Source organism: Camelus dromedarius, chromosome 1 (assembly GCF_036321535.1).
Source record: "Camelus dromedarius isolate mCamDro1 chromosome 1, mCamDro1.pat, whole genome shotgun sequence".
Taxonomy (NCBI): Eukaryota; Metazoa; Chordata; class Mammalia; order Artiodactyla; family Camelidae; genus Camelus; species Camelus dromedarius.
Window position 1 is genome coordinate 123,142,409 of NC_087436.1, and position 140,356 is coordinate 123,282,764.

General features: G+C 51.9%; 5 protein-coding genes and 1 long non-coding RNA gene across 10 annotated transcripts; 3 read left to right on the plus strand and 3 right to left on the minus strand.

Annotated features, from left to right (window-relative positions):
- Positions 1-8,417: 8,417 nt before the first annotated feature.
- On the plus strand, positions 8,418-16,855 carry SLC49A3 (solute carrier family 49 member 3). Its single transcript, XM_010993862.3, is given in 11 exon segments — positions 8,418-8,635; positions 11,382-11,540; positions 11,726-11,939; positions 12,097-12,173; positions 13,101-13,238; positions 13,325-13,441; positions 14,137-14,289; positions 14,558-14,715; positions 14,948-15,057; positions 15,678-15,775; positions 15,777-16,855. Coding segments are annotated over 11 exon segments (1,509 nt in total). The 5' UTR covers positions 8,418-8,500; the 3' UTR covers positions 15,927-16,855.
- MYL5 (myosin light chain 5) lies at positions 16,657-18,937 on the minus strand. Its single transcript, XM_010993866.3, has 5 exons — positions 18,877-18,937; positions 18,038-18,142; positions 17,607-17,691; positions 17,097-17,145; positions 16,657-16,755 (listed from the first exon to the last, which is right to left on the minus strand). The coding sequence occupies exons 1-5, from the start codon at positions 18,935-18,937 to the stop codon at positions 16,657-16,659; spliced, it is 399 nt and encodes a 132-aa protein (XP_010992168.2).
- A 3,315-nt stretch (positions 18,938-22,252) lies between these two features.
- ATP5ME (ATP synthase membrane subunit e) lies at positions 22,253-24,628 on the plus strand. The gene is made up of 6 exons (XR_004132533.2): positions 22,253-22,381; positions 22,846-22,872; positions 23,081-23,169; positions 23,433-23,487; positions 24,041-24,139; positions 24,551-24,628. It is a non-coding gene; the product is annotated as an ATP synthase membrane subunit e (long non-coding RNA).
- A 1,267-nt stretch (positions 24,629-25,895) lies between these two features.
- Positions 25,896-54,901, minus strand: PDE6B (phosphodiesterase 6B). Of its 2 annotated transcripts, XM_010993861.3 has the most exons (22): positions 54,420-54,901; positions 51,769-51,921; positions 51,417-51,506; positions 38,437-38,577; positions 38,273-38,347; positions 37,338-37,402; positions 36,486-36,552; positions 36,270-36,317; positions 35,413-35,562; positions 35,007-35,150; positions 34,527-34,592; positions 33,917-34,063; positions 32,695-32,802; positions 32,187-32,296; positions 31,886-31,973; positions 31,394-31,494; positions 31,021-31,128; positions 30,381-30,444; positions 30,005-30,079; positions 28,524-28,607; positions 27,200-27,347; positions 25,896-26,359 (listed from the first exon to the last, which is right to left on the minus strand). In XM_010993861.3, exons 1-22 carry the CDS (start codon positions 54,885-54,887, stop codon positions 26,298-26,300), a joined length of 2,562 nt encoding a protein of 853 aa, XP_010992163.3. In that variant the 5' UTR covers positions 54,888-54,901; the 3' UTR covers positions 25,896-26,297. The 2 variants fall into 2 exon arrangements, with proteins under 2 accessions (XP_010992163.3, XP_031295465.2); XM_031439605.2 differs by lacking the exons at positions 51,417-51,506; positions 51,769-51,921; positions 54,420-54,901 and having other exon boundaries at positions 27,262-27,347; positions 38,437-38,451.
- A 15,957-nt stretch (positions 54,902-70,858) lies between these two features.
- TMEM271 (transmembrane protein 271) lies at positions 70,859-72,750 on the plus strand. Its single transcript, XM_064489161.1, has one exon. The coding sequence runs from the start codon at positions 70,883-70,885 to the stop codon at positions 72,011-72,013; it is 1,131 nt and encodes a 376-aa protein (XP_064345231.1). The 5' UTR covers positions 70,859-70,882; the 3' UTR covers positions 72,014-72,750.
- A 15,766-nt stretch (positions 72,751-88,516) lies between these two features.
- Positions 88,517-117,108, minus strand: PIGG (phosphatidylinositol glycan anchor biosynthesis class G (EMM blood group)). Of its 4 annotated transcripts, none has more exons than XM_031439619.2 (13): positions 116,845-117,108; positions 115,726-115,931; positions 110,058-110,267; positions 108,602-108,790; positions 107,664-107,805; positions 104,842-105,054; positions 102,888-103,105; positions 102,245-102,526; positions 100,425-100,882; positions 97,980-98,171; positions 93,392-93,701; positions 90,890-91,053; positions 88,517-89,818 (listed from the first exon to the last, which is right to left on the minus strand). In XM_031439619.2, exons 1-13 carry the CDS (start codon positions 116,996-116,998, stop codon positions 89,608-89,610), a joined length of 2,949 nt encoding a protein of 982 aa, XP_031295479.1. In that variant the 5' UTR covers positions 116,999-117,108; the 3' UTR covers positions 88,517-89,607. The 4 variants fall into 4 exon arrangements, with proteins under 4 accessions (XP_031295479.1, XP_031295476.1, XP_064345239.1 ...); XM_031439616.2 differs by having other exon boundaries at positions 88,517-89,821; XM_064489169.1 differs by having other exon boundaries at positions 88,517-89,821; positions 116,951-117,102.
- Between the last annotated feature and the right edge of the window lie 23,248 nt (positions 117,109-140,356).

A 140,356-nucleotide genomic window follows, 5' to 3' on the forward strand; every position in this document is an offset into this window, starting at 1 on the left:
TGCCCTCAAGGGCCATCCTATCTGACTGAGGTTTCAGTGAGGCTGTCCTTCCTACCAACAGGACAGGACAAAACAGGCCCTCTCTCGACCATGCACCTCACTTCTCTACTCGTCTGCAACACGACTCCTCAGAAGAGCTGTCCACACTTGCCCTCTCCAGTTTCCCTCCCCGTGTCATCCCATCCCCCGGGGCTTCTGCCCTCCCCAAGTAAAGCACTCTGGTCCAGGTCTGTGTCATCTCTGCAACCCCCGTGCTGCTCTCTCCTCCCAGAAATGCTCCCTCTGCCCATCCCTCTGATTAACACCTTCTCAGCCCCCCAGCCATCCTCCCCTCCTCTCCTCGAGGTCTCTCCTGGCCAGCGACCTCACAATGCCGCATGGTTTTGAGCTCTGTCCTGATGCTGGTGACCCTCCAGTGTGTGTGCAGCGATGTGCCCCTCGCTGAACAGCAGACATAATTCCTGTCAGGTTCAGGACATGACCCCTCTCCTGTCTCCACATCTCAGCCAGTGGCAGCCCCATCTTTTCTGTTCCTGGAGCACAAACACTTGGACTCATTCCTGACTCCTCTCTTTCTCTGTTATCCCACATCCAGTTCACAGGGAAGTCCTGTTGGCTCTATTGTCAAGCATGCCTTCATCCAGGCGTGGCTCCAAGCCTCCACAGCTGCTGTCCTGGCCTGAGCCCACCTGTCTCATCTGGGCTGGAGCCACAGCCTCCACCCCCGCCCCCATTCTATCCTCAACAGAGCAGCCAATGAGCTGACACCTTAACACCTCAGTCAGAGTGCACCAGGCCTCTGCTTAGGGGCCCAGGGGCTGCTCCAAGTCCCTGAGGTCCTGTGCTGGGCCTGGGCCCTGCCTCAACTCTGGCTTGGCCTCCGCTCCCCTTCCTGCTCACTTTTTCCGGCTGTGCGGCCCTCCTCATGCTGAGCCCTCGCACCTGAAGGCCGAGGCCGAGCTGCTCCCAGCCTGGGTGGCTCGTCCCTGCCACCCACACTCCTCCCACCCTCAGTCTCTGCTCACATATCTTCTGAGGCCTCTCCTGACCAATCTGGCAACAAAGCCTCGGCACTGGACAACTTACCTCGTTGGCAAGGCTCTCATCTCCTGTGTCACTGGTGGGATCGGAGGGGAGCTTGACAGCATCCAGCAAAGTATGTGGGTATTTACCCTTTGGCCCAGCAATCCCCACAGAGGAGTTTATCCCAAAGACACACTGGCATAAATGCATCTTTGCAACAAATTATAACAGAAAAAACTGGAACAGTCCACATGCCAGCAAGTGCGGGTAATTCATAAGCTGTTGAACCTCTACACAGGGTCCTTGCAGCTGTAAAAGAGGGCCGGGACCTGGGCAGGCTGTCACCGGGCCTCCTCTAGCACCATGTCCGGGGCATATCGTTAAGACAGGCAAGAAGGATGAAGGGAGTTCAGCCTGCAACCGCTACCCAGTACGTGGAGGTCACTGTGTGCGCCACACAGTTGCCTGTGTCAGAAATCCGTGTGGATCCTGGGAAGTTGTGGCAGCAGCGGGGCTTACCTCTCCCTGAACCCCTCGTAGGACACAGAGAGGGGCAAGCGGCACAGAAGCAGTCAGCGGCCAGCACCAACTCCAGAGCCCTGGGATGAGCAGGAGGACACAGCCCCCCGTGCCTGCTGCCTGACGCCGGCATGTGTGTGGAGGCGCTGAGTTCGCCCTCCCACGGGAAGCACCTAAAACACTGGCCAGCGCTGGCAGCGCGGGCCGTGACTCCCAAGAGGAGAACAAGACAGCGTGTGCCCTACAGTGAGACTCCGGTGCAACGTGAGGAGGGAGAAGCTAGGGGCTGGGAGGCCGAGGCGCTGGAGCCAGCAGGGCCGGGGCGGGAGAGGAGGGCTGACCGCTGGGCAGAGGGTCTGAGTCCTGGCCGTGGCCTGCAGGGGGGTGTGCAGGGAGGGAGAGGCCCAGGGCTGGGACGAGCCCCCGGGAGGCCAAGGAGACACTCAGGAGACCACACGGGCAGGGCACCGGGCCTCAGCAGTGAGAGGATGGGAAGAACAGGCCCCGACCAGGCGGGGACAAAGCCCAGGGACTGGACAGGAGCGCCCTTGGCGAGGACACGGCACCACGCCTGGTCCAGCTGCACGTAGCGGGCGTGCAGAGGGGGACCTGCGACCCACGATGACAGAGGGGGTCAGTTACCGAGGCAGGCTCACCCCAACACGACGACGTTAAAATGGTTCAGGTAAGTGTTTCCCACATGTTCAAAGGGCCGGGAAGGTGACGGGCCCACCTGAACGTGAATCAGGATGTGGGCAAGAGCTCAGAGAGCAAAGGCACTGCTTGGAGCACCGTGGACAGGGGCCCGGCCAGCCCAGGGGGCCTCCATGGGCCTACACCGGCCACTGAGCATCAGAAGAGGGTGAGGGCAGCAGAAGGTTAAAACAAAATGTGACTGCACAGCGTCGCCGAGAGCAAACCAGCGTGGCTGTGCTGTGGAGCTCTGAGGAGCCAACTCGTAGTGTTTAAACCTGGCAAATGATGGAGAAAACCAACCATCTGCCTTCCCATATACACAGACTGCATCTCAGGGTAACCAAAGATGTGGTGAGGGGTCACTTTTCTTTGTGAATATTCCAGCTCATGAATGAAGAAGAAATATAGAATTACAATTCTGCCCTCTCACAGCCCCGATGGAAATGCCCACCCGTGTGCTAACATCACCAAAGGGAGTAGTCAGACATTTTGGGCCTTCTGAGGAAAGGGCAGCATCACCAAGAGGTCCAGCCTGACTCCAAGGGCAGCAGATCCGTATCTACGTGCCCACCTCTGCCTGTCCCAGGCGAGACCCTCTCTGTCCCAGGTCTTCCCCAGCAAGGGGAAGGAGGAGACTTGTGACCCACACACGATGCGAGTGAGACGTGCTGCCTGGGTCAGCCCTGCCCCGTGGTGGGGAGGCAGCGGGTGCTGCTCCAGCCCCATTCCTGTGGGAGGTGCCCTTTCGTGTGCTTCTGTGTCTGGCATTTCCTCCTGCCTGTCTCTCCCTTCTTGCTCTTTCCTGCTTCCTAAGAGCGTCTCCCCAGTGCGGTGGCACTTCGTCCTTATCTCAGGCTCTGCCTCCCAGGAGACCCAGACGGAGGCTCCTGTCTCCGCTGCCTACAGGGCACACAGGTGTGGCGTGAGACCACTCTGGCTGTATCAGGAGCTGTGGCGTGAGAAACTGCTCCTTCCAGAAACAACTTGCAAGGGATTGAAGAGATACAGCAAGGGAAGCTACAGATGGAAAGGGAAGTGAGTGTTGACCAACGGCTTATTTGGGTCCTGATCAAACAAACTCAAACAAACTAAACTAGACACGCAGGCATCAGTTGGAGCGACTGGACGCTGTTGCAATATTTGATGTCAGCATGGTATCATGGTGTGTCTTTTTGAGTCCTTATCTTTCAGAGAGAGAGAGTGAAATATCTATGGATGGAAATGATACAGTGTCTGAGATTTTGTCAGGATACCTTGGGGGAGTAGGGTCAGGGAGGGGCCCAGAGAAAACAAGATTGGCCGTAGTCAATCCTTGCTGGAGTCGAGCGATGTGTCTGTGTGTATTTATTATGCAATTCTTGCTCCCTCTGTGTTTGTTTCAAATTTTCCATAATAAAAACTTTAAGAATTGCAAGCAAATGGGCTGCTGCCCGCTCTGTGCGTTTCCCACTTTTCCCGGGGCTCACCATCTTCAGGAGCGGACAGACCGTCTTCTTTCCTCTCTGTTGTCCGCATCTCCCCTCTGGAAACCAGGCTCCCTGGAAGGCAGGGGTGTGTTTTGTCCCTTCTCTTCAGAGCTGTACTCCCTGCCCCTGGAGCGGTGCCTGGCCTGGAGGAGTGGGTGCATCAGCCAAGGGGCATCTGTGTGCAGCAGGAAGGCAGGTCAACGGGCAGCTGTGGCCCGGGGCTGGCCTGGCCCGTGGGTGTGGCAGAAGAGGTGGGGGACACAGAGGCAACACTTGATGAGAGAGAAGCCGAGGTTGCAGATCTGAGGGCTAACCTGACCTGGCAGATCCAGACACTAACGCGAAGAGAATGCTGAGACCCCTGACCCAGGAAAGACAGGGAAGCCAGCCACCCTCTGGCTCCTGGCCTGCTGGGGAACGGCACTCAGACCAGCAGAAGATGCCACGTCAGCAATGGCTGAAGCCGGATCCTAATTTAACCATCACCAGTGAAATAATACTCATCCCTAACTTGTGCGGTTTTTCCAACTCAAGTCTAAAACTCTCAAGAATGTCCACAAGAAGGTTGTGTGTGTGTTGAGGTGACACATTCTAAGACCCCTGACCTACTCAGGGAGAGCCTAAAAATACCACGTAACTTTGGAAAAGGACATTCAAAAAAGATGTGCCTATCTCATACCATATACAAAATACTAGGTTTTCAACTTTCAGCATATGCACACGAACAGATACTCGTTTCCAGGGTACATCAGAAAACTTGGTAACTACTTTTTCTTATAGATACACAAAATATGCCACACAATAGCCATAAAAATGAGATACTAATTTCAGCCACATAGAGGAAAAAGACACTCACTTCACACTTTAAACAAATAAGTTGGACACTCACGTCTCTCACACACCCTTCATTCACTGTACATCAAAGAATTAGATGCCCACAGACAGAAAAGTTAGGTAACCATTTCACCCCATATATACGCAGAAGGCAAAACTCTCTTACACCACACAGCCTTACATAACATGCTGCGAACACACACTAGAGGCCCACCTCCCACCAGACACAGATACAAAATAGATGAATGTCAGCCATGAGCCATGCACCACGTTACACCCACCTCTCTCTCTCTCTCTCTCTCACACACACACACACACACACACACACAGTTGCCTGACTCATACGCACAGACACACACAGCAGTGAGAAGACCAGCTTCCACTCCAACAGGCTGAGGAGTTCTGAGACATGTGGATGGGACCAGAGTCCTCAGTGGGAAGGGGCTAGCAAGCCGGGACACAGATACATGTTTCCATGATTTAGGGTGTACGTGACCCCCCTTGCTGACCTGCCTGGGACGCGGCTGGAAAGAGACAGAGGAGCTGATGGGGTGCAGCCCTGGTGTGGACACAGGCCGCAGCAACCAGAGCTTTCCCTCGTTTAAGCAAACAGTCTTACGTCCAGTGCAGATTTGTCAAGTGTTTTCAATGGACCGAGTCCCTGACTGGCCTCCCATGTGGGTAAGGACGAAGTCCCACTGTCCTCTCGGAGGTAGCCTGAGAGTCCAGATCCTGATCTGCTTGCTCAGTTCCTGGCCGCGGGTGGTGCGGGCGAGCGTGGGCTTCCGGCAGTGGGGACATGAGTGTGATGAGCACAGGCCCAGACGCTGGGAGGGAAGGGTGTGCTTCCACATCAGACAGGTCCGGACGGCTCCCGCCCCGGATGTGCGCTTTGGGGTAGCGGGCCACCCCTAGGAGAACCTGCCAGGCAGGCCGTGGGCCCTGGAGACGTGGGGCTGCCCTGAAGGTCACCCACCCCACACACTGCCATTCTCAGCCACTGCCATGGGCCAGTCCCATCCTGCTCCAGGGATTCAGGTGTGAACAGACGGGTTCCTGCCCTCACATAGCTGACATTCTCCTGAGAGGAGAAGATAAAAACCAAGTCAAACCAAACAAACAGGACGGGGCACCTCCTTCAATAAGGTTAGCTTTCTCCCTCGATGTTATCCTCAGCAAAGAGGAGCTGCCTTTGCTTCAGTCTTGGCAAAGAGACCCCTCCCAGTTGCTTGGTTCCAAGCAGGCCACTGTTTAAGGAAGACACGTTCACCTGCATAAGCCTGTTAATGGTAGTTTGAGACGCTGAGAGGAGCCTACATTTCTTTAAAAGAAAAGGAGAAAAAGACATCGAAACACAGGTTTAGGCATAATTATGTGTGTTGAATATTATTGTAAACAAGCCTTACAGATAATTTTCAAAAGCAAGACACAAGGTGGTTTTTGTGTGGTGATCACTACAGGATGTACGTCTTCAAGACGCGACGTCCCGAGGCGTGCAGATGGATCCTCAGGGCCTGCGGGCGCTCTTACGCTGTTAGATGCAAACCTGAACAGTGTGGATGCTTCTGTGGAAGGTGCTCGTCCACAATTTAAACAAAACCTTTTCATTAAATGTGAGAGTAGAAAAAGTCATTATTTCCAAATAGTGTGTAAGTTTTATTTGTTTTTTTAGTGTGTAAGTTTTAAAAATTAAACTTCTTATTTTGAAAGTATTAGAGGTGCAAACACAGTTGTAAGAAGTAACAGCACGATTTCTTGTACATTTTTCCCATTTTCCCCTAAAATAACATCTTGCAAAACACAGATGTGGACGCAATCCGGGATCCATGCAGATTCCCCAGTTTCCCTGTCACTCACGTGTGTGTGTACGTGACACGAGTGTATCGAACGTCTAGGTGGTGTATCCTTGAGTGTATACACACTCAAGATGCAGAGCACGTCCATCACTGGGGTCCCTCCTGTTCCCCAGTCCCCAAAACTGCTCATTTGTTCCCCACTTCTAAAATTTTATCTTTTCAAAAATGTTGTACAATGGAATCATACTGTAGCTAAACTTTGCAGTGCGGCTTTCCCTGGCGGGGCGTAACTACCCTGAGATTCACCTGGCTGCTGCGCGTTTGAACCGTCTGCTTTGCTCCATGGCGGATGCCCCCCACTCCGCTAGCTTCACCACTCACCCCTGGAAAGACATCTGAGTTCTTCCCAGTTTTGGGGCTGTCCCACATAAGGCTGTTACGAACATTTGGGTACAGTTTTTGTGTGAACACATATTTTTGTTTCTCTGGGGTAAACGCCAAAGAAGGCGACTGCTTGGTCCTAGGATAATGGCATGCAAGTCTGATAAGAAAATGCCAATCTGTTTCCCATAGTGGCTGTAACGTTTCTCAACTTTACAGCAGTGCGTGAGCGACCCAGCAAATGCCAGCCAGCACTCGATGTCACTGAGTTTCACTTCAGCCAGTCTGAAAGGTGTGCAGGCATACTCACTGTGGTTTAATTTGCATTTTCCCAATGGCTGATGATGTAACCTGCCATTCGTATATTCTCTTCATTGAAATATTCCTTGGTGTCCTTTGGCCATTCTGTAACTGAACTTTTTTTTTTTTGAGTTGAGTTTTGGGGGTTCTTTATCTGTTCTAGATGTCGGGTCTTTGTGGGCTGTGTGGTTCGCAGACACTTTCTCCCAGTCCACGTCTACAGAAGCCCACCGATGGCATTGTGTGAAACCTGTAGCTCGACCTGGAAGACCTGACGTCTTTACTATGCTGAGCCTTCTGTTCCAAGAACGTGGTCTACCTCTTAGGTCTTTGTTGATTTCTTCCATTAGTGTTGCATCATTTTTAGCATCCAAGTCCTGTGGACATTTTGCACGGTTTACACCCGAGTATTTAATTTTCTTTGAAGTAACTGTAAATTGTATATGTCTTTAATTTTGGTTTCCACATGCTCAAGGCTGGTGAGTAGAAATGTAATCAGCTGCTGATCTCACATCCAGCAGCCTTGCTGAGCTGCCTACTCCACAGACGAGCCCTCTGGATGTCGCGTGGGGGTGGGGGAGCCCCAAGTAGAGCAGGAGGGCTGGAGAAGGGGAGGAGCACTAGTGCAAGGCCAGCGTTGTGTCCATTTATGTCAGCCCCACGTTAGTGACCTCAGGAGGAGAAGTACTGGGGAGGAGTGGAGAGATGTCCGAGGAGGACCTCTGGGTGGGGAGGAATGCACAGGAGACTGCCTGCCCACAGGGGAGCTCTTGTGGAAGAGAAACAGGTTGATACCTCCACCCTCCCTGCCTTCCAGCCCACAGGTCTCTCCATCTGAAACAAACAGAAACCGAGCTGTTTTCTCATCTGTGAACTGCAGATAATAACCAAAATGGGGAGGCCGCCTGCCCCTCCCTGGCCCAAGGACCAGGGCTCCGGAACAGCCCTTTCCCTGGGTAAGAGGATAGGCTGGCCTCCCCCTTCTTCCTCTGCCTGCCCACCACCCCCAACCCCCATCTGTCCTGCTTCTCCACAGGGCTGAGTCTGATGACTAGCATGGATTCGAGGCTCTGCAGCCTGACCCCAGCCCCCTGTTCCAGGCTGGCCTCCTGCTGCTCCTGCAGGAATTGGGGTGGGGATGGCAGAGGGAACCTTTCCCCCACCCCCTTCAGGAAAGGCCTTCTGCTAGACAGTGACTTCAGGGCGTCCTCTCCTGCAACCACCCGGTGGGCAGCAGGGGCCACCACCCGGCTTGGCCCCTGAGAGGGGACTTTGTCCCAGCTTCTGCGGCAGACTTCCGTCCTGGCCGACGGGGAGGATCCAACTTCTTAATTTGTCCCTTTTCCGCCTGGCGGGTTGGTGATCCCTGACCCCGGGGCGGAGACTGACTGGACCCCACCTCCGAGGCGGCCTGGGCCCCACCTCGGAGGGCCGTCCGGGCTCACATGCCTTTCCAAAAGCTGGCGGCCGGGGGGCACCGCAGCGATGGCGGGACAGGTGGGGAATGGGCCTGGGGCCGCCACGGCCCCCACCCTGGATACGCTGCGAGGCTACCGCGCCTATGCACGTCGCTGGGTCTTCCTACTCGTCATCAGCCTACTCAGCTACTCCAACGCCATGGTACGGGGTGTCAGGGCCCAGGCGCCGGGGCTGGGGGCTTGGGGACAGGAGCAGGGGTACAGGCCTAGACCAGGACTCCAGTGAGCCCCAACCACCGGCATTTGATTCGGCCCGCTCCTCCCACCCGCCAGTGTCCCGGTGCGCCCAGAGCGCCCGCCTCATCAGAGAACCAGCCAGTGAGAACTGGGCCTGCCAGTTCCGGAAATCCCGCCCCCCCCCCCCCCCCCCGCCGCTTCTTCCCCCAGACTCCGCTCTGAGACCCCATGGCTCTGCCCAGAGCCCAGCCCAACACATACAGTTGGGCTTAGCCCTGAACCTCTCCCTGCCCCTCCAGCCCCGCCCGGTCACCCGCACGTGCCTTGGACAGGCTTCCGCATGCACTTCCTATACCTGACCCTTCAATGGCCACTACTCAGGGGTCAGGCTGCAGCACTGCCCCACTCAGGGCCCTCCTGCCTCACCTCGTTTGTACTGCGGCCTCTGCCTGCCACCCCTCCGCCTCCCGCAGAACCCCAGGGACTGGTTTGATAGCATTTGGCGGCCACTTAATCACAGTGCAAAGCTGAGGTTGGCAACAGGACCCACAGTTCAGAGAGGCTTCGCGCCAAGGCAGTCAGGAAGCACAGATGCGTGAGGGGGTTGGGGCCAGCAGGCGTGGACAGCCCAGGAAGACACCGGCCCAGGGAGGTTCCCAGGCAGCCCCTGCTCTTGGATGGCATTCCAGACTCCTCAGGGCCTTTCTCCTCGTTTCCTTGCTGGACTGGGTGTGGAGGGCCAGCTCTCTGCATGGACCTGGGGTCTGCTATGACCCAGAAAACTCTTTCCTCTTCAGGACTCACCAGGTCCTTGTGTCTAGATGCTGGGAAGCCAGAACTGGATTTGGGTGCGTTGGTCTGAGAATTCACGCAGGGGTCTTTCCCAGACCCCTTGCTGCTCCTGGGAGTCTGAGAGGGGACGGGAAGCACGTGGTCTTGAGAAGATCCTTGGACACCGAGGGTGTCCTGCTGACTTCTCTTATTCACTAGCCATTATGGAGCAAACAAGAGTCACACCAGAGCTGTCGTGACCCCTGCCATGGTCACGGTGGTGCTCCGCCAGGTGTTCCCTGGCCAGGTCCACTTAGCCCCTTGCTGACTCCGCCTGCAGCCACAAGCCAGGGCTCTTGGGTCTGAGAGGGCAGCGTGAGTGCAGGTGGAGCCGTGTCCGGAATGAGGTCCAGGCTCCCAAAGTGGGTCTGGGTGAGGGTCAGCATGTGCAGTGGCTGCCAGCGTTCTCAAGGGGACGTGAGGAGGCACCTGGCAGGGCTGGGAGCAAGTAGGAGGGAATTCTTGTGCAGCGGGGACAAGCTCGACCCCAGGTTGCCTTATGTGTTTTAGACCCATCTCCACCCTGCTGGCCACAAGCTCTGGGCAGGGACGAGGATGGGCGAGCCTGGAGAGGTGGGCTCACTCAGCAGGGCAGGTGTGGAAAACAGACCCCAGGCTTCCTCGCAGATGGATCCGGTGGGCAGAACCAGCTGGGCCTGTGTGGGATCTCTTTCTGAATCTGGGAGATCTGTCCCTGGCTCTGTCCTGAAAAAAGGAAGGAAAGGCAGCTGCTACCCAAGCTCGCTGTCATGTGGGGCTTTGTGGTCACGGCTTTGCTTGGGTCACGAAGCCTGGATCTTGCTGTCTTCACCACGGATGGCCTGGTCTGGGGCGAGCTCCCCCATTCCTGGTGCTTTCAGGGCTGGAGTGATGGTGGACTGTGACTTGTGACACCGTCCTCTTGGGGCCGAGCCTGGCTGCCTCCCCCCGCCCTCCTGCACTAAGCCTTGGTGAGCCCCTCCTCTCCTCTTGGCCCACCCGTCCTTTAGGGACTAGCGGGTGTCTCGCTTCCTCCAGGAAGCCTTCTCTGCTGACCCAGCCACACTCACTGTCTGCTGAAGGCCTGCAGGATTAAGAGTCCCAGCACTTGATAGAACCTGTGGCTGGAAAATATCTCACCTCCCAAACACATGGGTCTCCTGTAGAGAAGGTCAGGCTGGCATATAATTTGGGTGGTTCCCCCACGGGCCCAATCACCACCTTTGCAGACAGGCCAAAGATGTCTTTTGGACCCCCCTCAAGCCCCCTACCCCGTGAAAGCAACCCTTCCACTGTCCCTTCCACTTGGCCCCTCGACAGCTCCAGGCCTCCCACCTCTGGCCCTTGTCCTCCTGGGCGCCCACCACAGGTGCTGAGTGTGTGTCCACAGGCGCTGAGTGGCCCTGGCTGGTCCATGTGACTGGGGTCAGGGCCACTGGCTCCCCTCACCCCTACCCTCTCTTCCAACCTCCCCTTTTCTGTCCAGCACCTGGTCTAGACTCCTTCATGCCCACCCACCACACAGTGCCCCCAACATGGTGGACGCCTCTCTTCTGCTGACAGCCCTTGGGCCTTATCCTTGGAGGGTTAGTCCCAGTGGGGCTCGCTGTCCTGGAGCCTCCAGCCAGGTCGTTGGCCTCTGCCTGTCCCCAGGACCAAGCCTGCCAGGGTGATGCTGGTCCACGGCCTGGGCACAGTCTGAGCCCCACCCGGGGCCTTCTCTTTGGGTGACCAGGTGAAGACCCTGGCCCTTAGGGGGCTGCTGGACCCTTTCCCTCCCTCAGACCAGCCAGCCATGCCTGGGGCGCAGGCAGCTGACGTGTCTGTGGGGTCTGCCCCTGGGCTGGTGCTGGGGCGTCTGCAGGGCCTGTCCCTGGGCTGATGCTGGCATGCGTCCGCAGCTGTGGCTCAGCTTCGCGCCTGTGGCTGACAACATTGCCCGGTACTTCCTCCTGTCCACCGAGCAGATCAACTGGCTCTCACTGGTCTACCTTGTAGTGTCCATCCCAGCCGGCGTGGTGGCCATCTGGGTTCTGGACTCTGTTGGACTTCGCTGGGCGGTGAGTCAGGCCCCACACCAGGGCCTGCTCTGGTGTGGGCTGGGTCCCCACTGTGGGCTCAAGAGTCGTGGCCTCCTCCCTAGACCCAGGTCCCCAAGCGGTGCCACTGGGGTGGGGGGTGGAGGCTGCAGTGCTGGGAGGGGACTCTGGGCTGGGGGGCAGCTCTTCTGATCCTGCCTTTGCAGACCATCCTGTGCGCGTGGCTGAACTTTGCTGGGAGTGTGCTCCGTGCCCTACCCTGCATGGTGCCCAGCGCCCAGGACCCCTTTGTCTTCCTCATGGGCGGCCAGAGCCTCTGTGCCCTGGCCCAGACCCTGGTCGTCTTCTCTCCCGCCAAGCTGGCCGCCTTGTGGTTCCCTGAGCACCAGCGAGCCACAGCCAACATGGTCGGCACCATGTGTAAGTCTCGGGGGTGAGGCCGACCGTCTCCTCTGCTTGTGCCCTCTGCTTCGGCGCAGCACCTGTGCACTCCTGGCTCTCAGAGGGTTGGGGGCTCCGCCTGTGGACGGGGGGCCAAGCCTGCCACGCTGAGCCTAGGTGTGTCCCGCCTGTCCAGCCAACCCCCTGGGTGTCCTGGTGGCCAACCTGCTGTCTCCGGCCCTGGTGAAGAAGGAGGAGGACATCCCCGTGATGGTGAGGGAGCTCACAGGTGCAGGCCTGTGTGTGCACCTGTGTGTGGTGTCTGGTGTGTCATGCGTGTGTGCGTATTTGTGGGATGTGTGTACTAGTGTGTGTGCACATGCGTGCATGCCTGTCTGTGTGTATGCATTCGCCACTTCCTACGGCCGCCCGGAGAGTGCACTCAGTCCACGAGGGATTCCCACCTGTGCAGGTATGGGGCACCTCCTCGGTATCAGGCACAACTCCAGGGACCAGGATGTTGGGTGGTCTTCTTGGTAGGGCCAGGGGCTCCCTGGAGCAGGAGGAGACAGAGCTGGGTGGGTAGCCGAGAGGGAAACAAGGGGCCAGTGGAGAAAGGCCCTGAGGTGGACATGAGGTTGAGGGGTGGGGTCTGCAGCAAGGGGAGGATAGAGGGCAGGGTCAGCCCAGGTGGCAGGCAGTTGATGTTGGTGTGATGGATACCCTGAGTGGGGGGTCTGAGGGGGCAGAATGACTTGATCCTGTCCAGAATGACTCAGGGAGAGAGCCAGGGCTTTGATCGGGTAGGGGGAGGGTTTGCAGGTGTGCTGAGGAGAGAAGGGCTTCCAGCCAAGCAGCTGGGTGAGTGTTGGGGTCACGCACAGAGGTAGGGAAGGCAGTCCAGTTGGCAGTTGGACAGCTGAGTCTGGGGCTCCCAGAGAGGGTCAAGCTAAGCTCAAGCTAATGGAGTTATCCTTGGGTGGTGTCTTGAAAGCTGAGTTCCAAATGAAGCAAAGCAGAGCAGGCCCACCACAAGTTCTGGGTGTCCATCTAGGGATGACAGGTGGAGGCGGCCAGCAAGGGGGTGGTGTGCCTCCAGAGCCCAGAGCAGCGGCGTAAGATGCCCACACATGTGCATACATCTGTGAGGGCTGTGCATGTGCGTGCACACATGTGCACTCATGCGTACACTCTTTGCAGCTGGCCTCCTACATCATGCCTGCTGGCCTGGCCTTCCTGCTGGCCACTGCGTGCCTCTGGGAGAGTGTGCCCCCCACCCCGCCCTCTGCTGGGGCTGCCCGCTCCACCTCAGAGAATTTCCTAGCCGGGCTGAAGCTGGTCAGTGCTGGGTGTCAGGGCTGGGTGGAGGCTGGGGTGGGGCCGGGCAGGGTGGGCTTGTGGGCTGAGAGTCCTCTCCCCTTCAGCTGGTGAGGAACAAGGACTATGTCATCCTGGCCGTGTGCTTTGGTGGCGGCATTGGCATCTTCTCCAGCTTCTCGGCTCTCCTGGAGCAGGTCCTCTGTGTGAACGGCTACTCTAATGTGAGTGGTGGCCCTGCCCTGGGTGCCCCGCGTGAGGATGGAGCTCTGGGAGCCTGTCACCCTGCAGGCTGTCTGCCCCACCACGCCTGTGCCCTCAACCTTCCCAAACGCTGGGTTTCCACACCTGGACGGGGTGACCTCTTGTTCTGCCGTGGGTGGTGTTAAGATGCTCTGTGTGAAAATTTGTCTGCAGCGGGGTGGCGCCTGTGGGGAGGGGTGGCAGCTCTACCCAGGTGCATTTTCCAGGTATTTTGTGTGGCACTTCCCCCCATGCCCTACTTGACCCCAGCCCTGCGGGTCTCCTCTGAGATTTGGAGATGCAGAGGGGAAGGCCTTGCTCTGCTCACAACATTTCCTGCTGTGCCCTCCACGTCTGGCATCGGCCCTGGGTGTGGGGTTCAGGCCCCGCGTGTCCCCAGTTCTCCAGGGGTGACAGGCACTGAGGGGCACCTGCAGAAGCCAGGCCCTTTCTCTCTAGCAGTTGTGGAGTTCCTGGATTAGGGCTGACACAGGGAGGCAGTATCTCTAGCGAGGACACCCGCCGGCCGAAGGTGCGCCAAGCCTTCCCTGCTGTCCTGCCTGGGCCGCGGGCGCAGGGACCTGCCATGGGCACCGTGGTGACGGTGTCCGTCCTAGGGATGAGTGCCTCCTACTGGGCCCTGATGACGGGGTGCCTGCCTCCTCTCCTCCTCCAGGAATTTGCTGGCCTTTGCGGGGCTCTCTTCATTGCATTTGGGATCCTGGGGGCATTGGCTCTCAGCCTCTATGTGGACCGGACCAAACATTTTACTGAAGCCGTCAAGATTGGCCTTTGCCTGACATCTCTGGTCTGTGTGGCCTTTGCCTTGGTGAGAGTCCTCTTGAGCTGAGACCATCATGCAGGGGTGGAAGTGGGGTCCCCTGGGGGGACTCTAGTGGACACCCAGACCCTCCCAGGCCCAGGTGCTGCCCGTTGGGGTGGTCCACAAGTGGGATAGGACCCCTGGCCTCCCTGACCTTGGGCGCTGCCACTCAGCTGAGACAGGGGGCTGGTGCAGGGCCTGGCAGGGCCTGGCTGTCCAGGGCTGTGGCATGTCTGAATGCACCCCATCTGTCTGTGTGGCTCGCTTCCCCCAGGTGTCCCAGCTGCAGGGACAGACCCTTGCGCTGTCCGCCATCTGCTCGTTGCTTGGGCTCTTTGGCTTCTCTGTGGCGCCCGTTGCCATGGAGTTGGCCATCGAGTGCTCCTTCCCTGTGGGCGAGGGTGCGGCCGCTGGTCTGGTCTTCGTGCTGGGGTAAGTGCCCAGCCTCCACTGCTTCCCTCCCCTCGCCCCACTCCAGGCGACACAGCTGGTGACCTGCCTGCTCTGGCAAGAGCCTAAGTCTTCTGAGTGCCTGCTGTGTGCAGGCCTGGGCCGGCCACTGGAGCCCACACTGACCGGAGCGGCGCGTGGCCCTCGGGGTGACCACAGGCACGTGGGCAGCAAGCAGCGCCCTGGGCAGGGCTGAGGCTTTGTGGTTGTGCAGGCAGGCAGAGGGTGTGCTCACCATGGTGCTGCTGACCGCTCTGACTGTGCGCCGCGCGGAGCCGTCCTTCTCCACCTGTCAGGACGGCCAGGACCCACTGGACTGGAAGGGTGCGTCCTGTGGGGGCCCCGAGTGCACAGGCCCAGAGGTCAGCCCCCACCCCTGCCCTGGGTATCTTCCCTCCATGGCCGCTGTCCTTGATGGGTGGGTGCAGGGCACCCACAGGGTGGGGATGGGTCGGATCAGAGGGCAACAGGTGGAACTCTCAGGCTCAGCCTGGTGGGAGCAGCCTGGGGCCCTGATGGGAGCCCAGCCGCTAATCCCCGTGTGAGTGCTTCTGAGATGAGGTCAGGGAGAAAGCTAGAGAGACAGACAGAGAGAGGCAGAGACAGAGAGAGACAGAGACAGAGACAGAGAGAGGCAGAGAGACAGAGAGAGACGGAGACAGAGAGAGACGTAGAGGCAGAGAAACAGTCGGAGAAAGGGCTGCTGTGTGCCACGTCTCCAGACCTGGTGCAGTGACCTTGGAGCTCATGGCTCACGGCCCCTGGGTCCGTGAACCCGCCTTTGGGGCCTGTTGGGGGCCCGGACAGGATCTATTCCCAGTGTCACTCTGTGGTCACGATTAGTGGGGTCCATGGGGCTCTGCCAGCTCTGTGGCCCCCGCACCTGTGTAGGGAGCTCTGGCTGCTGGGTGAGCCTCGGGCAGAGCTGGGCCGTGTCTCCCCAGGGTCCATGCTGCTGATGGCCGGCCTGTGCACTTTCTTCAGCTGCCTCATGGTGCTCTTCTTCCATGCCCCGTACCGGCGCCTGCAGGCCGAGGCTGACGCGAGCCTCTCCATCCAGGACGACACGTGCCCGGCAACCTCGGACCACATACCCCACCCGGCAGCCACCCCTGAGGCTCTGCCTCAGCACCCGCCTAGCCCCCAGCATGAACCCGGTGAGAAGCCTGGGACAGCTCCTTCCTGGAACCTGAGCTCCTGACCCTGCCTCCCTCCGCCTGGGAGCCCTGGGTCCCCCGGGCCCCCCAGGGACATCATGGGGGCCCTGCAGAGGGCTAGAGGCCAAGGGAGCTTAGTGTGTCAAGAAGCAGGCCTGGGGACATGAAGGGGAGGTGGGGAGAGACAGGCTCTGGTCACCCCGGCTGTGCCAGTCATGACTGTGCCTGGGACGGTGTCAGAATCCAGGGGGACTTGGGGGCATTAAACACCCAGGGCCTGGCAAGCTGGCCCAGGGGACACTCGATGGCTGTAGCAGGAGCTGCTGCTCTGTAGACAGGAAGCCACTGACCAGGCTGATGCCCCAGGGGCCAGGCCAGACTCAGGGTATCTGGTGAAGGGACTATGTGTGGGGAGGCTGGGCTGGCCTGGGGGGCATAGGCAGAGGGGAACTGTTGGGTTGGGGACCCTGGGGGCCCCAGCATGGCTGAGCCTGTAATGGACAGGTGTGGGGAAGGCCTCCCTTAAAGGATCTCTCCCAGAGCCACTCTTAGCCTCTGCTGACGACTGAATGACAGACCTCCAGCTGGGTGCCAGCACAGGTGGGGAGAACAGGTGGGGCCAGGCAGGGCTGGAGAGAGGAGCAGAGGGTGGGCCCTGGGCAGACCCTCCCACACCCAGGTGAACAGCTTCTTCCCCCGGCAGAGACACTTGCAGGCAGGTTTGGGTTCACTTTTATTGAGCTGGCCGCACCCGGTGGGGGGGCCCTCACTCCCTCTCCTCCCCATGAGTGAGCACATAGCTCAGTGACTTATAGTCCAGGTTGCCAGCAGTGTCGATGGTTGAGAACTGGAACATCTGGTCTACCTGTGGGTTTGGTGGGGGGCGTCAGGCCCAGGCGGTGGGGGCAGAGTGGAAGGGTCCCCAAGGTCACGACCAAAGGGTAAATTACAGGCACTAAACTCCAGGCTCTGTCTTGTTTCTGCGCTTGCAGGGAAGGGAGGTGGGGGGGAGACCCTGCAAAGCGAGAGGTGTGGCTGAGGCAGGTGTCCCCCTTCCTGGACCCTGGGTGTCCCACCTACCCCAATGCTGCAGTCTCTAGGGGGCTGGGGCACATCCCCCTCCGGACCCCCAAGTCCCCAGGGCCATCCTTGGACTTCACAGAGGGCCATGGGGGAAGCCGGTGGGGTGGGGACCAAAGGCCAAACCTCGTCGGCAGTCATCCTGTCAGCCTGGGACATCAGCAGCCTCCTGATGCTGAGGACAGGGAGGGAGGGGGTGGATTAGGCTGATCTGGAAGAAGGGGTCAACCTGGAAAGGGACGGGTAGCCCCAGGGGAGCCCTGTGAGGGGTCAGTTTACACCTTCGGCTCCTCCGTGGGGGGCAGGGCTCTTTGCTGGTGCCTCGTGGAAGCCTGGCCCTGGGGAGTCCTGCGCACAGGGTGGGAAGAGAGGCACAGGGAGCCCTTCCTGACTCTCAGCCCTGAATATGCCCATTCACGGTTCTTGGCCGAAGGAGCCCCCTAAGAGGCTAAAGGCCCCATGATAGTCCGAGTGGCAGTGACCACTGGCCCCAGGTGGGTAGGACTGGTCCTGCCCTCAGTTATGCTGAGCAACCCAGGATCTGGGCAGGCCAGTCAAAGCCCGGAAGCTGGGGTGGGGGGGTGGGGTAAGCTGGGTGTCCTTCAGACCCGGGAGATGCCCGGCGCCCGTGGCCACACTCCCTCGTCCTTGTTAATGCTGCCTTTGCTGTCGGGGTCCAGCATCTTGAATGCGTTGAGGATGGTCTCATCGGCGCCCATACCTGCGCACAGGAGGCATGAGCCGCGGTTGCCCAGGGCTCCATACCCTCTGCCTGAATGGCCCTCCTGCCCCGAGCACCTGGGAGACTCTCAGCTTCCACCCTGGGGGGCCTATTCTCAGGGTCCCCACCGTCCCACCAGGCCCAGAGCTGGCGGGGGACAGCGCTCAGTGAGGGACAGAGGCTGCCGCCAGCGGGCAGAGGAGAGAGGCTGGCTCACCCGCTGGGGGGCTGACGGTGCCCCACAGGTGCCAAGTCCTGAACCCATGGGGTTTTATGTGAGATGTCAGGATTTCTAAGTAAACGCACACATGGCATCGGCAGACCCACAGGCTGGCCCTGCAGCCGCCGCTCAGCTTCTCTGCAAACATGTTGAGGAACATCGTGGAGCTGATGGGCCCCAAGGCCGCCCTGACCATAGCATCCAGCTCCTCGTCCTTGACGTTGGTTTTGCCTGTGGTGGGTGGAGGGCGGGGATGTCACCGGCCCTGGTCCTAGTGGTGCAGGTGCCCCACAGGGCCGTCCCAGAACAAAACTGGGGACCCCGGGTTGGGGGAGGGAGGGGAGCCCAGGAGTGGTGGGTGTAGGTTCTGCTGGTCAACAGAACCCCAGACCCGAGCCTGGGAGGTGGACTGAGGAGGGGAGAGGAGCTCAGAAGGTCTGTGATCTGCTTCCTGGGCAGAGGAAGGTGGGTCGGAGTGCACCTCCCAAGTAGAAACCAGCCTGCTCTCTGCAGCTCCAAGGGCAGGACCACCCCAGGCGAAGGACAGTGCCCCCAGATGGGGAGTGGAGGGAGGGCACAGGCCTGGCTGTGCTGCCCGGGAAGGGCCAGCCTTGGGCTCTTCAGGGAGCGTAAGTGAGCTTCCCTGCCCTCTCCCAGCTCCATTCCTGGGCCGCCTTACCATGAGTGCCTGGAGGTCTGAGGGCAAGCCCCTCTTCCATGTGGAGGCGCTAGCCCCTCCCAAGAGCCCTGGTCTCAATCTCCTGCTCTGGGACGCCCATGCTTGGACTGGGCCACCCACCCCAAGATGCCCTCTGCCAGCCCTGATCAAACCAGAAGGGAGTTTCTCCCCAGAGAGGCCTGGCCCACCTCCTCACAGTCCCTGGGAGGTCAGATCAGGCTTTAAGGCTCTCTAGGGCTGGAGGACACTCCTGCAGGAGGGTGGACTTTTGCCCCAGGGCATGTACGCAGGGAGGCATAGGTGACCTTTAGGTCCTGGTCAATGAAGCCATCTCGGTTCTGATCCATTAGTATGAATGCCTGAAATGGAGGCCAGGGTCACTCGGCTGTACTGAATGAGGCTCGTACAGGGTCTTGTCACCTGCATTACAACTCCCAGGGGACCCCTCGGGCATGAGCTCCTGGGTGGAGGGGCTCCTGGTACCAGGGCAAAGCCTCACCTCCTTGAACTCCTGGATCTGGGTCTGCTCAAAGTTGGGGAAGATGCTGGATGGGGAAGATGACGCCCTCTGGGCCTGCAGGCCCCCCTCTTCCTTCTTCTTGGTCTTCCTGCTGGCCTGAGATGAGAACACCAAGACTGAGGCTCCCTCAGCTTGCCCGAGGGTCTCCTTGGGCAGCACCCAGGCATTTGGGGGGACCATACAGAGGATGTGTGGATGTGGCACTTGGGGCTCCAGGGTTCCCTGAGCCTGGGTCCTGGGATGGGGCAACTGCAGGTGCTTGGCATGGTCGGAGGGTCCCTGAGGAGGCCAAGGTTCATCCTGAACTGTGCCTGGTTCTGTCTGCAGTCCCGTCAAGGGGAGCAATGACCTGTGCAGGTGGCCAGCAGATGGAAAGGCTTGTTCAGTGGGTCCCACTAGGGTGCAGGCCAGAACACACCATCCTCCAGTCCCAGGCTGTCCCCAGGATTGTCATGGCATACAGATCCCCCACCAGCCCAGCACATGCACACCCTCATGTGCGTACACACACTCACACAGAGCACACTGGCTCATGTGATATGTGCACACACACTCATCCACGCAGTTGCACACGCACGTCATGGACAGACACGCTCACATGTGTGAACGCAGCACTCACCATGCCTGGGTCTGCCTGATGTGATGGTCTGTGCCCTCCCTGCCCAGGTCACCCGTCTTAAGCTCATACCCAGTCTCCCAGGACAGCTCAGACTCTGGCTGCCACTCCCTACAAGGACAGGTTCAGGGTTCCCCGGGGACCAGACAATTGCAGAGTGAGCCTTGGCAGCCAGCGGTCCATCAGATGTCAGTCAGACGCCCTCATCCTGCCCGTCCAACAGGCCCCCAGCCTCCCAGGCACCTCTCCATCTGCCCCTTCAACTCTGGAGCCTTTGTTTTCCTGGATTCTGTGCATATCCAGGGCCACCTGCATGTGGGTGAGGGCTTGGGGGGCTCCAGGAGCAGAGGAAGGAGTGCCTTTCCCAGATTTGCAGAGTTGCTGTGAATAGCCCTGGTGGCCAGTCGTCAAGTGTTCCCCTGAGCAAGTTTTGTGTGCCCTCACCTCCCTGATTTGGTGACAGAGAAGTTCCAGGGCCCCTGACCGCAGCCTTGGGGCCACCCCTCCTGTCCCCACGGCAGGGAGCTCCTTGCCTGGCACACAGTGGGGGATAACATTTTTGAGATGGAGGACAGCCCAAATGGGCGGGACTGGGCCCCGCACTCAGACAGGTCTTCCCGCTACACCAGGGGCCCTTCGGCAATGTCTGGGGAGGGAAACTGGCCCAGGTGTCCGTTGGTGGTGCCAGACATCGGAGGTCCCTGGTTGGGGGAAGTGCAGAGTCAGGGGCTGGGAAGAATGGGGGTCTGCAGGCCTAGCAGGAGGAGGAGGCCTAGGGGAGAGGGAAGTGGGCAGACAGGATTCTGCAGTTTCACACCCGGAGAACAAGTTTTCCTAGCCCCCAGGACAGGTCTGGGTGGGGCTGGGGCATGTCTCTGAGCCACACAGCACCTGCTGAAGCTGAAAAACAGGGGTGCCCTGCTCCTCGGGGGGCACACACCTTTGGTCACATGGCACCCCTTAAGTGCTGCCAACCGAGACCCCAGGGCCAGCTCACCATTCACACATCCAACTGCAGGAACCTAGGGGCTTCCGGGGGGCTCTGCCTAGAGGACCCCAGAAGGCGAATGTGTGACTAACTGGGGAGACCTGGGCCTGGCTGCACAGGGACCCTGCCACTCCCAGCCAGGCAGGGTCTGGGTGTGACACCTGGTCCTACCTTGGCCAGCTACAGGAGTGGGGAGCGCTCCACTGAGAGGGGAAGGCTTGTGGGATCTGTGCTCAGAAGGTCGTGACTTGGGGAAAGCCAGAAGAGGTTAGCGGAGCCACTGGGAGGTTTCCTGGGGCTGGCGTGGGTCTGAGCACAGCATTTAAGACAGCGGTGGAGCCTGGCTCCTGGGAGAATATCAGGATTCAGGGTGGACACCAGCAGGCCGCCCCTGCGTCCCGAGCCAGGTGGGATGCCTCCCCACTAACCCCCTACAGTCCCCAGGAAGGACCCTGGGCCAATTTGGGTCTCCCCCCCATCCCTCACTTCAGGGGTCTTCCCTGGGGGGCTTTGTGTGCATGTGTTCCTGTACCTGTGTGTGTCCTCTGCTGATCGCCACCCCCACAGTGAAGCCACCCCAACTCCAGCCCAACAGACCCTTATTTTTAATGCTGGAGCAGGAGTTGCTGAGAAGTCTGGTTTATTTAAAACTCCAGGGAAGGGAGAACATGTTTGTCCCCTGAGGTCACCTGCCCAGCTGCTCAAGGGCAAGGTCAGGCGGAGGGCGGGTCGCGGGGGTGGTCTCAGCACTGCCTGGTGGCAGTGGAGAAGGTTGACTCTGGGCCTTGTGGTGGTCAGTTACACTTACAGCTTCCTCAGGGAGCAGTGCTGTGGGGGTGGGGGCTAGTGAGGCCCTCCCCTGATCCCAGGCCCACAGAAGCCTCTGGAGGCAGGACCCTCAGAGGGTTCAGATAAGGGCCCAGCTGCCCTATAGGATTGGCCTCACTGTTCCCACTCCCAGCCCAGGATACAGGTGATTTTCTAGTTTCCTTGCTGGGAGGCCCAGAGCCAGGACCCCCCAGTGAGTGGAGAGAGAGCAGGCTCTGCCCAGACCCCTGGAGCCGCCCTTGGAGCCTCCGCTTGGTGCAGATTTACTGAGCACCTGCTACCTATCCTGGAGTTTTCGTCCCTGCATCCTGTTCTCTTTAGAATCACAGGTCCCCTTTAGAAACAGAAGCATGGTCTCCCTCCACAGTGGAGCCCCAGGCCCTGGTTCTCAGGGAGCTTATGCTGGGAGCAGAGCCCGGCCCATGGGGTGGGTGGTCCTCCACCAAACCCCCAAGCCCCGTTGCCATGGGAACCGTGTGTTAGCGCAGCTTGCTCAGCTGGGAGGCTATCTGGCCACCACTGCCCCATCTCTGGGCAGCCCCTCTGTATACAGGGGCTGGCCCAGCTGCTCCTTAACTGGGGCTGACCACAGAGCTGAGGGAGACAGGCGTCTCCTCTGAGGATACAGAGTACCCCACCAGTGAGAATCGTGCCTCCCCAGCAGAGGGCAGCATAAGTGAGAGCCAGGGCCCCTCTGGGGATTCCTGGGTTGAGATGTACCTTTGAGCTTCGGGCTGCACGGTCCTGAGGCCAGGAGTCTGGGAGACCCAGGAAGCAAGCTCTGCTGGAGTGGACTTCCCAGGAGGACCCCAACCCCCTCTGCTGGAGTGGTTCCTGGGGTGAGGAAGCTGTAGCTCTGCTAGGGGGTTGGTATTGGGGCTGCTCAAGTGCGGGAGGCGGCACCCCAGGCAGTATGGCCCCAGGACAGGGCTCTGAGTCCAGAGGGGCCAGCCGCTGCCACCCTCCTCCACTAGGCGAGGGGCCTGGGCAATGGACCTGCCCAGGGGTAGCCGGCCTGACTCAGGTCACACCCTGCATCAGGACGACCCCAGATTCTCTGACCAGAGCCTGGAGTCCCTTCCCGGGCCGTCCTCGGGGCTGACCTGGGGCGGCCTCAGGCATGGACAGGCCTGGGGTGGCTGAGGAACGCGCTGCAGCGTGGGCGGGGCGGGACAGCCCAGGGCGGGAGGATGGGGAGCGCTCTATTTTGTACTTTGTAAGGAGGACTTAATACTTTTCCAATATTTTATACCTATGGTGTCCGGACCTCGATTTTGGGCTCAACCATGCCTGAAAACATCAGGGTCTGCAAGAGTTTTAATCCCCGAGGGTAGGTACCCGCGGCCCCACCCGGAACATTGCGCATGCACAGTCAATCCAGCACGCGCCTGGTGACGTCACTCCTCGAACGGGCGCGCGCGCGCGCGCGCCGTTTCCCCTCGGGGCCACCAGGGGGCGCGCCCCACACACCTGCTCGCTCCCCATAGCGCATGCGCTCGCTAGGGTGCGTGGGTGGTTTTTTTTTTTTTTTTTTTAAGGCGGTGTCCTCCTCGGTCGGGATTGTGCTTCCGGTGCGAAGGTCACGGACAAGATGGTGCCGCCGGTGCAAGTCTCTCCGCTCATCAAGGTGAACTGGTGCTCGGCCGGTGCTCGGCTCCGCGTGGGCCTGCGCGTGTGCAACTCCGCGGAGCGCGGGACTCCCGGCCCAGTCCCCGACCCGGCGGGGCGATCACCCCTCTCACTGCTCCCCGCCGCGACCCAGCGGCTGCGACCCCCTCCCTCCCCCCTCCATCCCCTTCCCAGGCGCCCGGGAGCCCCGCCCCGCGCCCCGACCCCGCGGGCCGAGAAGCCCCCCCGCGGCCGCCGCCTCTGACCGCCCTTTCCCCGCAGCTTGGCCGCTACTCCGCCCTGTTCCTCGGCATGGCCTACGGAGCCAAGCGCTACAGTGAGTGACCCGCGGCGCGCGCACGGGGCTTCTCGAGGCCAGTTTGGACTTCCTGGTGCCCCGAAGTAAACGCGTTCAGGCCGGAGAGGGGGCAGGGTGGGAGGTGTCGGACCCGGAGGCCAAGCGGGCCGACCCTCGAGCGCGGCCACGGCAGGCTCGTAGTCGGGCTCAGGCAGCCGGGACGAGCGCCTTCTGATGCCAGGTACCGTCCAGGGAACTGGAAGCAGTTGATTTTTGTTAAAACTGGTCCTGAGGGTGTGTGGGAGTGCTGCAGTCTGACTCGAGGCAGCTCCTTTCATCACAGAGGGCCGAGAGAGAGAGCAGAACGTCTGGGGTGACCTCGGGGACCCTGTAGCTGCCCTTTGGGTTGGGCTCTCTGTTGGGTGAATGTCGGGCTTTACCTACACGCAGGGAAAGAGTGGAAAGCAGTCGCCTCTGGCGTTCGCAATGCATCTGAAGATAACTTTGCCTGTGGACTAAATTGCTTTTATGCAGCATTTCAGTGAAGAGGTTGATTGAGAGTGCCTCCCCCCCCACTGATTTCCTTAAACAGATTACCTGAAACCTCGGGCAGAAGAGGAGAGGAGGATAGCCGCTGAGGAGAAAAAGAAGCAGGACGAACTGAAGCGGATCGAGAGAGAACTGGCAGAAGGTACTTGTGTTACTCAATTTTTGCCCTCCACCTGGATTTTCAGAAACAGCTGCTGCTCCAGTGAGCCCCACAGTGGAGGGCACTGGCCCAGTGGGTCCTTCTCTGGGGGAAGGGGGAAGCAGTCACGGGTGTTAGGGGGACATGTGATCCTTGCCTTTGCTGAGGGCCTAGCCCCTAGGCCTTGGAGGTTAGCTGTCTGCCACCCTCAGAGGGGCCACAGGACCAGAACGAGGCCCAGCTCTCTGGGTTCAATAGCAGGTTCCAGTCAGAACAGGCAGAGATGGGAAAGACCAGGGTGGGAGTGTAAGCAGAGCACAGCTGGGCTCCACTGAGATTAGATACTGTTTCACGCAGTCCTTTTGGGTTTCCTGAATGTGTGGTGGCATGTGTGTTTTCCTTCTAACCTTTCAGCCCAAGAGGACAGCATATTGAAGTGAGCCTGCATTTCTCTGGAGCAGCGTGGATGAATAAAGCCTTTTGTGCTGTGTAGGTTCTCTGGCTTTCCTTTATTGTCTCCAGTTGATTGGTTTCTGGACCCGAGCTCAGCAGCTGTATGCCCACCTCCTCAGATTATTTAGGGTGTGGATGGGGAGGGAGTTTCAAAGAACTAATCACTGGCCACAGACCCAGGATGCGGTGCATAGACAAGGTGGGAATCACAGAAACACCATCGCTTGCTCTGCGGTGGAGGGGTTGGGGGGTGTGGTGGACAAAGGGCGCAGTTTGTAATGAGACATGGCTAGCCCTGGTGTCCTGGGTGCTGCTTGGTGTTCTCTGCTAACCATGGTAACACTAACCCTGCTCAGACCCTCGGGTGGGCATGGCAGGGTCGGGGGCAGGCTGATGCCCTTATAGTCGGGACCTGGGGCTCCACCCCTCACCTCACACATGCTCCCCTTAGCCCCAGGGAGGGGCTGTGGCCTCCTGAGGACCAGGCTGGGGCGCAGCTAGCTGTTCAGGGGGCTGCAGCCTTTGTGCCTGAGCCGAATGCAGGCCCCACACTAATGGCTGTGCTTCTCCGAGGAGACCTGGGGTGGGCAAGTCCGAAGTCCTGTTCTCAGCTTTGCACTTGGAGCAGATCTGGGCTTAGAGCTCTAATTCATTTGTAAAATGAGGAGAAAATGAGAAGCAGCCAGTGCTTCAAAGCCGTTTTTGTAGAGGTGAAGTTTGAGTGGGGATGGTGCACACCCCAGGGATGTCCTGAGGTTGGTGGGCAGCTGGCACTGGGGTCCCTCTGGGGACCTGGAGGAGCCTCCGGCCCCATACACGACCCCTTGTCACTGAGCCGCTCCTTCTTGTGAGTAGAAGGTTGTGTGGGGCGCCCTCCCTCCCACCTGGCATTCTAGGAAACAGCCTTAACCACACCCAGATTGGCCTTAGGGCACTGGCTCATCCTGCAGCCAAGAGGAGTACCCAGTATCTGGAAACATGCTTTTGAGCTCATTACAACTTAAAAGTTCCTACTTTCTATCAGATTATTAGTACTCATTTCAAGTGTGCGTCGTGCGTTGTGCCGCTTGGGTCTGACTCTGCTTTTCCTAACAGCTCAGCACCATTAGGTCATTGGAGGCACGTGGTTGCTTCCGAGGAGGAAACCTCAGTTGTGCAGGACTTGGGCTGGTCCATCAGTGCGGTTCAGAGCAACTCCACACACAGCGTTCATTACTGATCACTGCTTCTCACAGCCTTGACCTTTCTGGCAGAATTTTACAATTGGTCAGAAACAAATGTCCTGTGCCATGTTAAAAAAGGGCAGCATGCTTTCTCTTTATTTTATTCTAAGTTTCTGTGCATATATTTGTTCTAAACCGGATGGAAGTTGGCATCTGTGTGTCTATCTCTACCCGTATGCACATAAATACATGTGCAGTTGTGAATGTATTCACCCAGTGCTTTTAGACACAGTTCCCAGACCCTGTTCAGAGGTCTCCTGGTGGTATCACTATGCATCCAAAAGATGGATGAGCGTAAGGTGGGCTACACTGTTCAAATCACAGTTGGCTTTAGTTCATAAAAACACAAACCTTAAAAACATTCAAAATAGCCAAAATTGTCTTCAGTCATTTTCTCAGGCTTCCTAGCTGCTTGTACCAGTGGTTAGAGGCAGAACGTCTGTGGGTGTGTGGGCTGAGGGAGCCGTGGGATCCCGCCGACTGGCTCACAGGATGCAGCAGGTGGAAGACTGGGGTGCTGGGCCACCATTGCAGACTTCTGTGCCCGCTGTAAGAGAAGACAAGACTGAGCAAGAACTGCGCACCCCAGCCCAGCTCCCTCCCTCCTGGCCATGTCCTTCAGCAGCCTGGCAGAGGGCAGAGCAGGGCAGAGCAGGGGCTGTAGTCAGCCTAAGCCGATTAGCTCAGCTGTTCTTAGTTCAGCTATCGGTGACACTCCAGCCCTGGCCTCCCACAGCCCTGAAGCCGTCTTGTTTACATTGGTTCCCTCTCCTGCTGGAGATTTCAGGGAGTGCTGGCAAAAGTTCTGGAAACCATGCAGGGTCACAGGTTCTGATGTGGGGGTGCGCTGACTGGTTACAGTGGAGTTGCAGTCCCACAAGGCAGGGTGAGGGTGAACAGTGCTCTGCACACGGGACGGGGAATGGGGTCACGCCTGCTGACTCAGCTTACTTCTTTTCTAGATCTGCTCTTTTGTTTCTGAGGGTGGCATGAGAGTACAGGCAGATTTCTGAGTTACTCAGGAGGGAATTGCTGCTTGGTGATGGAACAAAAGCTGCTAAGAGATCATGATATTTCAGGGCTTTTCTCCCCTTTATAAGGAAGTAACACTCAGTCACTTCCCTTGAGAGTCCTCGGCTAGGAACTGGGTGAGTTCTTTTGGTCTGGCTTGATGGATACACTGAATCAGCAGGGACGGGCCTCCCCACAGTGGCTTCCTGTGCAGTGAGAGACCCCAGTGCGCTAACCACAGGGCTGCCTGAAGCCTGGCTTTTCTCCACATGTAACTGGGTTGTTTAATTCCCTGTCCTCATGCTCTTTAACTTGGGGGATTCACCACATGCCTGCCCCCTGCCAGTCTCAGCCGTGGCAGGTGAGGAGCCCAGACCTTTCTTGGCCGCCGTCCTCTCCTCCTCCTTCTTCTCCAGAGCCTTCACCTTCTCCTCGTACTCATCAGCCAGGGCCTTCCATTCCTTCCTGTTGTTCTGCAGCCGGTCGAACATGGGCAGGATCTCCTCGTGGAAGCGGGAAAACTCCTGGAAAGGGAATTGGGAAGTCTGACCGCACCTCCCAGGGGCTCCTGTGTGGGCTGGGACAGGTGGCTTCCCCACGCCTGTTCCTCCCTGGCGCCATCCTGGCCCTACTGCCCTAGTGAGGGAGGGAGGACCACTGAGCTGTCCTGTTCCCAGCAAAGGCCTGAAAAGGGAGAAAGGCTTGGGGGTTGTGTCCTTGAGGTCAGAACAGGAGCTGCGGGGTGAGGTCCCTCAGAGAGAAAACAACTGTGGAAGGGACGTTGTCAGAGGTGGGCAGCACTGGGAAGACTTGGCAGGCCCTGAGGCTCCTTCACTTGTCTCACGTGCACATCACATGGATCACAGAGTGCATATGATCACACTTGAACACCCATGAGACATGAAGTGTGTGTCACGTGGACACGTGCACACACGAACCATACACAAGCTATGTGGGTGGATGGGGTTGGGCAGTGGGAAGGGAATGCCTGATGGGGCCTCAGCATGAGACCACTTTAGGGACCAGTGTGTACATCCTGGTCCTGCCTTCCTCCCCAGCACTCATAGCCCCTCGGTGGTGTTTCAGTGAAGGGCAGTGTGAGGCCTCAGGAGCTGAGGTGGGGAGTGGGACAGGGCCAGTCAGGAGTGACTTCACTCAGAACCAGACAACTTCCTCCTTGGAGTGTGGGGTCTGCCCTGAGACTGCAGCGAACAGCCGGGGTGGAGCTTGTGATGTGGTGGTAGGTGTCACTCAGGAGGGCTCTGCCCCCTAACTCCCTGGCCAGTCCCTGGAGCTGATGTCACAGCACCTGCTCCAGGTCCTTGGCACATGTCCCACTGTCACTCAGATGTGTCCAGGTGTTTGCTGGGCCTGACACACTAAGCTGGTGACAGTGGACCACCCCCCTCCTCCCAGTGTTTAGACACTGAACAAATGCACCGCAGTGCCCTAAGGTGGGTTCTGGAAAGGAGGTTTTAGGTAAGACCTCAAGGTGAGCAGGACATTCCAGGAGGGAGAAAGCTGGGTGGGAAAGCTCGTGGTGCTTCTGAGGAATTGACAGGGTGAGGTAGAGGGAAGGGGCCCCCTTGGGGGTGACACTGAGGATTTCAGAAGTTAAGTGCAGATGCAAGGAGTATGGGAGCCCCACACCAGCACCCCATCTTTGGCAAACCCAAGCAGCCCAGGACCGCCCTGCTCACCTTGTACACGAACGTGCACACAAAGTCGATGAAGCCGACCTGCAGTTTGGGGAGCTCGGCCGCCTTGTTCCGGTCCATCATAGGCTTGTAGGGGAGCAGGGGCACTGTGAGGCACTGAATGGTGGGTGTGCCCGGCACCTCCCAGAGACCCCCAGACTCAGCCCCACCTGAGCTCGATGAACTTGTCCATGGAGACAGAATGAGCACTGCCTATGGGCCCAGCTTGCTTTAGAAGGGAGAGCCAGGACGCTCCACTCCCCTCCAAGCCAGCGGCCCCTGCTCTGGGGCAGTGTCCTGGGGAGTGCTGGGCTGAAGCCCTGTCAATACCCCCTCCCCTCAACCGTGGAGAGCTCACTTGCCCCTTCCTCTAGCTTCCCCAGCGAGCTATCCATGGTGCTGATCCAAGACCCGGCCCTGACTCCTGAGGGGCGAACCCTAGATGCGCTTGGAGGAGCTGTCCTTAGTGTCCACAGACTCTGGACCCCCATTGGCTGCCTCCTGGCAGTCTTTTCCTCACAGTTGCCCACTGTGCTCAGCGTGCCGCGCGGATCCATGCAGGATCCTAGAGGCCCTGGCCCGGAGGGGACAAACAGGCTGCCTGTCCTTACCCCAAGAGACTTTGCTAGTTTGTTGGGGCACCCTTTCCTGCAGTCTGCACCTGGCCCAGAGCCCTCCCAGCCCCGTGCTCAGACAGCTCTTCAGTGGCTGGAGTTGGCTTGTGAGACAAAACCTCTCTCCATGTCTTCTGCACATTCTTGGGCATTGCTTGTGTCCTTGTTGCCTGGTACCTATGCAGGTACAACTTCAGTCTACCAACGGATTCCTGATCCCACATTGCTGACCTGAAGGCCCTGGCATCATAATGGCGCTGCAGGCAGATGGAACTCCAGGCACACACAGACTGGCCTCCTTCCTTCCCCTCCACCTCTGTGAGGTCCAGTGACCACAAGGGCACAGGTCCAAGCCCCAGTGTCCCTCCAGTATTGGACACTCCTACTGTCCACACTACTCTGGCCTTCCCCCGTGCTCCCTGCCTCCTCTCCACCTCCCCCTTCCAGCCACAGACACATTCAGGGTGTGAACCCTGAACTCCAGCCACCAGCTTTCTCTGGCCTGGCACTATCCCCACGGGCCAGGCCTGCCCTGCCCTAGCCTTCCTAGAGCTGCTCATGACGTGGCAGGGGCTCACCGCAGAGCTGCCTGGGCCCACAGAGGCCTCTGGTAATGAGCCGCAGCCTGGTTCTGCAGCTTCAGCAACAGCTTTCTGCCTCTGTGCCGCCATCGCAGCTTTACCCAATCCCTACTTTCCGCAACTTTACCCAGATCCTGGGCCCACTAAATTCTCACCAGGCTCCTCTCACATGACCCTATGCAGTGAAATTTAGGCCCCAGGACCCCTGGGGGCCCCTGTCTGCCCAGAGCTGGGCCTGGAGCTCCCAGTGACCATGATGGGTGTGGTGGATCCTGGAGGCCACACTCACAATGGGCTGCTGGTCCAGGACCGTCCTCTCTAAGTCTCCTTGTTCCCAGAACTCAGCCGCTACCAGAAGGGCCACCTGCAGTGCACACAAAAGGCATTCATCCTGTAGAATTCAGTGCCTGGTCAGATGTTGTCCTGAGATCCTGCCAGGAGGCCCGTGCCCCCTCGGTCTTCTCCACCCCAGACTCTGGTGGCCCTACTATTCAGGCTGGGCTGGCACACTGGAATGCAGAAGCCCCTTCCTCCGTGGCGGCACTGGTTGGCCCCCGAGCTGGGAAGCCGCCAGCAGCACTACTCTCAGATGACTGGGTCTGTCCCCCATTCCAGGCTCCACCCAGATGCAACCCCATGAGCACTGGGCCCCGTGTGGCTCTGACCTTGCTCTGGACTTCCCAGGGCTTGGTGATGGCAGACAGGTCACACGCCGTCATCATCATGGCCCTGTGGGCAAATGGAGCTCCAGGCACACCAACACTGGCCTCCCTCCCTCGCCTCCACCCAGTGAGGTCCAGTGACCGTGGGCACAAGTCCAAGCCCCAGTGACTTCCAGTAGTGGACGGTCCTACCTTGCACACCACTGCAGCTCTCTCCCCATGCTCCCGGCCTCCTCATCCCTCCCTCTTGCAAGTTTTTATTGGGGGCTTTTAAGTGCTGGTGCTTTACACATATTTCCTTGTTAGATCTCTGGGACAGGCCTGGGGGAGGATGTAGTTCTGAATCTCCACTTGGCAGATACAGGAATGGAAGCTCCTAACGTGAGCAAGCTATTGCCAAAGGCCACAAACTGAACACGGCCTGTCTGACCGCAAATCCTGCTGCCTCCGCCAGAGGAGAGCAGGTGAGGCAGCGCGTTTGTCTGAGGCACGGAAGCTGTCAAGAAATCAGCTGTTTTTGCTTTGGAACGTCAGGGGCGGGGCGGGGGGCGTGGCGTTGGGTCTCCTAGTCCTGCGGGGTTGGGGGTGAGGTCTACAGGATTAACCGGCGGTGGAGGGGCGGAGACGTTGCCCTGCGGCTCACATGACTATCTCCTTCCGCGTCGTCTCCAGGGAGAGGTACTCCACCCAGCTCTTTCGGTCCTCGTAGTTCTTGGACTCATCCACAATCTTCTGGAACATTGTCCTCTTCCTGAACCCCAAGGACAAAGGGAGGGAGTCGATCGCCGCCCCCTCGCCCCCACGCGTCTGCCTTGATCTTAACGCCGCCCACCCTTCTAGGAGAGGAACCCAGGCGGGGATTCCAGGCCTTGTGGGGCGCGGGGCGGGCGCGGGGCGGGCGCGGGGCGGGCGCGGGGCGGGCGCGGCTGCCGGGAGGTGCGGCCCTCTCCAGCCAGGCTCCCTCCCCACGGGCCCTACCCAGGGGCCCCCTGAGGACAGGCGGCGGCCGCACCCACTTGAAGTAGAGCGCCAGATCCGTGGCGATGATGGCGATGTCCATTAGGTGGATTACGTGCTCGTGCTGCCGCCGGTTCAGATTCTGGTAGATGTTAAGGCTCTGCGGGAGGGCCTCGGGTTACAGATGTGGCCCGGCAGCCCCTTCGCCCTCCCCTCCCTCCTCCACGTCCTGGAGGTCTTCCGTCTTATACCCAAGGATCACGGGCACCAGACCCAGGTGGACCCACATCGTGGCGGGAGGGCCCCTAACCCCCTCCGTCCCACCCCGCGGTGGGGGCAGTTCCAAATTGGAATCACCAGGCAGAACCCATGGCCTCACTGCCGCCAAGCCTGCGTCCCTTCTCCAGCCTCACTGGGGCCTCCCACACAGGTCAGAACATCTGCTCTCTGGACAGTCTGTGGTGTGGACGCTGGCCTGGGGAGCTCCAGGAGTGTTGGCGAGGGTCAGCTGACCAGGAAATACCTCCAGTGTATAAAGGGACAACACGAACCTCCTCAGAGAGCAGGAACTTCCCGAACTCTAGGTGATGTCGCTCCAAAATCGAGGAGCCGTGGAGCTTGGCTAAAGGGTTCTGGGATCTGGTACAGAGGTTTTATGAGAAACAAGTAGTGGTCAGAAGCCCTGAAGCGGGCATCTGCCCTGCCCCCTCCGTGGGGAAGGACCCCCTGGATGCTGCAGCCCCTCCCAAGCAGATCGCTTTCCCAAGCCCAGTCTACAGCCAGGCCCCTCCCTGGCGATGCTCCAACTAAATCACTTGACAGCTATGTGGGGGTTCCAGGGCGCACGCCTACTTCATCTGGTACAGGTTGTTGGTGCCCCGGTGGTCGATGTCGTGGCACAGGCCGGCGGTTACCATTGCAAAGGCCTCCAGGTCTGTGTAGTAGCTCTTCAGTTTGCCTGTCTGCAGAGACAGGTGCCCAGATCCTGCTGCCTGGCCAGCACCCTCGCCCTGCTTCCTTCCCTGCTCTGGGGGTGGGGCAGGCAGGGTGGGCCTGGCCCCGCTGCCCCTCCCCAGCTTCCAGTGCTGGCCACCCTCTTCCTGGGCGGGGGTGTGCGACAGTAGGAGGAGTGTCTGCCTCCTCCACCCCCTACCCTTTTTTTTTTCTTAACATTTTCTTGTTGAGTTACAGTTATTTTACAATGTTGTGTCATCCACCCCTCTACCCTTGAAGGCCCACACCTCCCACGTGGAGGAGCCCCCACCTCCAGGCACCCTGGGCACTGTCCTTATGAACCAGGAGGGTCTTCACAACCCTGATCAGAAGGAGGCGTGCTCTGCCCCCTGCCTAGTTCACGCACCATGAGCAGGGTGAACATCGTCTGGGCCACGTTGAAGCCGTGGCGCCAGTTGTGGTAGGTGATTCTCCGGTACCCTTTGCTCACGGAGAACAGGAACCGCACCAGGACCTGAGGGAGCCAGGAGGAGCCAGCTCTGGGCACTGAGCGCCGACTCCCACCAATGCATTCATAGCTGACAGCTGTGTGAAGGGCCTGCTCGCCTGCCACCCCACATCCCATCCCCTTTCCCTTCGACTCTCCCTGTCCCAGTGATTCACCACTGGCCTCCAGCCACCTTTGCGGGTGGCACCTGAGGATGGACGAGGGGTGGCAGGCAGCTGGGGTGGGCAGAGCCAAAGCTAATAACAGCTCTGGCATTCACAGGACATTGCCAAGCCCCTGGGAAGAGGACTCCAGGCAAGGGGCTAGATAGTTTAGAAGAAAAGGTCCATTTCAGGCCTGGGTATCTGAATAGGGCAGAATGTGTGGGCACCTGGCACAGGGATGGGGACAGGAGATGGTGGCTGAAGGTCCAGAGACCAAGAGGTGGCAGGAGGGGTGGACGTTTTTCTGCAGGGCAGTTGTCTCTGGAGATCAAAGGGAGCCTCTTATTAATTACACTGTTTTTTTAGGGCCAGGAAATTATTTGGAAATTTAAAGAAATTCTGTTAATATTTTCTATAATTTCTTTCCCCTTAGTTTTCCATAAAGTTTCTTTAGAAAATTCCAGCCTGCTGCACTTGTTCTCAGGGGGCATCAGGAAGACAGCTCCTTCCCTTAGGTGGTGGGGAAGCTGATGCTCCCTGAGGTGTGGAGGGGGATGCAGGGCAAAAGCTGGAAAACCACAGGCAAGTGGCAGGGCTGTGGGCAGAGCTGGGAAGGTGGTCCCCTCCTCCCTGGGACCATCTCTGAGGGGCCCTCTGTGTTCACACCTGGAGGATGCTGTTGCTTTCCCCACAGGTGAGGGGCTGCTCCTGTTTCCTCTTCATCCCACACCAAACACCCACTGATGCCCAGTGATGCACTTGATCAAACTGCCTGGAGCACCTATTCATCAAGCTTCCCATCCATCCGTCCCTCCAGTCATGTACCCCAGGCATACTCACTATGTACATTTTACCTGCCTACACTGTCCATTCCATAATGAACATGCTTGCCTTCAAACTTCTGGTGAGACCTGGGTCCCCTGAACACATTTCCCCCACCAGGTGGTGCATCTGGGACCCTGATCACGACCCCTCACCTCCTGAGGAATCTGGAACTTGCGAACCACGCCTAGCTCATAGTACATCTGGATGCCGCATTTGACCAGCTCTAGCTCCGTGCACTCCAGATCAGAGAAGTGGAACTCGTAGATGTCAAACTTGGTGGGCCCCGGCAGCACTTCCTTCTGTGGGAGGGATTGTGGGGCTGCGGGAGGCAGGCCCACCGAAGCCCACTTGTTCCTCCTCTATTCTCCCAGGACCCAGTGTCTGGTGACATCTGGCCTGTAGCCAAGGGCACTTACCTCCTCTGCTGGCTCAGCCCCTTTCCTCCCCTCTCCTCCCACCTGTGGCCCAACAAGAACTTGCCTGGCTGGGCAGACACAGTGATGTTGTCAGGGAAACAAATGCAAAGATGTGCACACTGGGATACACAGGCATGCACAGAGACAGACGAGGCCGTGTGCGCACACAGGCACACAGAAAGACACACACACACAGACATGGGCACTCACGATGCACAGACAGCAGCAAATACCACAAGGCCACACTCTGCGCCCAGGCTTCCTCCAGCCTCCTGGGTGTGGAGACGTCTCCCCCCACCCTCAGGCTCCTCCCGCCTCCACCTGAGGGGCGGGGTCAGATTCTGACCAAGATTTTCCCCAGCTCATCCTCCTCACAGTCAGCAGGCTCCTTCCCCAGGCGTTCTCTTGTTGGCTAGGAGAGAACACAGATGTGTGATAGACAGAGTGACGGTGTCACCTATTGCCCTGGTGACTGTGGGACAAAGTGACATCTGGCACTAAAGAAGAGCGGGAGCCTTGGGAAGCCCCAGCCGGAGCCTCCGGTTGCAGAGGTGGGTGATGGTGCACGTGAGCCAGCTCACGCTTCCTGCCTGTCCTTGCCTCTCCCACTCTGTTCAGTCTCCTCCTGGACAGTGGTGCTGGGGTCCTCACATGCCATGACCAGAGGGCTGTGGTCACCCCCTACTCACAGCTAGGGGACTAGAGGCACAGGGGAGGGACGCCCCCACCGTGCACAGTGTGTGGGACTCTAGGACAGACGCCAGCCAGTGCAGGATGTGCCCTGACTACTGGGACACCCTGCCTCCCACAGGGGTGCTGGTGATACCAGGATCGACTGGATCTCATCCTTGTCGCATCTCACGTGGTACAGAACCATGTCCTGGGCGATGTCCTTGCGGTTCTCCAGCTTGTTCATCTTGTCGTAGGTGTCCGTGTTCAGCACTGACCAGCCCAGGAACTGCGTGAGAGACTGCAGACGGGGCACAGCATCACCCCCACCCTGAGCTCCTCCTGTGGGCAGGGCCCCAGGCATGCCCTCCTGTGCAGAGAGCTCCTGAAGGGGTCTTCAGTGGCTTCCAGGATGGGACCTTACAGGCCTGCCTTGTCCCCACTCTCCTTGGGCCTCATGCTGGGTCAGGGCCCAGAGCAGATGGCAGGCAGGGCCCTGTGTGGCCGTGTCCCCCCACCACACTGGTGTCACCTCCAGAGCCCCACCTGTGACAGGTGTTTACCTCCATCAGGACCTCATCCTGCTCGTCGAAGGGCTTCCCGTCTTTCCGGTTGTAAAATGTGGCGACCCCCACTATCTCCTCCTTCTTGTTGACGATGGGCATGGAGAGGACATTCTTGATAACCCACCCAGAGTCGTCCAGAGGCCCTTCCTGTAGGGAGAATGTCCAGAGCTGACTGCTGCTCTGGTCCGGCCAGCTGGGTCTGCTGCCCAGGGAGTGGGAACCTTGGGTCTTCTGCCCTCAAGCTGCGGGGCCTGGGTCACTGTTCCTGTCTGTTGGCCCCACCGTGCAGAACTTTACGTCCATGAGCGAGTGTGGTGAAGTGTTCCCCTGAGGAAGCGGAGGCTGTCTCAGCAGGGCGGCTTCCCTGTGTGAGTGCTGTGGCCACACAGGGTCCTCTCCTGGGAGGCCCTCCGCTTGGCTGACTGCTCTGCTGCCAAATTCCTAATTGTTGTTGGCAACGGGCCTGGCCCCCCTCGACTGGGCCCCGCCGGTCTGGCAGCTGTGTCTATCTCACACCCCCAAGGCCTGGCCAGTTCCCAGAGGAGGCTCTTAGAGACAAAGCTCATGTCCGCTGGTCCACTTGACCGAGGCCTCCTTCATAAAGGAGCTCGCCCTGATCATGCGGCCTCGAGTGAAGCAGACGTGTGGGCAGAGCAGACGTGAGCCCTTGCCAGGTGCAGCCGCGCCCGGCCAGCCCGCAGACCCGTGTGCACAGAGCACGTGTTTGCTGCCCTCAGCCTCAGAGTTTGAGGTTGTTTCTTAGGTAGCAAAAGTGAATTTAGTTCATCGTTTCTGAACCACAACACCTTCTCTCCTAAGCACAGTACACGTTCTAGTAATGAATAGACAGATACCTGAAATTTGAACATTTCATCAGCCGGGGCATTCATAATGTTACAGATCTGAAAAAAGATCAGAAAAGCAATTACACCTGCAGCAGCCAAATGCACAGTGTGATTCTAAAATGGACTGTCCAAGCTGACGAGCTTCTGAGCAGATGGAGCCGGGGACACAGGCCGGTGGGAAGGGCCAGGGTGCCAGGGACCAGGTGAGGGGCTCAGGGGACTCACAAAGCCACTTTCTGCCACGTAGGTTGGAAGGCCACTGACCAGGGCCCAGTGGTCGGCCGGGGGTGAGCTGCGGGGAGAGAAGCAGAAGTCAGACGAACCAGATGCTCCATTGTGTGTTCTTGCCGACTCTTCTCTGAGCTCCGGGTGGGGCGGAGAAGCCTGCTGAGTTGTGGGAGGCTGGCATGGACTTGAAGAGGGTGAGGGGAGGCGGGGGATGTGGTTTGAGGGTATCTGAGCTGCCTCGCTCCATTTTCTCTGCCCATGCTGAGGCCCCTCCCAGCAGGAACCCCTCCCCTACTGGGGGCCACGTGCTTCATCTCTGCGGGCCAGGGCCTGTGGAGTGGGACCCTGACAGCCTTATGGAGTCAGGGGGACACATGGCCATGTGGCTGTAGGGCTGCAAATGACCAGCTGCCATCTTGGCCTCTCTTGGTTGAGTGCTGCCCCACTCCCCCCGCTTTGCTGCCCACAGGTGGGATGTCCCCTCCTGCCCAGGCCCACTGGGTGTTCAGGGTGAGGCCTCCCCTTCCGGGGGTGGCTGGGTGAGACAAGATGAGACCCCAGTGGCCTCAAAGGTCAGTTGCTACTGACAGGGCCACCTGGACAGCTCACCTGATGCCCTGGATGTCCATCCACGGGGCTTCAGCCCTCCTCACTGCAACCTCCCCAGACTCATCCTCTCCCAGACCTATGAGTCTGCCCCCATCCCCACCACCTTCTGCCTCGTCCCGGTGTGCAGGGTGGAGCCAGGGGCCGCTGACTACACCATGACACGTCCTCAGGCCAGCCCAGCATAGCCCCGGGGTAGTCCTGCCCCCCCGGTGATTCTTCTCCTAAAACCCCGGCACTCACGGGATGACTTTGATGTCTTCCTTGCCGTGGAGGATGTAGTCAATGACTTTGTAGAAGAGGATTTCCTGAGAAACAGACCACAGCAAGCATGAGGGGTTCCCCAATCAAGGTGAGAGGAACCACCCTGGACACACACCCCCACATGACACACCACGTACACCCACATAATTACAACAGGCATGCACGTGATGGACACACATGCACCGTCACTGACTCGTGTGGGACACACAGTTGCCACTCTGGTTTATATGTGTCTTCCCTCCATCGGTGTCCTACTCAAGCCCGCACACCCGCTGGACCCCATGCGCCTTCACACAGACACACGCAGCCCACCAGGCCTGGACAGTTGTCACACACACACACACACACACACACACAACTATGGCAAGTCATGGTCACGTCCAGGCCTTGTGCAGAGACTCCTGTGCATACTGGGTGCATGGGACCATGGAGTCCCTGTGCTGTCCTGCTATCACTCCTACCTGACAGGTGAGGGGACTGGGGTGGGGCTGGGCTTTGAAGCGTGTCCCCGGCTGGATGCACAAGGAGCAGGGGTATCTGCCCGGGTTCCTACCTGCTCACACACACATGCACACACATGTGGCTCCACTTGGGGAGATGTTACAGTGATTTAAGAATAGTGCAGTGGGAGGTCTGGCCAGTCACAACAGATGCTGGTCATTGCAGCCAGGCTGACCACATTTGTCAGGAGACCAGCCCTGTCCCCTGGCCCGGGGAGGACCTGCAGGCTGGAGTTGTGGAGATGGCACTCGGAGGCCTGCAAGCCCACAACCATGATCCTTGCCTCTCCACACCCTTCCCCCAGCCCTCCCTCTCCCACCCTGGGTAGGGCTGGGACAGGCCCCTTCCACCGCTGGAGCTGAGGTCAGGAAAACCGGAGTGTGCGGGCAGAGCCTGCCTGTATCATGACTTACCCGGCCGTCAGGGGTACGTGGGCCTGAGTACGGCTGGGCTTCTCCCATCAGCACAGGCCACACATCAAAGAATTCCTGGACAGAGGAGAGAAGAGACTGAGTCACCGAGTCGGCATGGGGCAGACAAAGTTGGCCAGGAGGACTGTGGGGCACTGAGGCTTCACCTTCTCCTTGGTCATGTCCAGGAGGCCCACTGAGTATCGGTCACAGTTCAGATAGGCCCGCACGGTGTAGAAGGCCTTGTGGAACTGCCTCTCGATGTCTGTCAGCTCCTCAAACACCTTGTTGGCCGACCACAGCAGCACCTGGGGAAGTGACACACCTGTGGGCCTATGGCCACACCCACACACAGCTGTCTGACCACAGCAGCACCTGCGTGTAAACTGTCACACTTGACACATACATGCATCTGACCCCAGAACCCTGGAGGGACACTGATCAACGGTGCCTCTCCCAACAGAATCTCCACAGAGGGCTAGCAAAGAGCGTTTAATCCAAGCACAGGACTCCCTGCTCCCTGCCTCAGGGGCCCTGGACACCTCCAGGAAGATGAGGCCTCTGGGACTTGGCCAACCCTAGTTGCTCACTGGCTGGTGCTGGCCTCAGGCTGGGTTCAGGAGTGAATGAACGAAAACTGCAATCAGTTGCCCATAGGTTGAAAGGCAAAGGTCTGACCAGCTAGCCTTGATAGTTAGCCTGTGAGACACGGGCTTGAGAATATAAAGCCACTGTTTTCTGGATGTCAAGTGCTTTTGTGGTCTCTGAAAAGCGAGTTGAGAGTGACGAGGCACTGACCTGCTCCAGGAGGCCCTGGCCAGACTGTGGCCTGGACATCAACCCCCGACAGGGCCCCAGGCTGCTGTCCAGGGCCACCAGACGGGCTATCCTCCCCACCTCCTCAGCCACTGCCCACAGGTAGTTCCCTCTAGGCCCCACCCTTTCACACCCACTCAGGGTGCCCAGCCCCTCCTCCACCGGGATTCTTCCAGGCGTGGCTCCCTTCCTGCCACCCCCACCCTTGAAACCCTCTACAGCAAACCCACCCTTTGTTGTCATAGGGAGGGATGGGCTTTGGAGACCCCATTTGCCCTAGAGTCCTCTAACCAGGAGGCAGTCCACCACCCACCTCTCCCCACTGGTGGAGGAGGCTCATGGAGATTTGATCCCGACCATCTCCCCCCATTGGTGGAGCAGGCTTTCCCAGAGGCCTGGTCCCACCCCTCTCTGCATCTCTTGTTGCACTCCCACTGTGTCCTCAACGCTCATTCTGACCAACCACAGGGCCTTTGCACAGGCTCTGGCCTCTGTCTTCATAGCTCTTATCCCAGAACTTCCTCATCCCTGAGTCTCACTTAGCCTAAAGTTTTCTCAGGAAGGCCTTCCTTGAGCACCCGCTGACCCAGATCCCCTGCAGCACCCCATTTCATCCGTGACCTCGCAGAGGCACGTCTCACTGTCTCCTAACCACAAACTCCGTGACGTCGGGTGGTACAGCTTTTTCATGGCCAGAGCTTCACTTCGCCTCTGAGTGCTCAGGGTGTGCTTGCTGAGTGTGTGGAAGGTGGTGAGATTTGCTGCTCTAAAGCAGACTGTCTGAACTCCTTGTTCCGCAGCCAGCTACCACCTGGAAGTCTGCACACCTGTGTCGGGGGAGGGAGGGAGTAATGGCCTGGAAATGGAAGAACCCAGCACAGAACTCTCCACCTTTGCCACTACACAGTGGGTGAGAATGCCAACCTGCCTCCCCCCAGCTCTGTGACCTCGGCAAAGTCAACTAACTTGGAGACCTCAGGCTCCCCACCGATAACATGGGATGACGATGCTCCACCTTCCAAATGCTGGGAGGATTAAAGGTGGAGCAGGTGTCATGCTCTTGGAGGAGCGCCTGGCTCTTGGGAACCCTAAATGCCAGTGTGAACATGCCTGTGAGTGTGCCTGTGAGTGTGTGTTAGCCACCTGTGCATCTGTCCCACAGGTACTCACTGAGCTCTCCCTGGGTGCAAATCCCTGGTTGGGACTGGAACCCACATCCCAGATGTCAGAGGTTGGGGGCGGTCTGGTGCTCAAAGATGTCCTGGATGACTGAGCTCAGGGTGGGGTGTCTGGGCTGCACACCTAATTTTTGAGGCACCTGAGTACTTCAGTCCGCAAACCCATCCCCTAGGAGAGGGACAGAGTGAGGAGGAAAAGGGCTTAGGCCTTACAGCTCAGCCTCTAGGCGAGACCTTCCTCCACTCCCCACCCCTACCCTCCTTCTGTCCCAGCAGAGCGTCTCCTGTCACCCCTGCCCCTCTGGTGCCCCAGTCAGACCAAGGGCCAGTCACCACATTGAACCCTGCTATGAAGCAGGTCCTGTTATGGCCCCAAGGAAGTGGGGGCTCTGCAGGTTAGGCACATATCCATGGTGGTCTGAAGCCAGGCAGCCCGGCCCACCCCGAGGCTTTGCCCTTTCCCCCTTCTTCCTATTTCCGTGTTTGACTCTCTGAGTTGAATCTGGTGCACAAATCTTCAGAACGCAGCTGGATGGATTTTTACATCAGCATGCACATGTGTAACCATTGCCAGGTCAGGATTTAGAGCAGTCCAGCAGGCCAGGACCCTCAAGGAGAGGCCTTGAGGGTGAGGGGTGGGGCCCAGCCGTTTTAGAAAAGCTAGAAACCCTGATTCTTATGTAAAATCTGGAGACTTGCAAATCAAACAGGGGGCCTTGTGTGGCCGATGACAAGGGCCCTCTTCGGGGGCAGCTCATGCCTCACCCTGTGAGTCTCCAGACCTTGCCCCTTCCCAGGGAGTGGCAAACCCTTCCTGGCCTCAAGCCTGTGCCCACAGTCACCAGTGCTCACAGCCCGGACAAAACCCAGACACAAAACCCGGTGACTGTTTGAGTGAACGAGCGTGTGGTCAGCCAGGGGCTGCAGCATCGCCCTGCACGGAGTCACTGTGTTCTGGTTTAATGCTCTGAGATGAAAGCTGGTGAGGGACCAGCTGGTGACATGGAAAATGAGGGACGTCCAACTGCACGTGAGGACAGACAATACAGAGGCCCACACAGCCGCTGGAAGGGCAGGCTGACCTCGTGAGGTGTCAGGATACTGGGAGAACAGGGGGCAGACAGGAAAGATGACCCCATGGGCCCCGGGCAGCTTGTGCTCCCAAAGCTCTTCCTTAGCGGTAAGCTTCCGAGAGTCGGTCACTGAATCTCCGGGATTTTGTGAGCTGGTTGTTAAACACAGTCATTATTCAAGTTAAATAACACTAACTTAAAAATTAAGAATATTAAGGCAAAGGTAATAAATATACAAATCATCATTTCCTCATTATTTCACTATTGTCCATACTCTTAAGATATTTTAAAGTGGGAAGATGGCCCACCCTGTGTCCACCTCTCCCCAACCTCGTGTCCAGTGACATCACAGCGGGAGCCCAGTGATGGAAGCTGGCCTGCACTGCCCAGGGTGGAGAGGCGTGCCAGCCCCTCCTTGCTGCCTCCTGACCACACATCCTGACTTCCGCTTGTCACACATCTAGAATGTGAGAGCAGCCTTTGAGCATGTGTGTTCTCCGCAAAGCCTTCTGACATCGGTGCCACTCGCCCTGTCCTGGGAGGGGCAGGGCGCCTCCTCCAGTCTTCACGATAAGCCAGTGGATCGTGGACAGAAGGACAGCCTGGAAAGAAGGGGAAGCCAAAATCCTGCACCAATGGGCCTTTCGTCCAGCTTCTGGTGCAGCATGGACTGTTAGGCAGTGGAAATCACAGTTGTAACTGACCAGTCAGCTTGACACAGTAGACCGGAGAGGAATGCCACCATCCCAGGGCCAAACCTAGGATGTCCTTGCTGCTTCTATGGCCTCTGACCAAAGTGGCTGAGACACTTTCAGAAAGGCATTGCTGGGGACCCCTGAGCCAGAGTCCCCAGGGAGAGTGATCAGGAAGGACCCACTGGGGCAGTGGGGAGAGGACACCAGTGCCTGAGGAGGGCCCAGGGCCCTGGAGGGTCACTGCAATTTGGGGGAAGGGGGTGAGCACTGTGCTGAGAACTGCCTTTATTCTCACAGCTACTCCCACAGCACAAGGAAGAGAAAAAAATAAGGTGCAGGCAATGTGGGAGCCAGTCTCTGTTCATTCTCGACTTTTCTTTTCAAGAAGAGCTGTGAGGTAGAGCCGTGTACTTTGTGCAAATTAATTAGTTTTCTTTAAAATACTGTCCAGTCTGTTTGGGCTCAGAAATGGCTTTCTATGAGGGTTAGGCAACTTGAGTGGAACTCAGAGCACTTGGCTGACATGGACGTCCATTGTTAGAATTCCCACCTAAAGCCCCTCTGTGCCCGCGTGTGGCCCGAGGAGCCAGAGACCACGAGTTTCCAGGTGGCCTGCGTTTCCTCAGGGTCAGAAAGTTACTTGCTGGAAGGATATTTATTGCCTGGCTTGGGTCTGGTGTGACTGGACACCAGCACAGATAAACATCCCAGAGTCGTAGAATTCACTTTCTGCCGGGGGTGGTGGCTAGAACACAGACAGAACAAACAAACCACCCAGCGTGTTGCAGGGGACTCAGTAGTTGGGGTCAGGGAGGGAATGCAGGGCCAGAGGGTGGGGTGCTTGGGTCAGGGGAGACCTCTCCACAAAGGAGCCATGTGGTGTGAGGAACAGTGTTCTTGGCAGAGGGACCAGCAAACACAAAGGCCACCTGGTGACACTACCTAAGTTTTCAAAGTCTGGTTCTGACTGCTGAGTTGGGGTGGCAGTTGAGGTGCAGAAGGAAAGGGACCCTGAGATAGTATGCATGAAGGGGAGCAGAAAAGTAGGGTATCTGGAGAGGGAGGGGGGCTCGGGGCATTCACGTAGAGAGTTGAAAACATGGTTTCTCCTGAGACCTGACTTTCCTGGGGGAAACACAGTCCATCTGGGTGAGATTCACTGGGGGAAAGTGCATGGGGGAGCCTGGCCCAGAAAATGCCCCTAGACTTGCCTCCCCAAGGCCCGCACCTGGGGTGTGGGGAATTGGATTTCAGTCTTGGCCTGAGGCCACTGTTTTGGAGCTGCTGATAAGAATTTGGGGACATGTCCTCACAGCTATTAAGTTACGGGGCCTTGCTGAGGGGGAGCCTCACAGTAAGGGCAGAATGAGAGCACTTAGGACAGGGTGCCCAAGGGAGATGGGATGACCTCCCCCAGTGCAGGAGATACACAGTGAGAATACCTGAAGGAATGATGGCTACAATCCCACCCCACCCTGCCTCGACTTGATGAAAGACATGAATATTACCATCCAAGAATCTCAAAAAACACCAGGTAGGATGAACTCCAACCCCCATCCTCCCGCCCAAGACATATTATAATCAAGCTGTTGAAAGACAAAGAGAATCTTGAAAGCAGAGAGAGAAGTGACTCAGCACACATGAGGACCACCCTCAGCAAGATCACTGGCAGGGTTCTCATCAGAAACTTTGGAGGCCAGGAGGCAGTGGGCTGACATAGTCAAAGTGCTAAAAGTGCTTAAAAAAAACTGTCAACCAAGAATCCCTTATCTGGCACAACTGCCCTTCAAAAGTTAGGGAGAAACTAAGACATTCTCAGAAATCCAAAAGTTGAGGGAGTTCATGACCTGCAGACCTGCCCTCCAAGAAGCGCTCAAGGGGTCCTGCAGGTGACATGAAAGGACACCAGACAGCACCTTGAAGCCACATGGAGAAATAAAGATCTCAGTCAAGGTAAATACATGGGCAACTGTAAAAGCTAGATTTACTATAACAATGGAAACTATGGAACATTGCTGAAATAAAGAAGACATAAGTACATAGGAAGACATTCTCTGATCATGAATTGGAAGACTTAATATTGCTACAATGTCAATATTACCCAAAATGACCTACAGATTCAATGTAATCCATATCAAAACCTCAATGATGTTTTTACAGAAATTAAAAAAAAACCCATACAAAAGTTCATATGGAATCTCAAGTGACTCTGAATAGCCAGAACAATCTTGAGAAAGAACAAAGCTAGAGGACTTGTAATTCCTTATTTCAAAACATGGTATAAACCTACATTAATCAAAACATGTGATACTAGCAGAAAGACAGAAATATAGATCAATGGACCATCTTAGAGAGTCCAGAAATAAATCTTCACATATATGGTCAAATGAGGTTTGACAAGGGTGCCAAGACCGTTCAACGGGAAAGGGACAGTCTTTTCAACAAATGGCACTGAGAAAGCTGGACATCCACATGCAGAACAAAGCTGAATCCTTACCTCACAGCATAAGCAAAAATTAACTCAAAACAGATCAAGACCTAAATGTAAGATCTAAAACTATGAACCTAGAAGAAAACACAGGGGAAAAAGCTTCATGTCATTGGATTTGGCAATGATCACTTAGGTGCGACATCAAAGACTCAGACAACCAAAGGAAAAATGGACAAATTGGACTTCCTGAAAATCCAAAATTTTTTGTGCATCAAAGGAGACTATCAACAGAGTAAAAAGGCAACTCATGGATTAGGAGAAAATATTTGCAAACCATAGATCTGATAAGGGAGTAATACCCAGATTATGCAGAGAACTCCTAAAACTCAACAACAGCAACAGAATGAACAACCGGATTAAAAAAATGGGCAAAGAAATTGAAAAGACACTTCTCCAAAGAAGGTATACAAATAGCTGATAAGCATATGAAAAGATAATCAATATCACTAATCATTAGAAGAATGCAAATCAGGACTACATTCAGAACTAACACCCGTTAGGATGGCTACTTTCAAAAACAAAACAACACAAGTGTTGGTAAGGATGTGGAGAAATTGGGACCCCTGTGCACTGTTGGTGGGAACAGAAAATGGTGCAGACACTTAGGAGAATAGCATGGAAGTTATTAAAAAACTGAACAGAACTACCATATGATCCAGCAATTCCACTTCTGGGTACATACTCAGAAGAACTGAAAGCAGGGTTTCAAAGAGATATTTGTACATTCATGGTCACAGCAGCATTATTCACAATAGCTAATGTGTCCATCAACAGATGAATGGATAAGCAAAATATGCTATAGTCATACAATGGAGTACTATTTAGCCTTAAAAAAGGAAGAAAATTCTGTAATATGCTACAACATGGATGAACCTTGAGGATATTATGCTCAGTGAAATAAACCAGTCACAAAGACACGTACTGTAGGATTCCACTTATACAAGGTACTTAGAGTAGTTAAAATCATAGAAACAGAAAGCAGAGTATGATTTCCAGGGGCTAGGACAGAGGAGACGGGGGAGCCAGTGTTTAATGGGGACAGAGTTCCAGTTTGGGAAGCTGTATGGAGTTTTGGAGATGATAGTGGTGATGGCTGCACAATACAAATGTACTTAACACCACTGAACTGTAGACTTAGAAATGGTTAAGACAATAAATTTTACGTTATATGTATTTTACTACAATGAAAATAGTTGGGAAAAACAGTAGAGGGATGGAGAAATATGTACCATGCTAACATCAATCAAAAGAAAGCTGGAGTAGCTATATTAATTTCATACACAGCAGGCTTCAGAAGAAGGAAAATTGCGGGAGTAAAGAGGAACATTACATAATAATAAAGGGGCCATTTCTCCAAGAAGACATAACACTCCTTAATGTGTATGTATCTACAACTGAGCATCAAATTCCATGAAGCAAAAACTAATAGAACTGCAAGAAAAAATAGATAAACCCACTGTTCTGGCTGGAGGCTTTAGCATTCTTCTCTCAGTTAATTGATAGATCCAACAGGCAGAAAGTCAGTAAGCAAACAGCTGAACCATGCAGCAGTGGACATAATGAGTATCTGCAGACAACTCCACCCGACAGCAGCGGAATGTGCACCTCAAGTTCACACGGAGCAGTCACCAAAACAGACCAGAGTGCGGCCCACAAAACTCGTATTAACACATTTAAAAGAATTAAAAGATTATAAAGAATATATTGTTATACTACAGGACTACACTAGAAATTATTAACAGAAATGTAGTTGGAAAATTCAAAAATACATCAAATAATACACTTCTAATCAATACATGGGTCAAAGAAGAAGTCTCAAGAGAAATTTATAAAGAGTTTGAACCAAGTGAAAATGAAAATACAATTTATCAAAGTTTGTGGGATGCAATGAAAGCAGTGCTTGGAGGGAGATGTATAGCATTGGATGTACATATTAGAAAAGAAGAAAGATTGAAAATCAGTAATCTAGTCTTAGGAAACTAGAAAAAGTAGATTAATTTAAGTCTAAAGCAAGCAGAAGAAAATGAATAATAAGTATTAAAACAAAACCAAAACCCCCCCCCCCCAAATTTGGTAATCCAGAGTAAGTAGCTTAGATTAACTGAATCTTTCAATGCCTTGAAAGACACAAACTACCAACACCCACATGAAAAGAAGCAGGATAATCTGAACAGACCTGTAAGTGTTAAAGACGCTGGGTCTACGTTTAATAATCTTCCAAAAAGGAAAGCCGTGTCCCTGATGGATTCAGGGGTGGATTCCACAAAACATTTAGGGAAGAAATTATGCCAATTCACTACAATTTCTTCCAGAAAACAGAAGCAGAGGGAGTACCTCCTAACCCGTTCTGTGAGGCCAGAATTACCCTCATACCCAAACCAGATAGAGACATTACAGGAAAAAAGAAAAGGAAAAAAATCACAGCCCCAAACCTCTCATGAACAGAGGTGCAAAGATTCTTAACAAGATATTAGCAAACCCAGTCCAATAACATATAAAATTAATTACACTCCATGACCAGGCTGCATTTATCCCAGGTGTGCAACGCTGGCCCAGCATTCGAAAATCAGGTAATGCAATCCACCACATTACCAGGCTAAAGAAAAAAAAAATAACATTATCATATCAATTGATGAAGAAAAAATATTTGACAAAGTCCAACACTCATTCAGAATAAAAGCTCTGAGCAAAGTGGAAACAGAGGGGAAATTTCTCAATTAGCTGAAAATTCTGCAACAACCCTAGTGAACATCTTACTTGACGGTGAGAAAGTGGCCCTTCCCCTAAGGCTGGGAGCAAGGCCTGGAGGTCCCCTCCCGCCACACACGTTCAACACCGCACGCAGTCCTAGCGCTGAGACAAGGAAGGGGAGTGCACTGGATGGGGGTTGGGGAGGAAGGGGTAAAGCTGTCTCTGTCCGCAGACGACATGATTGTCTATGTGAAAATACCAAGGAGTCAGTTTTAAAACCTCCTGGAACTAACAGTGATTGTCTTAAGCTCACGAGGTACAAAGTGGACATACAAAGTCAGTTGCTTTCCTTTATACCAGCAGTGAACAAGTGGAACTTGAAATTAAGAGCATAATACCACTTACGTTAGCGTAAAAATTAAATACTTAGGCACAAATTAACAAAATATGTACGGAATCTATATGCAAAAATGACAAAACTCTGAAGAAATCAAAGAAGCTCGAAATAAATGGAGAGGTATTCTCTGTTCATGAACTGGAAGACTCATTGTTAAGATGCCAGCTGTTCCCAACTTGATGTACAGATTTAATGCAGAACCAATTAAAATATCATCAAGCTATTTCACGCATATGGACAAACTGATTTTAAAGTTGATATAGAAAGGCAAAAAACATAAAATATCTAGCACAATACTGCAGGAAAAAAAGTTGGAGGATTGGTATTCCCAACTTTAAGACAATAAAGCTTCAATTGTGAAGATAGTACAGTACTGGCGAAAAAGCAGGCGTGTAGCTCAATGGGACGGAATTGAGAGCCCAGAAAGACTCACACAAGTACAGTCAGCTGCGGTTTGATAAAAGAGCGAAGGCAACTCAGCAAAGAAAGGCTGGTCTTTCCACGAACTGCTGCTGGAACTACTGGCACATCATGTGCCAAAAAGGTGCATGTGTAGACACAGAACTTATACCTTTCACAGGATTAACCCGTAGACCCGAGTGCAAAATGCAAAACCATAAATCTGCTAGAAGAGGACATAGCACAAAATCTAGGTGACCTTCGGTTTGGTGATGAGTTTTAAGATGTAATACCCACCTATAATCCATGAAGGAAAATTTTATTAAATAAATTTATTAAAATTTTAAACTTCTGTTTCCCAAATACACTATTAAGAGAATGAAAAGACAAGCTATAACGGTGGAGAAATTATTTGCATATCTGATAAAGGACTTAAACCCCAGTTTTACAAAAAAACTCTTAAAACTATAATAAGGAAACAGACAACTTACTTTAAAAAAAGCACAAGAGATCTGAACAGATACCTCACCAAAGAGTACGATTTTCAGGTGGCAAATAAACATATGAAAAGATGTTCAATATCTCCTGTCATTAGGGAGCTGTAAATTAAAACAATAACGAGAAACACCTGTCAGAACAGTTAAACTCCAAGTAACTGACGATACAAAAAGATGCCAAGGACGCACAGCAACAGGAGTTCTCAGTCATTGTTGATGAGAATGCAGAACGGTACAGCCCTTTTTTGGCAGTTTCTCACAAAGTTAAACCCAGTTATACTGTATTATCCAGCAGTCACACTCTTTGGTATTTACTCAACTGCACTGAAAAATTATGCCCACACAAAAACCTGTACACAAATGTTTATAGCAGTTTTATTCATAATTGCCCCCAACTGTAGGCAACCAAGATGTTCTTCCATAGGTGAGTGAATAAATAAACTGTGATACATCCAGACGTTGGAATATTACTCAGCAATACGAAGAAATGGGCTACCAAGCCATGAAAAGACGTGGAGGAACCCTAAATGCACGTTACTAACTGAAAGAAGCCAGTCTTAAAAGGCTGCGTACTGTGTGATTCCAACTATGTGACATTCTGCAAAACTGTGGAGACAGCGAAAGGTCAGTGGTTGCCAGGGCTTTGGTGGAGGTGGGCGTGGAGGGATAACGGGGTCCAGGTCGGTGAAGTGATTCTTCATGGCAACTTAACGGTGGGTGCAGGTCGTGAGGCGTTTGTCAGGGCCTATAGAAATGCACAGCACAAAGAATGAGCCATAATGTGTGCAAACACACAAAGAAAATCGTTTGGTAGTTTGGGAGAGTCCAAGAAAGAATGGAGGCAGTGATGAGATCTGCACGGAAATGCATGAAGCCTCCTCACAAGAGGGGATGGGGAGAGGTGCTGACCTCAGGCCTTTTGGAAACGAGTAGTGAGTGTCGTCCACAAGAGTCAAAGAAAGGAGCTCTGGTGATGAGTTTATGCCCCTGGGCTACAGGTCACAGTCCTGGCCTGCAGTGTGCGTGCCCCGGAATTGGACAGTTAGATAAATGGACAGCAGAGATGGGAGACAGGGTCTCCGGGCTGGTGTGGAGGGGAGGAGGCCAGAAGGGTCTGGACGGGGATGGATTACGGTTGGAGACACAGCAGGAACTCAGGCTCAATTTAGTGTGGACACAAATGGTTATATGCAAAAATGTTTACAGACGTGCGTGTACACACACTTGTCTCCTTGCTCTGTCAGCCAAAGGCCTAGAAGCTATGCCACCCCCATAGCCAAGAGCACACCTAGTGCCCAGATCTTTGTCTCTAAGACCATTTCCTGTGAAGGGAACCAGGACTTCCCGAGGAACGGTTGGTCTCAGGACTGGGCAGGAAATCCTACAGATGAAACAGGAGCATTTCTTAGCGTCCGAAAGTAAGGATGTGTGAAAGCCCCCAAACAAAAAACCCACCCACCCACCAAACAAAACCACCCAGAATGAAGGATTTTGGGGGATGTGTCAGAGGACACAGGATCCTCTGAGAGGAACAGCTGAACCATGGCGTCAGGAAATTGTGCTGGTCGTAACTTAAGAGCACAGAATACATCCCTGTGTCCAGACTGATAAACATGATGATATAAGGAAATAAGTGGGCACAGTGAGTCTCCCTGCAAACCCCATCCCTGCAGTGGGGGGCCCCAGAGGCCTCTCGAAGTGCTCCTCACAGCCCCCAGGGGCCCCCGTCCCTGAGCGCTGCCTTCAGCCCCACTGCAGTCGGGATGGCCACTCCTCCACGGCCTCAGGCCGTGGCCTCGCCCTTCCTTCTGCCCAGCGCACCCTCCCGGCCCCCGAGCGTCCTCCCACTGCCTCTGCTGCACAGCCACCCGGGCTGGTGGGCCTTGTTCCCCCTGGGCTGCATCCCCAGCCCCACATGCCCTGGCCCATGGAGGTGACCCTCCCAGAGGTTTTACCTTAGGTGGGGCCTGCCTGTGGCCAGGAGGTCCTCGGCGGGCTTGGGTTGCCCCCTTGCCTGCCTGGGCTGCTCTTCTCACAGCCCGTGGGTCAGGAGGGGACCCCTGAACCCAGCCTTTCTCTCCAGACACTGAGACAAGCACAGGAACCTGTTGTCACTTTAACAGGTTTACAGCATGCGACCAGGACGCAAACAGCATTTGCAGACGGAACAGAAAGAGGGACAGTGTGGAGTGGCCAGTAAGGCTTGGCCCGGAGGCCGCAGGCCCAGAGTGGTGGGAGTCTCCCTGTCCACTCACTGTTTGTCCACCGCTCCCGCGGGCGAGGACTCTGGGCTGGAGGACTTGGATGGGACGTACCCCCGGGGGCCCCATCAGCTCAGCCCGTTCCCACAGCCACAGTCCCACCTGCTTGCGTCAGACCCCCACGCCTCCCTCGCTTACGGAGGAAAAGCAGATTCTGGCCCTGGAGGAGACTGCTGCCCCGTGTAGCCGGGGGCAGAACCCACCGGAAGCTGGGCCAGCGGGTGGCGGGACCCTCTGACCCTGCTGTACATTCATAGTTCACATAATTCGCCCAGCTCCTTCCAAAGAAGGTCTGAGGCGGCTTCTAAGGAGGCGCTGTGACTTCAGCATCTGCAGGTGCTCACGCCACCTGGGCCAGAGGGCGCGTCAGGCTGGGCAGACAGGGAACGAGGGGCCCAGCCCCAACAGGGGCCTGGCCTCCCTGCCCACAGCTCGGTGCACTCTCAGCACCACACCCACAACCACAAAAGCCTTGGGGCCTTCCCCCTGGGGCTGCTGGCCTGGGACCTGTGCAGGCGGACACAGCACTACATGTTTTTGTCCAGAGAGACTGGGGCCACGGGCACCTGGACACACTCTGACAGAGATGCCCTGTGCTCTGAGCACGACGTTCCGGGAGGGAGGGCCTGGCTGGGCGGCGCGCAAGTACCTGGCCTCGGCGTGTCTCACAGTTGTGGAGGTAGCTCAAGTGGTAGATCTTCAGGTTTAACGTGCCGAAATTCAGATACTTCAAGAAAACCTGAGAGAGTAGTTGTAACGGCAGGAGTTAAAAACCTTGGCTTTCAGAAGTGCACCCCAGTGTGCACCTGTGGGGGAGATACCCAGCTGCCTGGAGGAGGGGCCACACACAGGCCCACATGCCGGAAGACACAGGATGCCTGGGCGAGTCCCCAGAGCCAAGCTGAGGGGTGGTGCGTACTTGACACCGCTGGCCAGGCGCAGGGCACGGGGAGACTCGGGGTCAGACCGGCATGCACGCTCAGGGGCTCCCCGACACTCACATCTTCATCTTCACTGGTGAAACACGGGCCGTCCAGCTTGTTCACAGCCATGATCACAGCCACAACATCTTTGCCGTTCATGATGGGTGTGGCCAGGATGTTCCTTGTCACATAGTCGGTCAGCTCATCAGCGAAGGAGCTGAAGTGGGGACACTGTGAGGCAAGTGATAAGGGAGAGGCCATTGTTCTGTGGACCTGGAGCCCTGGTCCCCCTGGTCCCTGGGGTCAGGGCTAAGCTGACCAGGCCATGCCCTGGGCCTCAGGAGCCTGGGAAGCAGAGAGGACATGGCCAATGGCCTGTCCTTGGGGCTCCAGCCTGGCTCAGTCCCCAGCACCCCATCTCAGAGCCAGTGACACCCAGCTCTCCATCCACAGACTCTGTAGAGTCCTCGCGGGCACCTCTCCACCTTGCACCCCACTGGGCTGGGTCTTCCCACACCTGCTGCCACCTGGCAGAGCTGGCCTCCTGGATGCCTCTTGAGTCTGTCCAGTCCACCCATCCCCAGGCCCCTTCTCATCCTGGCTGCATCTCCTCCTGCCTTCAGCCACCTCGGGCTAGCTCCTGCACCCCTGGACTGTCCCCAGCCGCTGCGGGTCTCCTGTGCCCCTGCTCCATGGGGTTTCTGGCACCCATGATGAGACCTCCATCCATCTCTGGCCTCCCGGGGGAGGGGTTCCCCCAGTCCCAGAGTTGCCCTTTGGGGATTCTCCCTGGTCAGGGGTCAGTTGAAGGGTTCTTAGGTTTGTCTCCACAGGAAAATGCTCATCTGAGCTTTTCCCCAGCCCTCTGAGTGTTACCAACCTCAGGACCATAGCACCCAAACTTCATTTGCAGAAACACCTGCCCTCTTGTGTCCCCACTCTAAGGACTGGCACCCACCCATCACCCCACAGAGGGGACCTGGGTCTTGGCGCCTCCCCTCCCCTCTGACCCAGTAGGTCTCCAAGCCCTGTGACTTCTCTGAAGTGCCTTCAGCTCTCTGCTTCCACCGCCCAGTCATCAGTGACCAGAGCATCCCTAGGCCCCCACCTGCCTCCCGGCCCATCTTGCTCAGCATGGCCTGCCCGGTCCTCCTCCCTCATCTGAGCTGTCCTGGATCCTGGGAGTTTCCCCACAAAGGCCAGCTGCCACTTTGGCAGGGTCTAGATACCTTGGTGACATGTGGGACCCTCTGACAAGGTGTTTCAGAGCCTTCCAGGACCTCCTGCCTGGCTGCCTCCCATGAACCCTGGGGTCTCAGGGACCACGAAGGGCTGGTGGGGTGACATCACAGCCCTGTGGCACTTGCCACCACTGCCCACAGATGGCCCCTGGTAGAGCACTGGCTCCGCTGCAGTCTCCCTCTGGATTTCACGATGCACTTATTGGAAACTTGCTTTTTAGCTGATTTTCACTCGCCTCTGTTCCACTGCATCTGAGATAAACAAGCCCAGTGTAGCCCTGAGGACTGAGGCCGTCGCCATGAAGGGGGCGTCCAGCCACACTGGCCAGTTGGGGAGATATCAGAGGAGGCTGTCCTGTTGGAGCTGGAAGAGAGGCCAAGCCCCAGGGAGAGACAGCCCTGCAGGGGGTGGGGTGGGAGGGGCCAGCACAGACAGTTTGAATCAGACCCTCAGAGACACTGACACTGACAGCACAGGTCTGGGGGTGGGTGCTCAGCCGGAGGACAACAGACCCAGACGTACAGAAGGAAGGGGCAAGGTGTAGCATGTGGGAAGGGGGTGGGGGAGGAGGTGGGGAGCGGAGGAGGCACTCAGTGTAGGCGCCCCCACTCCTGCCGAAATTTTTTCCCTGGTAATTCAGGCTCCTCGTATTTCGATTTGCAGGTGACCCATTTCTTAAAAAGGAAGTGAGATGAAGCTAATCCCGGAGATTACTATATTCAGGTCGCTGGACCCAGGCTTGTTTGAGCAGATAAGTTTAAGAGGATTGCAGCACAGCTCAGGATCGGGGGTCCATCCACAAGTCTGTTTGTCTCTGGGGACAAGGGGACAGTGGAGACCGGCAGTGGGTAATCCCCACTGGGTTCCTTCGTGGAACGTGGATGAGACTGACCCAGCTCACGGGCCTGCTTCCCACTCCCAGGCCAGACCCTGATCCTCGGAGGTGGGACAAGACACCCTCCCCTGCCCACCGCGGCCTCCCCTTCCTGCTCCTTCTCCTCAGAGGCCCTCACACGTGTCCAACAGGCACCTCAGCAGCCTGGCCCAGTCTGACATGTCCTCCCCTGCCCAAACCACCCTCTTCTCCCCAGGGTGGGGCTCCCTCCTCCTGGCGCACGGGCCTCACACCGCAGAACCTGTCCCCTCGAATCTCCCAGCTCCAGGCACTGCCGCCCACTCCTTGACCAGACCTGGCTTCCCCATCGCTTCTCCTGAACCCCCAAAACTTGCCTGCCCCAGCGAGCAGTATGGTTTCCCAGGAGGTTGCGAATTTAGGGCTCTGGGGCCCACTGACTCCTTTCTGGGCCCCTGTACCAGCCCCTGCTCTGACCCCTTCCTCCCCAGACTCTTGTCCATGGAGCTGTCAGTTAAGGGGGCATTAGTGCCTGCCTAGGCCACCTTCCCCAAACGTGACAGTCCCCTGTGGGCTGACTCGTCCCTCAGGGCTTGTGGGGGCCCCTCACTGACCCCCGAGGCCCAGCACCCACCTCCGTCACATCCTTGACGTTCACGGTTTTCTTGGTCTGAGCCACATGGCCCACGACCCCAATGTCCAGTGGAAAGACGATCTCGGAGTCGGGGGGCACCAGGCAGTCCTCCAGGATGCTGTCGTGCTGCACGCTGAAGAGGCGCGTGGCGAGCTCGGCCACGCCATTGCGCTGGCGGTACATGAAGAGGCTGCAGCGGTCGGCACGCAGGATGGAGCAGAGGCGCCGCAGGATCTTGAAGACCACCCTCTCCATGTTCACACTCTCCTGCATGTCCTGCACCAGCTCGAACAGTGCCGCACTCTCCTCCACCTGGCACAGCTCTCGGAAGCTGGCGCCGCCCGCCAGGGCCGTGTCCTCGCAGGCGCTGGCCGCATCCTCAGGGCTCAGCTTCTTCCCAAAGTACTGGTCCGTGAAGCCCGGGTTCTGGTCCAGGAACTTTTGCACCTGCTCCTCGCTGAGGCTCATGGTGTCCCGCTGCCCGTCCGGCCCCAGGTGCACAGGGACCTCCAGCAAACACTGTCATCAGCAAAGCCTTTCTTAGCGATGATTACCACACCAGCTGACTCACCCTCGCCTGCCCGCCCTCGCCTTAGACCTGGACTTCCCACTTCCTGGGAAAATCAGACCCCCAGGAGTGGGGACTATAGGCTAACACTCAGGGGCTTCGCCAATAGCGGGAGTCCTGGGCTGTAGGGGAGCAGCACTTGGCTTCTAGGGGGGCAGGCCTCGACCCCCACCCCCTGGAGAGAGATAGTCCCAAAAGACACTGGGCCCCTTTTTGCCTGAGGGGCCCTGAGTATCTGGGGCTGTCCAGCAGGTAGCTCCAGGGCTCCTGGGCACCCGCACTTGGGCACAGGTGAGCTGGGGTGGGCAGGCAACCAGCTCTACCTCGGAAAGTTACAGCCCAGCTGTAAGAGGGGGAGAGGGGATGGAGGGTGCAGCCCATGCCAGTGGAGGGAAGTGGGGAGAAGGGAGGCAGGTGTGGAGCTGGGACCACAAGGTGGGGTCTGCACATACTTTCCTTTCTCCTGTCTGGTGACGAGGTGGCTCTTGTTCAGACTGGCACCCTCGGTCAGAGGGCGTCTCAGTGAATCCCCACCATGCGTCTCTCTTCTCAGCCAAATCCCTGCTTATTGAGAGCCCTTTATTCATGACACTCGACCCTCTCCTTGTGTGGAGCCCACAGCCGCACCACTACTGCATTTTACAGACAGGATTATTCCTGAGTGCCGGTGCCTCAGACAGGGCCTGTGGGCCCAGACGGCAGCAGTGCCTCTGCTGGGGGCCATGTCCACCTTTCCCCAGACGTACTGGCCTCCCTGTGAGACATGACGTGATGAAAAGGCTGGATTACAAATGGAGGACCACCCTGGCCTGTCTGACCCTCCTGCCTCAGGATGGTCCTCCACATTGCACCAGAGACTGTGCAGATGTGTGTGTGTGTGCGTTTGCATACACGTGGTTCATGCTGGGTGTGCCCGTGGACTGCTGGAAGTTTGGGGGCAGGGCCTCTGTCCACAGTGTGGACTAGCCGTGCACACCACTCAGCAAAGCCTGGGTGGGCCCCTGGATTCGAGGGTCCCCTCCCATAGCTGCCAGAGAGTGATGCTGATGGACTCGGGGTCCTCCTGGCCAAGCCCGGGGCCTCAATTGAGGGAAAGGGCCTGGAGCTACTTTGTCTCTCTTGTGCTGCTGGAGTCCCTGTCCCCACCACACTCTTAACCAGGCTGCAGGTAAGGTGAGATTTTGACTCTCACTGTGCTGAGCTGGTCGGGAGGCGTGTGTACACGTGTATAGGCGTGCAATGTGCACACGTGTGTGTGAGTGCAGGGCCAGTGCCTCTTGTGCTTACAAACGTTTCCTCAGCACAAGTTCTGGTTCCTGGCCACTCTCTGTATGGGCCCTGGGCTGGCGCCCTGCAGCTGCCTGGCCACAATGGGCCCAGCTGGCTGAGCACGGGGCATCGGCCTTGTGTGTGACGTTCCTGCCTCCGCTTAGTCACGCAGCAGATTCCTTTCAGGGATCTGCTCTGAGGTCTCCCACTTCCCTAAAAATAGTGAGGGTGAATGCGGGCGGGGGAGACACGGTGCCAGGTTGGGGAGGCAGGTGCTGTGGGCGGGGGCTGCAGGGCTTGGATCGGGGGCCAGGGCCGTGGGTCACTTCACTCTCAGCTCAGCACCAGACTGCTACCAGAGCCCCTCCGGAGTACTGTCCAAATTATGCCCAGATGTGATGGCCGTCCGGCTGAGCCGCCCGGAGAGCCAGCGTGTGAGGGGATGCGTCCCAGATCCTCTGCCTGCCCTACTCCCAGGCCCAGCCTCCCTGCTCTCTCTCCCCCTCCCTGCAAGGCTGAGGGTTGCGGGGTAGGGGAATGACGCTCACATGAGTGAGGGGTGCACCTGCTTCTAGGGGAGGGGAGGGCGTGGCCCAGGGCTCAGAGTAGCTGCTGGAGGGTGCGTGGGGTGGGGGGCCTGTAGCAGGAGCAGAGTGGGTGGGGAGGAAGGTGCTGGCTGAGGAGCTTGGGGCGCTAGCGCGGGACAGCTGGGGGCTGTGGGTGAGAGCCAAGGGGGCGCGGAGCGACTGGCTGGCGGGTCTGCTGCCCTGAGCCTGCAGGCTCGCAGGGGTGGGGCGGTGGCCCTGCTGTCAGCGCCCTGAGGAGCCTGGGCCCAGGCCCTGCAGGGCGGAGTGCAGGTGCTGCCGCCTACCTGCAGGCCACCCTCCTCCCCCTCCACACGCCCAGCGGTGGGGCCCAGGCCCTGCAGGGCGGGCTCTTGACGCAGTGAGGTGCACCTGTGAGGTGCACCTGTGTGGCCTGGCATTTAGGTGCCTGTGTCCACCTGGGACGTTCACCCGTAAGGAGATACGCCAGGAGGCCTGCCTGTGAGATGGGCCTGTAGATACAGCTGTGTTCAAGGCCCATCAGACACAACAGGTAACTTCTCCACAGATGAACCTGGAGGCTGTCTGAGAAGTGGGACTGCTCCTTCACCCGTTTCCATTAATTTACCTCTTACAATGTGGAATTTTAAAATTCGCAAGCACGTCCTGGGAGCCATTTATATCGAATGCTATCACACGAGAGAGTTCTGGATTCCCGTCTCAAATGTGGAGAGGAGGCCCCTTCACCAGGAGCAATGCCCTGAAATGAAAACTTGCCAGTCAGGACGGATGGCGGGGAAACCGGGTTCACGTGCAGGAGTCTCATGAAATTTGTGGTGCAGTGGGGTACATGTCCCTTAGGACCTTGTCTTTCCACATGGGATTTGCTGGCAAGATGGCAGGAGAGGTGGTCACTGGCCCTGCCGTGAAAGGACGGAGGATACAGTGGGAGGTGGGGTGAGATGGGGTGTGGTGGGGACTCTGACCTGAGGTCGCCAGAGGGTGAGTGTGCACCCCTTGCCCCGGCCCCACCCTCTGCCCTCCTGCTGCCTGACTCCAGGGCAGTCTCTGGCCCACCAGGGTCTTGCCACGTTGTTTCTGGTGGGTGTAAAGTGAGGGCATGTCGTGAGGCCCCGTGGAATAGGCACAGGGACCGCGGGAGGGGAGCAGGAGGCTGGGAGTGGAGAGAACAGAGGTCCAAGTTGGGGGGGGTATGGATGGAGGGGTGCAGAGCTGGGAGCAGAGGGACGAGGGTCCACCTGTCAGGGGTTTTGGCTAATCTGGTAGGGGAGCCAAAACTTGGGCAAAAAATCACGTCAAGCCAAGAAGAGATAGCAAGGCTCACGCTTTCTTGGGCCGTGGGTCCAGGAGACATTAGCACTTCCTCATTCATATTTCATGACCATCTTCTGTGTAGGACAGACTCGGGTCTTACTGTGCTTGAGCCCCCGGTGTTGGGTGTGAGGACCTACAGACAGGACCACTGCCCCTCCCTGGGAATGCGGCTGGAGGGCCAGACCCACGTACCGCACAGAGCAGAAGGGCAGGTGCAGGAGTGGGACGCATGTTCCTTCTGATGGTCTGGACGTCCAGGCCCCGTCCCAGTAGGATCTGAGGTGCCCGAAGGGCAGCTCAGGGAGACTGGTGGTCCCTTGTGAGCGTGGCTCCGGGAGCAGGCAGGTCAGGGAGGGGAAGGGAGGCCCCACAGAGCGGCTGAGGTCTTCTCAGCGAACCAGCCTGGGGCTGGCCCTGCAAGACTCATGAGTGTGGTCACCTTAGACCATCCAGCCCCAGGCCAGCTACCAGCTGACCACAGCTGCAATGTGACCTCAGGGAAGACTGGCAGAACTGCCCAGCTAAGCCTAGTCCAAGTGGCTGACCCACAGAATCATGAGAAAATGAAGTTGTTTAAGCCACAATGTTAGGGGGCATTTTGTCACGTTATGCATGGCTGGCTCCTTGAAAACAGAGCCTCAGGCATGGATTAAGTGTGAATACTTTACAAGAGAGATACAATCCCAGGGAGCAGGGCAGGGATCAGGGGTGGGGTGGTGGAGAGTGAGTTGAAGTCACCTGAGCCCTGGTTCTTGGGGAGCCGCAGACACAGCTGGCGGTTCAGCAAGTGTGCCCCTTGGCGCGTGCACAGAGAAACCTGCCCAGAATCGCCGTGGGAGGAGGAAGGGGAATCTCTTCTTTCTACTCCCTCCAGCCTCCTGCGTCCCTGTGGCCAGAGCTGGCCCCATTGGGAATGAGCTCTCCACGCTTTGGGGCACTCCTAGCCCCTTGGGCAGCTGTTCAGAAACCCAGACGCCTGCCCGTTGGGTGGAGTTTCACTCACAGCCACAGGGGATCGAGAGCTTGGTCAGTGCCAGGTGGGCCAGTCGGAGGGGGCTGAGCTGGAGGGGAGGCGGGGATCGGGGCACCAAGATTGTCCCAGGGGCCATGGTGTGTGTCTGACTCTGTGTTCCCAGAGGTTCACCCCCAACTAAGAGGTGGTTCTTCAGCCGAAATAGGACCTGTTAGACGTCATGAAAGAAAGCACACGTGGTTGGAGAGCTGGAAATAAAGTCATGCTTCCGCCGACCTTGAAGGAACCAAAGGGGCCTGTGTGGGGCCCATGGGTGGAGGCAGGTCTCCCTCCCTAATGCCGCTTCCACCCCGGAGCTTTATGCTTTTTGGTGATGTACACTCCTTCCAGGCCTCCTCCTCTTTGCACACACATCCGAGCCAGCAATTCTGGAACGGGACTCAAGACACGGGTCACTTGTTGCTCACCACTGTTTTAGTGGCTGTGCAGAATTCCACTGTGCGGCGTTCCCATGACTTATTGAATTAATCTCTTATTCATGGACCTTTAGAGGGTTTCCATGTGGGCTTTGAGGGAGATTAAATGATGTCCTGTCTCTGCCCCAGATCAGGAGCATGTGCGAGCGTGGACGGAGAGGGTCACCTTTGCCACTGATGGCCCTCCAGGAAGGCTTGGCCTCGTGTGCTGCAGGGGCCCAGCTGGGGCTGTGACCTGACGTGACTCCAGGGGAGACGGCAGGAGAGACAGAATCCCTCAAGCTTACAGAATCTTAATGGTTTTGCTTCACTCAATCATAAAAAGGACCCATGGCTATGACTGCCTACCAAGCAGTGTTCCTCATTCATGGGTGGGGCGGTCTTAGGGGCCCATAGGAGTGCAGGGCGTGGGGGCAGGGAGGTCGAAGCAGTCATCCCCTCGGTACCACAAGGCTGTATCTGGTCTCTTCTGTTTAAAACTATAATGAAGAGGGACCTGCTGAGTTCACTTCTGCCTCGTGTTTTTTCAACCTGGAATCTGTGAATGTGAATCAATTTGGAAATAAAATCTTTGCAGTGATAACCAATCTAGGATGAGGCCATCCCCAGTGTCTTTATAAGAAGAGGCACAGAGGGGAAGGCCATTCGTGGATGGAGACAGAGACGGCGTGGTACGTCTGCAGACCAAGGGGTGCCAAGGACTCCAGCCAGCACAGAAGCTGGAGAGAGACTTGGAACATATTCCCCAGAGAGGACCAGCCCGCAACTTGGACTTCTGGCCTCCAGAACTGAGGGACGCTGAACTGTTTAAGCCCCTACTCTGTGTAACTGGTTAGGGCAAACCTAGCAGAGGAGCACCAGTGTGGGCCAGGTTTGGCCGTGGGCTGTGGTTTGCCTGGTCCGAGCTTCATTCTGTGGCCAGTGACCCGCTGGGGACCAGCTAGGAACCACCTTGGCTTCCCAGCAGCCGTCACCAGTGCAGAGGGGAGTGCCCGGGCCATGCTGACAGTCAGAGCTGCTGCTTTCTGAGCACACACAGTGGTCTCCCAGTGGAGGCTGTCCTGGGGACCGCCAGTCTGAGGGACGTGCCCAGACCCAAGGAGGGAAGAGTTGTAAACTTGTGGGAATGGAGCTGGAACCCACCCTCCTCCACAGTTTGTTGGTTCAGCCCTTTGAGCAGCTTTTCGGAAACTGCGGCAGAAATTCACTTGCAACTGTAGGGGTCAGGACTCCCCAGAGAATCAGACCAATAGGTCTGTGGCTCCAGCCTGGTGTGTCCCAGGCCCGGGACCTGAGTGGGACTCGCCACGGGATGTGGGAGTGAAGGGACAGACTGAATGCACAGAAAACAAGTTAGAAGGGATGGGGCCTCATTTGAGACAGGGTATGATTACTGAGCATTGAGACAAAAACTTAGGCGATGAGCACAGGCAGGAGGATCAAGAGGAACATTTATGAGTCCTGTGACTGAACATTGTGGCTCAAAGGACCAGGAGAAACTGCTCAGAAGACACTGTGGCTGCAAGTCAGGTGGCGAGTAAGGAGCTGGGATAAAATACTGCTGCCCAGCTGGGATCACGGAGGCTGTGGCGGGCAGTCCAGTAGGAGGATTACGCTCCACCCGCTCCATCCCTACAACCGACCTCAGGCAACTGGTCTGTGGCTGAGGGGATGTGGGAGGAAGGAAGACTGTCACCTCTAAATAGCCAGAGGGGGAGGGCCTCCACTGCCCTTTGTCCCTCTTCCATGAATACATTCTCAAAAGGGCTCTCTGGAATCCTGGAATGAAGATGACATACTACAGCTTTCTGCAACCACAAAATATGAATGAGGAATAACTTGTTGTAAGCCACACTCATCTGAGGCCGTTTACTACCCTAGAATAACACCAGAAGTTAACTTATTTTTAAACCGCAGTTCAGAGTTGACTTAATCCTATTCTCCAGTTCACAAGACATTATCATCATTGGTCCAAGTCCCTCTTATATTTTATTTTGCCCATCTGTCCTCTTGATCCATCCATCCATCCACCACTCACCATCCATCCATCATCCATCCATCCATCCACAATTCATTCACCTTCCACCATCCATCCACCATCTATCCATCCACCATCCAATTCACCATCCACCATCCATCCATCCCAGCTCCTGTCTTCGAGTTTGAATACTCCCTTCCAGTACCTTCCATCAGAAACCACCTTAAAAAGTTACGGGGGCATATAAAGAAAAAGTTCATGTTCTTTTATGAATTTATGTTCAAACTAAGAGATTCAATTTACTCATTGTTACTATAAGCCACCAAGCAATGTTTAAAGGGAAATTTATAGCATTATATAAGAAGGAAGGTCTCAAATCAGAACCAGAAAAAGAAGGGCAAACTAAAGCCAAAGCAAGCAGAAAAAAGGAGAATAATAGAAGAGCAGAAATCAATGAAATAGGAAACAAAAAATTAAGAAAGTAATGAAACCAAAATCCAGTTTTTTGGAACTGGTCAAAAATTAATAAACCTTTAGCCAAACTGATGAAGAAAAAACACATGAATTATCAATATCAGGAATGAAAGAGGAAATTTCACTACAGATCCTTCAAATACAAAATAATAAAATTTTTTTTTTCAAACATTTTATTCTCTCAGCTTTATTGAGATATATTTTACATATAATAAAAACCACAATTTATAAGGGGATATTGTGGACAACTTTATGCCAACAAATCTAAAAACTTAAATGTAATAGACAAATTCTTCAAAAGACACAAACTACTAACACTTCTTTAAGAAAAAATACTATAACCTAAATAGCCCTATAACTGTTTTTAAAAATTGAATTTATGGTTAAAATCACTTTAACCCCAGATGGCTTCAGAAATGAATTCTACCAAGCACTTTAGGAGGAAATAATACCAATTCTACAGACTCTTCCGAAAAGAGACAATAAGTGAGTACTTATCAACTCATTTGATGAATGCAGCATTATGCTGACACCAAGACAAGACAAAAACATTACAAAAGAAAACTGAAAATAATATCCCTCATGAATATGCACATAAAAATCCTCAACAAAACAATGGCAAGTCACATCCACCCCTGTATAAAAAGGACAGCATGTCATGACTGATGGGAAAGGCAGACTTGTGCATGCAGTCTTTTACCCCCCACTTGGCCACATAAAAATGCACCTTGGACCTAGAGCATTTCCTCACCAAGAGGTAAAGAGTCCTCACAGCCTGTGCTGGGCTTGTCATCTGTGTGGGCATATTTTTTCCTGTTTCAGACTCTACGTGTGTTCCTTTGTTCTGCCTATATCTGTTGCATGAGGGGAGGAGATGGGGTCCTTCTGCTGCAGCACAAGAGGGGTGCATGCAGGCTAATGGCCATGTATCAGCTGCTGTGAGGGACCCACTAGTCATGGGAGACCAACACTCACTAGTGAAGCTGTTCTCTTGCTCTGTTGCTTCTCTGTGTGAGTAAAGCTTGTTCCATCCAGTGCTTAACTGTACTGTGTTTTTCCTTGGTGACTCCAACACCAAGGTGTAGTAGACAGAAGTATTTGTACTTCTCCTCCAAAGAGGGATTTATCTCAGGAATGCAAGGTTGGTTTAATACTGAAACTCAATGAATGTAATTCACCATACTAACAGACTGAAAATGAAAAATCATACAATAATCTCAACAATTACAACAGCAACAACAACAATAGATTGACAAAACTCATCACCTGTTCAAGATAAAAACTTTCAGAAAACTAGACATAGATTTCAACTTGATGGATGTTTTCTCCAAAAAAGCTACAATTTACATCATACTTTAAGATGAAAAACCAAATGATTTCCCACCGAAATCAGGAACAAGGCAAGACTTTTTTTACTCTCACTACTTCTATTAACTACTATGCATGTGGGACTAGCCAATGGAATAAAGCAAGAAAATGAAATGAAAGGCATGCAGGTAGGAAAGGAAGCAGCAAAACTACTTCCACTTACCTGTGATATGACTGTCTTTATAGAAAATGTTAAAGAATCTACAAAAATAGATTGCTAGAACCAATAAGTAATTTAGCAAGGTTGCAGGATGAAAAGGCAGCTTAAAAGTCAAACGTATTTCTGGGGTTGGGGGTGGGTAGAGCTCAGTGGTAGAGTGTGTGCTTAGCATGCGCGAGGCCCTGGGTTTAGTTTCCCCAGTACCACCATATACATATATATGTGTGTATATATATATATATAAAATCACCTCCCTTCCGAAAAAAGAATTAAAAAAGAAAAACAATTTTAAATCAAATGTACTTCCATACACTAGAAACAAACAATTGGACAATAAATTATTATTTAAAGTAATATTTACAAAAGGAATAAATATATGAAATTCTTAAAGGCAAGTCTAATAAAATGTGTGCAAGGCCTGTACACTAAAAACTATAAAATATTGAGAGAAATTAATAAAGAAAACATGCCCTAAATAAATGTAGAGTTAAATCATGTTCATGGATCAGAAGAGTCAACATTGCTAACATATCAGTTACTCCCAGGTTAATCTATAGGTTCAACATAATCCTAATCAAAATCTTGATAGACGTTTTTGGGTAGAAATTGCCAAACTGATTCTAAAATTTATATGGGAATGCCGAGGCTCTAGAATAGTAAAAACAATTCTGAAAAAGGACAACTTACATTACCAGTTATCAGGTTTTATTACAGAGCTACAACCATTAAGTCAGTGTAGTATTGGCAGAAGGGTGGACATACAGATCAACAGGATGGAAGCGGGAGTGTAGAAATAGTTACTTGTTCTTACAGACATTGATTTTCAATAAAAGTGCGAAGGCAGTTTCTTGGGAAAGGTAAGTACTTTCAGCAAACGGTGCTGGAACAGGTGGACATCACCTGCAACAACAAAAACCTCAACCATTACCAACACCAGACACAAAATCTAATTCAAAGTGGGCCACAGATACGTGCTTCAGAGCTAAAACTGTAAAACTGTTGAAAGAAATAGAAAAAATATTGTGACCTTGGTTTAGGCAAATATTTCTGATATAAAGCACAAAAACCGTGAAAGAAAAAGTAATAAATCAAGGTGGGGGTATGGCTAAGTGGTAGAGCACTTGCTTAGCACACACGTGGTCCTGGGTTCAATCCCCAGTGTCTTTGTTAAGGGAATAAAAAATTTTTTTGTAGGTAAGTAAATAAATAAATAAACCTAATTACCTCCCTCTCCAAAAAAAGAACAAAATAAACAAACAAAGAAAAATTTTTTTAAAGTAATAAATCAGACTCCATCAAAACTGAAAAGTTTTGCTTTTTAAAAGATACTGTTAAGACGATGAAAAGGCAAGTCAAAGGCTGGGAGAAAACATGTGCAAGGTGTTTGTCCGATACAGAACTTGCATGTAGAATACACACAACACTCTCACAGCTCCATTACACGAAGACAACCCAGTGTTTAAAACTTGGCAAATGATTTGGAAATCTGTTTTACTAAATAAGATATCTGAAAGGCCAATAACTACTAACTTCTCAGGTATTTCACCTAAGAATACATATGAAAGACTCAATCAACATCATTAGTCATCAGGGTAATGCAAATTAAAACCACTGCACCCACCAGAATGGCCAGCACTACTAAGAAGACTGCTGACAATACCAAGGTCTGGTGGGGCACAGGGCTGAGCAGAGTGTAGAAGGGTGCGGTCACTCTGGAAGACAATTTGTCAATTTCTTACAAAGTTAAAATAAACTTACGACACAACCTAGCAATTCCACTCCTAAGAGAAACTGAAACACGTTCACAAAAGACTTGCACATAAATGTTCACTAGCAGCTTCACTCGTAAAAACTAATGTCCATCATTTTGTGACTGGATGAGTGAATTTTGGTGGAATTCTACTCAGCACTAAAAACAAATGAATAACAACAAAGTATGGTCAAGTGAAAGAAGCCAGACATGAAGGACTACATCTTTTATGATTCTAGGGATATAAAACTTTATACTAAAACTATAGTAACAGAAAGCAGACAAGAGCTTCTGCAGGGGACCTGGGAGGGTTGGGACCAGTTGTGTATCATGACTGTGGTGGTGACTCACACCACTGTGTACAGTTGTCCAAACTCATTGAATCGAACCCTCAAAATTAGTGATTATTGTTGCACATAAACTGTATCTCATAAAAAAAGAGTACAAAATGTTGGTATTACTCACAATCCAAAAACGCACAGGCCCAAGTGCAGCAGTGCACACGCAAGAGAAGGCTCTCAACAGCTTTACTGATAAAATCCCCAGCTAGAAGCGTCAAGTGTTGATCATCAGCAGCGTGGTAAACAAACAGTCACACCGCCGCTCAGCGCCGGCAACGACAGTGAATGGGCTACAGACCAACAGGAGCACGCTTCAGGCTCGCTGAAAGAAGCCACACATGTAAGAGTCACGCGCTGTGTATTCTACTTATATAAAATGCAAAGACCAGGCAAACCAAACTCAAATGTTTAGGGGTGCACGCTTAGGGGATAAACGTGTAAATAAACACAAGGAAGTGGTTTTCAACGAAGTCAGCAGCAGCTTTTGGGGGCGTGGCTCTTGCATCCTCAAGTCTGCAGTGTTCTGGGTCTCGATTAAGACACAGATGCTCGTTTATAAGTTAAGTTGTTACACGCAATTTTATGGATTCTGTGGATCTATTATATTTCACAAGACAAAAGCTTGTAAAGTAGTGATCAAGGTACATTCTCTGTCTCCAAGAGCTCACTAGCTTTGGTTTTGTGAGACTGAGCTCTTTAGATTAACCATCACCTGTGCGTAACTGGCACAGAGATGCACGCACGCATCTATAGACGAAGATAAATACTGATCATTCCTGGGGAAACGGGACTGAGAATTAATAATGAAAGAAAAATGTGAGCATTTATCCAGTTAAAAATATAAGGGATAGAAATACTGGAAAGTTAAATGATAAATTAGAAAAAATAATTAGAATCAGCCAAATTAATGGATGTCAACACTGTAGGAGATTGGATTTTAAATGCTAATAAATATGTCAACATTAAAATGAGGTTTAAAGGTAACAAGGAAAATATTCTTCACTTGATTCGTGATTACTGCTACAATCAGAAAAAACACGTTGGTTTAAAAACACATTCTCTTTGGTCTCTTTCTGGTTCCCTGTCTTCAGAATGTGACAGTGATGTGTCCTGCATGGAAGCACTACAAGCGCCTCTGCGAGGTTGCTTGGCATGTGGTAGCTCTGGGACTTTAAAAACTGCCCCTTCCCACCACCCCCACCACCGTCCAGTCACTTTTCACAAGGGCCGTGCTTCTTTCCGGACTGGGCTCCCCGCCTGAACTCTGAGACCCCAAGTCGCTCCGTGGACTGCAGCTGTACCAGGCGCCCCTCGGCCGCTGAGTAAAGGCAGGAGGATGCTGCCAGGTGGCCTGTGAGACGGGGGTGGGCTTCACAGGTGAGCCTGGTAGGGGTTGGGACAGAGGATTCTGTCAAAAAGCAACAAAATTAGCTTTCAAAATGTGCATGGTTTGTTTCAATTTACACCCCTGATTATAGGTGTCAGAAACCAGCTTAGGTGCAGAGGGGCTCACTGTGAGAGTGGGGTAGTTACAGGGTCCCCGTGAGCTTTGCATGACAGAGTCCCCAGACTGTTGCCCCTCCCTCCTGCAGACACAGAGGGGAGACAGACACACACTCAGGAAGACAGCTGACTATCTGCTGAGTGTCAGGCAGTGGATGCAGAGGGGAGCAAACCATAGATCTAAGTACAATGATCATCGTGATGGTGGCAGGACCCCTCCACCTGCACCTGATCCCTCAACGTGCCTTCACCTCCCCAGCCCAGTCTTCATGAGCTAGTGCTTCTAAAACTCACACTACAGCATCCTCTCTCCATCATCAGGATGAAGTCCCAACTTGCACAGCTCAAGACCCTTCGTGACAGGACATCTGCTGGTCACTCTCTGCCCATGGAGTCCCACACGCTCTCCTTGGGGCTCCCTCCCAGAGTGCACTCCCTTACCACAACAGGGAGATGGGTCCTCTCCTGCCTGCTAGTCTGGCCTGCGTCACCTGGCCCTGTTCTCCTTGTGAGCAAAACCAAACTGACATTAGATTCTGTCCTAGGACAGAGCAACCCCAGGTTGGCTGGTGTCCACCCATTCATTCATCCGCTCACTCATTCCTTCCATGTGGCTGGGGTGGAGCTGAGTCCTGATGGGGAGGAGTTGGAAGGTAAAGCTGGACATGAGTGGCCTGCACTGAGCTCCCAACCAGGTGGGGAAGACAGACATTTAAACACTGGGAGATCTGCCTGTTGTGGGGGACACTCTGTCAGGGGCTGAGAGGCAGGGAGGCGGGGGTTGTAGGAAGATGGGGGCAGGGGACAGGGAGCAGGAAGGTGTTGAGGGGCAGCGTTAATGGGGGGTTAAGGAGGTGGGGGTGCAGGGAGGTGGGGGCAGGAAGTCTGGAGTACAAGGAGGTCAGGGAGCAGGGAGGTGATGGGGTGCAAGGAGGTGGGGGCAGGGAGTTGGGGGCACAGAGAGGTGGGGTGCAGGGAGGTGGGCAGGTGAGTGGCTGCAGGTGGATGGGGCAGGGAGGTGGGTCACAGAGGTGGGGTTTGAGTCCTGTCTCCCAGGTCACACGATTATTGCTGGAAAGCCTCTGTGAGGACCACAGGTTCACGTGCACAGTTTTTGTTGCCAGGACTGAATAAGACAGCCCATGAAAGCACTCATGATAGCGTCGACCGGACAGCAGGCACCCAGTAAAGTTAGGTACTGTTAGGTGAGGTGAAGCTAAGATCTAAGAAATGAGCAGGCCGAAGCTGGGTGGCAAAGGGAACATACAGCAGAAAAGGGAACAGCATACGCCGAGGCCCTGCGTCAGGAAGAGGCACAGCCCGGTTAATGAACAGGGTGGTGGTGGGGTGGGGCGGAAGTGTCTAGTGAGGGGCTGGGGGGGGGGGGGCTCTGGAGGAGAGAAGAGGCCAGACTCCAGATCAATACTAAACCACTGACCTGTCCAGTACAGATCCTTTGATTAGTGAAGCGGCTTCAGAGCCCCTCCCAGCACGGCCCTGCCCCAGGTCTGCCCAGGCCGCCTCAGAGGCCAAGCGCAGGACCTGCCAACGTCAGCTCACTTCCTCCTGCAAAGCCTGATCAATCTGGCTGCGGAGGGCCTGGCTTTGGGAATGGAGGAGTTGCTGCATCCTCGCGGAGGTGGCTGCAAACCTCGTCTCCCTGGAAACCGAAATAATCACTGGAAGTCAGCTCATGGCAACTAAGCTCGCGCGTGGGTGCCACGAGTATTATACAAGCTGACTTACACACTGTCCTTTTAAAATCCATACACCATAAATGTGGAAGAAGGCTCACTATTCCGACTTTTCTGGCAAGTCGTCGTGCATGAGGAGAAGCACGGAACGAGGAGGTTCAGCTGATGTTCTAAAATCTGCACTCCCTGCTAAAAATACAGCAAACCTGCTCCTTGTCGCAGCGATTGCCGTTCAAGACAGTCCCACGCAAATGTCCAGAGAGCCGCATGAAGGGACTTCACATACATTCCCTGGGCAGATGGTTTCCGTGAAACGTGGGCGAGGGGCCCCTGCGCGCGGGCTGCCTGGCGAATGTGGGCGCAGCTTTCTCCAGACGCGAGGGACCTTTGGAGGCTCGTACCCCTGCTCACCGGGCACCACCGGACGCTGTGAGCTCTGGGGGTGTCTCCACAAGCCAGGACTGGCCAAGCGGGTGGCAGGAAAGGGGGCGTGTTCTCAAAGCACCCCTTCACCTTCCCATCCCCTCCTCCCCCAGCGCTTTCCCTAGCTGCTTCCGCGCCTGCCTCCCCAGGATCCAGCGCAAAGTTATTTAACGCTGCAATTAGCCGGCAGGGTGAGTCATCGGCTCCCCGGCCTCGTTCCTGCAGCGGCAGGGACGGTGTGCAAAGAACCACCGGCGCAGGCCCAGCCGCTCGGCCCGGTGGGACCTCAGAGGGCTTTCCAGAGGCATCCCTCCCAGGTCTCCTTTCAAGAGGACGATGGGGGCGCCCAGAGAGGCCAGGGAGAAAGCCATCTCCCACGCCCCACCCACCCTCACGCCTTCCTCTCGCCCACCAAGAGTACCTCGCAGTCCACCTAGATCGGAACGAGGGGATTCAACCCCCATAGCCCCCTCCCCCGCGTTGCTCGCTAGCCGTGAATCGCCTGATGAATTAACTCCCTCGCACCCGCGTCGGGGGGTACATTCCTGCATGATCCCCGACAAGGGCTCTTTAGACTAAAGCCCAACGAGACTCATCCAAGGTCCTGCCTGAGGTTTCACCTCCAGTTTGGCAGTACCTCTCCCACCTCCCCCCACCTCCCTCCCCGCGCACACGAGCCAAGCCGACCTCCCAGGCTGCACAGGAGGGTCCCAGCACCCGAGCTCCTCCTCCAAACCCTCCCCTCGACCCCGCATCCAGACTCCGGCCCTCATCCCCCGAGCACCCGGGCCCCCTCCTCCCCCGGGCTCCCCTGTTCCCTTCCCCCTACCCCCGCATTCAAACCTCCTCCCCACGCGGGCTTTCCCTTCCCCCTTCCTTCTTCCCCTCTCCCCCAGACTCGCCCCTTCCCCTTGTCCCGCGCTCAGGCTCTCCCCCATAGCTCCCTCAGCACCCGGGCTCCCTTCTTCTTCCACTTCCTGCACCCCAAGCTAACTTCTTCAAGCTTCCTGACCTCTGGCAGGCGGGTGGGCAAGGAGCGGGACCCCAGCCCTGTGACCTGGGGAGCGCGAACGCAGGGGAACAAGAGGTGGGAGGTCCTGGGGGTGGGGCCTGGGGGAGATCAGGGGAGAGAGCCCAGGGGTGGAGGGTGGCGCTCCCAGAGCTGCTGGGGGCGCTGACAGGGGGAGGAAGGCGGAGAGACACGGCGAGGGGGGACCTTTCCTCCGGGAGGCGGCAGAGGGGTGTCCTAGGGGCTGCGGGGGTTGGTGGGGCGGAGGAGGGCGGCGCCTGGGCCGGGCGCGTAGGGCCGCGGGCGGGGTGGGGGAAGCTGAGCGTCCTGGGAGGGGCGCCGCGGGCTGGGGAGGGGGCGCTCGCGCCCTGCGGTCCTCCGCGCCGCATCGGTTCCCTGCGCGGGGCTGCGGCGGCGGCGGGAGGCGGAGGATGCAGGCTCCGGTGGCGGCGGCGGCGGCGCGGGCCCGGGAGAACGCGGGAGGATGAGGAGGAGGCCGGCGGTCCGGCCGCGCGGCGCCGGGAGGAGGCGCAGGCGGCGGGGGCGGCGGCGGGCGGCGGCGGGCGCGCGGGGTGCGGGCCGGCTCGGGCGCGGAGGATGAAGTGGAGCGTCCGCGGGGCCTGCGCCGCGCTCTCCTCCTGCCTCCTGCTCGCCTGCGCGCTCAGTGCCGCCGCCGTCGGCCTCAAGTGCTTCTCGCTGGGCTCGGAGCTGCGCGGGGAGCCGTTCCGGCTGGGGGCGGCCGCCGGCGCCTTCTACTCCGGGCTGCTGCTGGCCGCTGGCCTCTCGCTGCTTGGCGCCGCCCTGCTCTGCTGCGGGCCCCGGGACGCGCCTCTCGCGGGGCCGGGGCCGGGCCCGGGGCTCGGGGTTCCCGCGGCCCCAGCAGGGGCTCCAGAGGCCGCGCCGGGCGAGCCGGGTAGCGCACCCGGGCCTTCGGGGCCGGTGAACAGCCAGAACCTGCTCCTCCTCGGCGTTCTCGTCTTCATGCTCGGGGTCCTCAGCGCCTTCGCGGGCGCCGTGATCGACGGCGACACCGTGTCCCTAGTGGAACGCAAGTACTCCCACTACTGCCTGCCCCCCCGCGCGCCGGCCGCCGCCACCGGCCCGGCCCCGGGCACCCCGGCCGCCGTCCCCGGCCCGGCCCCCGGCGCGTCGCGCGTCCGCAGCACCCTGGACAGCGCCACGTCCGCCAAGTGCCGCCAGCTGAAGGACTACCAGCGTGGCCTGGTGCTTTCCACCGTCTTCAACTCGCTCGAGTGCCTCCTGGGCCTGCTCAGCCTCCTGCTGGTCAAGAACTACAAGTCTTCGCAGGCCCGGCGAGGCCGGCGCGGCCGGCGAAGGGGAGGCCGGGCCCTGGCGAGGCCCCGCGGCGGCCCGGGGGTTCGCACGCAGCCGCCGGCCTCCCGTGCGCGGCGGGGCCGGCGGGGCCGACGGGGGCGCCGACTGCAGCCGCGGCCGAGCGAGGCTTCCATTCTGTCCCCGGAGGAGTCGGACTTCGCCGCCCCAGGAGACTGCGCGGGTTTCGCAGCGCACCACGCGGTCTCCTATATCAACGTGGGCGTCTTCCACGCGTTTGACGAGGCGGGCGTGGAGGTGTGCTGCGGAGGGCACCCGTCTGTGGAGCTGCCAGGGTACGCGCCCTCGGACCCCGACCTCAACGCCTCCTACCCCTACTGCTGCCGGCCGCCCTGCGAGGCGGCGCGCCCCTGGGAGCCGAGCCGGGCCAGCTGAGCTCTCCGGGCCGGTACGAACTGACCAAGCCCGCCTCCCTACCCGGCCCCCGCAGCGAGGGAGGACAGGGCCTCGCGGGGCGCAAAGCCAGGCCGCTCTGTGGCGTTGCATCTTCCGGGGCAGTCTGGCCCAGCGCCTCGGAGGGCTCCCCGCCACCAGACTGGTCCTCCAGTATTATCATTTCTGTGTCTGGGAGGTTTCTCTTCTTTTCTGTGTCTGTTCATATCCGGATTCCATTTTAAAGTTTACAATAAATGTTTTGGGGTTGGCTCGCCCCCACCGCACTTCTCTTTGGCAAGTCAGTTCCGGGCGCCCTCTGAGGCCCCGGGTGGGAGCTCACCCTGCGAGCGTGATTCTGCGGCGGGAGGAACCCTCGCTGAGAGGACAGAACGGCAAAGCAGCTGGTACTTCGGGAAGGAGGTGGAAGCGCAGCAACAGCACCACTTTGTACACGGATGTGCCTGCTCTTGTTGGTACTTTCTTACTGTAAAGCTCTCCATAAACGGTGAACATGTTTGGTAAATTTATTGCAATTTAAAATTGGTGAGTTCCTTTATTAAATTAATTGCTATGTTATTGGAAATATTCATCAAATTAGGGTTAGAGGATGTCTACACACAAATCAGTTTGGGGAGAATGGTTTAATTTGGTCAGACAAATGTTGAGTTTGAACAGCTGTATTCTGCTCGCTGGTTGACTAAATCCAACCTCTTTCTGAGGCTAACTTTCTGTGTGTATACCAGGTCCCAGACATTTCTTTTTTTGGAAACTGGCGGTGGGATTTTTACTGCAAAGCTGAGCTTATTTTGGTTAATACATATGAACAATCCAGTCCTATTTTGGAAAATCGCAGTCATACTTTTTTGGCAAAGATTATTTTCCTGTTGATTAATTCATTCATCTGGTAATTTTGAATATTATAGCATTTCCCTTGAAATATACCCCTTAAGTAGCCTTAATTGATGCGAAGGTCATACTTTAAAATCATTAGGATACACACGTGTTCATCTTTACACACACAATATGAAATGCGTTCCAAATGACGATGAAGCAGATTTCCATCCAGTCTTGTGGGCTGGCTGGGAGCCATGCAGGCTCTGACTCCTGGGAACAGGTGATCCAACTCTCATGTGTTGGAATTGTGGCACCAGGCAGGTATTCTGCTAATTCTGAACGTGCTCTAAGTAGAGCCCCACCTTGGCCCCCATGGTATGTGCCTCCAGCAGGAGTTGGAGACACACCCAGTGCTCTGGTAGAGTGAACACAACACAAAACACTTGAGGTGAGAAAAGCTAAAGAAATAACTGTGTAATATTTTCAGAGACTATTGGGGTCCACTTCTTATTGTGAAAAAGTAGCCAGATTTAGCATTGGAGGCATGATTTCCAGGAGCAGGCTCTAGGGTGAGACCTCAGCTCCCAGGTATCCTACCCAAAGCAGAGTTCCCCGGACCCAGGTGACCAAGGCCCCACTCAGCCGAGACCTGGCTGGGCCGCCCAGCTGTAGCAGAGGCTGCCAGAGAGGCGGCCCCCTTTCCAAGCAGAGAAGTGGAGACCTGTCACAATTCAGTGGAGGTGGAGGTGCAAACATGTTGCATGGATGTTGGACAATTCCTAAGAGAACTGGAAATTCTGATCACAGAGCCCATGAGCAATGGCTTCTCCTGTTATGCTGAAGCCATCAGAGGAAAAAGAATCATTCATGGCCAGTCTGTTGGGTTCTCATCAACAGCCCTCTTCAGATACTGGGACATTAGGGCTCCTCTCCTGCCCCCACAACCCCCAGCCCACTGGCTACCAACCGAAGCAGAAAACGTGGTAAGTGGCAGCAGAAGGACTTCTCCCCATCCACCTAGATTAAGTCAGCAAGGCATTGCCAGGCATCTCCTGCTTCCTGAGCAGGGCTCTTCCAGACTCCTGGAGCAGAGACCTCCCACGGCCGCTGCAAGGCTGACCTCCCAGAGCTACACAGAGGTGGTGGCCAGGCCTGCGTGTAGGCTGCCAGTGGGCTCCGGTAGAAGGTTGCTGGTCAGAAGCTGTGAGGACAGAGCAAATACTTGGGCAGCATAGACATAAGACCTCAGACCTTCCCACAGCCTTCCTGTTTTCTGAGGTGTTCCATCTTACACAGTTTGTATAGCTTAAAATGTTAGATATCTTAAGATTCTTTCAAATTTGCAAACAAAATCAGTGATCTCTCCAAAGCTGCAGACTTTCCTTGGGATGGAAGAGAAGGCAGGATGGGGTAAGATGGCAGGGAGCATCAGTGGGGCACAGACAGCTGCGTTTCCCCTATCATTTATATATGACCATGAAACTAGATGGGGCTTTCAAAATATGTGTTTCTAACTCCATGAATATTGTTAACCCCACTTTATAGAGGCTGATACAAAGATGTGGAATACCAGAGCTCTATTTTTTAAAGTTTACTAGAAGAAATAAAATATCAAATATCCCTAAACTCAGATTGTCTCAGAGATCAGTACTCAGGGAAACAAGTGGAGAATCTCAAAACCACTAAGCTTCCTTCTTATTGGGATGAAATTCCTTGTGGCCGAGTCAAGTTCCTTGAAGGGTGGCCAACTCACAAGCGCTTCTTATTCACATTTATTCTACTTTTTGGAAGTTTAAGTTAGTCATTAGAATTGATTCTGTATGCTTCTGGGAAAATAATGCTAGTTCTTGGAGCTTTCTTAAAATAGGTTTCATCCTACATCCCACAATAATAATAAAGTCTTGGCTTGGCGGAGGCCAGACCGAGAGTTTACGTCATGATGAGACACCGAAAGTCAACACACTGTAGCATTTCCACATGGCCTGCTGCTGAGTTTGTGCTAAACACAAAGCTTGTTTACCTCTCAGGGAATAATTTAGTGAACACAGTGCGGATGACGCAGGCTGGTGGGACAGCTCCTCGCCCAATCACACAGTCGCCAAACGAGCTGTGTTTTCTGAAGATTGATGTACGAACACTCCCAGGTCTCAGGTGCCTGGGTGTACAAGCCTTCCTTAGCCAGAGGGGCTGCTCTGCCCTTTCAACACAAATTTGAACACACAACTGAATTTTTGACTGATATTCAATTAAACAATCATTTAATTTAAAAAATCAGTCAGACGGTGTTTGTAGTAAAGATCGAACTGTTGGCGATCAACGTTTTTACTCCTGGCTGGTGTCATGACGCCGTGCAGATAGAAACCTCTAAGGTACGTGCATACACACATATGGCTGCACACACGTGCACACAGGTATGTGTGACACATGCACACACATGGCAGCACAGTGAGTGCATGTGCACATAGGAATGCACACAAACGCAAATGCACACGTGTGAACATGCAGGTGAGCTTTTACACTCCCACACATACACGTATTTGCAAACACACACACACGTGCAAGGACACACATACACACACAGCCTCCTGGCGGAGTCTGAGGGCCAGGCCAGCATCCCCCATGCACCCCCGGCCACAGGCCAGTAGAGCACGCACGAGGGAGCAATCCCTGGAGGTACCTTGTTGCGGATGCTCAGCAGCACATAGGCCCGCAACCCTGTCCATCCAGGTGGGGTGGGGCAGGCTGGTGGGACAACTCCTTACCCAGAGGCCGGCCCCTCACAGCAAGCCACTTCAGAGCTGCTGGGGTCAGGGTGGCTGGGGGGGGCCGGGCACACACTGCTGCGGCTTGGTTGGTGCTGACCTCTGGGCGGCCTCCGGGCCCAGCTCCCGCTCTGAGCCACGTTGTCCAGCAGTGCCCTCAAGGTTACCACTGCCCCAAGCACTGTTTTCTCACCAGGATATGGAAGAAAATTAATAAGTGAGAAACCCTAAGTAAATGAATCCTGGCATATAAGTAAGTATAAACTCTATAAACTTGTATACCTATTTTTATATGAAACAGAGGCAGCAGCCAGCCTATTGTCCATTGGTTTACTTTCTAGGTGATCCAATGTCTTTCCTTAATTTGCTGCTTTTCAGCCCAGTAATTGACAGAGAAAAAACCCACCAAAATGGAAAAAGAAAACTTAACTTGGGAAGATAGTGCACAAATATCATGACACCCCCAACCTGAATTCTAAGCACTTCTTAGGGTGACTGATGGGAGAAAACCTGGTGGTTCCGCAAAGCAATCTTGTGTTCTCTCTCCCTGGTCCCGTGATGTGTGGCCGTGGCCACCTGGGATACACCGAGGGCAGGAGGCCGGGCAGACCAGCAGTTCTGGCCACTCTGGCCCTCCTGCAGCACCTGGATGGCCTTGCTTGCTGTTGCCCAGGCCTGGGCTCGGCCTCGTGCCCCTGCTGTGGTGCCTATGCTGTTCCTGTCCCTGAAGCCTGGCCCATGCCTTCACCTCCACTCTTTATACACATGGGTCAGATCATGCTGTCCCACTCAGGAACTTTCAAGAGCTGCCCTTTTTCTGAATGAAAGTAGAACCTCGTGGACCTGGCCCTTCTCTGTGAGCCACAGGGGGCTGGGGGCAAATTGACAAGGGGCTCCCGTGTGGGGGCCCCGAGAATAAACAGGTGGGTGACTGAGGCTGGTGTGCTTCCTGGACACACTAGGTGGCGGGAAAGTGAACCTGCCTGTGTTGATGAGACCGGAGGAGGGGAAGGGCCACCAGGATATGGGCCTGGACCATCTCAGGGCCTGGACGTTTTAGGAGTGTGGACTCATTTCCTGTGACTGCTGTCACAAAGCACCAGAAATTGTATGGCTTAAAACAGCCAGTTTTTACTCTCTCACGGTCTGGAGGCCAGAAGCCCGAGGTCGGGGTGTGGGCGTGGGCGTGGGCGTGGGTGGTTCCTTCTGGAAGCTCCAAGGGAGACTCCCTACAGGCTTCTGGTGGCTGTGGGCAATCCCGGATCTTCTCCTCCCTCTGCATGTGTCCTCTGCCCCTCATAAGGACACCTGCTGGCTTTAAGTCCACTGTAGTCCAGAGTGATCTGCAAAGACCTGATTTCCAAATGAGGCCATGTCCTGAGAGAACAAGAATTTGGAGGGACAGTACTGAACAACATTGAACCCTGTACAGAACTCGTGGAGGTTCGCGGTCTGCTGACTCCTTCCCACCCAGGGAAGCAGCTGAGGACCCCTAGGGCCGGCATCCCTTCCCTGGCCAGGGCTGCGTGGGAGGCATAAAGACTTGGAGCCAGGTCATCTGTCAGATCAGTATTCTAACAAACCAGAAACATTAAAACTAATTACTGAAGGGAAAAAGTTTTCTGAAAATAAGTTGTAGTTGTCTTATTTGCAGACATTTTCAGAAAACAGGCCTAGTCGCTGTGAACAGGTCACTCTTCTCTTCCTGGCTGATTGGGCATGAGCGGTGTTGGTGCCAGGGCTCCGGGTTCAGCTGGGAGGCTTGACTCTGCAGGTGACAGGCCCCCAACTGCTCTGACCAGGATCTGCTCCTCCGTCAGGACCCCTCGGGCCTTCCCCAAAACCACAGCACGGAGACTTGGCCTCTGCCTCACTCATTTTAGCGGCTTTATTTCCACCTGTTCTTCCATGTCTCGGCCTCGGTTCCCCTCGTGTGTGCCCACCCCGGACCCTGTGCCCACCCCTGTGAACTGGCCCTGCTGGGACACTGAATTTGCTGGGAGCCCCCCGCATACCCATCTGCAGGACCGTCTGTTGGGCAGGCCCTTGGCGGCAGGGCCTCCTGCTCCCTCCAGCACGCCCACCGGGGGAGCTGCTTCTCCTTTGGGTGTAACTCAGGCTCTCTTTCCTAAAATGCTGGGCTTCACTTCTCCCACGCTGAAGCTCGCTGCCCCTGTGGAGCTGCCTGTGCCTGGGAGCTCTGCCCCGCCTGGCCTCCCTGCCTCTTGCTGTCCCCACCCCGTTCCCTGGGGGCTGCCAGAGGTCACGCCCTCTGCTGCCTACCCACCCAGACTTTCTAGAGCCTGCGCCCAGCTCCAGGGTCCCTTGCACACCACTGTCTCTTTGTTGGCTCAGGGGTCACCTGATCCATGGCTAATGTGTTGTGAGGGCTCATTGTGGGCCAGGCCCTGTGTGTCCAGCACTTTGGGTCACTGCCTCCATTAATCCTGGAAAACAGTCACTTTACAGGTGGGAGAAAGAACTGAAGTTTCGGGCCATGCCGTGGGCCTAGGTTGGGGCTGGTGTGGGGGGAGCAGGGCCTGAGCGCAATCCTTCTTGGTGCCAGGGCCCCTTGCCTTGTTCTAGGCACAAGCAGGACCAAGGTTCTGTTCTAAGTGTCATTTGTGGGCCCAGGTGTGGAGTGGACAGTGGGACAACCTCCATCTCCCTCCAGACCTCTGTGCTTTCTGCCTACTGCCTGCTCACTGCCCCTTCAGGGTTGTCTGGACCCAAAAGTCAGCCTTTTCTCAAAACTCAACACCTCTGTCTTCTTGGTTGAGTGGCTCCATCCCTAGGCTGGTCCCCAAGCCCTTCAAGTCAGCATCTACTAATTCATTTCAGTTTTTGTTCAACAAATACCAACTGGGGCAGATGCCAGGGACCGAGGGTGCCCCACACCCTGCCACGTGCCCTAATTCAAGAGCTTGTGCTCACTCTTGGGAGGCTGTAGAGTAAAGAGATTTCTACATGCTTTTTATTGTACTAAGTGCAGAGATCTGGTTGTATTTATGTGTGAGGCACATCTCAACCTGGACAAGCCACACTTCAAAGACTCGACAGCTGCTTGTGGGGAGCTGCTGCTGACCAGTCTGACTTAGGCAGGTCGCTTCCCTGCACGTGGCCTCTATTTTGATCAGGAAAAGCAGTAACCATGATAAATTGCAACGTAATGTAAGACACGCACACCCACCCTCGAGATTCAGTTTGCACCGCCATAAAAAGTAACACAAAACCCTCGCGGTTTATGGTGTCATTCTCTGTTTTGGTCCCCATTTCTCTTCTTCCTTTAAACATACGAGGTTCCAGGAGCTCCCCTCATGCTCTGGGTCACGCCCACCTCCACTTGGTTGCAGGTCACTCCTGGAGGTGTTTTTTGTGCTTCGACCACAGAAGCTTGTGTCCTGCATGTTGTACAGTATTGTTTTGTATCTTTGTAAACTTCACATAGTGGTGTCTACTGAGAAGGGTTCCTGGACCCAATTCAGCGAGTGTGGGTGGAGGCTTCTCCACACCACTGAGCAACTCTCAAGCCAGCTGGGTGTCCGAGAATCCAGCTCAACTCCCCACTACCAACCTGGCATAGACTCAGATTCTGTTGCAACTCCACCTCAGATACCACTGCAAGTCCAGTCACCTGTGCTTGACCGACTGGCTACAAATCAGAGGTTCCCACGGTCCCCTGGGGTCGTTCCACTAATTTGCTAGAACGGCTGACGGAACTCTGGAAAACCTGGTGTTGACTCACTAGATCACCAATTTATTATTCAAGGGCATTAACGGATACGGATCGACAACCAGATGAAGAGATACACAGGGTGAGGTCCTGAACAAGGAAGCCTCTGTCCTCATGGAGCTGGGGGCCAGCACGGTGGCACATAAAAACTCTCTGGTTCCCTGACATGGAAACTCTCCAAAAAGGACCAAACAGTGCTTTTTTTGAGGGGAAGGGGTGGGGACGGGCGGTTATGGAGGCTTCATTACACACTTACGATTGACTGAGTCGTTGGCCAGTAGTGACTGACTGAACCTCAGCGTCCCCCCTCCCCAGAAATAGGGGTGTGGGGTGGGGGCAATGGGACTGAAAGTTCCAAACCTCTGATCACATGGCTAGTTCTCCTGCAACCAGCCCCCACCCTGGGGGTGGGGTCCAAAAGTCAGCTCATTAGCATAAACCCAACAGTGATGGAGAGGGCTTGTTACAGGGAACAAGACAGCTATTTCACCTTTGTGGCCCGGAAAGGACTTTCAGAAACTGAAGACGAGAGACCAAACATTGTAACAAAATGAGCGCCCATCCCTCTTACCGGTAGGAAAATTCCAAGAGTTTTGGGAACTGTGAGTCAGGAACTGTGCATGAAGACAAAATATATCTGAGAGACACATTCTGGTCATACACATGTTTCGTAAGTTATAATATCGCTTGTACTGTGTCAGTCTCAGCACTGTGTCTCTGAGGTTTGTCGGTGGTGCTTCCTGGAACCCTGGTTCTCCCGTTCTAACCGGTGTGCTCAGGCAGCTGCCCTCCGCTCAGTTAGCGTTTCCCCAGGGCCAGCCCTAGGTCATTTCCTTTTCCACCGTCATGTTGAGTCTTGAACAAAACCCCTACCTGTCTTGTTCCCAGGTAGGACTCTCTGGGCCCCAAGCCCAGGTATGATGTGGGGTGTGGCATTTCAGCTCTGCCAGGAGCTGCAGGAAGCGTCACCCTGAGGTTCCCCGATGGGGATCAGCACGACTTGCCACCCTGGCAAATTAGGGCCATCTTCCTCAGCTCCCTCAGAAACCACCTCACTTTTTCCTCCGGCTGCTGGCTGGGAAGCAGCATCTCAGGGCTGTCCAGTGAGGTGCCGACTGCTCAGCAACTTCTGCTTTCTTTCTCCCCAGCGTCAAAAACAGGTGCTGGTCTTTCCACCTGTTGACTTCTAGGAGTTCATGACACCTACCCTGGGTCTGCTTCTCCGGGAGTGTCTCATCACGGAGTGGAGTTGTCTTCCATCTGTTTGTCAAAAAGTAAATCGCACGTATTAATCCTTTCCTTTCTGGCTTGTGATACAGAAAACAAGGATTAAGCCGTCTGCCGCGGTGGTGCTGACAGGCAGTAGACCCTGAGGGGACTCAGGAGGAAACCCGGCCCCTAGAGAGTTAGATGCACAGGTCAGGAATAATTTTAATGAAGCCAGGCTCTTGTGTCTTCCCGTGTATGGAAAAGCACTGAAATCTTGACCGCAAGAGATGGGTCCTTTGTGAAAGGCAGTAATATTTTACCAGGACGTGCCCTTGACTGCACCTGCTCCCCAGCCGGAGATCGCACATAAACCAGGCTTCTCCGCGGCCTCTTGGGAGCAGACTCTCGGAGCCGCTGAGCCGCTGCCTCTGGGCTGCAGATCTCAGCAGGGCCTTGAGTAAAACTTAAACTCAGCGTGTTTGTTGTGCATTTTAAAGTTGACACTTGTCTCCCTGTTTCTCGCTTAAGGAATTCTCCCTATCCTGATGTTTTGAAGATATTTTTCCTTTTCTTGTAAAGATTTTGTAGTTTTGCTTTTATATTTAGGTTGTTGGGGCTCAGGGTAGGCTGCCCCAGAACGTACCTTGATGGCATATTGACTGTTTTGAATTAAGGTTCCTGAAGAAACTGTCAATGTGAGAGGGACACTTTGAGCCTTCTCTCTGCTCCCTGAAATCAGGAAATAAGCCTCTCACGTGAAAGGCACCTTCTCTGGGCCTGAAGGTAGACAGGGAACTAGGGCTGGGACGCCTGTGTAACCAAACCTCGTCACTTTTTACGTTTACTACCCTAAGCCCAAACTCTGTTTACATTCTTCTCTAACTGAGCTCTCAAACCTAAGCTTCTTTGTTCTGTCAATTCCTCACCAATTTATGTAGGTCAGCGACTGCATTTTACCCTTAATGTCTGATGCCTGCTTTGGCTAGTACGTAGGTCTTATTTCTGTGAGAATTTTTGAATTTCGTTTCCTTTTCTCTTGTTAATCTGTCTTTTGCCAATTTTATTATTAGTCTACCGACAAGAACTCAATATGGGCAGGGGTTGAATTCTGTCCTCCCCAGCAAGGCCTTTAATCCATCTGGGAATTTATCTTTATTTATCATGTAAGGTAGAGATCTCACTTTATCCTTTATTATTACGTATACATGTGTTAATCAAAATTCTAGAAACTGAGATGAGACCTGATTAAAATAAAAAGCATTTATTTGGGGTTTGTTAGGACTGTAGCCCAGGAGGCACAGATTTGAGAATCCCTTGAACTGTGTTCTGCCAGACCTCAAAGATAGGGAGGTGTGCAAAGGCCAAGTCTGCAAGGTTACAGTTAAGTTACATGAGTAGTTTATCAAGAATTAAGACTGGAGCTGGCAGCACGTGAGGGTGTTTTTTAAATAAGGATCAGTTGGGGTTGAAATAGTCCCATAGTTATAAGGGAGACCTTGAGACCATAAGGTTGCAGCTGGCAGCAGTTAGCAAATATTGTTTTGAGAACAGCTGGTGGTGTCCTTGAGTTCAGAGAAAATGCAAGTTTTCTGTGGTGCAGGGACATGTCTGAGACCAGGTCTTCAGTGACTGCCTGACTCCACTTTTGTATGCTGAACTGTGATCACGCTGTTACACTTTCATTTTTCGGGGTGGGGGGTGGGGTGGGGGGAGGCAATTCGGTTTATTTATTTATTTATAGAGGAGGTCCTGGGGATTGATCCCAGGACCTTGTGCATGCTCAGCACACGCACCATTTCCTCCCTTTGAGCTACTCTCCCCGACACTGTCACATGTTCAATCTGTCATCATGTGTGTGCACGCCTATCTGTCACTCACCCAACCATCCATCTCCTGTATCACTTTATCTTTATTGTCTGAAGAGCTAACTTTTCTTGCACTTTTTCTTTTTTATCATGTTAAGCCAATTATTTCAGTGCCTTTATTAAATCTGTTATTTTTAAGTGGTTATAACATCATCACTCAGGTAGGGGAGCAAATTTGCCACCCCAAAATGTGTCTCTTGGGCATATTATTTCAAGCTAGCTATTTTCTAAGAAATAGTGGATATGGGAAAAATTTTGAAAACCAAATAGGAATTACCCTTTTGTAAGAAACGTTTCCGTTTGTTAAGAGTGTCTCCTGTCAATCTGCCTCATGTCAATTTAATTCTCAGATCAGCTGGAAGAACCTAGAAGGCAGGAAAATTTTCTCCTCCCTAACACTCACATACACTAATCGTCTGCATTTACACAAATTTCCTCCTATGTTACTCTTTTTTTTTTTTTTTTTTTTTACTGATTGGCATGTCCAATATCCTCCTTTAAAATTTTGCTCTTGGCCCTGTCCACGTGCATTTTAGACAAGATGGTCATGTGCCCTGCAGAACCTAGCCAGGATGCAGGTTGGAATCACACTGAGTCTGCAGGCTCCTTTGGGGATAATGCTGTCCTGTTAATTTTGAATAGGTCTACTTCTCTCTTTTGGGTCTTACATTTTTCAACAAAGCTTAATACTTTTCTCTGTAATTGTCTTGCATCTTGCATGACTTTTGTTAAGATTTTTCCCTGAGATGTATTTTAGTTTTTGTGGCTATTGTAAATGTTGTCTTTTAAAAGTTTTTATTTTTTATTTGGCTGTTGCCAGTTTAAAGACTATTACTGACCTGGTATACTAATTTTGTATCCAACAGCATGCAAACTTTTCTTTTCAGTTTTAATAATCTGTCTATTTCCAATATCATCTGCGACTAATGTAAAACAAAGAATGTTGCCTTCCATCTATTCAGCAAGGACCAAGTCTTTAGCCACTGCAGCCACTGACCTACATTACACCCCAAAAGGAATTCAGGGTGGGAAAAACAGGATGAAGCGTTCTGTATTTTGGATAGATGGGCCCCTAGACAGTTAAGATGTGTAGGAAGAATTTCAATGACCTCAGATTCTTGCATCTTCCCGCACATAGATAAGCACTAAAATCATTATTTTGAGATATTTGGGTTTTTTGGTGATTAGCAGTAATCTTTTACCAAAATATATGCTTAACACATGTATTTCCCAGCCCCAAATTCTCATAGTCTGACTCCTCCCCTACCTCTTCGGAGCAGTTCCTCAGAGCTACTGGCACGCTGTCTCTTGAGCTATCATCCTCAATAAAGTCCCCGAATAAAGCTGAAAATCTTATGTTGTGCATTTTAAAATTTCAGTTGACATTAATAATGGTTTTGTTTCTCGCTCTCTAAACCCTCTGCAAGTGATCCAAGTGTTCTTGCTAAGACCTTGTTTGGGACCCAGGGCAGGCCACCCAAATGTGCTTCAATAGCATGATGATTATTTAGAATTAAATTTCCTTAAGAAATGGCCCATGCAGGAGGGACACTTTGACCCTCCTCTCTGTCTCCCTGAAAGCAGGAAATAAGTCTCCCATGGAAAGGTGCCCTCCCTATACAGGAGGTAGAAAGGCACCCTTATCTACAGAGATAGAGAAATTAGGACCAAGAAGCCTGTGAAAACAAACCTTGTTATTTATTTTACTTATTTATTACCCAAACCCAAATTTTGCTTAAATTCCTTACTATAAGCTATCAAACCTAAATTTCCTTGTTCTGTCAACTTCTCTCAAATTTATTGTTTCTTTGTCTAAAAAAAAGGTATAAAAACTGCCTACTTCGCCCACTTCTTAGATCCCATTTCTATGAGACCTCTGTGCTTGTGAATTAAATCTGTTTCCTATCAATCTGTCTTCTGTCAGTTTTACTATTAGTCCAGCCGCAAGAACTCAAGGGGGTCGGAGGAACCTCCCCTCCTGACATCTCTAACCCAAAGTTAGGTAGCGGTGGGATGGTCGGCCTCCTCTCCTGATGTCTGACTTAAATCAGTAGGTATGAGGTTTGCCTGGAATCTTGGCAGACACTTTTTAGCACATCAAGGAAGTTTCTTCTATTTTCAAATTGCTAAGAGTTTTTCTTTTTAAGGGGTAATTTGTTTTCTGCGTTTCCCCCCCCCATGTAAATGGGTATTGAATTCTATCAATTGACATAATTATCATTTGTTTTGTGAACCGAACCCCCCACCCCCCACCCCAGAAGTTTACAAATAAGAAAAGAGTTTATTTGGAGTCTTAGAAATTGCAATTTGGGAGGCACAGACTCAGGTTAAACCAAGAGTGTTCTGGGAAGAGAGACTCCGAGGCCCATGAAGCTGTGCTCTGACACAGAAAGGAAGCGTTCGTCCCTGAGGGAAGTTTAGGATAAGTGTCTGATGAATACTTTGAGTTTCTGGCAGATGTCTTCATTAGCACAGTAAGTGGTCAAAAGGTCAGATTCCATCCAGGGTGACACTGTCTAAGTTAGTCTTCCTCAGTGGACTTCCAGCTGCATTTGAGACTTTCTCAGCAACAGTGACTCCGTTTTGATTTTCCTGCCACAGGTTTTCCCTGGATTTATCTGTTACTGTGGTAAATAACACTAACCTATGCTTCAATTTTAAGCCGAGCTAAAACTGTACCTAGTTTAAAAGTCAACTGTACTATTGGTTTACCCGTCTATCAATAACCAACCCCAGAAGCAACCACTTTCCTTGGTAATATGCCTCTACACTTACGGAAAAAATGGTTATAATACAACTCTCGTTATTTCCGTCTTAGATATGATTACTGATTTCTTACTATTGAACGTTGGGACTAGTTTTCTTACACCCCCCCCCACTTGACACACAGCCTTTTCTCCTCACCCTCCCAGTAGAGTCTGGGCATTTTGGGGGTCAATTCTGTATTCTACTTTGTTAAATCATAACCATTGTCCAGAGGTGAGGTATAAGGTACCCATGGCTACAGTCTCTTTCTTGTTTTCCTTGAAATTAACAGCTGACTAATGTTTTCTAGGAACCTGTGGCCGACATTCAGCAGAAGTGAGAACATCCCCTCCACGTGTTCAAGTGTCCCAGGTGATCCAGGACTTCTCTTCACGCAGACCTCCCTCCCTGCGCCCCCACCCCTCCTGACATGGGCTCTGTGGGTCTCTGCACAGTCAGGATCCAGGGCCTCCCTTTGCTCCTCTCAGGTCCCTGCTTGCATATGCTGTGTCCCAAGATCTTGGTGGGGGCAAGTGGACCTGAATTCCCACTGAGCAACACTGGCCAGTCATGGATGTTTATAGCAGCTTTATTCATAGTTGGCAAAACTTGGAAGCAACCAAGATGTCCTTCAGTAGGTGCATAGATAAACTGTGGTATCTCCAGACAATGGAGTATTATTCAGCACTAAAAAGAAATGTTATCAAGCCACAAAGAGACATGTAGGACCCTTAAATACATGTTACTAAGTGAAAAAGACCAACCTGAAAAGGCTACATACTGTATAATTCCAACCAAGGAGACAATAAAAAGATCAGTGGTTTTGGGGAGGGCAGGATAAATCTGTGGTGCACAAGAAATTTTTAGGGCAGTGAAATTATTCTGTGTGATAGTGTAATGGTGGATGTATGTCAATATATGTTTTTCAGACAAATGGCTATATAGGACAAAGAGTGAACCCTAATGTAAACTACAGACTTTAGCTGATAATAATGCATCAATATTGGCTTGTTGATTGTAACAAGTGCACCACACTAATGCATGATGTTAGTAATAGAGGACACTGTGTGTGCAGATGGAGTATGTCATACACTGAGTCTTTCTGTACATCTAGAACTATTCTAAAAGATAAAGTCTGTTAATTAAGAAAAGACAATGGTGAAGATAAAATGGCATACTAAAAACTCTTACATTAACCCAAAGAAGGCAAGAAAGGTGAAACAGAAGAATAACAATGAAAAAAAAAAAAAAAGAAACAAATTGGAAAATGGCAGCTCTAAATCCAATTCTATCAATAATTATATTAAATGTAAATGGAATATATATTCCAATTAAAAGGCAGAGATCATCAGACTAGATAAAAAAAGCAGGATGCAAGATGTGAGTTTACAAGAGCCATTTTAAATACAGACACAGTAGGTTGAAATGAAAAGGATGGAAAAAGATATATGCAAATTAATCATAAGAAAGTTGGGACGTGAAGCAAGGTGAAGGCCCATTGGCGAGAATCATGTCTGAGATGCAGGTTACAACTGTAACTGGCCAGGAGACGTGTGCCTCGGCCTCCAGGGGCTGGTCCACTGGGGTCCCCACTCCGGAGCTGGAACCCAAGGAGGGGCTGGGCCTGATCCAATTGCTACCTGAGCTACTCCTGGTGGTGCTGAGCCACGTGCCGCCACACACGCCACAAAGTTTTCCAGGGCTGGTACACTCTGGTAGACTGCCAGGCCCTGTGACTGATCATCCTGGCCAGGACCACGGCACCCTGAGGTGCACTGCCCACAGCCACACCCCCTGTTGACAATCCCAGGCCCTGCCTCCTGGGAAGCTTCTGCAAGTGTGGCCTATAGGACATAACCTCATCTGGAACCTCAAGGGCCAGGAAGTCCTCTGGAAATGGATGATGCTGAGGGGTGGGGACCTGCCCATGACCCTGGACCAGCCCCTGTTCCTGGACTTGCCCCTGACCCCAGACCTGCTCTCTCACACTTAACTCTTCACCCCACCATGTCCTTCACCACAGCAGAGCCTAGTACTGTCTGATCAGATGGCCCACAACAGTTCCCAGCTCTGTGGCCTCAAGCAGGATTTTCAGCCTCTACACCTGTTTTTACCTGTGATTAGTTCTGATAATGGTCCCAGGTGGTAGGAAGGTCATAGCAAAGGGCCTTGCACACAGGCCTTCCCATCTCACTCAGCAACTCCCTCTGGAGCACCTGCCGCCTCCCGCCGGCCTTCTGGTCAACCCCCTATTGGCCTGGCCCCAGTACTCCTGCAACAACCCAGGGGCCACGCTGGCTAACCTGTTCCACCTCCTCCCCATTCGCACATCTTTCCCCATTCTTTCTTGCCTTGGGGCTTTGACTTGCTGGTCCTTGCTGACCATAGCTTGTCCACACTGCTCAGGATGCCGCTCAAAAACTGCTTCCTCAGAAAAACTGTTTCTGAACATCCTCTCTGAAAGTAGCATTTTTGTCCCTCTATACTCTTCCCTGCATGGAACAACAGATCTGAGTGATACAGCCTCCTTCCATTAGAAGGTCAGCACCATGAGAGACAGTCTCTGTTTTGTTCACTGACGTACCCAGGGCCCAGGGCATACAGGCACCCACTAAGCAAATACTTGTTCGGAAACTGGAGTCGGCCTCTAACCCTTAGGACCTCAGCAAGAAGGGTCAGAGGTCATTCTGAATACTGTCTACAGGCTGCCTGAGACTGGGTGCCAAGCACGTGAAGAGCAACAAACAGTGGGGCAAACTGTCATGCCCTGTGGTCACTGGGCTCCTCACCACCAGGTTCCTGCAGCACGTGCTGCATGAGCAGGGCAACCCTGCGGGAGGTGGGAGTGCACACGGTGCTGCCCCCACACCTGAGGTTGTCTCCAGAAAAAGCCCCGTCCCCGAATGCACCTGTACCTGAAAGAATGACAAACTGGTTATTCGAGTTTGGGTCTGTGGCAGACATTATCTTCAAAATGAACAAAGTGAGACTGTCAGTCCCAGGAAAAAAAAGAACACTCAGAACTTACTGTCAATCATAAAATTTGAGTTTTCACATGTAAGTTAAAGTCTTAGAAAACTTGCATTTGCCACTGTGAGCTTCCAATATTCTCAGACTTTTCTGATGAGACTGTTGACGACGTAACAAGTGAATTCTGGTTCTGAACAGTGGACAGTGTCAACACTGGAGGAGCTACATAACTCAGAGAATCGTCACTTTCCAAATGATAACACAGATGTTACAGGACCACACCTGGGAAAAAGATCCACTCAGAGTGCAGACAGATCAATGGATTGAACGCCACAGAGCACAGAAGATCACTGATACGGTTTCAGATTCTACAGTAGGACTAATCTTTTCTTTTGTAAAATAACTTTTATTCTGAAAAGTTTAAATCTCACAAGATGTTGCAAAAATATTACAGCTCCATATACCATGCACCCAGCTTCCCCTAGTGATAGTATTGCCACAGCACTTGTCAAAACTGGCGAAAGAGGCTGGTGCCAGTCTGGTAGCAGGCGTGGACCCGGCAGGTCTCATCTGTTCACAAGCACTTGTTTCTTTCTTTGCCAGCTAACTTGGAAGAAACCATCACCTGTTGAATTTTAGTGCAGTGTCAAAAAAAAAGAACATCCACAATGATCAGAAAAGGACATTAAAGCAACTGCGTATCTGTGACTACTTTAACCACACCCACGCATCACAACGGACTGAATGCAGAATCCAACAGTCTTCAGTTAAGCCAGACATCAGATTTGCAAAAATGTAAAACAATGCCACCCTCCCAGCTACATACTTTTGTTTTGGAAAATATAAGGTTTTTTTCCCTTAAAAATGTTATATTAACACGCAATGGGTTTATATCTTTATTTTCAAATGAATGTATATTTCAAATGAATATGTATTTTATATGTACATAGAATTAGTTTTAATTTTAAATGCCATCAATGCTGACAGAAGTAATCACATAAACCGAAGCTCCTGGGGACCCCAGTGGCTTCCAGGGTATTAAAAGGCTCCCCGAGCTCTGCGAGGTGAACCTTGGCAGAAGGACATCCTCCTGCCAACAGAGCCCCCGGGCTCTCTGAAGTTCACACGCACCATGACAAACCTGGAAATGTCTTCTTCTATTTAAACACATATATTTGGGTCATATCATAACCTACCCTGAGAAAATTAAAAGTTTAGAAGTTTCTGGAGTGATTGTCAGCAGGGGAATATAACTCGTATCCAAACTAAGTGACTTTTTATTAAACCACTTACTATTTAATCTAAATTCAAGTACAGTCATCACAGAAATTGAAACTATTCATCAACATGGTAGAATTTACATCTTTTTTTTAGAATGATCTTGCATTTAAATAAGATTTTTTTATTATGCCAATCCATGAAATAAACAGTAGACTTTAAAATTAAATTATTTTTCCAGTGCCTCAGTAGTGTAGTCTAAGACTTTGTGTTGGTCCGGTCCATGGCTGTGAAGAACACACAGACAGCAGCTGTGACGAGCAGGTGCATTCCCTCATAGAGAAGTTTTGGAGAAAACACACTCCATATAAATAAATGGTAACGCAGAGATGTCACCAAAATGATATATGCGGAAACTGGAAAAGAACAAACCAATGCGTAGCAGAAGCAAGCATGACTCAGTGCTGAACTGCTGTTAACAAAAAGGGAAATATGTATTAGTATACATACGCCACCTCCTTACTGTGTAAGGCATGGACACATATGTAACCACATTTCTATACTGAAAATGGCTGTGGCAGTTCCTGCTCCTGGGAACACGCCCCTCCCCCGCCACTTGAAGTCTGGGTCTGGTCAGTCTGGTGGCCACTGAGGTGCTAAGGAGTCAGAGCTGCACATGGGCAGCTCCAGTTACTCTCCAGGGCCACCACAATCTGTAAAATATTGTCGAAAATGCACCCCCAAATTTTACATAGTTATTTATTTAAGAACTATACACACAGTATAAAATATAAACAAAGAAAAGAAAGCCACACAAGGATGAGATGCACATGCTGCCCAGCGGGCGCCTCGTCTGCCTGGCCTGGTCTGGGGACACTGGCTCCAGGGTGTGTGCTACGCAAACAGGGAGGCAGAGCCTTCCTGAAATGGAAGCAACCCCTCAGAGTGCACAAACATACTGCCTTTGCTTTCAAGCCACCAACAAACCATGACATAAATCTAACCTACTCTTTAAGGCAACTTCCTGAGATGGTGACTATTTCAAGACAGCAAGTTCCAGGCACCCTTCACTCTTATCCACCCCACAGACCCTCGGAGGTCACGCTCCCAGATTCTGGTTAAGCCCAGTTCCAGTTCTGCCACCCTGCCCCCCCCACCCCCGCAGTGAGCCCATGGGTGGCATCTCTGTGGTCACAGGACTGCTGCGGCTCTCCTGTGCCCAGAGGACCCGCAGCCCCAAATGGCCTGCCCTACCCCTGGGCTCTCTCACTGCCCTCACCCTCAGCGGGAACATGCTCTGCTTATTTGCATGGGCAGTCTCCACTGGCTGTGGTCACTCCCACCTGCAGCCCCTCCTCCGGGATGGCGCATAACTGGCCCACACACTGTGGACTGTTCATTCTTATTTAAGGAAAAGGAAAGTGATGACAAAGACCTTTGAGCCCTTGGGTTTCAGACATCCTGTCTCTGGAACAGGAGTGGCTCTTCAAACTGTCCACTTGCCACCAGAGTTTGCGTTAAAGACAAAGGAGAGTTTCACCTGTTGGTTTCTGAGCTCAGGAAGTTCACCAAGTGGCTGGCCCACAGCACGGGCCCCGCGTACGTCGCAAATGCTGTCAAGAACACCGCTGGGATCTCCATGTAGGTGTCCAGGCCCACAAAGCCTGCCGAGATGTCCACGGTGGTGATGCTGTTTGAGTTTCCCTGCACATGGAAGAAACACGGCTGACCCAGCTAGTGTCATGACATGGCCACTAGCGACCGTGAGAGCCACAATCATGGTGACGTGGACACACAGGAGCCCCAGCTGCCCATCCACTCTTGGTCTGGGGTTGACCCTGGATGAGCTGCCCCTCCACCGGCCTGCCTTACTCCCAAGTGTGGAGGAGCAAGTGAAATGTCCCTTACCTTTGAGAAACTATATAAATGTGTGTGCAGACAACAACTATGGAAAATTTCAAACTTTCCCCAGCTCATCTAACTTAGACAGACACCCTGACCTCCCTCCTCAGGGACACTGTCTGAAGGCTGCACATGGCCCTGGGGGCTGAGGGTGGCGTTGCCACACGGCTCATTCGAGGGTGGGCGCTGCTGCTGGGTGGCGGAGGGCAGGCTGGCTGCTTGGTGTCTGGCTTATGTGTCAGACTCAAGATCCTGGCGGTCACTGCCCAGGCCCGGCCAGGAACAGGATAGTTCGTCCTGCACAGGAAGGGTGGGGGTTTGAATCCAAGGGCGGGGTCCACTTCCAGTCTTTGATACTGGTGTCCTGTCCTCAGACATGACATTTACAAATCTGACAGCACAAATGTCTGTCCCGGCCCAGCGAAGGCCCTCCCGACCTGGAACTCTTTATCTGATGGCCCAGGACATGAGTCCAGACCCCACCACCTCCTCCTTCGGCTGCATGTCACTTGGTGGTCACTGATGCAGGGGCCCCGACGCACACGGAACAGGTGCTCAGACCCCCAGTCTCCTCCCTCTCTGCCTCTTCGGCGCCCTGTCCACACTGGTTCCTTTGTCTTCTTCCTGCTCCCAGCTGGTGCTCTGGGACCCCCGGGCATGCTCTGCATTTCCCCACGTCTGCGATGCCTGGGACCTTCGAACTTTCTTCTGATAGCTAAGAAAAAGCCGTGTTCTCAGTGGTAAAACACGTGAGGCACACAAAGAATGGCACTTGTGGTCCCGGCGCTCTGGTTGTCAGAGGGGCTGCCTTCCTGTGAGGGGCAGCTTGGACCCCAGGGAGGCGGGCCACCCTCCAGGTTTGCGCGGACCCCAACCCTGACTTCTCGGCAGGGTCCTGATCAAGGCCGGCTGGCGCTGAGAGCTTATGCGCACGGGCTACCTCCTGCTTCTCATGCTGGGTCATCTAACCCTCACAGCCCCTGAGGAGAAGGTGAACTACTTATGAGCTTATGACCCAATTTTACAGACGAGGAAACTGAGGCACGGCAAATGCCTGCAAGAGGCCTCCTATCTCAGAGGTGCTGAGCACCAGGGTCAGGACAACCTGCCTGCAGCTCTGCTGGGAACTGCCACCCTGGATGCTGCAGGAGCGCACGTCTGGAGAGAGGAGCACGTGGGCTGTCAGGGGAGAGCTACAGCTGCAGTGAAAGGGAAGGAAAGTGGGGTCTGAGGCTCAGGGGCAGGTCAGATCCCTCCTGCACTTACGGACTTCTAGAACTTCACCCCCGCCCACTCTTGGGCTTTAGGAAACAGAAGGAAAAGCCACGCACCTGAGGTGAGTGTCAGGAAACCAGGGGAGGAGGAGATGAGGAAAAGGCCCTGGGCCAAGCTGGAGACACACTGAACCAGGTAAGCCTCAGGGGTCTCAGTGGAGGAGAAGGGAGGAGCCAGTGACACAAAGGAAAGACAGATCTTCATTGTAGAGATGGGAAGACACAGACGCTCAGGAGGTTTGCAAAGTTCCTTGGCCAGAGAGCTCATGTGTCCACCCTCATGAGTGCCCCTTGACCAGGGTGGTGATGCAGGAAGACTTGGATGGAACTGCGTCCCTCCGAGGCCAGGAGCTGGACACTCTGTCCAGCTTCCCAGGCGCCATTCCAAGTACACAGGTGCATACTGAGGTCTACCCTGGAGGTACCTTGAACTTGCCTCTGATGGACCCTCAATACTCAAGAGAAGAAGTGACAACCACAGGGCCCTGGGGGATTAATGACCAAATGGGGAGACCCAACAGTGCCCAGTGCTGACAGGCAGGGGTGGAGGACGAGAGCACAGTTATCATCCACCTCCGATAAATCATGGAAACATGACGTGCATCCCTGACTGCCCGTGTAATCAGACCCAGCACAGCAACTACATGTCGTCACCAAGGACGTCTGCCTTAAATGAGTAAATGTACTTTTTCTTATGAAATATATGCGAGGTTTAAGCATAATATACCACGTCACACTGACAGCTCCTTCACTAGACAGACGTTGTAACTTCCCAGCTTACGGTAAAATTTTCTCAAAGAAAACTAAAGACAAGGGACATAAAGAGTTATTGTTGTTTTCTACCTGCAGTGATCACGAACACCTACCTGAAAATAGAAGAATGCCTGACCAAACCAATAATGCATCACGGTGATCTCAGCTGCGTCGTGCCTCAGGGGCCTCCAGATGAATGTGGTCAGGATGGCCTGGACCAGGAGGCTCAGCACTAGGACGGGGAGGTTGTGTGGTCGGAAGAGCAGCGCTGCCAGAAGCACCAAGCCGCTGTACACCTCCCAGAGGCCCAGGGTCCTGGCTGCAGAGTCCGTGGTGATGACTTGAGATTTAAGCAAGTCTTTGGTGCCCGTGAACAGAATGCCAAGGACAAAGACATAAACAAAACGAGCTTCAGTAATGCCCCTAAAAAAGCAAAACAGTTAGATTCACTAGCACCAACTAGAAAAATTCAAACCCACAATTTCCCTTGAAACCATGTGTCTACTGAACTGACTATACAAGCCTCAGCACCTGCCCTCCAGGGACTCTTTGGCCGTAGGGGTGTCTGCCTCTGCACATCAGCTCCCCCAAGACCCCTGCTGGGGGCTGACAGGCCTGCCTTCTCCGAGCGGCTGGCCCTCTCTGTGCGCACTTCTCTGACAGAGCTGGCTTACGGGAAATCTTGCTCATTTGGCCCAAGGATCACCTGGGTACAAGACCGGAGACAAAAACCCTGTCCACCTGCTTCACACAGTTAATTTGAAAAACTGTTGCAGCAGGATAGGGTCCAGCTCTGTGAGGAACTTCCATAAATGCCAAGATACAACCAAGCATGTTCACAACCAAGCAGACTGAAGTTAAGTACTCGCATGTGTATACGGATACACACATACAGAGGTGCAGTCCAAACTGTGGGGTCTGGAGGAAGGCAGGGCCAGGGTGGTCTGGGCTCTGCCCCTTGCTGACTCTGTTGCTGGGGGTGAGTTAATTACAACTTCTGATGCTCAGCTTTGTTACTCATAAAATGAAGAGAAATGGTACCTACACCTCACAAGGCTATCCTGGGAATTAAACAAGAGAACAAATGTAAAGTGTCTGGCACAGAGTAAATGTGAAATGTTAGTATGAATTAAGTATGTTAGCACTTCATTTACACCCATCTGTAGAGGATACAATTTATGACCCATACCAAAGAATTTTGTCTTATGAAACACATACATTCCTAAAACATGTTTAAATAAATTTCATAACTCAAACATTCTATACATACTAGAAAAGCTGATCATTTAAAGTAATACAAAAAAAGTAATACTAACTAAATAAAATTTTAAATGAAATAAGCACCCTAATAATGTATCTGTATCAAAAACTGAATTTTCCTGTATCAGATTTTCTTAGGAAACGGTTTATGCATTTTTAAAAAATTCCTTTTTCAATATGGTCAGTTTAATGTAAACAGTGGGACACACTCTCTCATGTGCCTGGCAGTGTGGGAACACCAGAGACTGACATGATGTGCTGAGTGCTAAGGACGGCCCACAGGGGTTACAGAAGGAGGAGCCAGCAAAGGTCCAAGCAATGGGAGAAGTTCCAAAGAGGAAGGAGGCTGGGCTTTCTATGGAGGAAGGGCCAGGGTGGGGTGGATGGAGAGCAGGAGAGCGTGCGTCCCCCTCGCCTTCAGCAGGCCCACCTCCTGGCCCAGCCAGCTGGCTGTGCCTGCACATGGAGAGCTGCCAATCGGGGCCTCCCCTCAAGCCAGGCTCGGGCTTCAGGGTGGAGAAGAAGCTCAAGAGTTAAGCGTAAAGGGCTCTAGAGCACACATGGACAGCAGCAGCTGGGGCTGCCAGGAGAGAAGCAGCTTTCAGGCGATCTAGAACCAGGGAAGATCCAGAACCAGGGAGGATCTAGAAACAGAATGGTTCTAGAATTGGAATGGACTTGGATCCAGGCTCAACCTAGAATGGAAGTATCTCACAAGAGGGTGAGAACAAGCAGTGCAGGTTAGGGAAGCGGGGCACTGCCTACGTTCTGGACACCAATGAGGTACAAGCCGTTGTATCCACGAAAGGTAAGTGAGAGACACTGAAATTAGGTGTGTCTACCTGAGAGAAAAGAGGAATTTACTCATATACCACACTCTGAGATTTAAACAAACACCCCATATTGAACCCCCTCACACTGACATCTAGCCTTGACATCTGTCCAGAGCCTCAGACTCTGAAGTGAACAGCCTTCAAGATGTCTCCCCACCACACTCTCCCTACCTGACCTCCCTGCCTCAGGTGAAGTCCTGCCACTCTGCTGTCACCTCAGCCAGGCTCTCAGTATCACCCTGACTCCCTACACCAGTTGACACGTCCTGTTTCCAGGTGAGGCCCTTGTGCCCCTCGGCCACCCATATGACTTGATCATAGCCCTCAGAACTCACTCTGACCCTTCCACAGATGACACCTGCTTTTCTTTCTCTCTAGAAAAGCAATACCAAACATTCAGAGAAGAGTTAACACCTATCCTTCTGAAACTATTCCAGAAAATTGCACAGGAAGGAATGCTTCCAAACTCATTGTACAAGGCTACTATCACCCTCATACCAAAACTAGACAAAGATATCACACAAAAAATTATAGGCTACACCAGAAATTGACACAACAGTGTAAACTGAGTATACTTCAATACAAAACAATTTTTTTAAATAATAAAATAAAAAACAAAGAAAAAATGTATAGGCCAATATCACTGATGAACATTGATGCAAAACCTACAATAAAATATTAGCAAACCAAATTCAGCGATACATTAAGAGGATCATACACTGTGATGAAGTGGGATTTATCCCAGGAAAGCAAGGATGGTTCAATATCCACAAATCAAAGTGATACGCCACGTTAACAAACTGAAAAATGAAAATCACATGATCATCTCAGTAGACCCAGAAAATGCACTTGACAAAATTCAACATTCATTTATGATAAAAACTCTCCAGAAAGTGGGCACAGAGGAAACATACCTCAACGTAATAAAGGCCACATATGGTAATCCCACAGCTAATATCACACACAATGGTGAAAAGATGAAAGCATTCCCCTAAGATCAGAAACAAAACAAGGATGCCCACTGTCACCACTTTTATTCAACATAGTATTGTAAGTTCGAGTCACAACAAACAGATAAGAAAAAAAAAGGGGGGGGGGGTGGAAACCAAATTAGAAAGGAAGAAGTAAAACTGTCAGTGTTTGCAGATTCCATAATACCATACGTAGAGAATCTTAAAGACACCGCCATAAAACTACTAGAGCTCATCAATGAATTCAGTAAAGTTACAGGATACAAAATTAATATACAGAAATTGGCTGCATTTCTATACACTAACAACAAACTAGCATAAAGAGAAATGAAGAAAACAATCCCACTGACAAGTACCTCCAAACGAACAAAATACCTAGGAATAAGTGTAACCAAGGAGGTGAAAGGCCTGTACTAGGAAACGATGCCACAATGGAAGAAACTGGAGACAACACACACAGATGGAAAGACACACCCTCTTCATGAATCGGAAGAATCAATATTGTTAAAATGACCACACTACCCAAGGCAATCTACAGACTTACTGCAATCCCTATCAAATTACCAATGGCATTTTTCAAGGAACTAGAACAAACAATCTCAAAATTTGTAGGGAAACACAAAAGACCCCAATTAGCTAAAACAATCAAAGAAAGAGGAACAAAGCTGGAGGAATCACACTCCCTGACTTTAAACCATAAGACAAAGCTGCAGTAATCAAAACACACACACACACCCCTTCATGGAACAGAATGAAGAGTTCAGATGAACCCACACTTACATGGTCAGTTAAACTACAACAAAGGAACAACAAATAAAATGGGGAGAAACAGCCTATTCAATAAATGGTGTTGGGAAAACTGGACAGCTACATGCAGAAGAATCAAACCACGCACAGAAATAAATTCAAAAAGGACTAAAGACTTAAATGTAACCTGAAACCACCACCGTCGGCCACTTACGTGTTTTTTGTTATGCGCAACTGTAAATAGCGCTTCAGAGAACACGCCTGTATCCCCATGTCTGGCCTCTCCTCTAGTTGTATTTTTGACATAAATTCTATAAAAGCATACCTGAGTCAGAGGGTTGGAGAAACTCAAGGTTCTTAACATATTTGATGAACAGCCCTCCAGAACGGCCTCTGCTTGCACCAACCCACATCACCATTAAAAACAGAGAAGCGGCCACTTAGGCAGAAAGTGCAAAAAGTGGTATTCCTGATTCAGTCAGCACGAGCCGCCCCCTGCCTACAGGACTCACCATAAACCCTGGGAAAGCTGTTTTCCGGCATGCTTCACCCTCAACAGCTAGGAGGCATCCGGTCCTTATTATCCTCATTACTTGCTACTTCTTGATGGAGCAAAACTGAATCCTTTAAATTCTTTATATTTTAAAGAATTCCTTATTTAAAACATAAACCTCAGTGACCTTACTCCTAAGTTATTTCTCTGTCTTCTACCAAAAAAAGGCGGCTAACAGAATTGGTTCACTGAGGTGTTGTCAGATAGTAACTGCTGACAAGATCACAATTCACGCAAACTAAACTCTAGTGCTCTCAAGACTGCAACGGCAGTTTTTAGTACATAAAACGCTAGACCAGATCTAAAGACAAATGCTCACATCTGCCAGTACACTTACTTTGAAATGTCTTTGTTGTCTTGTTGCCATGGGAACAGTACATTTCCAATGGCTGCCCGGTAGCAGTAGACGCCCAGCAGGCCAAACGCCATGGCCACTTTTGATGCAGGGGAGCACCTCCTCTGAACCAACACAAAAATCATGATGAGGGAAAGTGCAGCCAGAACAGAGAGCTCAGCTTTATGATCAGAGCTGAAAAGAAATGGAGAATGCCCCAAATTACTAACGACTATGGCTAGTGATGTTACGGATCTACACCAAGTGCCTTCTAAGAACTGTGCTAAAAAGAGCTGATCTTCCTAAAAAGTGAAAAAGGAACCTGTTGGTTATTTAAATTCAAACAAGTTCTTCCAATGGAACAAATAAAGGGCTATTCCCCTGCACTTCCACTGCTTGCTCTCAAGTGTCAGCCATCATCAGCTCTGCACCGGCCAGCGTGGTGACATCTTTAAAACTGTGTCCGCTGTCTCTCCGGTGCCCTCTCTGGGGCAGCCCCACTTTCCCCAAAGACAGGTGAAGAGGCTCTGGGCAGCTCACCCTGCTCATGGGAGACACACACACCCTGCTGCCAACCTCTTCCAGTCACTCGTAACGCAGATGGTCTCACATAAGTGTTATGCCCCCTCCCAGGCGGGAGACTTTGGGGGGGCAGTGGGGCACACAGCTGTCCAGGGCAGGCCAGTCCCCTCTCTCTACCTAGCCTTGCCCACCACCCCTGCTACCTCGGGGGCGCCTCACTGTGGAGGCATGGTCTTTTCTGTTTTATTCACTGCAGCCCTACTCACAAAGCCCAAACACTCAACAGTCTGCCAAGGGGTACACACTGATAGGAAAAACTGTGTGGGAAGACGCAGAGGAAAGGTGTAGCCAGTGTCAGGACATGAGTCCTGAGGATGGCAGATGAGGATGGGGGCCACACTGGGGCCTGGCACTGCTGGGTCCACTTCTTGTTGCTCTGTAAACTGTACACTTTATGCAAATCCCAGATTGCTAACTGTCACAAATGACAACAGAGAAGGCGACTTTGGGGATCTCACGGAGGCTCTGCTGTGGAGAACACTGCAGCCTCTTCACAAACTGGTGGGAAGGGCTGGGGTCCAGTGTGCTGGAAGGGGATCCAGACCGAGATGCGGACCTGGAGAGGGGGCAAGGCTTGTGGGGGCACCACTGCATGCACCTTAGTGCATCTAGGGATGGAAATCAGCAGATCCTCCTGTGGTGTGTCAGTTTCCCAGGAGAATAAGAAGTGTGGTCCCTGTGCCGCCTCAGCGCTCTCACCCTCACATGCTCTGGCCATGACACCCAGCAAGGCCTCTCACTCTTGGTGATGCCCTAACTCCCCTCTGCCTCCTCACCCTAAGTAGGGATGGGCCATCATCCTCTCTTCAGGGCTGCTGTGAAAAGGAAATGAGCGGGCACACAGCAGGCGCCCAAAAATGCTACCTGTGGTCACTGTGGTTGCCAAGGGTTTGCTAATACAGTTAATACTGGGGAGAAATTCACCACAGGAATTATTTAGCCAGAGGAAAAATAATTTTACAGCCTTTGAGGTACAATTCCAGGTATCTTCCAAAAAGGCTGTGCCAGCGTGTGGTCCTAGGACCCTCCAGTGCTCACCGAGACTTTATCCCTTCCTTTGGTTTCTGTACCTCATTAGTTATGAAATTGCGTGCTGTTATTTAGTTGAAGTTCCCTAATTTCTAGCAGAACTGAGCATTTTCCTTCTCTTTCCTTTGGCACTTCCTTCTCTAGGAATGTGTGTTATTCTCCTGAGCCCCCTTCCTGTTGGTAATTTTTACAGAAGTTCTTCACAGCAACCAGACAGTGACCTTCGTTTGTCTCTCTCGGAAACACTTTTTCATTTTGCTGTTCTCCCCTTACTTGGGCTTTCTAAGCCTTCGCTGACTGTTAAAATGCGTGAGTTAGCCAAAGTCTCGGTCTTTTCTGCCCTAGTTTCCTCTCATTGCTTTACTCCTCTCTATCTGCTGTGCTTTCTACTGGGCTTTCCAGCCGTTCGAGAGGCTTTGCAGGGCTGAAGGCTCACCCACTGGCTCCAACCAACATAGCTGCCCTTTCCGGGGCTGGGGAGAGAAAAGGGGGGTGGACACACGTGCCTTGCCAGCCTGTCACCCCAGACTTGCACCATTTGGGACAAGGCAGTGGGGACAAACTACACCCTTGCTGCAATTACCATTTCAAACTTTCAGGTTTTCAAACATGAACAGTTACAGTGATTTTAGCACTAAAAAAAACCAAACATGTTAGGGCAGCCTCAAATAAATTCACCTTTCAACATGAATTCATGGTCATTTTTCTATTTCTTCAGGTCCCAAATACCATGCCTATCCTGAATATAAAAACTAGGCCTACAATTTGAAAAAGGAGACACTGTATATGGCCAGTCGGCTATGGAAGGTCTGGCCCGAGGCCATGCTCTGCTCTCACCTGGTGAGCCAGTGCCCCAGGTCAGGCCGGTGGGCCCACTGCACACCCGTCTGGTTCAGAGACCGCAGCAGCCGGCAGCAGGTAAGTACCAGCCACGGGCTTGCCAGCACCATCCACCTCTCACAGCCTCTGGGCACCTCCACAGAAGAGGGGCCCTTGGACACCGCGTCGAGCTCTAGCACGTTGCAGCCAGCTCTCTTGGCCTGCAGGGCTGGCGTGGCCCCTTCAGGTTCCTCTTCTGCGTGTAAGCAGTGCTGAGGCCCACAGTCGTCCCCCAGAAAGCAGCTCCTGTAGACTTCATGACACAGGGCTAGACACAGGGTGTTAATAAGGAAGTACCAGGTCTGGTGCTCCTCTTCGACGAAGCTGCTCGCACCCAGACTCAAGACGTGGCCCACAGTCCCTAACAAGATAAGAAGGTCTAACTCCGACCACCGTGAGATGGGATGAGCTGGAGTCTGCAAAAAGGAAAACGTGCTGTGTAAGGGGAAGGTCTGAGAAGTGCACCTGTCCTGTTGCAGGTACCACAAGCTTTTGCTCACAGAACACAGCCTGTTGTGACAGGACCCAACACAGGACCCACACAGGACCCAACCCACCCTGCTCGGTGGAACAGCCCATCTGCCTGGGGTGCTGCAGGGAGGTCATGGGGACAGTAGGGCAGGCCTCACCCTGGACTGCAAGTCCTAAGCTGAGTGACAGCGAGACTGAAGATGTCTGGACCCACATCGTCTCGACAGGGCCTGGGTCAGATGGCTCACCCACCAGCTCCGGGACCCATCCTTCCAGGCCCTCGTCCTCACCTTCTCAGAGTCAGTTCCTGCTACTTGAACTCAGAGAACCCCAAGGACATATTCCACCAAACCAGACATCTAATTTCTCCATGAATTTTCCCGAAATCCAGGGAGTTCCCACTACAACAGTCAATTTTATTGAAATGACAAGGTTGGCATCACAGGGCTATTCCTTAAATATACTAACTTAAGGCATTTAAAGGTGAAGATGAGGACTTGACGATGTCATTGGTAACTACTCAACATTCATTCTACTAATTGCGTGCAGCTAGTACACAATGGAGAGGTGCTGTGAACCTCGTCAGGCCCCGAGAGCCCCACGTGTGAGCAGGGAGAGAGGTGTCGTGAACGACAACACACCAGCTGCTCAGCCATGGGCATGTGGGCCGGGGGTATCTGCGGCCCCTGTGACGAGTCCCTGCACTGGGTCCCCTGGGCCCTGGGCGCTGTGGCCTGAAAGGACTGCCCATCTCCTCCTTGCCGCCCTGCCACCACAACCAGCTGATGCAGGAAGGTGTCAGAGGCTGAAGGCTGTAAGGATTCTAAAGCAAAGTGCCAGTCTTGGAAAGCAAACTGCATTTATGAAGCAGAATGAGGATAGGGTCCGAGACTCCTTTTGACCTCCTTGGAGTGTTAAGGGGTTGACGCCTTCCTCCCGGTAACGTCCTTCCCTTGGCTGCGCTCAAATGCAGCCTCTGATTCAAGCACTTCCCCATCAGTCAGCGGCCCAGCAGCTATGTGCGGTCCCTGGGTACAGTCAGGGGACTTGTCTCTTCAACTCGGACGGAAGCATGAGACCCGACAACACAGGTCTGAGAGACTGAAGTCAGGGTGCTCAGGGGCCCGGGAGACCTGCTGCTGTGAGCACATCCTGTTGGCTTCTAGGAAGGGCGTGCCCCTCTCCTCGGCTCCCACCAGCACTGTGCCTGGTCCACACCAGGGGTTCAACCAACGTCTGATCAGCTGAAATAACCTGAAAAGGCCTACCCAAAAAGACACCGCTGTGTCTGCGGGGCCCAGCCCTACCTGACTCAGAAGCTTCCCACGGGCGAGCGTCTTGGCGAGAGCAGATGCGACTGCACAGAGCAGCGTGGAGATCAGCACCATCACTCCACCGGCTGCCGGCCACGAGAGGCTGCACAGGTAGCACCGACTGCCAGCAGAGGTGCACACGATGACATGCAGGGCCGAGAGAACCAGGAGTACCAGGTAAAAGAGCAGCGAAAACACAGGCGACAAGAGAGGGACGTCCAGCTCAGCCTTGCTGCTCAGCGCTTGTGGGACGCTGAGCAGGAGCAGGGTGAGAACCTGGAACAGGAACACAACAGCAGTGTCAACGGCTGCTGGGTGTGGAGAAGCCTGCGTAGAAGCAGCCCATCTCTTGACCCTGTGTCATCGTTCAAATGGCAGAAACTGAAAAGAAAGCAGAAACCCAACACATAGTATTTGTCATGAACTGCCAGGAAGGGGCACCGAGTGGTGTGGAGCAGGGCCCTGGGACACCTGACGACACTGGGGTGTCAGGACGCCCCACGAAAGTCTAACAAGCAGAGACACTCACTTCTCCCTTTTCAGAAACACTGATGCTGCATATCCTTCAAACTACAGAATCCTGGCTGTTATACAATTGGCCTGCCAGCCGAGCCCCCACTCCACACGAGGACCGTACCTCCAGAACCACGACAGTCCCCACCACCATGGAGTAGACATCGTACTGGGCCATCTGTCTGCTCAGGGACAGGCTCAGGGTCCTCAGGGCATCCAAGTACTGCCTGCGCAGCTTGCTTCCCAGGTTGAAAAGGACTTCTGAGGAGCTCTCCTCCAAGTACAGCCTGATCCAGTTCCCATGCAGCCTCTCTGATACTTTAAACTGCTCGAATCCAGGGTCTGACAAGAAGAGAAGGCGACTTACACAGATCACAGACACGCCACCCACGTTCATTTCACAGCATTCAGTTACTTGCGGCTTGTGGTAAAGCCTGACACCTGACTGCCCCTTGGGGAGGGGTGGTCAGCGACACCGTCAGTAAAACCGCAACATCTAGCGATGCTGGCCTAGGCTCTGACGCCAGCTCCTTCCACGGCCTCGGCACACGGCCACGCACAACACCCCGCAACTTGGCCCTGTCTTCCTCTGCCTCCTGCTTACCCCTCTCCCCTTCTCTCTCCACTTGCTTCCTCAAGGTGCAATGTTAAAATAACCCAGAAAGGCACTGCACTAAGAGGCCCTTGGTTTTACAAAATCTTTCCAACCCTCAGGCACTGAGCACGGACTGGGTAGGAGTGGCCTGAAGCCTCCTCCACTGCATCCACTTTTCCGAGGGGGGCAGGCCACCCCCACCCCCACCAGCTCCCTTTTTCCACTGTGTCCCTTCCTCACAGTCTCTCCTGGGAAGCCCCTCCTACCCCAACGCTGAGCTAAGTCTTCACTTCAGGGCTGGCCACAGCTTGTGGACAGAGCCCAGCCCCGGCAGCCGCTGGCTCCCTCTTCGGGACAGCAGTGAACCAACCCCTCCTCACACAGCCGCTGAGATCCTCAACTGTCGGATGGGTCAGTTCTCAGTTCCTCATTTCACTTTACCTTGAGCAGCATTCAACACATCCTCACACCCTCCTTCTTGACATTCTTTCTTTACTTGGCTTCCTCAACAAGCCTGCCCCCCACCCGCGAAACACACACACACACAAACACACACACACACACACACACACACACACACACACAGCCTTGCAAACATGTCCTTCCTACAGCCTTCTCTCCCTAGATCATGGCCACTGCATCCTTTCACTGCTCAGCTGAGAACCCCAAGTTGTTCCTTACACCTCTGGTTTGCATGCACCTGATACCCAGCGCATCAGCAAATCCTGTTTGCGCTGCCTTCAAAATGAATTGAGAATTCAACCATCTGTCCCAGATTCCACCACCTGGGCCCGCCCTCCCTCATCTGTCTCTGAAGGCACACGGGCACCTGAAAGAGTCTCTGCAGATGCAAGGGCAACACTTCAGGCTCTGCGCGAAACCCTGTAGCAGCTCCCACTGAACTTAGAATGGAAGTAAGAAACCTTCCACCCTCAGGCCTCAGGTCCTTCTGCCTGCCCCCAGTTCACTCTGCTCCAGACACTGCGGCCCCCGGTCACTCCATGAATGTGCCGGCAGGTCCCCAACACTAGACCTTGCGCCTGCCACGATGCCCCTGCCAGGCTCCCAAGCCAGACTACCCCTACGGCCCTCACCGCCTGCACCCCTCTTCCAGCTTCAGCCTTTTCCTAAGGCACCGTCACTGTCCAACACTTACTGCCCCCTCTCTTTCTGTCCTCCCTCCGGACGACTGGCTCTGTGAGGGCAGAGCTCTCGTGCTGTGTTTCCACAGTCTCGAGTGCTTTCCACAGTCCCTGGCCAAACAGGACACTGAAAAAACTCAACATTTGCTGAATGAGTAAATGTATGAAACAATCAGCTTTAGACAAGTACATCTGCAGGCACCACTAGTGGCGACAGTCAGGGCTCTGATCAAACAGAACACACAGCCTGACTGCTGAAGCCCCACCACGGACACACCAGGACAACGCCAGGCACGCGGAAACACAGTGCAACAGGTGTCAGCAACTGTTAACTGGCTCACCTTTCTTATAAGATGGTACATTCTCTTGCAACAACTTGCTAAGCTGTACTGTATTTAAATGTAAAAATCTCAGTTGTTCTCTCATTGGTTTTCCTTCTACAACTGGGAACAGGAGACTGCCCACGCTGTTCTCTGGAATCGGCAGACCAAGCCCTATGGACAGGGTTGCAGCTAAGTCAGTCTGCTGGACACGCTTTGGGTGTCTGATGTCACCTAGAAGAAAGGAGACAGTTTAAGTGACAGGCTCGAGGGTGTGTATGATGGTAGTCACTCCTGAATCTGACCTTCTACAGCAGTGTAAATCAAATCACCCATCTCTACAAACTGTTCCGTGTAGATTCAGACAGAAATCACCTCGTTGTCTTCTATGTCAATAAATTTACACAACACTCACTGTACGCGGAGCCTGGTGCCTTCCCCAGAGTAGCACACGTACAAGGGAGGGATACTAGCACGAGGAACTCTGTAACGTGTGAGTTTTGGAGTGTGGGGTAGACACTGAGGTAGAGGGAGCCCAGTGGATGCAGAGGCACATTCACTTTGGAGAGGTCAAGTCAACCCCGCTGTCCCTCTGGATTCAGAGCATGCACACAGCCCCCCAGAGAAGCTGATGGGTGAGACCAAGGACAAATGTGAGAACAGGCTGAGGGGCTGTGGATGACGGGGTCAGGCCACGTGAGGAAAAGCTTGTCACCTGGAGGACCTGTGGGAGGCCCGGATACGGTGAGTAATGGGGAATGCAGCTCAGGACAAAGCAATGAGGTAGGCAGGGAGCCTCACGTAGGAGTTTTACTGTATGTGAGGTTCAGCTACTGAAAGGTGGTATGTATGGGAGATGGGGCTGGTCCAGCGTGTGGAAGGAGCAAAGGAGGACACCAGGCTTCTACCCTAAAGAACGGGGAGTGGGGGGCAGAGCAGAGGTGCAGTTGTCCCATGCACTCCAGGCGTGGGAGGGCCACACAGGTGCGTCAGCAGGCAGCTGGGCAGACAGTCTAGACAGAGGAAAGAGGAGACAGCTGGAGGGACAGATGTGACAGCTGTGCCCCTCTCATGGAAGTAGACGAGGTCCACTGGAGTGAGGAGTGAACGCAGAGTGAAAGAGGCCGCCCAGAAAAAGAGGCGAGGGCACTAAGCCCACAGAGACGACACGGCCAAGGGAGAGGTCAGAGGGAAACCGGACAAATGGGAGGCCCCAGGGTGGGGGGTCAGCCTGCCCACTGGAACTGAGGGGTCATGAGGGAGGGAGCCAGCGTCCAGCGTGGGAACACTCGTGAGGCCCGGATCAAGGGTGGGGAGCCAGACGGCCAGCCAAGTGCAAAGGGCTGGTGAATCTGAGCCAGAGAGCCACTGGCAGGCCCTCGAGCTGGTCCTGTGACTTGCTGACACTGCTATTCAGTATATACGTTCAAATAATGGACACTATTTAAAAGTTTAATTTTTTATGTTTCTCTCAGTTTGCACACGCAGTTCTGAAGTCTCTAAGCTGCCAGCACTTCTTATTAACAGTTCCAGACACCTAGGCCGTGACATTCACACCAGAAAATTCCTGAAAAGAATATTTGTATTTGAAGAATCAGGGCAAGAAATGTAAAGTCCAAACCTTGACCGACCCTCACGCTGTTAGTTTTCATCCTCACACCGCTCAGGGTTTTCAAACTTAAACCGCTTCCAAAAAGGTTGTTTTTAAAACTAAAATCAGCTCATACAACTTAATAAGAAAAAAACCAAACAACCCCATCCAAAAATGGGCAGAAGACCTAAACAAGCATTTCTCCAATGAAGACAGACAAATGGCCAACAGGCACATGAAAAAATGCTCAACATCGCTAATTATCAGAGAAATGCAAATCAAAACTACAATGAGCTGTCACCTCACACCAGTCAGAACGGCCATCATTTAAAAGTCCACAAACGATAAATGCTGGAGAGGGTGTGGAGAAAAGGAAACCCTCCGACACTGTTGGTGGGAATGCAGTTTGGTGCAGCCACTGTGGAAAACAGTATGGAGATTCCTCAAAAGACTAAAAATACACTTATCATGTGATCCAGCAATTCCACTCCTGGGCATACATCTGGAGGAAACTCTAATTCGAAAACACACATGCCCTATTTACAATAGCCAAGACATGGAAACAACCTAAATGTCCATCGACAGATGACTGAATAAAGAAGATTTGGTATATTTATACAGTGGAATAGTACTCTGCCATAAAAAATAATGCCATTTGCAGCAGCATGGATGGACCTGGAGATTGTTATTCTAAGTGAATTAAGCCAGAAAGAGAAAGAAAAGTACCATATGATATCACTTGTACGTGGAATCTAAAAAAAAGACAAACGAACTTACTTGCAAACCAGAAGCTGACTCTCAGACACAGAGAACAAACTTACAGTTGCCGAGGGGGAGAGGGTGGGAGGGGATAAAATGAGAGTTAGAGATTTGCAGATACTAACTGATATATATAGAATAGATGAACAGCAAGTTTACACTGTAGAGCACAGGAAACTATATTCAATATCTTGTAATAACTTATGGTGAAAAAGAGCATGAAAATGAATATATGTATGTTCATGTATAACTGAAGCATGGCGCCATATACCAGAAATTGACACAACACTGTAAACTGATTGCACTTCAAAAAAATATATATATATATACACACAAAATAAATAAAGAATCCTAAAAAAAATTAATTGAAAAAAATAAAACTAAAATCAAGTGGTAAAACAAAACAAAACAAATTTATTTAAATTAAAAAAAAATCAGACTATAGAAAACGGAGAAAATACAATTTTAGAGTTAAACATCCCCAGAGTCTCACCATGTTTCCTTCCAAATGCAGAGCTGATTAGGACCAGAGGGGTGTTCACTTCCTCCGGGGAAGAGGCCCCATGACCCCCTGTTTCAGCCATGCCGTGGTCCGCACAAAGAACCAGCAGATTGGGTACCAAAGTCTCTCTCTCCTGTGAGGTAAAGGAAAAGTATTTCCAGTGTACCCAGACCGAGGAAGACATACCATCTTGTTAAGAAAACAACTTCAGATTTTAGTTTTATTTTATAAATTGTAGCTCTTTCTAAGTGAGTTGGTTTTCCTTTTTTTTAACCTAGGAGCTCATTGCCAGATCAAGGGTCAAAGTCAAGTGAATCATAAACAAAACAGATGGAATCATGTGGAGGTCAGAGCACAGAAGGGCTGTGTGTTCAGCCTCTCAGGGCAGAGGATCTGGGTTTGGTTTCTGTCTCTGTGACTCCAAGCTGTAGGAGCCGGGGCCCCCGCCCCCTTGTCTGTCAAACAGAGCCACCCCTGGGGCCCAGCAGCGGCCGCGGCTGCCCCTGGATTTGCCTGCAGGCTCTGGCTTCCATCACTGCTTCTCAGCCTGGAACACACCTGCACAGGTGGCGCCTTGGCCCTACCACCCCCTTCAATCTCTGCTCACAACTCACACATCCTCAAGGACCACTGCTCTGAACACACCATTTTAAATTATGGCTTTTCTCTCAGATTCTGTGCCCAGAGAGGGACGGTGGCAGAGGAGGCACTCAGGAAACATCTGTGATGAACAGGGAGAGGTAAGAGCTGCTATTCCACAGGGCTGCGGGGAGATGGTGTCAGCACAGGGCACGTGCTCGTAGGTGAGGGCTGCCTGAGTGCCGGTGGGGGTGAGGTTCACGCAAGGTCACCCGACTTCATGTTAGGAGCTTTACTTCCTCTAGGAAATACTGGCGCCCTGACACCCGAGCCCACTCAGCGCACCTCACCTCGGACAGCAGCGAGGTGTGGACCTTCATCAGGACGCCGTCCATCTCGCTGAGCTTGTGCCCGATCAGCGGGCTGCTGGGCCCAGAAATGTGGCCGATGTGGTCCAGCCCGAGGTAGTGGAGGATTAACATGTCCCAGTCCCGCCTTTTTAATACTTTATCCAAATGCCTTGTAACATTATCATCCACCTTGATAGGGGAAAACGTACACATGAAGAGCTCCCTGAAGTCCCCTGAGTTCACCCTTCAAGGGAAAGGGATGTGGTTGTTATAAAAATGAGGGGTTTATGTTAGGTAACCGGACTCATGGGAGTTTGAAAAGGCATAAAAAAGAAACCCCCAAGTAAAAACTGTCTTTAAAAATGTTTGCATTAGATTAAGCTTTCACTAATACTGTTTTTAATGTCTCTAAGCTGTAGATAGGACAAATTACAATTCAAATGAACATGGGCTGTTCTGACAAAACAGTTCCGTGAGGTCACTACCGGAGCTTAAGCGGAAGTAACCAGTGACCAAGTTCAACAGGTGCCAAGTTGCTGAGGCTACTAAGGGCAGTGAGCTAAGACAGGGCAGCACCCAGAGTGCAGGAGAGGAGCAGCAGCAGCTGAGGGCATCTCGTGTGCCTACAAGGCTGTTCCGAAGAAGGGACGCAGCCCTCGGTGACTCGCAGTCACAGCCCCCGACAGAGCTTCAGCCCCGTCGGCCTAACTCTTCAGCCGGCCCCTCCCTCCCCATGAAAAACCTACTACAGAGAGAAGAACTTCAGAGTGTACACACAGGATGGGCAGTAACTGCTGTGTTCACACTGCTCGGCCTGGTGTGGCAGGACTGCAGATGTTCCCCCAGGCCCAGCAAGCAGGCAAGGGTGGTGCGAGGCATCCACCCAACGCCAGCCCAGGTGTGTGGGTGCCTCTGCCCTGTGGGCCTCCCTCCGCCCCTGGGCCAACTTTCTCACTGCAGGTCGAATCACGCTTCTTTTTTCCTTGTTGGAGGCTGCATGCCCAGCACAGGGCTGCCACCTCTCAGGACCAGCTCCACCCAACTCACTTCTGCCCTCTTGCCACCGCACAGTGAGGAGGATCCCAGACAGACCATGGGGTCCTCGGGCTCTGCCTCGTACAGATGCTGCCACCCCATTCTGTCCACTGGCAAAGGCCCCACTCAACTGTCAAAGCTCAGATTGAGCAGTTCCTCCCAGGAGGCCTCCCCAACCTCGGCACTTGTGAGCAGCAGGTGAGCAGCTGGCCTCGGCTCCGGCTCAGAGCACTACGCTCGCACCTGCGTCAGGATTTACGTTCCTTGCTTGTAGCTGGTTACGGGAAGGAACGGTTGTTCCAATTCCTCCATACTGTTCCCAACATACTAATAGAAGCCACATACAGAACAATGTTGCCTCTCACTAAGTAAGAGGGCACCAGGCTCCGTCTCATAGGACATACTTTTCTTAAAAACTGACCTCTGTATAATCTGATACAAAAAATGAGGTTGTTCCATCATATTCCACAAAATGCTTTGGAAATAATTTCACCCATGTTTCATCTCCATAAAAGACGATTCTTTTCCCAGCTGCTCTTGCCCGTGAGATCACGCTGTCTTCCAGCAGTGTGGGAGAATTGAGGTTCCTGACGACATCGATGAAGCCAGGGAGGCTCCCTGTCATCAAGGCCTGCAGGAGACATTCAGGAATCAGACCCCGTAATCAAGTGCAGAGTGGGAACAGGTGCCAAAGATGGTTTCACGAATGAGGCGAGCACAGGGCTGGAGCAACCCCAGGACCCAAAGCTGGGTCAGTGTTAGGACAAAGAGGGAGAAGCTACAGATACTGGGCAAAACCAGAAAACTCAACAGTGGAGAAGTGACCATACTTTAGCTGACAAGAGGATATAGAGGAGGCCGCGGGGCAGCCAGACGATGTGGCGGCCACAAAAGCAGCTCTGGATGGTAGGAGCTGGAGCAGACGGCTGAGCGTGTGCACTAAAAACACAGACCCACTGTCAGGTCTGCTCCATGTGACAAGCAAACTCCATGCACTAACCCTGAAGGCCGGTGATTCCAGTGTCCACCCCAAGAGAGAACAGCTTCTCACACACTCAGGGAGGAAAGCAGTCTCCAAACGTGAACTCTCAGAAATTCTCACAGTAAAATGGCCCAGGGGCGCTGGTGGGACCCCGCCCCCGAACTTGGCACCGTTAATTTCTTGGAGAAGAGGGTGGGTGTGACATGTCCTCACGCCTTTCTATCACAGAATTAAGTCAAAACTTCCCTCATTTTACCACAGTCTAAATATGTCTCTGTGATCTGCAGTTAGCAGACAACCCATGACACTAGCATTCAGGGGCCTGTGTGATGAAAATAAACAGGAGTGTGGATAATGCCAACAGGCGTAATAATTTTGCCAAGACTTCTTTAATAGCAAATTAATACAAATATAAATTAATCCTGGACTTCAGGAATGAGGAGCTCAGCAAATCCTCTCCCCTAAGAACAACGACAAAACTGGATAAAACTGCCAAAAACAACCATTTCAGGACTTTGAAAACTCAGCAAGGATATACACAAATTGAAACGTTCTTATTCAAGACAAACTTGAGAATTTCGGTAAGAGCTATGCGTACCTGTGACGTTTTAACTCGGGCTGCTCCTCTCCCTGACACCCAGCAATGCGGCAGCCATGACAGCCAGGAGGAGCCTCCCCGATCTTGCCCTCCAGGGAAAAGTCCCCTGCCAGGGATGAGGTGAACACAGGGAAGGCCACCGTCACAGTGCCTGGAGGCTTCTACGCTGGTTGTAGTAAGAGACCAGCAAAAAACTGAAAAAGGGATCTGGGGAACAGGACAGCTATGATGGACTTCCATGAGCTCCCATGTATTCCTGGAACCCGGAAGGCCGCGTGCACACACAGGGCTGCACGCACATTCAGGAGAGAACAGAGAGGGCCTGGTCACCTGTTACTTCCAGCTGAACAGAAGGCCCTGCTCAAAAGTGAGAGGCAGGGCTGACCATAAACTGACTCAGCAGGAGTGTGTGGCACACAGAACCCTGCAAAGGGCGGAAGCCACGCCGCATAATGTGTTAAAGCACAGCCGCTGACCAAGCACTGCTTACCACGGAGCCTTGCTGACCCGGGCGACCTCGGCTTAAAAACAACCAAGAATTGAAAAACCAAACAAGCAGAGACATCAGTTATTGAACACTTGGACCTTGGCAGAGACAGACTCTCTCAAACTAGTCTGAGCAAGTCAATGAAGCAACAGCAACAGCTATCTCCGCTGGGGCGGAGGTCAGAATCCAGACTCGAGGCGGGCTGCATGGATGGACATCTGTTAATCTCATCAAACTGTATGGACTGTATAAAAATTCTATCTCAATGAAGTTTTTTTTTGTTCTTTTTTTTTTTTTAAATGGAAGGACTGGGGATTGAACCCAAGACCTTGTGCATGCTAAAAAGGCACTCTGCCACTGAATTATTACCCTCCCTCCTCTGAAGTAATTTTTAAAAAAATGTGAGCCTTTCACCCCAAAATTCAACTCCCTAAAGGTAACCAGTTACTTCGAGTGAGTATCCTTTCATACTTTTTTCTGCATGTGTATAATCATAAATATACAAAGTATACACTTTTTTTTACCAAAAGGGTAACAAACGATATAAATAATTCTGCAACTTGCTTTTTTCACTTAATAACATATCATGAACCCCTTTCCACAGAAAACATAACAGGTACTTCATCTTTTGTTTTCAGTAGCTACAAAGCACTCGTGGTTGGATGTATAATGTATTTATCCAAGACCGTTTTAATGTCTGTTGCTTTTAAAAAGCCTCCAACTGAAGGGCCATTTGAGCTGAGGTGTGGAAGGGGAAGTGTTGTCGAGGTGGGGTGAGGTGGGGTGAGGTGGGGTGAGGTGGGCCCTCCCAGGGCGAAGCACAGCAAACGGCAAACACCGCAAGGTGAAAGAGGGCAGCACACGTTAGGGACGGAGCTATGTGTGACCTGTGTGGATTAAAGACACAGGAAGAGGGGGAGGCTGAAGAGGTAAACAGGCGCAAGGCCACACGGCACCCAGGCCCAGGTGATTAGGCAGCGTGTAAGCCACTGAGGATTTTAAGAAGTAGAGCAGTGTGACCCGATCTGTGTTTGGACACATTCTGGGCGAGAAATGGTGCTGGGAGAGTTTTATAGGCCAAGCTGGAGGCCGCAGTACACTGGACAAGGGTGGAAGTGGTGGGTGTGCTGGCTCAGTCCAGTCATACTCACATCGACAGTACGAGGAGCATTTGTCCACCTCATTTCTTGTGATGCGTAGGTTATCAACCGTCTGTAAATTTGCACGATGAGATAGACAAAAACCGGCCTTACATATTGTCTTAGTTTGACTTTGATCTGATTACCAGTGAAGTTAAGAATCTCTTCATATGTTTACTGGCCATTTTCAATTTTTCCTCTGTGGACTTCTTTATACCCTTTGTCCAGCTGTCACTGAGTTGCTGTCTTTGGTCGGGTCCTCTTTACATACCACAGGGTTAACCCCTTGTTTGTTGTGTTACTGTAATCTTTCCAGTTTATCATTTGTCAGCTGACTTTGTTTTTAGCGCCTTCTACCACTGAGGGTTTTCTGCTTTCAGGTATTCGAATCTGCCTGTCCTTCCCTCTGGGCTGTTACAAGGCACTTCGCCCCTCACACTGGTTTGGGTTCACACTGACATTTTCAAAGGGCAGAGACTACCTGGTGTCCCCTGTGCCCCAGGAGACATGCAGGCAGCAGCTGAGTTGCAGCTGAGAGTTCTAGGAAGTCTAAGTGAGAGCTCAAGTCTGTCATCTTCTTGGAGGTTTTCCAATGACCGCTGCGGCCCATGGGACAGTAGTTTCCTGCCTTCTGAGAATTAAGGAGGGCTCTACAGAGACCACTGAAAGAGAATGTGAGAATTCCCCATCAGGGAAATGGAGAAGAGAGTGGTGCCTACCTCACGGAGCCCAGCCCTCAGGGCTGCTGTGAAAGTGCATGAGATACTGCTGCACTATGTGCTCACTGCAGCCAGCGGTCACTGCTCCTTATTATGACTATAAATTCCCCCCAAAAGGAAAGACATTCAAAAATTAGTTACAAAATTTTAGAAGGAAGCTACTGCAGAATCCTAACATGGGAGAGTGCTACCAGAGATGTTAGTCTTGAAATTTTAAAACTGACGTTTCATGACAATTGTATCAACACCTCCAGGTGAACTAAGTCCCTTCCCTGAGTAGAGGCAGGGCAGGGCACACACTCCTTGGCCAGCACCACCCGATCCTATCAAATTCCAGAGCTGTGTGACCCTAACTCCAGCACGGACTTCCTGTATTCCAGCTCCTCCTGGATGGAGAATGAGGAGTAAGAACCTACAAGGCACCCACACCAAAACAAAATTAAACAGAACACTGGTTTGGTGAAAGGTAACAAACTGGAAAAGAGAGGCCCTAGGAAACACCCTGGCCCACGTGCAGGACGGAACAGAACCTGGAACACGCACGCTCACGATACTTTTTCTTACCAAACTGCCCAGATTCCTAACAGCACTCTCCTCATCAGAATGAAGCAGGAACGGGTGCCTTCCCCACTTCTGACAGGACAGATGCGGAAATCAGCAATTCTGATGGTCTGGAGCCCAGGTGCCTTTCTTCCAGCTTTCACAGGACCTGCTTCTACAGAAGGACCGCTCCCGAGAGGCTGTCCCTGAGCATCCAGACTGAGGATGACCCCACCCATCACTATCACATTCTCCTCCTCGATTTCTTCGATCACATTGGTTGTTTCCTGAAACTGTTCTGATTACTTATTTGTACACTTACACATTTTCTGTCCCCTCAGTTAGAAAGTAAGCTTCACGAGAATAAGACAGTTGCTGTCTTGTTCTTCACTGAACCCTCTGACCTAGAGCAGTGCCTGGCACACAGTGGATGCTCAATAAATATCGCTGAATGAAGGACAAACTACATCCAGAAGTGCCAGAGAGTGGGAGGCTCAAGAGAAAAGGTCAGTGAAATATGTGGCATTAACCCCTTCAATTCCAGGCTGCTTTACTCACCCAGTAAATGTTTACTGAGTAACTACCAACATTGCCCTCAAGCTTTAAATCAAAAAATGATTCCTCACCAAATGATAATGTGTCCCATGAGCAGCCACAGAAGTAAGGCTTGGTCAGACTTCTACACCACACTGACTTGCAGGGTACTCACAACCTTTCAAGCTCTTCTGTCCTTTTCTGATCCCACCCCTTTACTCATCCTTGGGATCTAGGCTGGAATGTAATTTCCTTAGACAGGCTTTTCTGCTTCACCCCAATCTAAACTGAGCCCCCTACCCAGCACTGAGCACCACACCCTGTTTTTTCATTAGGCATTAATCACACTTCGTAACTGCACATTCATTTGTTTAACAGCTGTGTCTCTTATTAGAGACTGAAAGTTCCATGAAGACAGAGATACTATTTTCCCCCAACTGTATATCCACTGCAATATCAGCACACAGTAGTTGCTCAATAAATAGTTTTAAAGCCAATCAGTAAAGCTTTACTCTTCTCTTTACCCACAGTTCTTGGGTAAATCACTGTGCACTTCAAAGGCACACCCACTAGGCTGAACACATGAAGACAGTTTATAGAGTAGAATCAGAGATATCTGTTGAAGCCAGATCATGTTGGTTTGGTCACTGTGTACACTACAATTCTGGACAAGTCATTTGACTTATCTGAGTTTGCTTCCTTATCCACAAAGTAAAGAGACTGAACTAGATGACCCTAGAGGTTCCTTCCAGAATTAAAACTGATCCACTGATGATTAAAGAAGATAGCAGGTTAGCAACGAGGACGGTATCTCTTGAATCAGGTTGGCCTAGAAGATCTGGCTGAAAATTTTTTATGCTTCCCATGAAGCACGAGCTTTGGCTATGTGGCAAAGGGCACAAATCATGGGGCTCAGTTCCATCCAATGGGAGGCTTCTTCAGCATTCTATTGCCCCAGCCAGGCTGACAGCACCAAACTAATTTTCACTTAGTTAAAATTGGGACTCCAAGTAAAAGACTACAGGGAGTCCCTCTAAACTTCTGAAACAGCCAAACCATGATCTGTAATATGTTAAGTCAAACTGTTTACCTTGATTCGAGGCATAGTAACTGTAGGAGGCTTTGCTTCGGCCACAAAACTGTGAGATGGTCCTTTTTCCACAAGGTAAGTTGTGTAGGGCATAAATTTCACACCCTTTGACCCAAACACAAAATCATCTCTCAAGCCGTCTATCAGCACAATAACAATTTTACTGAAGAGAGGTGGTGGGAGCTTGGTCCAGTTGGAACTGGCTCCTAAAAGTGTTTGAAAGAAAAAAAGGAAATTGAATTTTAAACTTTATGTAGCATTCAAACACCTTCTAATGTAGTTTCTGCCTACTTCTCCAGCACATACTCTGTCACATCTACATATCCTGACCCAAAGGAAAAGGCCTGTTCTTGGTAGACAACGCTGGGTTCAGGGGGTGGGCAACAAGGAAGCTCAGAGATCCCCAGTATTAAGTAGCAAACTGCCCTTAGCATGGTGAGGAGTACTGGGACAAGGGAGTGTCCTTCTTGAGTGTCCTGGAATGGGACACCAGGGCGCCTGACCCCAAACACAGTGCTACAGGTAGGGGATGGGTGAGCATTTACAAACTGTTTACATGGCTAGCAGCTGGTATTGTGTGGATCTGGTCCAAAACCTGAGTGTCTTTACCTGGTATATACTGCTGGATAGGTGAGGGCTAAGAAGGGGGGTCTATGCAGGGAGGTCTTAACTACTGAGCAAAACGGGGTCTTGGAGGAATATCATAGAAGAAAACACGAGAGGTCGGCAGGAATCTCATCTGTTGTGTCTTACTGAGCAAAAAGGGTGCCTGGAACAGTGAGTGACCCAAACACCTGCTCAGGGAAGGAGGTCGGGGTGTCACTGGATGAGGAGTGCTGGGGAGAGGCTTGCTTTTCACGGGTGTAGAGAGCTTACTTTATGGTGACCAAGGAGTAGGATCTTAGTAGTAGGCTGGTAGTGGGGCTTGCCAAAAAGTTGTAGGATACAGAAAAGGAGACTGGAGCGGTAAGAAGGGGGCTCTTGGGGGTGAGGATCAGAATGGACGAGGAGACCACTCGGGAACCCTGGAAAGAAGTCCAAGAGGCAAAGCTCATAAGGAGGGTCCTCCGGGGAAATGTGGGGCCCAGGGAGCAGAGATGCCTGGGGAGTGGTCCGTACCAGACGAGGGTTCGGGCGCTGGGGGCTCTGCTTCGTTCTCCGTCCTGGAAGAGAAACAAATGGGGGCCGGGAAGAATCCCCGAAGGAAGAGGGCGACCCCCAGCACCTCGATCACTACGCAGCAGGCGGCGAAGGCCCCGGAGCCTAGCCGCATCGCGCCCACCCGCCGGGCCGGGAGCCAGGTTCCCAGACCCCCGTGCAAGTCTCGCCAGAAGCAGCCTCTTCCGCCCCGAGCAAGCAGCCTCTGAGCAAGCGCGAACCGGAGGGCCTGACAGGTTCCCGTCGTCTATCCGTCAGTCTGCGCGCCGGAAATGCGCACAAGGGGGCGGGCGCTTCCGGGGCGGGGCGGCCCTGGGCTCCCGGCTCCTCGTGTACTTCCGGTGCGCCTGCCCGCGAGGCCCCGCCAGCCCCGGGGGGCAGTGAGGTGTCCCGTGTGCTGCGTCAGTGTGTTCGTGTGTCTGTGTCTGTGTCTGTGTCTGTGGCCCTGCCGTGTGCTTGCCCCCTGTTAGGAGCTGTCACACATTCTGTGAGCCTGCTGAGTCAGGTGCCGTCGCCCTCAGAGCCACTTGTGTCGTGGGCAGGTGTGTGCAGAGGACGCGGTCTGTGGCTCGGGCCTCGAGTCAGGCCATTGCATCGCCAGGTGACCTCCAGAAACTCCGGCTGACGTCCCGGGTCAGGGCCCCCTGTGCGGCGTTGAACTCCGGGACATTGTTGGGGCTCCATCCAGACCCCTTCAGTGTCCAGTGCCTCCATCCCTGGCTTCTGGGCACGCAGGGGCCGCAGCTCACAGCTACCGTCTTCTCTGAACGATTGCCCTTGGCTGGTGGGATCTGCTGCGCTGGGAGTTGTCGCTGCCCAAACACCTTGAGCTCAAGACGGGTTGCGGTATAAAGGCCCAGCTCCTTTGCCTCAGAGGGGACTGACTAGTGCTATTTGTGCTTTCTTGAGTGTTTATTTCATGAAATAGCATTGGGTTTTGTTTAAAGCTTTTTCGGCATCAGTTGATGATTTTGTGTTTTTACTGCACACAGTTATTGTGGTGTATTACATTGCTTGGCTTTAATATGTTGAACAATCTGGGATTGCTGGTGTAGAGACGCTGGCTGATGGCATAGTCCCTTCAATCGGCTGTTGGTTTCATGCTGTTACTATTTTGTGGAGAATTGTTATATTCATATTTATAGGGATACTGGTCCAGTTCTTTAATGGTGTATTTGTGTTGATTAGATTGGGCTTGGTGTCTAGCACTAGGGCTGGGGCTAGAGTAGGAGCTGGGGCAGTGTAGACAGCCCCTTTGGATGTTTCATTTTCAAACATCCCTGTGGTTGAGGGTGCCTCCACCCTCAGAGCCTCTTAGCCTGCCGAGAGAGGTAATAACCCTCCGAACACTGAATGTGGTCCTGCTATCCTTTGGCCTTCTGGTTGGAACAAACCTTTGACATTTATGCTCATTAAGAATCAGAGATACAGGAGCAACTAGGCCTCCCAGTGGACAGTTTCACGCTGAGGTTGTGTGGTCTTAGAAACCTGAGTGCATCCCAAGCCCATGCCCTGTGGGCTTTGGAAAGCTGCCAACGGTGGTATTGTGGTATGGGATAGTCCTCCAGACTCCCACTGCCTCACTGAGCAAGAGTCTCCTTAACACCCTGGTATTTGGTCTCTGCTCTTTGTAAAGAAGACAGAAGAGACTGGAAAAGGAGCATGTTTTTTTCTTGGATGGGTAATTAGTGTAGCCAAGGGACAGATGTGATGCCTGGGCTTCCGCCTCCCAGGGATGCAGATGAGGTGTATGTGTCTTGCGAGGGCACGTGGGCTGTTCTGGCCCAGTCTCTGAGATACAGAGATGCAGTGTCCAAGGCAGGAGTCCTGAGTTTACCAGCGACAGCAAAGTTGCTTTTTGAGCAAGTGGAAGAGCTTCTTGCCATCCTGGGAGAACAGGAAGAACACTGGGTGGGCGGCTGCAGCCCCTGACCCAAACCCCTTCCTTCCTTGGACTTCAGATCCCACAGCTGTGCAGTGGGCAGTCAGCGGTGTGGAGTCTGCTGCTTTCCTCAATGCAGCATCCATTCTCAGCACCTCAGTTTTTAGGAACTACACCTGCATCTGGTCCAAACAGTCGCAGAGGGCTGATCCCATGTCCCACTCACCTTGAAGATGGGTGTATGATCCCACATCTATCCAGTCTTATGTTCCATCCTCTTGGTGCTCTGATCGGTTCAAGGATGAGATATAACCCAAGCTAGACCAAAGGTATTGAAAGCTGTGACTTTTTATGGAACCCAAGAAAGGAAAGACCCTTCCCCACTAGACTGGACGTGTCAGCCTGGAGTTGCTGGAGGTCCCTGATGCAGTGAGAGAGGGAGACTGTGGCTATGAATGGGCCCTCCCAAAGTTACTTAGTAGGACAAAGGGACCAGGTCACAGTGTGAGAGTATGAGCGCCTGCCCCACCAGGCTCAAACCCACTCTTAAACCTGTCTCTTGCAAGCATTATTTTATTTCATCATTAAAATTATCCAGGGTATCACATGGCATTGAGCCATCATGTCATTTTTTAGGATCTTGTAGGAGAAAATAGTGTGGCCACGGCCTCAGGATATTGGGACACAACAGAACATGTTTGTTTGAGCGTCTCCAACCAAGTGAGCTGGGGAGGGGGCTTCTCTAGAGAGTGGGTGCCTGGTGACCTATGTCCCAGGTTCTGTTGGGCTCTATTGCCAGGGAAGTGAGGTCACTTCCTGGGGTCCCCTTACCCAAGCTTCCTCCTTACACCAATCTCCCCAAGGGCCCCTCTGGGCTCCCGACTGCTCACCTCTCACCCCATACCATGTCCATGCACAGTGACACCAAGCCAGTGCACCCCACAGCCCTGGGGAGGCCTGGGTGCAGCCAGGGCCCCAGTTCTGAGGACACAGCTAGGTTCAGACCCGGCTCCCCCTCCTCAGAAGTGCTGTGACCCTGGACAAGCCACGTGCTTCTCGGGTCTCCCCAGCCCCCCCATCTGCACCATGGGGGGTCGTTCTGGCCTCTGCTTCCTAGGGAAGCCATCAGGTCTGTAGACTATAAACACCTACAGCCCCTGTAACACCCATGGGCTGGCATCACAGGGAGCTCATGCTCAGACTCAGCAAAGGAAGGATTCCACAGAGGGCTGGCGGAGCACAGAGCACACCCCACACAGGCCTGGCTCTGCTCTGGGGTCTGGAGAAAGTCACTCTCCTTGCTGCCTGCTTCCCAGTCTCCCCCATGGGTGGGTTGAAATGAAATACAATTCAGACACTGTCCGCTCTGGCATACAGCCTTCCAGGTCCTCCTGTTATGTTCAGACTCAGGTGCCAGTGTCTCTTCTCGGCCTGTGTGGTGGGCTGCCCCACCATGGCTCCCTGCGTTCTTGCCTCCTGGTCACTTGGCCTTGTGTGATTCCCACACCCACACATGCAGGGTGGTTGGACCTTGTGCCTGGGTTCCGACAGGTAAACTGACTTACGAAAAGTGTGTGACTTCCACCCATTCCCAGCTCCCGTGTTCATTCTCTGTCTCTCAGTGCCTCGTCTGTCTGTCTGTCTGTCTGTCTGTCTGTCTTGTCTATTTCTTGCTCCCTCTGCCTCTCTGTGTTCCTGTCTATCTCTTTCTTGTGTGTGTGTGTGTGTGTGTGTGTGTGTGTATTTATACATTTATATTTATATGTATTGTGTGTGTGTGTGTGTTGTTAGAGCCCAGGGCAGGTCATTTCTAAAGATGCCTGAATGACGTATTGATTGTTTTGAATTCATGTTATTGAAGAAATGACCCATGTAAGAGAGACACTGTCCACATCCTCTCTGTCTCCCTGTGACATCTCTCCTATGAAAGGTGCACCACCTGGGGGCTGAGGGTGAGGGCTGAGCACTGCAGACACGCTGGCTCCTGCAAATCAGTTCATACTGGGAACCTTCTGTTGTGAATGCTGAGGAGCCAGTTAGCTTTACGATGACCAAAGCCAACTCCCCTCTCTGCCTATTTCTGAGAAAAGGCCTGAGTCTGAGCTACTACAAATTCTTGGAATTTCTTGGCACCAGGACTGACCCTCACTCTCCCATCCTGCTAGACCCTTTGTACAGACACCTCCACTTGGAGAGTTATTTACCACAGCCAGCAAATAAACAACATCCAGCCCCAATTTCCAACAAACAAAGAGATACCCAGCTGGTCTCCTCCCTCAGCCACTTCAGAGAGTCACTCTTTTACAAGTCACTTAAGCTCAAGTACTTCCTGCTTCTCCCTTCTGTGGCACAATGCCACCCCTGGATGAGCCCCATCTTAGTTGGCAGGTTGGCACCGCTCAGGTGAGCTGGAGACAACACCCCAAAGTGGGCCAATGATAGCACCGTACATTCAGTCACCTGCACACCAAATCGGCCGTGAACGCGGTGGCCCAGAGACAGGGATGTTCATGTGCCTCCGACAGTCGTTGCTCAGGAGACCCCAGCATCTATCACCAGCTTCTCCCTGTTCTGACCTTGGCTCTTCCTCTTTTCAGCTGATACCTTGCCAGATCATTAATGGAGAAAGTGGATCCCATCTGGCAAGAGCAGAATCATCTTCCCAACACATGAGAAAAGAACAAGCCTGGGCCCTCACCCACCCTGTCCCTGTCTGCCTGCCCAGCCCCTTCATGTCAGAAGAACGTGTCCCACCTCCTGTGCGAGGCCAAACCCCAGGGACAGGACTCAGAGGTGAAGGAAGCCTGAGCATTGTTTATAGCTTTGGATACTTTTACAGAGAAAACAGCAAAGAGAAAACAAACGACTCCGTCTCCCGCAAAACAGGTGAAGAGGGACGTGCGGAGCTTTCCCCTCTGTCTTCCTGGCAGCAGGAGACAACACATCCATCCCCCGCCCCCACCCCCACCCCCCATGGGAGACATCCTCCCTCCTCCTAGCAGGAGAGTGACAGTGTTCTCATTCAGGGTGGAAAGATGAGAAAGAGCGAATTCTGTACACACGGACCTTGTTGACCGTGATTCTCATCCTCCTCAGCCTCCCCACGTGGTGCAGTTCCTCTCCCACAATCCCCTCTCTCTGTTCAGCCCAACAGGAAAGCATTTAGGTTTTGCCACTTCTCTGGGTATTCCTTCACCTCCTTAGCAGGACGGCCCAGGTCATGTAAAACTTAGGGGTAATAAGTGTGTCTGCTTCTCTCCTGTGAGTCTGTCTCATGTGCACTTAATTCTCAGGACGAGCTGTCAGCTCTGTGAGGGTGGAGGGGTGGTTTTGTCTCTGCGACGTCCTTCTTACTGGCATCTTTGAAATTAACCTCTTTCCTTGGCTTGACTCCTCAGGATGCCGACATGCTCTCAGCGACCACCTTCAGGGTCTCTGTGAAGATAGGCTGGGTCTTTCAAGATGAAACGCATCCTTACCATATGATCCAGTCCTCCAACTCCTTGGTATCAATGGACCCAAATGGGTCAAATGCTTACATCTACACAGAAACCTGCACCAGGACATTTAGGGCAGCTTTCTTCATACCTGCCAGAAAGCTGGAAGCAACCAAGATGTCCTTCAGGAGGTGAATGGACACGTGGATTGGGCTGCACGCATGCAACAGAATATTCCTCAGAACCAAAAAGAAGTGAGAGATCTGTTGAGCCATGGGGAGACAGGTGGGGCACCTTAAATGCCTGTTACTCAGTAAGAGAAGCCAGTGTGGAAAGGGGGCACATCTTAGGGTCCCAACTACGTATGACATAGGAGAGAAGGCAAACCATGGAAAGGGTTGGAATGATCAGTGCATTGCCAGGGGTTTGCTGTGGGGTGGAGGGCAGGGGCTGATAGACTGGCCAAGCACAGAGGATTTTTAAGGCAGCGACACTATGCAGTGTGATGGTTTTGTGGTGAGATGTGTTTGATGGGACTGATAGGTTGTGCACCACCAGGAGTGGACCCTGATGCAAACTCTGGGCCCTGGTGATCACGATGTGTCCATGTGGGCTCAGCAGTCGTGACCAACACACAGAATGTTGACAGGAAAGCTGGGGGCAGGAGGCTCTAGCACCTGAGTGTGTGTCTGGGATTGGGGGGTGGGTTGAAGGGAGCAGCAAGAGCAGAGCAGGGGGTGTGTGGGACCCAACTTTGTGGTGAGCTCAAAACGTCTTTTAAAAAATAAAGCCTGTTTAAACAAAGAAACACACACTCCAGTAGTGTCCCATGGCTGCTCCTCTTCGAGTCCTTCGTTTGTCCGGGCCACGTGAGAGTAGAACTTCAGATGACCTCGTTTTTCAACCTACATCCTTTTAAAGTTTTATCTGACATCTGCGTTTTATCTCATTACACATCTTTCTTTTTTAAAAAAATAGTGGTTTTTCTTCTTTTAAAAAAATTGATGTATAAAAGACAGGCAGTATTATATTAGTTTTCTGGTATACAACATAGTGATTTGGTATTTCTATATGTGGCCAGATGATCACCACGGTGAGTCTAGTGACCACTGGTCACCATACAATGTCAGCACAGTGTTATGGACCCTATTCCCTATGCTGCACATGGCATTCCCGTGACATTTGTTGTGTGACTGGAAGTTTGTGTGTGTTGGTCTTTCTCACCTGTTGCGCTCATGCCCCCAGCCCTCTCTCCTCTGCAACCACTAGCATGTTCTTGGGATCTATGAGTCCGTTTCTGTTTTCCTCTTTGTTCATTTGTTGTGTTGTGTAGATTCTACAGAAAAGTGACACCATAAGTTATCTCTCCCTGTCTGATACAGGTCACTTAGCATTATACCCTCTAGGTTCATTCATGTTGTCACAAGATTCCATTCTTTTTTTGGCTAAGTCATTTTCCATTTTGTGTGTGTGTGAGGTAAAAAAAATATATATATTAATAAAGATACCCCAAAGTGTAATTCCTGCGTCATATGTTAGTTTTATTTTCAATTTTTTGAGGACCCTTCATACTGTTTGTCATAGTGGCTGTAACAATGGACGTTCCAAACAAAAGTGCATGTGGATTTCCTTTCCTCCACCTCCTCACTGGTGCTTGTCATTCGTTGTCTTTGGATGATGGGCATTCTTTCGGTTGTTTGGAGATCATCTCCTTGTGGTTTTCATGTGCATTTCTTTGATGATGAGTAGTATTGATCATCTTTTCATGTGTCCATTGGCCATCTGCATATACTCTGTGGAAAAAGATTCGATCTTCTGCCAATTTTTTAATTAGGCTTTTTTTTGGTTTTTGGTGGTTGAGTTGTGTGAGTTTTTAGTTGGTCTGTTTTGGAATGTGAACCTCTTTCAGATGCATTTTTTGTGAATGTTTTTTCACATTCAGCCTTTTCATTTTGGGAATGGTTTCTTTGTTGTTCAAAAGCTTTTCAGCTGGATGATTTCCCATTGGTTTATTTTGCTTTTGTTTCTCTTGCTTGAGGAGACAGATCCAAAAGAATATTGCTAAGACTGATGTGAAAGAGCTTACTGCCTGTGTTTTCTTCTAGGAGTTTTGTGGCTTCAGGTCCTACATTGAAGTATTCGATTCACTTTGAGGTTGTCTTTGTAGATGGTATGAGAAAGGGTTCCAGTTTGATTCCTGTGCATGTAACTGTCCAGTTTTCCCAAAGCCACTTATGGAAGATGCTGTCTTTCCCCCATTGTATATTCTCACCTCCTTTGTCATAGATGAATTGACCACACAAGCATGGGTTTATTTCTGGGCTCTGAATTCTGTTCTGTGAATTTATGTGCATTTCTTCTGTGCCAGTACCATACTGTGTGGGATGATTCTAGGATTGTAGTAGAGTTTGGCACCAGGGAGTGAGATATGAAAGGTTTGTGCTTCTTTCTTAAGATTGTATGGATTGTTCACGTTCACACAGTTTGGAATTCTTTGTTCTGGTTCTCTTAAGAATTCCATTGGTGTGTTGCTAGGATTGGCATCGAATCTCTAGATTGCCTTGGAGCCTGGGGTCCTTTTAACAGTGCCACTTCTTCCAGTCCACAAACACAGTGTACCTTTCCGTTGTTTGTGTCGTCTTCAGTTTCTTTTATCAGTGCCTCCCAGTTTTCTGGGTGCAGCTCGGTACCTGCTGGGTTAGGTGTACTCCTAGGTATTTTACTTTTGTCCAGTTCATTGTCAGTGGGGTTGTTTTCTTAATTTCTCATTTGCTAGTTTGCTCATTTGCTAAAGTGTATAGAGATGGAAATAAGTTCTGTGGGTTAATTTTGTATCCTGCAACTTAATTGAATTTTCTGATGAGTTCTATTTGTTTTTCTGTGTCATCTTCAGGGTTTTCTATACAGAGTATCATGCCATCTACAAACAGTGACAGATTTACTTTTTCTTCTGCCATCAGATTTCTTTCTTTCTTTCTTTTTTTTCTTTTTCTTTTTTTTTTTTTTTTCATCTATTTACTATGGCTCGGACTCCTTAGACCATGTCGAATGAAGGTGCAAGATGGGTCAGGGATAGAGTTAGATTTAAGCATAACTGGCCCTCTTCCCCTTCCTCCCTATCCATCTATCTGAGGCCTCCAGGAAGGATAGGACGAGTCCTGGGTCACATATGACTCAGGGAGTTGAGCTGAACAGTGTTTTTTCTGCACCTCCTCCCCACCCCACCCTGAGTCCCGGGTGTATTTTGGTATACTATCTGTATATCTTCTTTGGCCAGGTGTCTACTTAGGTCTTTCCCTATTTTTAATGGGGTTGTCTGTGTTAGAATTCTTTATGTATTTTGAGACAAATCCTTTATTAGATATGTGTTTGCAACTCTTTTTCTCCCAGTTTTTGACCTGTCTAGATTTTCTGAATAAGGTCTTTCACAGAGTAGAAATCTTTAATTTTATAAAGTTCATGATATTCCTTGAGTTTCTTTCTGGATTGCCTTCTTGTGTTGGGTTAACACTCAAAGCTCATGATGTACATGACCAAACCCAAGCTCGTGTCAATTCTCTTCTGTTTTCTTCTATGATTTTGAATAAGTGGCTCTGAGTGCAACTGAGGGGACTTTGTCTGCTCATTTACCTCTGGGGCTGCAGTTTGGGTCACGTGGCAGGTCAGCATCTATGCAGCAGGAGCTCAGTCTCCTTGGGACCCACGAGTACTGCAACTTCAGGGCCAGATGGGGCAGCATCCACGTGGACAGGAGCTAGATTTCCCAATGATCCAGGCACTGCCGGGAAGTACAGGTGAAGAAAGATGGGGAGAAGCTCCCTGTGCACGGGTGATGGCTTGGAGTGGGGTGGGGGTGGGCTTCAGACAACCAGGAAGGGCTTGGTGTGTAAAACCAGGTGTTACCAGTTTTGTGTGCAGTGTAGACAGCATGTGGTGCCCAGCACTGCTGCTTGTGGGGACCATCCTTTCCTCTCGTGTTTATAAGCTCTTTTGTCATACCTTAACTGACCTTGTCATCATGGGTTTGTTTCTCTCTGTTCCTCTGGTCCACATGCCTGTTTTTGTGCCAATTCCACGCTGTTTTCGTGAGTAGCTTCGTGCTGTAGTGTGAAGTCAGGGAGGGAGATGCCTCCAGCTTGTTCTCCTTTCTCAGGGTCGCTTTGGCTATTTGGGGTCCTTTGTGTATCCACACAAATATTAGGGTGATTTGTTTTTATTACTGTGGAAAACACCATTGAGATGTCTTATTTAAGGGGGCAAGTGGGCAGTTTTAGGTGAGAGGGCCCTGAAGTAAGAACCAGATGCCAGTTACAGTTCATTTGCAGAAATTCCCACGGATCATGGGCCCAGAATGAGGAGAGAGGCAGGTTTGTGGGCGGGCTGATGGCTTATCGAGGCTTGATGATTAAGCGCTGGTTATCGGTGATGATAAGCATGCTGACTGGAAATGTTTGCACTCAGTGTGGTAGTATGATTAGTAAACATATGTTCTATGTAATATCGGTCACTTCAGTTACCCCTGGCGATGTTTGTAGGCACTGGAATCTAATATGGATTGAACTGTTTACTGTGTCCTGTAATAGCAATAGGCTGGCGTGCACGCGTATGCACGTGGGTTAGCTGATTAGTTCCCCATTATACGTATCAGTGTTACGTGTGGTGAAGCGTCTGTACTGCGCTTCTGTGGGTGGAAGGGCACGTAGCGCACCAGGTACACAGCGATGTTCGTTTTCATGGTGTCATTTTCTCACACTCACACAGCCCTTAGAGACAGCACTCAAGGAACAAGGTAAGAAAGCTGTTCAGGGAGTAGTTTAAGTGGAACCTCAAACTTGGAAGCTGAAGGTGGAGCTGGAGCTTCTCTCTGGAGTCTCAGGGAGGTATGTTCTCCTTTTCGAGTCTACAGGACCAGGGTAGTAAATACATGACAAAGACTCTTCATTTCAGGAGGTTATAATATGTTTATTATTAGTAAAAGGACAAGAATTAGAATAATTAAAAGAAAGTGTAGAATAGATGCTAGTTTGGGTTTGTGCAGCCAAAAACAAGACTGAAGCTGATATCCATGCAGCACAGCTTTATTCAGTGGTCAAAGACTGGAGAAGCAGGAACTTAGATCACAGATCAGCTTCTCGCCCTCGTGGAGAGAGGGATTTGATTTTAAACAGTAAAGACAAAGGAGGACTGTTTGTGTCTCAGCTGGGGAGCCCTTCTCTGCTCTCTTTAATGAAGCAGCTGCAGTGCCAGTCCCTCCTGAGGTGAGCAGCTGTGGGGTTTCAGGCTGTGTCACCTGGCCTGCTGAGGTGCTCAGTGTCAGGGAACCCAGGAGCCAGCAGCCTAGCGGGGGTGCTGGGGACCCTCATGGCCCTGGCGGACGTCTCTCCAAGCAGACAGCCCAGCCAGAGTGGGGAAACTTTGGAGGATTACAGGTGGGAGGGAGCCACCATCTCATTGATTCTTCAGAAAGTTGGGATGGGATGTGAGATGTACTGTTGGGGCAGGAGTTTTGTCAGGGCCTGATGGAGGAGCCGGGCACAACATCCAGCTTGGGCCAGGGCTGTAGAGGGGAAGTACTGTGGGGACTGGCCATAGACTCTGGAGGAGGAGCTGACAGTCAACGGGGCACAAGGAAAGTGGGGGACTGGGAGGCCCCAGGTGTCTGGGCTCAGCAACCAGGGGATGCAGGGCTGCCTCATAGGGTGTGGGAAGTGGCAGGATCATAGTCCTGTGAGGGGTCTCTTAGCCTCAAGGTTAGAGGAGGATGTAGTGGTAATACAGATGCATCTGACCTGGGAGAGGGGTACAGGGTGGAAGGGGAGAGGCTGAGTGGGGGCAGGTGGGTTACAGCAGACTCCATGCAGGGGACTGTGGTCCTGATGCGAGCAGCTCAGAGCTGGAGAGGAGTGGCTGTCAGGTGCTCAGCTTCACGCTCCTGTTCCTTTGTGAAACCACTGTGTCAGAGTTTGAAACACCACCAGGAGAGCCCTGAGCCCATTGCAGCCCTGGCTTCATCCAAGGGGCTCAGGTGGAAAACAGAACCACTGCAGGTCCCGCCAGTGTCCCCACAGGGAATGAACCCCATGAGGGCACTGGGCTCACAGACTTTAGGAGACCCCTGCTGTCAGGACTGGTCTTCTTCCTTGCTCTGACATGCTGGCCAGAGATCCAGGTACCCCGTCCTGACTCCACCCTCTGGTGCCTGGATTCTGGGACAGCTTGTGGGTAGTGCAAGACCCTCACACTCCTTTATCTGCCTGAGGGTGAGACTGTCTTAAAAGCTGCATTGGCTGATTTTGGGGGTCTGAGTGTTTCCAGCAGGTATGGGGAGAAGAAAGGGGTGTGAGGTTCCTACATCGGTAGGGCTTTCCCAGGGCAAAGAGCCGTGCCTTCCCCCTCCAATTCCATTCCCCACACCGTCCATCCAGGAAGCTCAGATCCAGGAGCACGAGGGCCAAGGCTCTCCCTTTGCTTGTCTGTGATTCCCATTCCCACAGCGAGGAGCCTGGCTCCCACCACCTGCCCTTTATCAACCAATTTCTCTGTTGCAGGTTATGTGCACAGAATGGATTTCAGAATTGTTAACTACTACACCCCGGAAAGCACTTTATAGTAGAAAGCCCACAGGTTAACAGCGGTCTGTTCTGCCTCTGCAGAAGAAAGTCTGTTCATTTCCAGAGTTAACTTAGGTCAGCACCTGTTGCCCCACCATCAACTGTTTTTTCCACCCGTTTCCAATACATTTCATAGATTATGTGTCACACTGTGTGTTCCATCCTGTGACGCTGCTACACCCTAAACAACTATGTCTGAGTAGATTACGATTGAACTTTGGGCTGTACAAATGTGTGGGTGTAGACAAACGCATAGTGACAGGTGTCCATCCTAAAGTAAGACATGGAACACTTCAGCCCCCCACCCCCACCCCATGATCTGCTCATGTACATAGCTTTGCCTTTTCCATGATTGTCATCAATGGGGTCCTACTGTGTGCAGCCTCCTCAGAATGGGTTCTTTCACTTAGTAACATACAAGTGAGACTTACCTGTGCCTTTCTGTGGGCTGACGGTTTAATTTCTGTTGCTGAGGAGAATTCCACTGCGTGTGTGTGGGAGGAAAACCTGTTCTCCCTCTCCCCTTCGAGGTTCTTGGTTGACACCCCCCAGCCCCTAATAAGACAGATTACAGGGAGAAAAAGAAGCAAGTTGAATAACGTGCATACCTCCTGTATACAGGGGAGACACCCAGGAACACTGACTCCCTCCCTGAAACGGCCAGAGGCATCACCTGAAGTATGACCTTCAGCTGAAAACAAAAGCAAGGCCTGGGGGAGGGAGGAAGTCGCTTATGGCAGGTTGTCATGAAAGCTCAGCAAACAAGGGTGTAAGGTTTAAAGTTTGTGTCCCCGTTCACTTCATTCCATATGGCTTCCAACTGATTGTTTCTTAAGTATTTGGAGAAGTTATGGACATTTGGCTCTATTTCAGTTTGAATTTCCAGTGTAAAGGATTGAGGAGAGCCGCTGTCGGGGCGGGGCCTCGGCTGGCTGTGAGGGCGGCTGGGCCCGCGCTTTCCCATTGGCTGGCCGGGCCCGGAGCCCGCCTCCCCCAGCTGCGGCGGGAACTCGCGTGCGCTCTGCCCGAGGATCTGGCGTCCTGCGCAGCTGACTTGAGCCGCGTCTCCTCTGGACCTGCCGGGGCTTCGGGACAACTGGGGGTTTTGTCCCCGCTGACAGGAGCCCCGTCTCCTCAGGATCCAACAGGAGGTGCTGCACTGAAGAGAAGGTGAGGAGGAAGGGAAAGTGAGGGGAAGTGAGGAGAAGCTTCCCGTGAGGGGCTGACGGCTGAGGGGAGGCCCTCCTCAGAGGCCCCGGGGGAGGAAGGGCTGGATGTGGGAAGCTGTGGGGTTTAGTCAGGTTCTGTGTGTGGTGCAGAGAGTGTGCCGCGTCCTTCTTTGGCGTGCGGTGTCCAGTTTTCCCAGCACCATTCATCGAGGGGACTGTCCTTTCCCCGGTGCAGGTTCCTGGCTCCTTTCTCGTGACTTAACTGACCACATCCCCGTAGGTTTGTTTGCGGACTCTCTCTGGTCCATGTCCCTGTGGTTGTGCCAATTCCACACCTTTTTGGTGACTGTGCTTTTGTAATGCCGTGTGAAGTCAGGGAGGGAGATGCCTCCAGCCCGTTTCCCTTTTGTAGAATCTCTTCAGCTGTTCAGGGTCCTTTGTGTTTCCACGTGAATGTTAGGAATGTTTGTTCTGTTTCTGTGAAAAATGCCGCTGAAGTTTATTTTATTTTATTTTATAGAAGTATAGTCAATTCACGATGTTCTGTTATTTTCTGGTGTGGGGCACAGTGATTTGACGTGCCTGCTTTGAGTCTCAGCACTGCCTTGGGTAGAATGGGCATTGTAACAACATTAATTCGTTCTGTCCGTGAGCACAGGGTATCCTTCCACTTATTTGCGTCTGTTCAGTTTCCTTCCTCAGTGTCTTAGGATTTTCAGTGTGCACGTCTTTCACACCCTTGGCTAAATTTATTCCTAGGTATTTTTTGGATGCAACTGTAAATGGGATTTTAAAAAATGTCTCTTTCTGATGTTTCATTATTAACGTATAGAAAGACAACTGATTTTTGTGTATTGATTTTGTACCTTGTGGCTTTACTGAAATGATTTATTAGTTCTAACAGTTTTTGATGGTTTGATGTGGAAAACTAGAAATCAGAAATCGCCCTGTTTGGACTCCATCCAGGTCCCCCACAGCACCTGAGACACAGCGGCTCCTAATCTTCCCACAGTGCCTCTGAGTTACACGTGGACTCCTGCAAGGGCGACAAGCATCAGCACTTTGGGTGAACTGGGTCGCGTTAAGGGTGGGCCTCTATGAGGGAATCTGATGTCTTCTCTGCTTTTTTGGTGTGGTGTTGCCATGGTTGTTTTCAAAAGTAATACAGTTTCTAATAAAGTTTCTTACAAAGTTGCATATAAAATACTTTAAACAGCATTATACGCAGTACTCGCATTTGCCACCTCACATGGAACACTCCAGTGGGTTTTACCTAGCACTGGGATACTCCCCCAGGGAACCAGCACATAAACCCCAAATGAAGAGATTGTACGGTTCACCTTGTAACCCCATCCACAGGCCCGCTTCAGCCTTCCCCTTCGCCCCAACTTACGGAAATCCCTTTTCCATTCTGTGCCAGTTTTCTTTTTCTGAAGCTGTTACTGAGAGTTTCCCTCTTTTTCATCCCTTAGTGGATTTAAGGCCCAAGGTGAGTACGATCCGGGTGCCCTCTTCTGTGTGTCTCCTTTCACTTAGAATGTATCCAATTTGAATCATTACTGATTCATTCACATTTTTCATTGTCATTAAAAATACAGAACATAGCATTTACCATTTAAACATTTAACTATGCAGGTCTATGGTATTCACTAAATTCACATTGTTGTACAGATGCCTCACCATCCGTCTCCAGAACTTCCTCATTTTCCCCAAGTGAAGCCCTGTGTCCAGTGAACACTGACTCCCCTCAGCCCCTGGCAGTGACACTGTTTCTGTCTCCGCATCTGACTTCTCTGGGTGCCTTGTACAAGGGGAATCCTGCAATATTTGTCCTTCTGTGTCTGGCTTGTTTCACTTAGCACAGTGACTTCAAGATTTATCCACGTTGCAGCATGTGTCATAATCTGCTGACTTTTTAAGGCTGTGCGGTATCCCACTGTGCATACACCACATGTAGTTTATCCATTCACCCGCTGGTGGACAGGTGAGTTGTTTCCACCTTTTGCTGTTGTGATTAGTGCTGCCGTGGGTATGGGTGTACCCATTTCTACTCCAGTTCCTGCTTTCGAATATTTTGAACATATATCCTGAAGTGGCATTGATGGATCACACGTCAACCCCAAGTGTAAGTTTTTGAGGAACTCCCATGCGGTTCTCCACCGTGGCTGCACCATTTTAGCCCTTCATATGGCAGAATAATATGGCAGTTTATGGGTGTACCCAGTTTGTTTATCTGTTTAGCCTTTGATGGACATTTCAGTTGTTCTACCTTCGGGGCCATTGCGCATAGTGCTGCTGTGAATATGTGTGTGCCTTTTTTCGTTTGAACACCTGTTTTTAATGTTTCGGGGTCTATATCTAGGAGTGAAGTTGTTGAACCATAAGGTAACTGTGTTTTTATCTGTTTGAGGAAATGACAAACTGGAAACATGGGCTGCACCATTTTCCAATTTTTCAAGTAATGTTTAAAAGTTTCAGTTTCTCTACATTTTGGCCAATATTTGTTGTTTTAGTTTTCTTGACTGTAGGGCTTCCAGTGTGCTTGGGAGGGACGGCATTATGGTATTCATTTACATTTCCATCACGGCTGATTTTTAACATCCTTTCATGTGCTTGTCGACTATTTGTCTTATCCGGAGAAGGGTCTGTTTTTTAAAAAATTATTTAATTTTATTCATGTAGTGGTGTTTTTCTTTTTATCAGGTAGAATTATTACTGTTTGACTGCACATATACATTATATTGCATGTAAATACATATATACAATATACTGTACTTTTTTTTTTTAGCTTATATATAGAGAAGGGTCTACTTAAGTCCTTTTACCGTGTTAAAAATGGGTTTGCTTTGTCTTTTTATGAGTTTTAAAAGTTCTTGATACATTCTTGATAAAGTTTTTTTCAAGTATATAATATACAAATATTTTCTTTGATTTTGTGTGCTGTCTTTTCAGTTTCTGGATAGCATCTTTGATGTACAAAAGTCTTTAATTTTTACCACTCTTTAAATTTAAGCTTTTTGTGTATCTTGAGTTAATTTTGCATGTGGTATGAAGCAGGGATCCAACTTCATTTCTCTTAGAAATGAAAAAATGTCACTGGGTAGACAATTGCCTGGCACCACTTGTTGAAAACACAATTTTCCCCTCTATTTAATCTTGCCCACTGTGGTAAAAAATCAGTCAGTGCGTGTGTCTGTTCACATTAGAGTGTTGCTCTGGATACATGCCTAGCAGTGGGATCTCAGACTTTTCTTGCTTCTGACCTAAGCAGGAGGAGGTCACTATGTGGAACGGACACTTCAGGAGACGGGGCTTTAGCTCCTCCTCCTTGATGGATGTCATGGATTATTAGGAACACTTCTGCATAGGAGTTTTCTATTGAATCCCATTTATTAAAATTAAAAAAAAAACTATGTCATCATTTAACTTCACCATTGTGGACACCTGGATAGCTATTTAACTCTCTTGGTTATAATCCAGCACTACCGGTTTGGTTGCTCAGTTTATTCCGGCATTGGCTATTGAGATCTCTTTCATTGGCTCCTGTTTTCTTTGAGATCATTCCATATTTTGGGGTTTTTTCCCCCCCCTGGTATTTCCTTGATTTCTGATACAAGATTCAAGATTATACTGGCTCATACATTGACTGTCTCAGTCCTAGTATAAGCTGTTTCTTCAAAGAGTCCTGATTCCTTTTATTAGAGAGTGGTATTAAGAATTTACATATGGGAGGAAAATGTTCTCCGCTGACAATGCGGGGAAATGTGGGCATGTGTTCCCACCTTAGTGTATTGTTGTTGCTCAGGGAGCACCCCCCCCCAAATCTGCCACAACCACATAGTGTTTTAAATTAAAGTTACTTAGAAATGGCCAAAGCAAGAAGGACACTCTGACCCCAGCTCTATCTCCCTAAAAGCAGGAAGTAAGTCTCACGTGAAAGGTTCAGAGGCGCAAATAAACATAACTTGTAACTTTTTAAATTCACAGCCCCAAGCCCAGACTCTGTTTAGATTCTTTGTTGAGTACCCAAAAGCTACACTTCTTTGGGCTGTCAATTCCTAACAAATTTATAGTTTTCTAAATGTATAAGATCTGCCTGTTTTCACTACTTCTTACTTCCCATTTCTATGAGACTTGTGTGTGTAGGAATTAAAATTTCTTTTTCTCCTGTGGCTCTGTCTTGCGTTAGTTTTATTACTAGTCCAGCCACAAGAAGTCAAGAGGGATAGAGAGTGAAATTTCCCCCTTCCCAATAGTATACACTCCTAATTGTAAAGATTTCTACGTGGAAATTTCTGTATTCAAATTAAGCAGAAGACGGGTTTATACTGATGCCTCCAACTTGATCCATTATATGGACAGTGTACCCCCCCCCCCGCTTATCTGTAACTCCCAGTCAGACAATAGAATCCTGGTTCCCACCATCTTCCACCCATTCAGTTCATTTCTCATTCTGCTCCAGATGAGTGGTTTCAGCGTTCTTAGCTCCTGCCCCTGTGGGATGGATCTTACAGATCCCAATGTTTACATGCAGTATGCTTTCCCTGTAGTCTGCACGTTCCATTCATTCCTGCAGTCACTGAGGCTGGCCCCTTCTGCTCCACCAGCAGCAGTGAGTGTTTTCACACATCTCTAACACAGAGCCTGTGTTACATCCTGCATTCCGTCCTGTGACACTGCTGCTTACTCGATCACTTAACTGACTTGTTGGGTCATACAGACCTATGGGTTTAGACAAGTGCATAATGGCAAATGTCCACCACGAAGTATCGTATGGAACATTTAAAACTCCCACATGAGCTGTTTACCGTCTCTTAGTTTTCCCTTTCCCCGAATTTCACATAAATTGAGTCACATAGTGCATAGGTAGCCTCTCCAGACTGATTCTCTTTTTGAAGGAAAATCACATGGACTTGGTATTGACAAGAGAGCTCTGTCCAGTGGAGCCAGGAGCCCATTCAGAACTTGTGACCTATCGTATCACATCTCAGCCTGAATCAAATCCTGAGTTTAGACCTGACAAAGCCTCCCAGGACATCTGCCAGAAACTTATCTGTCTGCCGGAAACCTACCTACTTATTGTACTCTCGGCTGCAAGTGGTTCAGGGCATACTGATCACTTGAGTTTCTAAGCCATTATGAATAGACCTCCTGTGCATTACTTGATGTTCGTTTTCGTTTGAACAGTTTTTCAAAGCAGTTGTTTAAATTCAAGAGATGATTTTTTTTTTTTTTTTTTTTTTTTGGATTCTAAGTTGAGACTGTTTGGCTTTGGAAGAAACTGCCAAACTGTCTTCCAAAGTTGGCCGCACCTGTCTTCCACCAGGACCTTGAATGTATTTTTGTATGATTGTTTTCTACCTGTATACCTTCTTTAGCCCGATGTTTGTTTCTATCTTTACCCATTTTAATGGGGTTGTTTGTTCTAGATTTTATTGGTATAACTTGAGTACAAATCCTTCATCAGATGCGCATTTTGCAAATACTTTCTCCTAGCGTGTGGTCTCTCTTTTGCCTTTATGAATAAGACCTTTCACAGAGTAGACGTCTATAGTTCTATAAAGTCCATGTCATTAATTTTGTGTTGATGTGTAGATAGGCGTTTGTTGTTGCGAGTTAAAACTCATCACCAGACCCAAGGCCTTACAGATTTTCTCCCTTTTCCTTTTAAGATTTGTATAGTTTTGTCATTTAAATTTGTCTATATGCAATCTTGAGTGAATTTTGCCATCAGTTGTCTATGTTCTCTTCATTCTATACGTTTTTTAGTTAATTGCTCCTTAACCAGTTTTTGAGACAGCATAGTGAGCTATTTGGCTGTGTTTCACTTTGGATTTCCAAAGGCACTACGTAGAGCAGAACTGCATTCAGGATGAGGTCTCTGGGCTTTGTGAACTCAGCATCCCCTGAACTTTTTTTTTTTTTTTTTTATGGTTCACAGCGGGGTGCCAAATCCACCTGTGACCCACAGGGCACACCTTGTGGGTCATTCTGCCCATGGACTTGGCCCCTTGCACAGCCGACAGGGGCTTGGTCTCTTCAGGACTGTCAGGGCTTTGTCTTCTAGACAGTGGGGCTGTGTCCATGCTGTCATGGTCTGAGTTTTCTTGGGCATTGCTGTGAAAAGGCACAATAAGAGGAAAAAAAAAGGCCAAGTGGGGAGAAGCTTCCTGTGTGCAGCTGACTGTTTGGGGGAGTTCTGTCTTCAGTGGAACTTCAGAAAGAGGTTGATGTGGAAAACTGGGGTTTTAGTTAGTTTTGTGTGCAGTGGAGATGGTGACCAGTGATGTTCTTTGGTGCATGGTGTCCCGTTTTCCTGGCAATGTTTATGGAGGGGAATGTCCCTCCATCTTTGTATGTCCTTGGCCCCATTTTCATGAATTAACTGGCCACAGTCATGCGGGTTTATCTCTGGGCTCTTTATGCTGTTACCCTCGTCTGTGTGTCTGTGTTTGTGCCAGTTCCTCACTGTTGTGGTTACTACAGCTCCTTGATACAGTTTGATGCTAGGGAGGGAGATGCCTCCAGCTGTGTCCTTCTTTCTCAGAACTGCACTGGCTGTTCAGGGTCCTTAGTTGTTCTATATTAATAGCAGGGTTGTTATTTCCATTTCAATGAAACATATCATTGAACATTATATTGATGTTGCAGTGAATTTGTTGATAGTTTTGGGTAGAATCAATAATTTAATACTAGTAATTCTTCCAATCCATGAGTACAGAGTATTTTATTTTTCTGTTTATTTGTGTCTTTAACTTCTTACTCAGTGCTATATAGTATTTTGAGTACAGGTCTTTCACATCCTTGGTTAAATTTGTTCCTAGTTTTTTCCTTCTTTTTGATACAATTATAAATGTGATTGTTTCCTTAAATTTTCCTTCTGATGGGTTATTATTAGTGTATAGAAATGCAACTGATTTTTGTACATTGATTTCAAATTGAACTTCACTGAATTTATTTGTTTTAACAACTGTTTGTTAAGTGTTGTGGAAAATTGTAATGTTAAAATCTCACTGGTTCTCCTGCATCCCAGGTCGTGCACAGTATCCAAGACTCAGTGGCTACTGGTATACTCATCCCACAATGCCTCTTAATAACAAGTGGATTCCTACAAGGGCGATGAGCATCACAACTCTGGCTGACCTTGGTCTGGGTGAGCCTTGGCTTCTATAGCAAGGTTTGATGTCTGTCTTATCAGCTTCTCTGCCGTGGTATTGATATGGTTGTTTTGAAAAGTAATGGGTTTTCCAGTAATTTCTATGACGGTAAACACTACTCACATTTGCCGCTTTGTACAAAATACTGTAGGGTGTTTTACCCCAAACAGGGGTAGTCTCCTGAGGAGCCGTCATATAACCCACCAGTGAAGAAGCCGTATGGCTTCCACATTATTGTGTGACCTGCCGGCCCCCTTCAGCTGTCACCGCTTGGTCCAGCTGCTGGTTCTCTGTTTCTGGGTTTGTTACTGAGACTCTCACTTTGACAGCCTTGATGGATGTAAAGCACACACGATGACCACGTGATCTGGGGGAGCTTTTCTTTACAGCTCTTTTCGCTAAGGATCTTTTCAGTGTTTATTAATGTTGTAAGTTGTATCAGTTCTACATTCCTACATGATTTTCACTGTGATTAAAAATACATATGACACTTTTAACTGAAATCATTTCAAGTACACATTTTTCTGTGGTGTTAACTACCTTCCCATAATTGTACAAATTCAAGAACTTGTGTGCCTACTTTAAGCATGGGAGATGCCCAGGAAATTGAGTAATTCCCTGAAATGGCCCAAGACATTACCCGAAATACCATCTTTATCTAACACCAAAAAGAAAGGAAGGTTGTAGGTTTAAATCTTAGCCTTCTCTATTGATTTTTTTTTTTTTTTTGAGATTTAGTCTTTCTTTTATTCCTGGTACAAAAAGGGAGATTACTTTTCAAATGGAGATTTCCCTTATAAATGTAAATTTGCCTCACAAAAGGCAGTATTGACTTGGATTTCATAGAGTCTCATGTGTCTTATTTTTTTAAGAAATCTGCCCATTGTAATCTTCATGCCAAAGAGATATATTTTAGGGTGTCATTTGCCCTCTTTCCATGGGTGTACCCTAACTTGCTTATGTATTCATGCACGGAAGGACATCCTCATCATTTAAAGTTTTTAGCCATTATGAGTAGAGTTGCTGTGTATAATTGCGTGCTAGTTTTTGTTTGGACACTTCATCAAAGCAATTGTCTAAATACTAGAGGTGCAATGTTGGATTCTCAGGTGAGCATTGACTAGCTTTGGAAAAAACTGCCCAACTGCCCTTTCAAAGTAGCCACACATGCATTCCACCTGCAGTGAGGGAGAGTTCAGTTTTCTTCATCTTCTGTCAGTCACAAGTAATGTCATTTTTTGGAGTTTAGTGGTTCTAATGAGCGTGCAGTGTTACATCATCATTGTTTTAATTTGCAGTTTCCTACTGGTATATGATTTTTGAGAACATTTTTATAAGCTTATCTACTATCTGTGTGTTTTCTTTGGAGAGGTGTTTGTTAAGATCTTTACCTATTTTTATTGGGGTTGTTTGTTGTAAAGTTCTTGGGGTAATTTGAGTCCAAATCCTTAATCAGTTATGTGTTTTGTAAATTTATGTTTCTCAGTATGTGTCTTGTCTTTAGGTTTTCTGAATAAGGTCATAAACAGAGTTTAGATTTTTAATTTTTTAAATTCCATGATTTAAATTTTACTTCTGTGGATAGACTTGGGGATTTTTGTAAAAGTTCATCACCTAGACAAGGTTATGTCGATTTCCTTACATGTTTTCTTTTAGAATAATTCCAGATGTGCATTTTATAGTTGTCTATGGACAATTTAGAGTACATTTTGGTGTGAGTGGTAAAACCTGAGTGGTTGTGGCCCGCAGTTCCCAGCTGGCGAGCGGATGGCACTGTTCTCTGACCCTCAAGGTGCACGTGTCTCACTGAGTGGGTTGGCTCCTATGGGAACTTGGCTCCTTGCGGGGCTGGTGGAGGCTGGGTCTCTTCAGGACCCACCGTGGCTTCAGCTTCAGGACAACACTCGACCAACCAAGTCCACCCAGACAGGAGCCAGACGTCTTCAAGAATCACCAGGAGGCATCACTGTGGGAGTAAAAGGTGAGGGAAAAGTGGGGAGAGGCTTCCTGTGTGTGATTGCAACTAAAGAGGTCCATTTTCAGAGGATCCAGCAGAGGAGGGGCTTGATGTGGAAAAATTTCAGATTTACTTGATTTTGTATCTAGTGTTGACAGTGTCTAGTGTAACTTTGGGGGGTATGGTGTCCCATGTTGTTGGCACCGTTTATTGAGGGGACTGTCCTTTTCCCATTTTGTGTTCTGGGCTCTTTTGCCATGGACTAACTGACAACATAAAGACGGGTTTATTCCTGTGCTCCCTGTTCTGCTCCTCTGGTCCATGTGCCTGTTTTTGTGCCAATATCTTACTGTATCTCTGCTGGGGACTGTGGCTTCCTAACGTCGTGTGAAGCCAGGGAGGGAGATGCCTCCAACTGAGTTCTCCCTTCTCAAGGTTGCTCAGGCTACTCCAGGTTCTTTTTTGTTCCGTACAAATGGTAGGATTTCTTGTTTTCTGTTTCTGTGAAAAAAATGCCATTTGGTAGAGTTTGGTAGAGTTTGCAGTTGATGTGTGCACTGCTTAGGCTTCGTGAATGTTACAGTAATGTTCTTCTAGTGCACGAGCACAGCTTTTATTTTGTGTGTGTGTCCTCTTCAATTTCTTTATCAGTGTTTTCTAACTTTCCATGTGCAGGCCTTTCACATCCTTGGTTCATTTTATTCCTAGGTTTTACTTTATTTTATTTTTGGTACAATTGTTAAATGGAATTGCTTTATTAATTTCTCTTTCTGAAACTTCTTTATTAGTGTACAGAAAGTCAATCGATTTTTGTGTATTGATATTGTATCATGTAACTTTACTAAAGGTATTTATGACTTTTTTACAGTTTTTTTTTTTTTGGTGTGTTGATGTGGAAAAGTATAATTCAAAATTGCCACTTTTTTTTAAAATCACATCCAAGTCCTTCACAACAACCAAGACACAGTGGCTTATGATATTATCTTAAGGTGTCTCTTAATAATATGTAGATTCCTGCAAGGGCAATCAGCTTAACCATTTTGGATCAACTGGAACTGGAGAAGGCTTGGGCTCTATAGTGAAGTTTGATGTTTTCTCTGCTTTCCTGTTATGATTTTGATATGGTTGATTTAAAAAAAATTATTTACTTTCCAATACTTTTAAGCATACAGAATATGTGCAGTAGCAGTACAGTGTACTCTTCATCTGTAAGCTCAGGTTTCTCTCTCATCACTGATGTAGCACGTATGCCACTTCTCA

Excerpts from the sequence above, each read along its gene's own strand:
- MYL5 (XM_010993866.3), bottom strand. The coding sequence starts at position 18,937 with ATGGATCAGAACCGAGATGGCTTCATTGACCAGGACCTAAAGGTCACC. Across the intron at positions 17,146-17,606 it reads ATTAACAAGGACGAGGGAGT|CATCAGGAGGCTGCTGATGT; the intron begins GTGGCCACGGGC and ends CCCTGTCCTCAG. Across the intron at positions 16,756-17,096 it reads ACAGGATGACTGCCGACGAG|GTAGACCAGATGTTCCAGTT; the intron begins GTTTGGCCTTTG and ends CCAAACCCACAG.
- PDE6B (XM_010993861.3), bottom strand. The coding sequence starts at position 54,887 with ATGAGCCTCAGCGAGGAGCAGGTGCAAAAGTTCCTGGACCAGAACCCG. Across the intron at positions 37,403-38,272 it reads CACGTACCCCTGACGGCCGG|GAAATCCTCTTCTACAAAGT; the intron begins GTAAGTCATGAT and ends TCTGTTTCTCAG. Across the intron at positions 31,974-32,186 it reads AACAACCTGTACCAGATGAA|ATCCCAGAACCCTTTAGCCA; the intron begins GTAGGCGTGCGC and ends CCTCTGTACCAG.
- TMEM271 (XM_064489161.1), top strand. The coding sequence starts at position 70,883 with ATGAAGTGGAGCGTCCGCGGGGCCTGCGCCGCGCTCTCCTCCTGCCTC.
- PIGG (XM_031439616.2), bottom strand. The coding sequence starts at position 116,998 with ATGCGGCTAGGCTCCGGGGCCTTCGCCGCCTGCTGCGTAGTGATCGAG. Across the intron at positions 108,791-110,057 it reads TTGTATCAGATTATACAGAG|GTGGATGATAATGTTACAAG; the intron begins GTCAGTTTTTAA and ends TCCCCTATCAAG. Across the intron at positions 107,806-108,601 it reads ACACCTCGCTGCTGTCCGAG|GAGAGAGAGACTTTGGTACC; the intron begins GTGAGGTGCGCT and ends TTTACCTCACAG.